Genomic DNA, 144,179 nt, shown 5'->3' on the forward strand with positions numbered 1-144,179 from the left:
TAACCAAAAAAGAGGCTGAGAGAGCACATAACATGAAAAAGATGCTCAGAAGGGCCAGTTATTGGGAAAATGGAAATTAAAACCACAGTATGATACCACTGCATGCCTACAAAAATGCCTAAAATAAGGATTGATTTTGCCATGTGTCAGGGAGTACACACGGAAAAACTGGATCTCTCAAAAATTGCTATTGGGGATATAAAATGGATAGTGCGGTAGCTGGTGTGTGTGTTTAAAGCAAAGTATGCACTTATCATAGGACCTGGCAATTCCTCTCCAAGGAATATATGCAAGAGAAATAAAAACATATGTTCACTGAAAAACCTGTATGCCAATTCTCAAAGCAACATTATTCATAATAGTTCAAAACTGTAACAAACAGAATTCATCTCAACTAGAGAATGAACAAAATGAGATGCATATGGGTACTCACAAGTAATTCTGAACACACAAAAACATGGATGAATCTCAAAAAATAATGTTGAGAAAAAGAAAGATACAAAAGACTACATGCTATGTAATTTCATTCCTGTAAAATTTCTAGAAAAGGGAAAATGTAGCATTCACATATACACATACTCAACATTACAACTGTTTGGGGATAAGGCTGGGAGCAGCAGTCATGAAGGAGCCTGGAGGTACTGTACATGTTCTAAACTGATTTTTGGCAAAGGGTGCCTGACTGTACAAATTTATTAGAATAATTTATGTTTATGGTTAATATTGGTGAATTTTATGGCATGTAAACTATACTCAATAAGTGTCCAAAAAGAAATAAACATAAAATCATATAAAAACAGTAATTATTGTGTGCTAAGATATGTGCAGTGGTATAGAAGCAAAAACTAAATTTGTTTAGGATACAGATATCTCAAGTGCTCAGACTTCAAAAAAAAATTTTTAATGATTAAAAATAATATCTTCTGACTTATTTAATGGGTATGAAATCATGAACATTAGTGAAACTCCCCAAAGCCAAAATAATTTTGTATCCTAGAACTGAAAGAGAATAATAAATGCAAATTGCCTACTTTGTCTTTATCTACTCGCATTACTAATATGTATTTATGACAGACATCACTTTTCTTTTTTTTTTTTTTTTTTTTTTTTTTTTTTTTTTTTTTTTTTTTTTTTAATTTTTTTTTTATTTATTTATGATAGTCACAGAGAGAGAGAGAGAGGCAGAGACACAGGCAGAGGGAGAAGCAGGCTCCATGCACTGGGAGCCTGATGTGGGATTCGATCCCGGGTCTCCAGGATCACGCCCTGGGCCAAAGGCAGGCGCCAAACCGCTGCGCCACCCAGGGATCCCCAGACATCACTTTTCTTGAACACTGAGGAAAATGGATAAAGAACAGTTTGCAGGTGATAAAACATACATATCTGTCATTCCTAGCATTGTAAGAAAAAAAGAGATTTTTCATGTGAAAACTTCAAAAGCAAAGGAACTCTACCACCAGGTGCAAATATTTTAAAAGATACATTTTTATAAATTGCTAGACATGTTTCTACATTCATAAACGTACTACATTCAACTTTAATGCAGTTTGATAAACATTGTTATATTTAAGCATTTATGTAATGAAATAATCTGGAGCTCTAAAGATACATAGGACTCTTCAATGTCCCCCATCTCCCATTCAATGATGTTAAGATTTTGTTAGTATCAATAACTATCTTGCAGGTTAGTATTAATAACTATCTTTCAACCATATCAGCTTCCACCCTTCAGAGTTTTTACATATCTCCTTATAGTCGACCTCCCTTTTGAAACCTTGACCTCGTGACCCCCTTTATAATTTCTGCTTCTCCTAAACTGTTAAAGACCCTAACACTTGCCATTTAAATTTGTTAATTTCCTATCACTAGCATATAAACTGTAATTGAGAATTTGAGGCACTCTTCTATGAAAATATACAAAATATTAGTGTATGGAACTTGTGACATTCAATTTGGTAATCAAGGGGTTTATTTTCTTCATTCTGGTTTATTCATAAAGAAATATTTTTGCTAACTGCTTACTATGCTTCAGACTCTAGCATCTTCTCTGGTACAGCACTGGGACTTACAAAAGTATCCATGTAATATATGCATAATGAAACCTAAAATTTCCTCATCTGCATGTTTTGTGTCAAAATAATTTTAATAACTAATAAAACATACTTAATAGCTTTATAACTTTACTTGAAAACATATGAAACTATATCTAATCAAATTAAACCACATTTTGTGTTTGTATTTATACTGAATAGCAGTATACATTTAATTGACTATTTAGGAAATAGAAATAAAAATGGACATAAATACACATATATTTAAAGCAAAACAAAAAACACCACACATGTTCAGATGCAGCTTTAATTACCCATAAAGTGAATAATGCAGATTCCCCTTAAATCTAATCTAAATTTTGTAATATTTAGTGGAAATTGTGTGGGTAGCTTTCATTGCATGCAGACGCAGTTAGGGCCATGAGAGCATTGCTGAAGTCATTTTTGAAACCATATACACGTAGAAATCAGAGCAAGAGGGGAAGCTTCTTTCACAGGTAAGAACAGCTAAAATGCCTCTTGTGGTATTGACTCGAAAGGAAAATTATTTTGAGGTACCTAGAAGTAATACCTCACAGGATAACCTCAAATAAGATATCTTTGATAAATGCTTTCTAAATTGGAAGGAAGTACTACACAAAGAATTTAACTATATTCTGCTAATAATTAGTTCACTGATATGTATAATTTTTATTTACTTTAAATCTGTCATTAAAATAAACATTATACTCTTACCTTAGAAAACTGGTGACAATATTATAATTTAAAGAGGAAGATAATAGGTTTGATTAGAAATTCAGGTAGCAATTTAAAATTCATATACTAGAAAGAGATGATTGAAAGACAAGCAAAAGCACAGTTAATACTTTTATAAATATTCTGACAGCCACACATTTTGTTCTCCTGAAATGATTTGCCTCTGCCTAATAAATAAATTTTCAATTTTAAGACATTATTTTCCTCTACATATATTTTTATGCATGCCTTTTACTTCTAAATAGCCAACTTAAATATAGTTTACTTTGATCTAGAGCAAAAGGAAAGTTGTTAAAGCTGTTTATGATTATTGGACTGGAAAGCATAATTACTTTAGAATCCAATTTGCATTCATCAACTGTATCATTAGAATCAAACTCTAGCATTTTGGAAATGTGGGTTTTTAAATAAAGAAAAATAAATTTTTAAACGCCTCTCTTTTCAAATAGTAAGCCCATATAAATTATAAAATCAAGTTTTGCTTAATCTTTTCTTTTGCCTTTTACATATAATCTCATAGTAGGAAAAAACCATCTAATCAAATATCCATCAAAATAAGGAATCAGTTTCAAAAGGCCTTTTGGCAATAGGTCATTTGAGCTGCATATGAACCCCTATGGTGGGGAATTAACTTCCCCAGAAATTTAAACCAGTGTACATTACATCTTTTTGTAACATGGTTTTCTTATACTTTGGGATGAAATCTGTACTTTGCTGCATCCAGAAAGAAATCTTATTTTTCCTAACCACAGCATTGCTAATATTTAGACAGTTACATCTCTTCAACATCTCCTTTCTTCTCTCAACTAAACAACTGTCAGATTTATAACAGCTCTTCATATGCCATAAATAATAGCTACTTCAAAATGCAGTGACCTTGTTTGGGATGGATTCTACTTGTCAGTCCTCCTTGCGCTATCTCCTAAGAAGTCTTCTAATTTAAGATATTGCCCATCCAGTAAACCTAATATAGAATCTTATCACATTTAATCAAATATGTATAAAGACAGAGAAAAATACAGATAGGGATCGTTGCAAAATGAAACAAAAGAATGAGAACAGGGCCCAGAACACCACAAGAAATGCCATAGGTTTTTAAAACAATTGAATGTAAACCTCAAAAATATAAATATGTAGCACCCAAATCATGCTTCAGTGGCACCTGAGAGTCTCAGTGGTTGAGCATTTGCCTTGGACTCAGGTCACAATTCCAGGATCCTGGGATCAAGTCCCGCATCAGGCTCGATGCAGGAAGCCTGCTTCTCCCTCTGCCTATGTCCTTGCTCTCTCTCTGGGCCTCTCATGATAAATAAATAAAATCTTTAAAAACAAAATAAAAACAAATCATGCTTTAGTGAAAGTTGAGAAAAGCAAATGAGATTATTGTGCAGAATAAAAAAAAAACAAAACAAGAAGAGATAACAATGATGGGCAGACTTTTTAAATAGTGCATGTGTTGTATGAATTATGAGATTTACTTTAAGCAATTGGTTTATGCTACTGTGGAGGCTGATAAGTCTGAAATCTGTAGGTATGCCAGTGGGCTAAAAACTCAGAAAAGATTTTTATGTTACTCTTGAAGCAAAATTCCTTCTCCAAGGCATCTGGTTTTGCTCATAAGAACTTCACCTGATTGGATGAGGCCCACCCACATAGACAAGATTCATCTTCTTTGTTTAAAGTTAACTGACTATAGATATCAATCACATCTACAAAATGCTTTCACAGCATCTATATTAGTATTTGACCAAATAATTGAGCACAGTAGTATAGCCAAGTTTAAACATAAATTTTAACCATCACATTTACAAAGTTAAACAGTCTTACCACATGATTCAGCAATCATGCTTCTAGAATTTATCCAACTGATATGAAAATGAATTCCAAATAATTTATGTAAATACTCTGTCCTTAAGGACATAGAATATAATTCTCTCTTTTGTTTTTAAAGATTTATTTATTTATTTATTTATTTATTTTTGGAAGGTGGCAGAGAGAGAGGTAAAGAATCTCAAGTAGACTCTCCACTCAGCATGGAGCCTGACCTGGGGATCAATCTCATGACTGAGATCATGACCTGAGCTGAAATCAAAAGTCAGATGCTCAACTAGCTACCCAAGTGCCTCATAACTCTCCTTTTAACTGTGTGCTATGGATAGGGACTTCCTTCCAAAGAGTATAGCATGGAAACGGAGAGAAAAAAAGTAATTTGGAGGGGAGGAAGTTAATAGGCTCCTCAGGCTGCAATCATAGTTAATATGATAGGATGTTATAGAATTACACTTTACTTTGTGGTCTTTTGCCCTCCCAAAAAGCCACATCTCCCTTATCTAATCATTTTGGGGGAAATTCAGACAAATACTAAGTAAAGGAGAGCCTATAAAGTACTTGACTAGAATTCCTCACACCTGCCTAAGTCATTAGAAACAAGTAAAATGGAGTGATATATATAAAGTATTGAGAATAAATCCACTAACCTAGAATTCTGTATCCTGAGAAAATATTCTTCAAAAGTGGAGAAAACACTGGGGTGCTTTGTGGCTCAGTTGGTTAAGTGTCCAATGATTGCTTTTGGCTCAGGTCATGATCTCAGGGTCATGAGATCTTGCTCACTGCTCAGCATGGAGTATGATTGAGATTCTCTCCCTTTCCCTCCTTCACCCCGCTTCCCCACTCACATGCTCTCTCTATCTTAAATAAATAAATAAAATCTTAACAAAAAGTGGATAAGACAAAAAGACAAATATTGAGAGAATCTGTTGCCACTGATCTGTCTAACAAAAAAAAATGCTAAAAGAAGTTCTTTAGAGAGAAGAAAAGTAATAAAAGTTAGGAACTTGGGTCTATATAAAGGCAGGAAGAACAAACGCTATTTTCAATATTTTATCTCTTTGATAAAATCTTCAATGACTGTACTGACCTCAGGATAAAATAAAAACGTATTACCCTTCAAAGCAAAGTTCTCCAAAATCCATCTTCCCCCAATTTATTAAATCAAATTTATCACTAGTAATAGATTAAGTCTGGCTTTGTTCTCCTATTTTTTTTTAATAAAACAAAACAACACAAAAAGGAAGAATATCTGAGAGGATGTAAGAGAAAGTAAAGTAATTTTTTTTTAATTTTCTTACTCTTAATTGATCTAGCAGATAATAGTAGATTCTTAATTTTTTAAGAGTTTATTTATTTATTCATGAGAGACACAGGGAGAGGCAGAGACATAGGCAGAGGGAGAAGCAGGCTCCATGCAGAGGGCCTAAAGTGGGACTTGATCCCTGGACTCTTGGATCACGCCCTGAGCCAAAGGCAGATGCTCAACCACTGAGCCACTCAGGCATCCCAGTATATTTAAAAAAAAATAATAAGAACAATGTATTCAATTATGTATGCTTATGTGGGTGTGTGGGTGTGCGTGTGTGTGTGTATCTATGCATGTTTATGTATAAGAATAAATGACAGCAATGATACAAGAGACAAAGGGACAAGAGGAAAAAATTAGGGTTATATAGTTATTATAAGGTACTGACACTACCTGGGTAGTAATATAGTATTATTTGACAGAAGATCTAGATTAATTGTAAAAGCATATAGATTGTAAATTTTAGGGCAACCACTAAAAAAAGTTAAAAAGGAAAAAATACAATGTAAATGTTTAAAAAAGTAGGAAAAATTGGATTCCTAAAAAGTATTCAATTAAAACCACCAAAAGCAGAAAGGGAATGGAAAATAAAAATAAGAACAAAAACAGCAAATTGAAGACAGTAATGAATATGGAAGATATTATTCCAATTTATCAATAATCATCTTGAACGTCAATAGTTTAAATGCATGGATTGGAAGACAGAAATTGTCATAATGGATTAGGAATTAAGATCCACCTATATGCTGTCTACCAGAAACCCACTTTAAATATAAAGACACAGATTAAAAGGAAATGAATTAAGGACACAAATACAAACACAAATACAAAGAAACAGGAAAAGCTGTAATCGTTTCAGACAAAGACAATTTCAAAGCAAGAAATGCATTACATAATGATAAAGGGTATAATTCTCCAGGAACACATGACAATCTTTAATGTGTATGTGCCAAACAATACAGTGTCATCTACTTGAAGCAAAAACTAATAGGAATGTAAGGAGGAAAAGAGGAATTCACTACCATATTTGGAGACTTCAAAACTTCTCTCTCAGATATGGACAGATCCAGCAGGCAGAAAATCAATCAGTAAGGAAATGGTTGAACTCAACACTACCATCTATCAACTGGGTATAATTGACTTAGATTGTAATATATAGACTACTTCATCTAACAATAGCAAAATATACATTCGTCTCAAGCTCACTTGGAGCATCTACTAAGGTAGACCACATTCTAGGCCATAAAACACTTTTAAAAAATTTAAAATAAATAGCAATCATTTAGGTTATCAGTTGAGTGGCTACAGCTTCCACTTTAAGATCTGACTAATTGGACAGATGATCATGAAGCTCTTCAAGGATCCTGGGACTTCCTCACATATTTATCTCTCAAGTATTAGTGAAGGGTATAGCTTCTGAATCCTTCCAGTATGAGTGAATAGATCTTAAATGACAAATCCACTTTAATATTTCAATCTCTCTAACCCTCTGAATCCTTTCCTCTATGTTAAACCAAGGGAGATCTGGCATTTCCAAGATTCTCATGTTTTGGTCCACATTCAACCAACCAAAATGGTAGAGTCCTTTCTATTTCTGCAAGATGCAACTTTAAAGAATAATTTCTATTTACTGGGCCCATGTCAATATATTCAGTCTGATCCAACTTTATAGTCCTTCCATCAATATCCCATGCCCTTAGTATCTACCTCCAACACTTTCCTCAGATGTCTTTTTGTATAAATTAGAAAATTTGAGTATTTCTTTTGGAGTGTGGTGAATGTCATCATGTGTCATACTTTGCTTTAGGGGTCTGCTGGGATTTACATTTAGTTAAAAGTATAGAAGTGCAGGGAGGTGGGAGTAAGTCCTGAAAAATATCAGCATTGTTTTCATGGCAACTGCCTCAAGAGAGGCCATTATTATTACTACCTCGGGCAATTCAGGGTAAATTCATTCAGCTTATGTGAAAAGGCTCATACCACTGGGGTTGAAAGGGCCACTTCTACTGGGAAAGGAAGACCTCTACCACTGTGAAAAAGAAAAAGAGAGAGACAGAGACAGAGAGAGAGAGAGAGAAGGAGGAGGAGGAGGAGGAGGAGGAGAGGGGAAGGAGAAGGAGAATAACTAAAGATCTCAAAGTCTTCCCAAAGTCCCCATCCCAATTTGTAGGATTTCATTCCTTCCCAATCAATATCCTCACTTTAACAGAGGAAACCTTCTGAGGCTGGGAGTTCAATTTTTGTTATAATTCAGCCAATTGGAGAATGAAATTTTGAGTTTGATTTTCAGACATTTCAGCCCTGTATCTAGTGGAGACAAGACCTTATTGGGCACATCTAGAAGCTTTTCATTCATCTATGCAGTACTTATACTGGGAAGTAGAATTCCTGAGCTCATCTTATTTCTTTCAACACTATGTCCAGTGACATTAGAAGCCACAGGCCAGGGCAGTCCGTGTGGCTCAGTGGTTTCGTGCCACCTTCAGATCCAGGTTGTGATTCTGGAGACCCTGGATCGAGTCCCATGTCAGGCTCCCTGCATGGAGCCTGCTTCTCCCTCTGCCTGTGTCACTGCCTCTCTCTCTCTCTCACTCTGTGTCTCTCATGAATAAATAAATAAATAAAATATTAAAAAAAGAAGCCACAGGTCAACATAATTATGTTTTCTTAGTTTTCCAAAAATGTTTGAAACTTTCATATACCTAGTCACTTAGTTCTTCGTTCTTTATAAATGGCTGATTAGAAGGATCAAATGCAGATTTTTGCATATCTTTAACAGTTGGCATCATGGACTATCAGTGTTCTTTTTATTACTTGAACTTGAATCATTTGCATCTTTATATCTAGGCAGATCAGAAAGCCAATTCCAGAAATTGAAACCTCAGAACCAATTCAGAAACTCATCCTTAAAATTCTGTTTCTCTAAAAACACTCTTGGTACCAAAACTGATTAGTGTTTGCCAAAGAAACAGAACCAAAAAGATATAAAAAGATGACAGATATATAGAAAGAAGGAAGGAAGAAAAAAGAAAGAAAAAGAAGAAAGAAGAAAAAAGAAAGAAAGAAAGAAAGAAAGAAAGAAAGAAAGAAAGAAAGAAAGAAAGGGAGGAGAAGGAAGAAGAAGAAGAAGAAGAAGAAGAAGAAGAAGAAAAAGAAAAAGAAGAAAGGAAAGAAAGAAAGAAAGAAAGAAAGAAAGAAAGAAAGAAAGAAAGAAAGAGAAAGAAAGAAAAGAAAGAAAGAAAGAAAGAAAGAAAGAAAGAAAGAAAGAAAGAAAGAAAGAAAGAGAAAGAAAGAAAGGGGAAATTTATATAAATTATCTTACATGGCTATTGAAGTTGAGAAGTCTCATGATCTGTCTTTGCAAGCAGGAGAATTAGGAAGACAGTTGGTATAATCTAGCCCAGGTCTGAAGGCCTGAGAATAGAGACATTGGTATAATTCCCAATCAGTCTGGAAGCACAACAGGAGCACTGATGTCTCAGTGTAGGAAAAATGGACATCTCAGCTTAAGCAAAGAGGGTAATTTCATTCTTCCTCCACCTTTTGGTTCTACTCAGATCCTCAAGAGAATGGATGATGCTCACCCACACTGGTGAGAGCTTTCTTCTTTACTCAATCTAATGATTCATATACTAAGTCCTTTCAGATATACCTTCACAGGCCCACCCAGAAAGACTATTTTACCAGATACCCAGGTGTTCCTTAGCTTAGTCAAATTGACACATACAAATTAATCACCATATCATACAATACAACAATGAGATTCCTCAGTATTTACCCAAATAATTTGAAAATTTATATCCACATAAAATCTTCACACAGATGCCTATTGCAACTTTATTCATAACTCCCAAAAGTCAGAAGCAAACAAGATGTCTTTCAGTAGGTGAACAGACAAATAAACTGTGGTATACCCAGATAACGGAACATTAATTATTCAGCATTGAAAAAAAAATTTAGCTGTCAAGCCATGAAAAGACAAGGAGGAACTTTAAATGAATATTATTAAATAAAAGCAGATTGTCTGAAAATGCTACATATTGTATAATTTTAATTATGACATTTGGATAAAGCAAAACTATGGAGACAATAAAAAGATCAGTGGTTGCCAGGGGTTGGGGAAAGGAAGTGATGAATTGATGTGACACAGATGATTTTTAGGGAAGTAAAACTACTTTATGATACTATAATGGTGAATATATGTCATTTATTTGTTCAAATCCATAGAATGTACAATACTCTATATTACATTAGAGTGACTCCTCATGTGAACTATGGACTTTGGGTGATAGTAATGTATCAACCTAGATTCATCAATTGTAACAAATACATCACTCTATTATATCCAGGGGATGTTTGTCTAGGAGGCTACATACCTGAGTGAGGGTCAGGAGGTATGTGAAGAATCTCTGTGTTTTTCCACTCAGTTTTTCTATGAACCTGAAACTGCTTTAAAAATAAAGTCCTTTTAAATAAAAGGTGAACTGGGCCAAAGATTTCCAGCATAAAGTAGAGACAACAGACTTATTTATACCTTTAATATGAAGAATCAGATTTAATTTATTTTTAAAATAGTTATAAATCATTTTCTATTGAATACCAAAATTTTCATTTGCATATTTAAGGAGTCTCTTTAATTCAAAAAATTTCTGGTTATTTGATTTTTTTTACTATCTTCAAACTCTTAATATTATTATATGGCAAGGCAGTTATGTGAATTTTACTAAAGTTCCATATTCATATAAAGATACAAGCACACCCTAGTTTATACAATATGATAGTTTCATATACAATAAAAAAAGCAACACTAGCTCAGTTGGTTAAGTGTCTGCCTTTGGCTCAGGGTCCTGGGATTGAGCCTCCATATCAGGCTCACTCCTCAGTGAAGAGCCTATTTCTTCTCTGACCCTCCTCCTGCTGGTGTGCATGCACTTGCTCACTCTCTCTCTCAAAAAAAAAAAAAAAAAAAAAAAAAAAAATTTAGTATAGCTGCTTGAATCCAATAATTCTGAGACATTTTTGGTAATGCTAGTCATACCAGCTTTCTTTCATTGTTGGGTCAATCTCTCTAGTTTAAACAATATTAGGCATGTATGTTTGCATTGGTTATCTACTGCTGCCTAACAAATTACCCTATAAGCTGATGGCTTAAAATAACACTTATTCCTCGTAATTTTTGTGGATCAGAAATTCGGGTTCAAATTTTATTGTTCTTTCTAAAAAATCTCCTCCAACACTGCAATCAAGTTTTGGGGAAGGTAGACATCTAATGACTCAACCAGAGAAGGATCTGATTTCAAAGCTCACTCATGTGGTTTTTGGCAAGAATCAATTCCTTATGGACTATAAGAGTAACTCAGTTCCTCACTGGTCATTGTTGGATGAAAACCTCAGTCCCTTGCCTCGTGGGCAACTTCACAGGATCACAGGGCAATTCATAATATACCAGTTTGCTTCACTATAGTGAGCAAGTTGACAAGATCTAGAGAGCATCCGCAGGATGGGAATCGCAGTCTCTAATAGCCTTATCTTAGAATTGACATTCTCTCACTTTTGCCTTATTCTGTTTATAAAAACAGATTAGTAGCTTCAGGCAATGTTCATGGAGAGTAGATTACAAAGGGTTTGAATGCCCGGAAGTGGGCATTATTAGGAGCCATTTATAAACTGCCTGATACAATGCTTGTTTTCTGCCATAAAACTATAAAATACTACTATATAACACACATTACTATTTGAAACATAACTTTGTTGAGAATCTTGTTGTCCTTATAATGAAAAATCAGTTTGCAGAGTTGGCTGTCAAAAATTTTTGAGTAAAGAATGAATCTCTAGACAATCACTTATTTTCACATTGGCTATTACAGACAGCTGCCATCTGTCATAACCTAAAATGAAAAGGTCATATTTCATACAAAAAGATAAGTATTTGGAAACTTTTCCTTATGAGTTGTAGAGCAACACTTAACATGATTAAGGAAATTGTAGTCTTAAGAGGGACTGATTCACTAGGGCAGACAATATATCTCTTTCATGAAGCTTTCATTAATTTCCGATATTGGAGAACAGTATAGTCAAATTGGAGGACCCTAAGTAGAAGCAGCAGTCCCCAGAGTGTCTGCTAATTGTGATCCTAAGGCAAATCGTTAAGGCAAACTTCCCTTAATTAGATCTATTTCCCAAGTTGGAGGCAGAATAGTCAACAACTCCCACGACCGCGTAAGGATCTTAGCATTGATTGCTTTCTTTTCCTCATTCAGTCAATGAAGTAGGACTCCTGTTCAATCAGATGCATTTATTTCTCAATATTTTTAAGTGTTCTGACTAGCCGACATGAATTATCTTGAACTTTCCATCAAGAATTATAATGTTCAAAATCCACTAATTTTTCCACTGACTGGTTTTATAACCCTAATTGTTTTCCTCTACTCAAGCAAGACTCTCTATCATTCAGTTTAAATATAGGACTAAGCCCTGTAAGTTTATTTTACAGCACGACAGTAAGGCAAAGGGGGAGAAAAGTATGTGCGCATATTTTAAAATGATACTTGTATTAAAATGTACTACTTTATGCAATTACTAAATTGAAGAGTGAAATAATTCAAAATTGGAGAACAGTTTAACAGAATTGCTTCATGATTCTATCTTCTATCTTAGGTGCTGAACTAGAGCCAAATTCACACTATTCTGCAGCCAGAACATGTAAGCAGAAAGATGGTCACTCTTCTGAGATTACAGACTAAATGCCAAACCAGATATGCAGCAGATTTAACCGAATGCAATATTCTATTCTATCTGTGGAGATGCAATAGCTGTATAATACGGGCTTTTCCTAGAGAAACACTAGATTAATTCTTAACAGTTAATCCAATTATTTATTTTTTTTCCTCTAAATCTCCTGGATGTCTTCACATCTAGCCTATATAAATTCATTGCTTGTAATCCTATGCTTGTTTACTGTTGGTTAGAATGTTTCTCCACCACATTCTCATGTTTCCTCCGAGTGGAAGAAGTCCATCATTATTGCCCTTCTTTCCCTTTTTTATCTGTTAAGCTTACTTGAAGAGGAGTAACTTAATCTGCCTGAGGATTTGGCAAAGTGAAACCTGACTCAATTATCCCAGACTTCTCTCTCCACTGCTTCTTGAAAATGAACTTCCTATAGAGAAAGTATGTTCTGCGGTGATCCTTGACACTATCATTTACAGGGGCAGGCCATCACATTGGAAAGCCTGCAGAGATCCAGCACTATTATATGTTTTAAGTCTCCTTAATTCTTAAATTCATTATTATTAAGAAGGCCAATTCTTGCAGATTCAGCATATTATTTAGCATCAGCTTGTCAGTAATAAAGATGATGTTACATCTTCTATTGACCTTGGTTTTCTATTTTACCTTTTCTATTTTACCTTATACCTTGGTTTTTTATTTTACTGAATATATATCAACTACCAATGCTAAAAGATAAAAATATCATTTTTTAAAAAAATGTTTATTTGAGAGAGAGGGAGTGTGTGTGTGAGCATACTGTCGGGGTTGAGGGGATACAGGAAGAGGGACAAGCAGAGTTCTTGCTAAGCAGGGCACTCAACTCAGGGAATGACCCCAAAGCCCAGATCACGACCTGAACCAAAATCAAGAGTCAGATGCCCAATCAACTGCATCACCCAGGTATCTACAAAATGCCATTCTTCTATTGAACTTAATGGAGATGATTCTAAAGTTTACTACTCATTATGATCCATACCTTATTTTTGGTTTGAGGCAATTTTTAAATATTAAGAACAAATTCTCCCATTCATTGTTTACCAAGAAGTTGCTAAATTAATTCTGTTTCTAGTATTGTTGCTGTTAACTTAATATTAAATAATTTAATTCCTTAATTAGTTTAAAAGAATTATAAGTGGTCTTAAAATGTATAATAAGTTGTACTTTTCTCATTTTTTAAAAAAGATTTTATTCTTTTATTTATTCATGAGAGACACAGAGAAATAGAGAGGCAGAGACTTAAGCAGATAGAAAAGCAGGCTCCATGAAAGGAGCCTGATGTGGGACTCAATCCTGGGACTCCAGGATCATACCTTGAGCTGAAGGCAGCCACTCAACCACTGAGCCACCCAGGTATCCCTACGTTTTTATTTTAACTATTTTTAAAATTATTCTTATAGCATGGCACGTGGATAGCATATTTTGTGAAACTAGCATACATAAAAAATATTTCTATATTTTTCATGCTGAAAAATCTACTTCACTAGATATAAAATTTAAAATCACTTGAAGCTTCAGCTACCATGTATTTGTGGAGGTAATATTTCAAAATGTTTATTATAACCCTGTTAGCATACATTGCAAAGAAGCTAATTGCTCATCAAAAGAGGAATGAGTAAGTAAAATACAATTATATCAAATTATTCAAAAATTATATAGACATAAAAAAGAAATAAGTAGATCCACATGCACTAATCAGTTGTAACATATTTATTACAACATGAGAGACTCCTAATTCTGGGAAACAAACAAGGGGTGGTGGAAGGGGAGGTGGGCGGGGGATGGGTTGATTGGGTGACAGGCACTGAGGGGGCACTTAATGAACAGGATGAGTACTGGGTGTTATTCTATATGTTGGCAAATCTACCTTCAATAAAAATTATATATATATAAATATATATCATATACATACATATATAAAACTGTTTAATTTCTTTTAAATATGTAATCATACATATGTGTGATTAATCAGTTAAATTATTCACATTTTAATTTTTCATTTTTAGTGAGTTTCATGGAAATTTTAGTATAACTCTTGAAAACTCTATACTCATTTGTACTTCAAATATATTTAGAATTAACCTGTCAACTTCTAACAAAAAAAAAAAAATCCACTGTGATTTTGCAACTAGATAACACTAAATCTACAAATAGGAGAACTGATATTATAATAATATTGAAACTTCCAATCCATGTACATGGTATAATTCTGCATTTATTTAGTTTTATCTCAACACCATTTTGTAATTTTCCATGTACAGGTCTTTCACATATTTTGCCAAATTCATTTCTAGTTATTTCATTATTTTGATGCTACTCTAAATGAAATTGTTTTAATTTTATTTTCTAATTATTCATGTTTCAAATTTAGATATATAATTGGTTTTTATATTTTGACTTTACATCTTGCAATCTTGCTAAAGACTTATTCTTTAATTCTGATATTTTCATAAATTCAAAATTTTCTATCTCAAGATCACATTGCCTGTAAATCTTCCTCTTTAATCTTCAGGGCTTTATTAGTTTTTTTCTGTTTGTTTTTTTCCTTAGCTGGAAACTAGTAAAAATTTTTGCCTTTTTCCTGATAAATTTGGGAAACATTCAGTTTTTAACAATTGCAAATAAGTTTGCTATATTTTCTAGATGCCATTTTATAAGTTAAGGACATTCTCTCTTATTAATGGTTTTCTGAGAGGCTTTATGATGAATAGATGTTGAATTTTTAAGATGGAATTGAACAGGTAGTTCTAATTCTAGTTTCTCAGCACAGTATTATTTTCCTTCTATCAGTTCAATATCTGTATTTCCTTTCTCCCAGAGCAAAATCACAGTTTCTAAGAGCCCAATATACTTACTCATTCCCTTAATTTTACAAAAAAAAAAAAAAAAATCTTACAGTAAATACAAAAAAAATGCAACTATTATACACATAGTAGCAATAGCAAAACTCACTAAACAATGGCCAAAGATTATTTGCAGTTCTGTACCTAGTTTAGGGTATATAGTTCAAGTCAAGTTCAAAATTTCTTTAGCTTAATTCTATTTTTCTTCTCTACAGATATGCTGTCAATTTGCTGTAGTTAGTTTACTATAATTTATTTTTATGTACACTTTGGTATATAACCAAGTCAATATAAAGTCATTCTAATATTTCAAGATTTAGTGTTAAAAGTATATGTTTGTCTGTAGTTCTATGCCCAAGTATTTTCGAATTAACAGTAATGGAGAATCTATGAAGCCTTAAAAATATCCTATCTCCTCTGGTGGATAAATACAAGTATCTCTTGTTACAAATTCAAGATGGCTGATTATTCTGGGTGTGTACACCAATAACAACAGCTTCTATTTTACACTTGAAAAAAATGGTGTTTTTTTTTTTTTTCCTATTGAAGAAGGTATGCAAGCTAGTCCCCATTTAAACCATGTATATTTGAATTTGCATCTCTAGGCATAGATTTCCATAACTGGGGCCAGAGTAGATTTATTGATGTGGACATAATACAAAAGATCCATTTTTTGTTGCACAACTATGTTATTCATATGTGTCTTTTGGATGCTGTGTAGTTCTACAAATAGCTCTGTGTTCTGTGGAGTTTTACAAATGCCAGAAAGTATCATTGTGGTATTCCTGATTTCCAAATGCATAAACAAACTTGTACCCAGATGCAGCAGCATTAAATGCTATTAACAAAGTTCTCTCTAATCTAAAAGGATAGTGGCAAATGTGTTTCTGAAGGGAATGGCTGATTTTTAATCTGTAGTGGAAATAAATCTCTCACTAAAATTCGAGGGTACATTATCATGATACTGTGTAGGGAGCAATGAAAGTAGATGAGTTGGCAATCAAATTTCATGCTTCAGGGCTTGAACTGTTTTTATAGGGGTTATAATGGGATCTTTTGAAATAAGTGAAGGAATTTTTCTTGCTGGAAAAAGTCTAGAGTTATCTATGTAGATCATGGTCCAATCTGGAGTTTCAAACTTACAGTTAACAGCTATTCAAAAAGAGAATTTGACAAAGTTAATCTGACTCTTAGTTTCCCTCAAGTGACACAGAAGGCATGATATGAAACCTTTTTGGACACAAAAGGAGTCCATGAAATTATTCAACTGGCATTATTCCTCATCTCAGAGGGAACTGACATCTTACTCTTTCATGAACTTGTAACCAAAAGAAACATCTTTATTCACACAATAAGGCTCACCTTCTGCTCGCCAGTTCCATAGATCACAGCTGTATGTAGAATTCATAAAGAGCAAGATGGGAAAAAGGAGACAGTAAAGAACTTGTTATCTATATACCAAGAATCACTGTTGGTTCTGTCCCAGGAACAGCTAACTTTCTTTCCTTTAAGAAAAATACATACATTTTCTTATAGTTTTGTGGTCCCCTTAAATCACTTCCAATTGGAAATAAAAAAAGATTACTCAAAAATATATTTTGGTTTTATTTGCTTCTATAGGTCTGTTATACTTTATTGTATTTGTATTATATATTTAACTTTATTCTCATGAAATCACCTTACAAGATTGCTTTGGATTTTACTCCATTCTGATATCTAAACACCCAAAGTGCCCCTTTCTCCAAATAATATAAATAATAAATTTTTATTCTTAAGAGAGTAGGATCATTGGAGGGAAAAAGACTTTTCAGGAAGTACCTAACAGAAGATATGTGTAAGAGGAATTTTATGGAATGGTATGTATGAAATGAATGATAGTTTCCATTTTATAGCTCCTAGTATAGTAGGTATTCAGTGTATATTTCCTAGCTAATAATATAAATTTTTTAATCAATTTAACTTGTACCTAACAGTATGTTAAGTTGCACATTAGAGAAATTGAGAATTACCAATCAGTAAGCTATTTACCCAGTCACATTAAGGTAGTAATCCAAGCTACTTCCTAGTATACTGAAATTGATATTGTTCACTGAAGCATAGCATACAATACATCAACGTTAGGACGTTATCTGACCATAGTAAGAAAGAGCTCATATCCGAGGTAAGTCATCCATATATCATTTTGTTTTTTTCTGATTAATACATTAAAGCACCTAGAAAGCTGTTTGAAAAGAATAAGACCTATTTCAAGAATTTTCTAGTATTAATCACATAGATCCTGAGTTCATTAGTCTTACACTTTGAAAGTCATTTCATAATTCTGATAAATACATTTAAAAGAAAATAAAACAAAAATATACTTATTGTTAAAATCATAACATAAAAAATAATTTGTCTTGCTAAATTACAGAGAAGTTACTTGTGTTAAACTCCTCTACTAATTAGGAAATGATGTTTTCTATCACAAATTAATGGTAATGGAGGTAAACATCAAATATACTTACTTTTTCTTTTTCTTTTTTCTTTTTTTTACTAGTGAAGCTTTTTATCTTCACCATACCACTGCATGCATTTAAAACTACGCTTAAATCGGTACTTTTTAAAAGTCTGCCCAAAAGTTATAAATAACTACCTTGAAAAAACTGCCATTCTGTATAATCCTCACTATGAGATGCCACATTTTATCAGGTGTGTTTTTTTTAAAGATACTAGCCCACGCATAACCTGACATGATTTTAGCATCTACTCTTGACATGTGCAAATGATAAGATTAAAATGTCCTATCACATTGTCTGGAAAAGGTTGCTAGCATTTTATTTTTGCTGTTCTCTTCCTTTTCTTTTCTTCTTCCTCCTTCACCTTCTTTAAATATGCCAACTCCAGGATATTAATAAGGTAAATATTTCTGAGCAAATGATGGTTAAATGCATTTGAAAGAATAACTACTGCTTACCTATTTTTCCATTAAATATGATATTCCCTGCACTGACATTAAAAATCATTCACAAAGTAAACAAAAATTAAGAATGTACACAATTCTATGTAGAAATGATGATTCAGTTTTGGTAGGATGTATGTTACTCTGTAAGAAGCAAAAGAAAATAGTCACTAGGAATGCTTGTGAGAGGCAATAGAATTTCCTCTTTGTTTCATGTGGTCTCAGGGAACTTCTGAACACAGAGGCCCATGAGTTCCAGAGTTTGGTAATTTGGAAGCCAGTCCCTGGAGTAGCATCTGTAAGAGTTGGGGTGCTAGATACCTTTAGGGAAAGCTAGGGGCTTGGTTTTAACGTTGGATTGAGTCAGGGGAGATGATTGTTTATCAGCTCTCTTAAACCCCTAAGCAGGCTTATTAGAAGCAGGAACTTCAAGCAGAAGTGGGCAAGTATAAGGAGAATTACTCCCAGACAGCGGATGGGAAGTGGGAATTTTTGCCTATTCTTCTTATCCAGGGTCAGAGTGGGTAGGGGGTAGGATGACCACATGTATTCCAGATACTGGCTACTGTAGTGCAGTGGTATGTGTAGTAGTGCAGTGGTATCACATTGTTTTAACTTTCACTTATTTGATGAGATATGATGTGGCAAATCTCATATGCTCACTTAAACTCTTAATCTTTTCTTTGGCAAGGTATCTATTAAGTTCTTTGGCTCATTTTTAATTGGGTCATTTGTTTTCTTATCACTGAGTTTAAGCATTCTTTATATATTTTGAATAATAGTTCTTTTTCACATGTATTCTCAAATATTTTTTCTAAGTCAGTGGCTTGTCTTCTTATTCTCCTGATAATACCTTTTGAAGGGTAAACATTTTTAATTCTAATAAAGTCTACTTTATTATTTCTTTCATGGATCATGTCTCTGGTATTGCAATTAAAAAGGCATCATCATACCCAAGGTCATATAGATTTTCTCCTGTGTTCTCTAAGAGTTTTTAAAATTTTATGTTTTACATTTAGGTCTGTGGTCCATTTGGAGTTAATTTTTGTGAACAATGGAAGGTTTCTGTGTAAATTATTTTTTTTCTTTTACTTTTTCTTTTTCTTTCTTTTTTTTCTGTTGCATTGATACACTTTTTCCAATTATTTCGCAAATACCATACACTCTTGATTACTGTAGCTCTATAGTAAGTTTTGAAGTTGGGTAGCATCAGTCCTCCAAGTCTGTTCTCCTTCAATAATATGTTGCCTATTCTGGGTCTTTTGCCTCATATAAACTTTAGAATCAGTTTTTTCATATCCAAAAAATAACTTTCTGGGGTTTGATTGGTATCGCGTTAAATCCATAGAACAAAAAAGAATCGACACTGACAATGGTGTCTTCCTTATCCATGAACATTGCATATCTTTCAATTTGCTTATTTTTTCTTTGATTTGGTTCATTTATAATTTTCCTTATATAAATATGTACATATTTTGAAAGATTTATATGTAACTATTTCATGTTTTTGAGCACCAGTGTACATAGTAACAGCATGTACTGTTACTTTCAAAATCCTCTTGTTTGATGTTATTCATATAGGAAAATAACTGGTATACTTTTTTTTTCCTTCTCTTGCCTTACTGCATGAACAAAGACTTCCAGAACAATATTAAAAGGAGAGGTAAAGGGGTACATTCTTGTCCTCTATCTTACCTTAGTGGAAAAGCTTTGAGTTTCTCACCATTAAGCATGATGTTAACTGCAGGATTTTTATATATAATCTCTATCAGGTTTATAGAGTTCCTCTCCATTCCTGAGAGCTTTTATTACAAATGGCTATTGAGGTTTTTGTCAAATGCTTTTTCTGCATCTACTGATATAATCATAAGATTTTTATTTTTAATTCTATTGGTATGATAAATTACTTTAATTGGTTTTCCAGTATTGAACTAGTTTTGTATACCTGGGATAAATTTCACTTGGTGATATATAATTCTTTTATGTTCTGTTAGATTCAATCTGCTTATATTTTTTTGAGGACTTTTCACACGTGTATTAAAAAAAATATAGCAAGATCAATAGCTGCAGGGGAGGCTGGCAGGCTGAAAACTCATATAGAAATAAAAACTGTGACATTGGGGTAGAATTTCTTCCCTGGGATATTTTACTTTTTACTTTTAAGGCCTACAGCTGATTAGATGAGACCCCTCCACATTAAAACAGTAATCTCTTTTACTTAAAGTTAACTGGTCTTACATGTTTATGGCATCTACAAAATACCTTCATATCAATTTAAATTTGGAGATAAAAATGAAAAATTAATAGAAATTGTGGAAGATAAAGTTAGAAAATTCTCCCAGAAAGCTAAGCAAAAAAAAGAGATATAATATAAAGCAGGAAATGACAGTTAAGAAAATTACATATTGATAAAAAAGAAAAAATGTATAAAATTGATCAGAAAAATGGAGAGGGGAATATAATAATAATAAATAATAATTCAACTTCTGTTTTTTTGCCTAGAGACACAGAACGCTGGAAAGACACTTGCTGATAAACTAACAGCAAGAAGAAAACTGGACAGAGTGCAAAGAGACAGCTTCTATTTAATTCATCAGAAAACTGAGTTCACAGGGCAACCAACCTGAAATGGGGAGGTGAACCATGAGAAGCACCTAAGGGGAAAAACAGGCATTTGCTTACTTGGAACACAACACTGTGGATTAAATACCCAAGGATCTCATGATTCAAAGTACAAACTTAACCGCTTTGTTATCAATGCAGTAGCCTGGAGACTATAATCTGTCTGTTGACTGGTTGTTTTACCCTCTCCTGCTAAAAAACCTATAATCTGCTGCCTACATGTTGTACAGAGTGGTGTATGTATTAATAATTAAGCTGCTTTTTAACAGAATTCCAATTATTCTGTTTCCAGGCTCACTTTTACATTTAATTCCGCTGATACCTAATACTGACAATTTTGAGATTCTTGTGGATAGAGAGTAAGTGGATTCTAAAAATTTTGATATGTTCTAGACCTAGAGAGTGATCTATGTACTACATAATTTGGTTCTTATCTATATGTCTATGTCCTTATTTTATTTATTTACTTAGTATTTATTTTTAAATATTTTATTTATTTATTCATGATAGACACACACATAGAGGCAGAGACATAGGCAGAGGGAGAAGCAGGCTCCATGTAGGGAATAGGATGTGGGACTTGATCCCGGGGCTCCAGGATCATGCCCTGGGCAGAAGGCAGACAGACACTCAACCACTGAGCCACCCAGGTGTCCCTGTCCTTATTTTTTTTAACATTACTTTTTTTTTTTTAATCAAGAGCACAAAATGAGCTAACTGTGACTTTAGCCACGTATTCATTACATGTCGCCTTCTAAAGCAATGCATAGCAGCATATTTTTAAATTAATATCAAAAGCGAAAAAACCTGATACATTAAACAGAAACACTAATGCAAACTCATGTGCATGAAAGAATACATCAAAAATTGTCTCTTGGATTTTCATTTCTCTAATCCTCAGTATTTTAATCTCAAATAAATATGTTTATCTGGGTTAATGGTTCTCAAATTTTTAACCTGAATTTCTGCAATCTATGAAGCAAAGTAAACATAGCATCAGGAATGGTAAAACTTTACTCCAAAGTGAGTAGTATAACAAATTTTAGAATTATTCTATACTCTATCAATATTTGTTGCAACCTGAAATTACATTATTTCCACATTTTTCTAATATAATTGGTTTTCCATGATACTATTTTTATGTCATTGTATTGTTTCTAGCTGCTAATATTCCAAAACATAAAATCAGTGCAAGTACTTGATTCAGAGTTTATAACAATACATATGAGACAGTGAAACATTGAATGATTTTATTGAACTGCCCTCTTGAGCTTGTGTTTTTAGTCTATCTAGAAGAACTTTGAGAATTTTGATATGGTGATTATTTCTCCTATAATGATAAACATTCTGTAGCAGTTTATCATTAGAGGAAGAAAGAGAGCAAAAGAGAAATTAAGTGAGAGAGAAAAATTGTGTTAGATAAAAATATGATGAAAAATTGGTCAAAAACATGAAAATCCAACTGCCATTGATTAATAGTTTAACATTAGACCAACACAGAGATGCAATAAATTTGTATTTTAAAGAAAATGCTTTGTTGTAAAACAATGGCCTAATTGTTTAATAATTATCATGGGCATGTAGGAATGAAGGTCAGACAGATTCGAACTGCCAGGTTATCAGATTTCATTTGATGTTTGTTTGCCAAAGCTTTTTCTTATCTCTAGGGAATGCTGAAACCTACATAGGAGACATTTGTTAGAATGAACACACTTCATTGAAATAGAAGAGCCAAATTCCTGAAATTTCAATGGTCAATAGTGCGTTCCTTCAACCAGTAATTTCAAACTGCAATATTTTATTTGTATAATGATAAAGAATACTAAAAAGAAAGGCAATAAATAATAAAAACATGAAATGCACTTTTGCATTGAGTAAAATAGTTGAGAATTTCCAAACCCTTGACATTTTTATTTTAGAATAGACTGTTTTTTTTGAAGTCCGTTGCCTCCTGCTAATTCACCTTCCTTTTACACACACACACACATACACACATATGCATATAAACATACATATACTGTGCTTAATCATTTGTATTGGAAGAATTTGTAGGACAAGAAGTCATTTTCTCTCCATTAAAAAAAGTTTATGTACTCTTAATTACACATAATTTCCATTATAGTGCTAATTTAGTGAGCAATGAGAGGTTCAGTGTCCTGATATTGAATAGACATGTTATCAGAGAAAACACAGGAACAGCAATAGGAGACAATCCAAACTTTTATTTATTTTGAAGATATGAGATGAATCAGTCATTTTTCTTCAAAATTATTTTGTATTCTAAATCCATGTTTGGAAGCTATGCATACTAACAGTGATTTTAAACCATGGGTTTAAACAGAACTGTAAGGATCAGCCAGGATGATCACTTGCCATTCTGAATCTTTGACATTTGTTCCTTGATTGAATCCACAAGGGCTAATATAAATACTTCCTTTTATTTACAACTTTCCTAAAATCCTTGCCAAAAGGAATACCTCTCCTCACAGCTTTGCAAGACAGTTTCTAAGTATTCACTGTTCTTATGAATCTTTCTGAAATTCCAACATTCAAAACATGTGAAATAACTAAATATAAAAAGTATGACGTATCCAAATATTTTACATGATTTAGGCAAATGAAATGATGCAGTTTTTATCATAGCAATAGAAATTGACATTAAATAAATGGAAGTCATTTTTTAAGGTATGCTGCAGATCTTTTGTAAATTAATATTATTTCCTCAGCACAGAGTACTCCTCACATGGATATAGCACTTTGCAGAGTAACTCAAATGTAATACATTCTGACTAAATATTAATTAACTTATGGAACATGGGACATTTGAAATTTAATTACTTAAATATTGGACTTTGACTACATTTCCATAATATATAATGAATCAATTAGAAGGAAGAGGTTTGAATTATTTCATAAAAACTTGCCAAAACCTCTCTCAAACATATATATTGAAATCTTTGCTCTAAATTCATATTCAAAATTCCAATTAATTAAATATTTGTGCTTATATGATAAAATATCTTGTAATTTAGATAATCCATGACTACTGTAACCTCTTTTGCCAATAAATGATTGAAAAAAATATTTTTAATGCCAAATAGCTTTTATAAATGTCACACTTTCAGCTCTATAATAATCTATAGAAAAAAACAAATAAAATTTATTGATCACACTAGAAAATAAAGGGAATAGTTTCAATTATAGAATGCACATTATCTCCTAAAGATTTTATTACAGAAATCTTAATATATATTTTATATAAGGAAAATATTGTTTTAATTAATTTAGTTTAAATGAGACACACTGTATTTAGACACATTCTGCAGACTATGTAATTTTCAGGTTGAATTCTAGTTTTCCTAGAATCTCTTGAGAAGAAAAGTTTTGTGTCATGATTGGGAAATGCTTTAGCATGCCACATATTGACTTCACTCTTGGGGCCTAATTTAACAGAAGTGGTAGAGGCATAATCAACATTTTTTTGTACTCCATGTTACAACTTGTTCTTTTCTTAATTGTGATTATTTTAATACCAAAGAGATTGTTCTTTTGGTCTTTAATTTGATATTCATATATTGAAGACCAGAAGGTCAAACACTGCTCTTGTTTCAATTCAGCTCTTCCTGATTTCTGAAATAAAGAATACCCATAATTATACTCTTTCTTTTGTAGTCAAGATGATATTCTAAAGAAGACTAATTTTAAAAATTACTTGGTTAATTACTTAAAATAAAACAATATATATTGAGACAATTAACTGCATCTACTATCAACATGCTTGTAAATATCTCCTGGTTTGATCACTATTTCTATGGAGAGAAACACAAAGCCAGATAGGTGAAAATAGAAAATACAGACAATACCAAGTGTTGATAAAGACACAGACCACTTTTAATATTGATGAAATTGTGAATGTATGCATCTGTTTTAGAGTCTTTTTAAAGTAAAAGATGGAAATGTACATATTTTATTCAACATTTCCATATAAGGAGCTTTCCAAAATAAGCATCGATAAGCTTCACAAAGGACAAATATAAGAATTCAGAGTAGCACTATTTTTAATATTCCCAAAATGGAAAATTAATATTGATATAAAATTAATACACAATTTGTATATATTCATTCAATGGAACCCTACACAGCAGTGAAAATAAATTGCAACTACTATAATGACAACTACACACAACAACCTAAATAAATCACAAAAATATTGAGTGAAAGAAACAAGACCCTCAGAAGTACATACCATATTATTCCAATTGTATAAAATTAAAAACCAGACAAGGCTGCTCTATGAAGTTAGAAGTAAGGAAAATTGTTGCAGTTAGGTTAATTAGTAACTGGAAAGGAGGATGAAGCTTAAAAGGAATTTTATTTCTTGCCTGGATTCTGGTTTCCCAGGTGCCCTCAGTGTATGATAATATATCTAACTGTATAATTGTTATCCATACATTTTACATATATTATACACTAGTGAAATTTTTATATAAAAAAGGACATTTATTTTTATTTTTTTAAAGATGTTATTATTTATTCATAAGAGACACACAGAGAGAGAGGCAGAGACAGGCAAAGGGAGAAACAGGGTGTCTGCAAGGAGCCTGATGCAGAACTTGATCCCAGGATCCTGGGATCAGGACCTGAGCCAAAGGCAGATGCTCTGAGCCACTGAGCCACCCAGGCATCCCTAAAAAGGGACATTTAAATGAGCCTATTATAATGAAGCATATATGTATTACTCTAACACAATATAAATAGTTACTAGAATTTTGCTAAAATATATGTGTGGTTATGGATATATTAAAATATATACATCAAACCGTACTGTTACAATGAAGATTATATTGGGATTAAAAGTTATTTTCTTCAAAACTGTTGCCTGAATAATTGGAAATATAGCATATAGTTCTCCAGAATTAATACCAATTAAAGCTTACCTTGATGTAATTAGGATCAGAATTGACTCTCTTTTTACAAGTTTTGGGGGATTAACATTAGTTAATGAAAAAAAGCTTGGGTTTGAGAATATTTTACACTATGTACAAAATTTACTAATTTACAAATATTTACTGTATGAGAAAATTAACTGCCTCCTTTTTAAGGATGCACTTAGTAACCCAGCAGTGCCCATCCTTGAATAGCTAGATTATACTTTCCCAGTGAGTGATGAAGAAAGAAAGAAAGAAAGAAAGAAAGAAAGAAAGAAAGAAAGAAGAACAAAAGAAAAAATTAGGGAACATTTTATTACAAATGCAAAAACAAAAATGCAACATTAAAAATAATCATTGGAATAAAGAAACTGGAAACTTGGGATTTAGTTGGAGCTCTACTTATAGAACTTAGTACTTACATGTCTTTTTTTTTATTTTTTTATTTTTATTTATGATAGTCACAGAGAGAGAGAGAGAGAGAGAGAGGCAGAGACACAGGCAGAGGGAGAAGCAGGCTCCATGCACCGGGAGCCCGACGTGGGGTTCGATCCTGGGTCTCCAGGATCGCGCCCTGGGCCAAAGGCAGGCACCAAACCGCTGCGCCACCCAGGGATCCCAGTACTTACATGTCTTAACTATCTTTTTATTCATTAGTTCAACATATATTTATCAAATGCATACTACGTGCTAAGCATGTATAGGTTTGAGAATTTAAAGTAGGATTATTATTTATTTGCTTTTTAATAGATGCACAGACATGGAAATGAATAATTAAATGCAGTGGGATAACATTGAAAGATATGCAGAAAGATCCACGAGGATATACATGAGAGTATAATAATGAGGTGAAGGCCGAAGTCCAGTTGTTATTCTTTACTTCTTCTAGAGCACTTGTCTCATTGTATTTTAACTCATGCTAAGCATCTAAAGGACGGGCTACTTGAAATATCCTTAGAGAAGTATTTGATCCTATTTCTGCCACATTCAGTGATTGTTCATGCTGCTTTCCAAATATTATTGATTTATAGCCTTGGTGAGATTATAGATTTTGCTTTGAAAAGATTGAATAGCTTGATTATTCTCATAAAGTTCACAAATGAACAAAATATCCCCAAATTCATTTTAGAATTATGTGCTAAAATAAATAAATAAATATTGGTTTTGCAAATATTAAGTGAAGAAGTGATAACTTCTTTTTTAAAGGTTTATTCATTTTGAGAGAGAGAGAGAGAGAGAGAAAATGAGTGGGGGGAGGGGCAGAGAGAAAGGAGAACAAAATGTCAAGCCGACTCTTTGCTGAGCACAGAGCCCCACGAAAAGCTAAATCTCACAACCCCTCAGATCACAACCTGGGCTGAAGCCAAGAGTCAGACTCTCAACCTACTGAGCCACCCAGGAGCCCGAAATGACAATTTCTAATAAAAAGTTTCAGCTAAAATCCAACCTATGTGTTGTATGCATGTATATGTACATGCAAGTGTTTATTTTTTTATTTATGCTGCCTCCTTTAAATAAATTTTTATTAACTAACAGAATTATTTTCAAACACTTGTCTCTAAATTCCAAACTAGGATAAAATATCTACCTGATTTCTCAGATACACTCAGGGATCAGTCCACTGTCTTTAAAATTGCTATTCATTGGCTGTCTTTTCTGTTTCCAATCCCATCAAATACAGTATTTGTATCTGACCAGTGTCTGTCAGCAAATAAAACTCAGTACAACCAGAATGAGAAGCTACAGTAGTGAATGTGCCCTTCAAACAAGATTTCAAGAGTCTCTTTTTTTTTTTAGTGCTCTTTATTCTTTGCCTTCTTCCTCTCTGTGATCTCCCATTCCTATTCCTTTCTTACAATATTGAGACATACACAGAACATCATTTCAAGAATGGAGAATTTAGTCATGTACCATGTTTGCACATAGCTTTAATGTGATTGTCTATGATTCCGTAGGCAAACATAAGAACACTGAATTGCACACAAAGTCTGTAGTCATATCATCTGTGGCTACAGATGGAAAACAGCCTGCACAAACAGGAGGTATTGCTAACCAGTGGATTTCCAGTTTCAATATGTTTGAGCAAATCTTTGGGTAACAAACACAAAGACATTAGCAACTGGGCAATGTTGAAGAAGTGTCAGGAAAAAGCACTGTCAAGCCCAATCTTAAATATTTTTCATAAAATCCAAGAATTATTTGAAGAATCTTAGTATATCTCAGCCACCTGTCTATGTACTTAGCTTCTTTCCTTAATTACCACTGTAGCAGTATATATGTGACCAATCATCCTTCCTTTTTTTTTTTTTTTTTGAGATGGGCATTACCTGTGCGATGACCAGTAATTCAAAGAAACAATATATAATCTAAACCAGCCGAATGTTCTTAACCACTAGAAAATTTAGAATCAGTAAAAATTACAGTTTATGTCTTTTTTAAAAAGATTTTATTTATTTATTCATGAGAGATACAGAGAGAGAGGCAGAGACACAGGCAGAGGGAGAAGCAGGCTCCATGCTGGGAGCCCGATGTGGGACTCGATCCTGTGACCGCAGGATCACACCCTGAGCTGAAGGCAGGCACTAAACCACTGAGCCACCAGGCATCCCCCATGTTTATGTCTGTTCTTATATCTTATTTGCCTTTCTTTTCTTTAAAAAAAAAAAAAATAGCTCTTGCACAATCAAGGCCATGATCCGCAATACAGGAAAGGAAAAATTCACCTTTCTTCACCATTTCTCACCTAAGTGACCACAGTGACCCCTGATGCTCTTTGATAATGAATCTACTCAACTGTGGCCTGCTACCTACCTTAGCTGCTTCACACACACAGCCTTTCCATTTCTGAGGTGTTCCTGTCCTCCCCAGAGCCGGTGACACACTCAAAAGCACACCCAGTTTCAACTCTCATCTTCAGGACCACTTCCTCCCTCAGCCACGCAGTCAACAGGCAGGGGACATCTGTATTGGGGTATGAAGTTTGCCCCCTCAGATTAAAATGCTCTGGCTGCTGGCAAAATTAGAAAACCAGCTTCAAGGATAAAATCGTTTTATTTTATTTAATGCTACCAGTAGGGGAATTAAAAAAAAAAAATAATATCAACACCCAACAAGCAGGCATGCTCCATTAGATTTCAGAAGTCACCCCCTTCCTTACAGGACACAGATAGCACTTTACCTCTGAAAAAGATTTCTGACGATGACCCGAATATCAAAATTAGGCAACAGCCAGAAAGCATTTCCTTTCTTTTAACGTTTTTTTTTTTTTTTTTTGTCAGTTACCCTCCCTGAGTCTTTTCATTTATCCTGGCAGAGGTTTGTCTCTTTGCCTTTAAAAGTTAAATCCACCTTCATCGCACAATGTAGAAAGAAGTGAAATTAAACTGCAGTGTGTTCCAGAGGAGAAAATCTACTTTATTCATCTCCCAGCCCTACTTTAACTTACACTGACCTAATTACAGCCCACACCAGGAGAGGAGAAAGAGTTGAAGGAGCGCTTCTGCCACCTAGTGGCCAGTGCCCCGCACTGTGCACCGAGACCCCCGCGTTTTCACTGTATTTTTGAAATGTCTGGCACATAAGTGTAGATGACCTTCCCTAGTCTTTGCATGAATACTGAGGATATGCATCGCACTCTGCTCTGCTCCTTTGGAGATTCACAATGTAATGGTCTTCTAAAGAACTCTATTTAAAGAAGGTTGAATTAATGGCTCTTAAGAGGAACTATAGCTTGGAAACTATATTATTAAAACATAGGCCATTTCATGAAAGTTAAATTGAAAATTATAATGCAAATATTAATAGCCATTAAAGCAATCTTTTAAATATTATGTATTGAATGTAATATTCAATAATGGGGATGTTAGCTCCCTCCCCACTAAATCAATTATCCTTCCTCATAGCAGCTGCATGATTTAGCCAGCCGAATGATTTCTTCAGTGCAGCAACTGGCTTGTTATTTGTTTGCTTTTGAAAGTGGTAGTGGACATTTAAGAATGCTTCGTTCTCTTTTTCTGGCTTCATTAACGAGTTATTGATCAGTGACTTGAAAGAAAAACTTGGGAGAAAAATGTAGTTGGCCTTAAATCTCCAACGCTAATTAAAACCAGGAACAGAAACATGAAAGGTACTTACAATGGCCAAATCTCAGGCTAGCCGATCTCTTCCACCAAAGCGTTAAGGCAGCAGCCATGAGCTCAGCCTGGCATTCCTGTCTGTATCACAGAACAGGGAAATGCCCCTATGCAAGTCCCTGTGGAGAAAAAAATGAAGGAACAGTCTGTGTACAAAGTAGGTAATCAGTTCTGGAATCGTTAGGGTATGTAATGGTCAGGGTCACACTTATATTCCTTCCCACAGAGCATTCAAAGTGGTGTGATTAGTTTTAGTGTTTGAATATATTAGGATGTTTTTCAAGATCGTGGCTCCAGACTGCTTATCATATTAAACCTAAGAAGAAAATCAGTAAAGAATTTTCATTATTCATCATAAGCACTGTTACCTAGGTACTGCTTTTGAGATCTTGTTAAGAGCCATGGTGTTACAAGAGAGTATCTACATGATTTAGGGCTTAACCAGCCCTGTTTTATTTTATGAAAACTCAGAGTGTGCTAAAACTGATATGGTCATTAATTCATCAAATGTTTATTGGAGAGTAAACTATCAGCCAGTCCCTGCAAGAAACACAACATGTACACGTATTACAAGCAAAAACTAACATGGCCAAGGCTTTCCTGGGATTAATTCCATTTTTTCCTCTGCTACATACCCTGCAGAATAAAGTAAGAAATGTGCAATGTTTTGCACAATATCTAAAAATCAGCCCAATCTTTCCAATTCTTCTGCCCTTTCTTAAGTCAACGTTCTTTATATTTAGCCTAGATTATTTCGATGGCTTCCTGACAGGTCTTCCTAGGTTCAGTTTCTGCTTGTATCCACCCCCATTCATGTATTGAAATCTTAACCCCTCATGTGATGGTTTTGGTGGGGGGACTTTGGGGATGTTGTTAGGCCATGAGCATAAAGCCCTCCTGAATGGAATTAGTGCCCTATAAAGGAGACCCCAAAAAACTCTCTCCCCTCTTTCTGCCATGCAAGGACTCAGCAACCTATACAATCTCTAACTGAGATAAGATCTCTCACCAACACCTGACCATGCCAAGATCCTGATTTTGGACTTCTAGCATCTAACACTATACATAACAAATTTCTGCAATTTATAAGCCACCCAGTCTATGATACTTTGTAGTAGCAACCTGAACAGACTAAGACAGAGAGCTTCTTCACAGTCTGAATTAATTAAGCGAATGAGAGTTGTAGATATCTGAGGAAGAGCACTCTGGACATAGGGAACTATTGGAGCTGGACCTTGGAATGGAGGTTGGAATGCCAGTGAAGCCGGAAAAGATTGAAAAAGAGTGTACTAGAAGTTGAAGCAAGAGAAATAACATGCTTCAGATCATGTAAGGTCTTACTGGCTTTTATAAAAACACTGACTTATACTCTTAAGGAATTACAGTGCCTTTAGAAAATTCCGAGCATGGAAATCACATTATCTTGATAAAGCAAGATCATGGAGACTATTGTGTTGACAACTGACTTGTGAACAAAAACTGGAAACTACTAAGGAAATTCAGATATGGTATAATAATGGCTTGCACTGATGTGACATGAAAAGTAGTTGGATTCTAAATATACCTAAATGATCCATCAGTATTTCCTAAAGAGACATACTTGGAATGTAGGAAGAAGACAAAAGTAAAGGACAAACATGACCTCAATTGTTGTGATATTTAAAATTGGAAGAAAGAAATTAACCATTAATAGTAAAAGGGAAAAAATTAGGGAGAAGCAAGTTTTTGGGAAAAGACTAATACATATTAAGTTTGAAATATCTGTTTAAAATGCAAATAAAGATGAATTAGCAGTTGTATATCTGTCTCTATTATTTAGGGCAAGAGGTCTAGAGATATATTTGGACTTTTCTGAGCACAAATAGTATTTTAACCCATGGACTATATGAGGTCACCAAGAGAGAACACAAAGAGATAAATAGCAAAGAACAGAATATTACAGACATCTTTAATTCTAGAGTATTCTATCATCAATAAATTAAGAAAAGTGAAAATGTACAAGGAGGTTTTGTGCTGGAAGTCCAGTGAAAAGTTCCTTATAAGAAGAAGGAGAGAGCAAGCAATATGTCAATGGAGCTTTTAAATCAAGTAAGGTTAACACTGAGAATTGACCATTGGATTTACCGTGGAGAGCATTACCTCGACAAGATCTGTGCTGGTAGAGGGTGAGAAAAATAGCATGATTGGAGAGGATCTAAGAGAGTACAGGAGGAAGAGAGGAAGTGAAGAAAGTAAATACATAGTACAAACAAATGTATCACTATAGAGTATTCAATATTATTTGTGTTCATATTATTGAAAGCATTCAACAAATCAGTCATGATTACTATGAACCTCAAGACAGAGCATAATTAATTACTATGCCTCTTCAGAATTAAGCAGATCATAAATTAACAGAATCTGAAGAGATACAAAAATATCCACCTGAGAAAACAGTTGCGTTGTTGCTATTATTAGTAGTATTCAATATTCTTTATGTTCTTTGTAGTCTTTATACTCTTCCAACTGCAAAATTTGATGTCATTTAGTTATAGATATTCACAGATGACCTTCTGTACAAGAATCACCACTGAATGGACATATATAAAAAACTGTCTTGTAATTTGCAAGGTAATTACTATGAACATAGAAGAATACATAATGCACATATTCATTCAAAAAAAAAAAGACCGAGTCCCAAAAATAAGTTAATACAAATAACTTAATTTTCTTTCATTTAATAAACTGATAGACCTACGAACAAAATTTACTGTGTTAAAAGGTAACATAAAACAAAAAACAAATTTAGACCATGTTTTATCACTTATCTGGGATTACTATCCTTAAAAAGTCTCGTCTTCAGAATCTAAACTTAGCAGAGTAGAACACAATTTTTAAGGACAACATTGTGCAGGAAATTTTAATATGCAAGTTTAGAAGCGATCACAAAATATAAACATGAATAATAAAAACACAAATCATGTATTAAATTTGCAAGATCTAAAGTAATGAGGCCAAAAGATGAAAGACAGAAACAGTCAATTAAATCACAGAAAGCCAACTTAATAAAAAGCAGGCCCATGATATCTGGATCTGTCCCCCAAAGCACTGTGTCATGGAAGAGCCCTCTAGGTAGTTCAAACAAGTTGCCTAGAAATTGATTATTTCATGTTCAGATTACTGTGAAATATCATTTATATTTTAGCCAGATACTTTATAGACTTTTACTTTAAGTTAATTCTGTTTTAGAGCATGAATTTGAGTCTAGCAAAGGGAAAGGAAGATTTCACTTGAGTACCTTAAACCCTAAAAGCAAGAAAGCTTTCTACTGAAGGAGGCAGAGCATTTAAGGACATGACTTTCCCAGACTTTGGCCTATAAATATATTAGATCCGCTTTTAAATCCTCCTTTCACTTAGTCTTAAAGTCTGTGAAGCTGGGATTTACTATTTCACCTATCTGAAAAAAAAACATGTGTCCACCTTAAGTTTTTTTATGAGTTATAAATAGACTCAATTGAAATCAATTTTAAACATTAGCACATAGTCTTGGCAGGATGGACTTACACACACAACACACATTGAAAAAAGAAATAAAATAGAACATTTGTTTAGTATTAAAAATTCATTAGTGTATTTGAGGGAATAAAATATATTCATAAGCTGTTTTAAATATTTAATGCTAAAGGTTTTACTATCAAATAAATTCATTAAAGAGTAATCTTAAATTGATGATTTTTTTCTTTAATAAATATGCCAGGTTTAATTATCCTAATCTAAATAGTATAGAAGGTAGCAAACATTAAATCCACAGCAATGTTATTTTTATGTTGTACTACCTTCACTGATATCAATTTAATTAAAGTGTGCATTGGCAAGGATCAACATGACTTAATTGTTTAAAACAAAGCTTTTCTTAGTCATTGCCAAACCTAAAAATTAAGCACTCAAATGACCCTTTCTTTAATGTTCCCTATAAAACTAGTCCATGGAAATAAATTTGGAAAAGCCATAATTAGTGCATTTTTATTGTTTGTATCCAATAAATAAAAATTTTAAATTGTCATTTCAGAAGAATATTAGTTTTAGATTAACAAAGAATAAAGTCCAAAATAATTGTCTAAAGAAGTCCTATTTTCCCCCAATTCTAGTTAGGTTTATCAATATATTTTCTTGAATTACTACATTTACATTCATCTGTCTTCTGTTAGATTTGCTTTTAAATAAAAATAAAAGGGCAGTCCAGGTGGCTCAGTGGTTTAGTGCTGCCTTTGGCCCAGGTTGTGATCCTGGAGACCTTGGATTGAGTCCCATGTCAGGCTGCATGGAGCCTGATTCTCTCTCTCTCTCTCTCTCTCTCTCTCTTCCCTCTCTGTGTATTCTCATGAATAAATAAATAAAATATTTTAAAAATAAATTAATTAATTAATTAATTAATTAATTAATAAGGGATGCCTGGGTGGCTCAGCAGTTGAGCATCTGCCTTCCACCCAGAGCATGATCCTGGAGTCTGGGGATGGAGTCCCACATCCCCTGGATGGAGCCTACTTCTCTCTCTACCTATGTCTTTGCCTCTCTCTATGTCTCTCATGAATAAATAAATAAAATCTTTAAAAAAAATAAAAAATAAATATAAATAAAAATACGAAATACTTGTACTCTTTCCAGATAAGGCCATAAATATATTTTTTTTTCCATTTTTGTATTCCTTGCTTATTCTTCAGTCCCTGGAACATACTGAACAATAAATATTGATAGAATATATGTATGTATGAATAGCCAAATAGCTTGAAAAATGAATGGATGAATTAAAAAACACTTCCTTTCTCATTTTAAAGATGAAAATATTCAGCCTTAGAAATGTTAAGCAACTTGCTTAAAAATTTTCAACGGAAACACTGAAGATACTACTGCCAGGCTGAGGACTTGTCACTATAACTTTCTTCTCTTAGTATTAGTAGGAAAACCATCAAAGTAAGAGTAGGGGTAGCACTCTGGGGAGTGACAATGCCATAGAAGACAAGGCAATTTTAAGTAGTTTCCTAATTCCTGCTTAGACATTGACTAAACCAAATGAGGAGCAGGCAGATCATGAATGAAATGATAAGGAGCTGAATACATTTGATTGGTGAAGATACCAGGAGAAAGAAAAGTGTGTTTAAGTCACCTCCTAAAAGAAATCTATAAAACCCGAACTATAAATAGACAAATGAGATAAGAGTGCTGAGAAATAAATATATACTCCAACTATTTGTCTGGGGGATCTGAAGAATAATGTCTTCATTTTGATTAAGGAGGAAAGAAAGATGGAACATTAAGGAAAACATGTTGATTCCGAGTTTGATCCACAAATTCTATGTTGTGAAGAGAGTGAAGATAACAAATACGTCTTATAGGAGTTCATTAAAAAGCACATTTTTTTAAAGTTAAAATGAACTGTGATCTTTATACACACAGAAGAAATCCTCGAAGTACTCAAGTGAAAGAATTAATAATATGCCCATTTGCTTCCTGTTTCTCAAGAACATCAAGATTGTTTTCATCTTTGGGCCTTCATATTGCTAGATCGTCTGCCTAGAATGCTCTTGCACACATCTCCTTAGCTGATTTTATCATCCAGCTCTCAACTGAAATATCATCTTCTCAACATGACCTTTGCTAAACTTAATACTACTGTGTACAAAGCACCATTTTATTCATTTTACATATATTAACTTCCTTTAACTGCGATAAAAATCCTATGAATTAGGGGCACTTGGGAGGCTCAGTTGGTTTAGCAGCTGACTCTTGATTTCAGCTCAGGTCATGATCTTAGGGTCCTGAGATTGAGCCCCATGTGGGGCTATGCTCTCAGTGGGGTGTCTGCTTCAGGATTCTCTCTCTCCCTCTATCCCTACCCATTATGTGTGTGCTCTCTCCCCCTCAAATAGATAAACCTTTTAAAAAAAATCCTATGAACCAGGTATGATCACAATTACATTTTACCTAGAGAAAATACAGACAAAGAAAGTGAAAAAATTTTAGTAAGAGCTAAAAAGTGGTCAACTTTTTAAGGGGAGAAAAAAATGAGATTTGAACCAAGGCATTTATGTCTTAGTACATGCACTCAACAACCAATCAATGCTGCCTAAGTAGTTGGTAATCCTTATTGACCATCTCTTAGCACGTACAACACTCTAAAATTATTGTATTTATGTATTTATTAGTACATTTCCTGTTCTTTCCAGAAAATCTGTGTTCTTAAAGACAAAGTGCCAAAGGCCTATACCTTCAATGTAAGTATGGAATGAAATAAAACTGTATCAGCAGGGCAGAAAAGTTGCAAATTATCTTATACTGCATTAATTTATGCATTCACATCCTCTATATCACGTGATTTTGCAGCCCATCCCATTAAAGAGGTGGAATATTTCCCTGTCTCTTAGCCCTGCAATGTGCTTTGGTCACTGGGGTATTACTGGTAGAAATTTGATCGAAAGCTGAAAAACATGTATGCAACATCTCTGCTTTCACCATAAGAAATACATAGTTTGGCTAGTTTGCTGGCTCATCTCAACCAACTCCTCAGCTTATTTGCAAACTCATGAGCTACATAATGAACTTAGTTTTTGTGGTTTATAGATTTATAGATGTGGTATATATGTATACCAATTCAGAAATTGGTATCCAAAAAGGGGTACAGTCATTACAAAAATCTAAATTATCTGGCATTGCCTCTACAACAAGTAGCAGGCCTTGAGGAGACATTTAAAAGAAATTGGGAAAATGTGAGAGGAATTGTTTTAGCAGGACAGAAAATTAGGAGGCATGTTTTGTAGTAATGAAATATTTGGTAAAACTGTCACGTGAGGTTATTTAAAAGATTCAAAATGCACCTAATGAATTTGTAGAATTGTACAAGAAAAACTCCAGGGAAAATAAAACGTTGACAGCTTGGGTTTTGCTTTTTTAGCTGCAAAAAATAATAACTAAAAGTAAGAAATGATCTCAAAAATAATTTGGTAAGCAGAATTTTGAGGGCATACACCATCCAGAACTTGCTGGATTGGAAAATACATCTTTTTTTTTTTCATCTCTAATACCCTTAACAAACAAAGTACTCTCAAAATAAGATAGAGACTGGATGTAAACAGCCTCTCTTCAGTATTATGTTCATGAAAGCCAATAAAACAGCAAAACATAATATATAAAACCCTATCAGGCACTAAAGTATTTTCTAAAAATTTTATTGAGATATAATTGATATGCAAAAAAATATGACACATATTCAATGTATACTCTTTGCTGAATTTGGACATATACATACACCTGCAAAACCATCACCACAATCAAGATAATCAACATATCCATCACTTCCAAACTTTTCTAGTGCATTTTTTGTTTTGTTTTGGCAAAAACACTTAACATGAGTTCCAGCCTCTTAACAAAATTTTAAGTGTACAATATCATATTGTTAATCACGCTATATAGATCTCTAGAACCTATTCATCTTTTTTTCTAAAGATTTTATTTATTTATTCATGAGAGAGGCAGAGACACAGGCAGAGGGAGAAGCAGGCTCCATGCAGGAAGCTTGATGTGGGACTTGATCCTGAGACCCCAGGATCATGCCTTGAGCCAAAGGCAGATGCTTAACTGCTGAGCCACCCAGGGGTCCCTAGAACTTATTCATCTTGCATAGCTATAACTTTACACTCACTGAACAACTCACCTTTTCCCCTTCTTCCTCATCCTCTGGTCACCACCAATCTATTATCTGTTTCTATATGTTTGACTCTTTTAGATATCTCATATGGGGGAATCATACAGTATTTGTCTTTCTGTGACTTACTTCTTTCACTTAGCATAATGTCTTTCAGGTCCATTACCCTTGGGCCAGAATCAAATTAGTATGAATGGCTTATAAATAAACACTTTTGAGATAAGTGGTTAACTGGAAATTAACACTGTATACAGTCATGTTTCAAAAGAAATGGAATATGAAAGAAAAAGTCAAATACAAAATATTCTCTATTAAATGGAAAAAGAGCAGGTAAAAGAAATACATGAGTTGCTAAAATATTTATAGGATATGTGTCAAAAATATTACATTACTTAATATGTGAGGAGTTCCTTAAAAATCAATAAAATAGAAGTAAATATCTTAATTTTAAAGTGCACAACATAAGCCAATGAATAAATAAATTTGTGAAACATAAATTGCAATGAAAAATATAAAAGCATAGTCTACCTCATAAGTATTAGTAGAATTCAAATAAAAATATTTATATACTTTAAGCTTGTTGTCCTGAATGAATGTTTAAAAAATAAAATTGGGGCCATCCATCAATGTCAAAAATTAGTACCTAGTACCCTACTATCAGCCATGTATATAGTCAACAGTATCATTTGAGCACACTATGCATTATCACAAAATTGAATAGTGCTCAAATACTTTAACATCTTAAGTATATGTATTAATGGAAAGTATCAACAATATATGAAAGTGTATTAAAAAATCAATTGCTATTATTTATAACATAATTTGGAAACAATATGAATAACATTAGAAGGGATAGAGAGAATAAGTACAATCTTTAAATATCAATTTCAGGATAACATGTAGCAGTCAAGGCAAGCATTTCTGAAATATTTTTTTGAGGTACGTTTTTGAAATATTTTCAGTGTTTTTTGATATATTGCCTCAAGAAAAATTCAAATAAGAGAAATGGTATAAATGCAATTTTGCAACTACATATGGAATAAGAAGTAGATATAAAAATTGAAATAAAGATAGAGATGGAGACAGAGAGAAAGATTATAGAGTTAGAGATAGGAATGCAAATCCTGACATAGTAAAAATAATAAGAGAACCTAGGGAATCTAATGGGTAGTAAGCTTAAGTGGAATGTTTCTCGTCAACTTTACTGAGTCATAATTTTTATAATATAAAAATGCACTCATTATAAGTGTAGTTTTATGAATTCTGACAGAGACATACACCCATATAGCCACCTCTACCTTCAAGATAATGGAAATATTGCCATTACCCCCCCAAAAAATCTCCTCCTGATAATTATTTTACTGAATAATTTCAAATTTTTATTTTTTAGTCAATTTCATTGATGTGTAACTTAATGCAGTAATATAGAACTATTCATAGCATAAGATAACTTGACTGTAGTCATAATTACTATGCTTATCCACTATAATTAAATACATTATTTTTCCATTTGTCATAAATAAGTATTTTATGGGAGGAAACTGTGAAATTCTGTAAAAGACTGTGCCTCATCAAACTTGCACAAACTACTTGTAGCACCATTACCTTTTATTTATTTGTTTTTCCTAAAATTAATTCACATAGTTGTTGCAAAATGTTGATTTTCTCACTCCATTTTTTATAGGACATTTGATAAATTCTATTCTAAGGAAGAGATTGTTCTTCTACCTGTATTTATATATCTATCTATCTACCTACTATCTGCATTGTATGGAAATACACACATACAAAAGAAAGAGAGCTTATCTTGTTACTTTCCACTCTTTCCATTCGGTTTTAATTTGGACATTTGGTTCATAGAAACATTTATATCACTTAACTTACAGAATTTATAGGCCAGGCAAGAAAAACAATTCTAGGATGGCCATAAAATTCAAAGTGTAACAACATGAAATCCTTTTTCTCGATTACCTTCGAAATGTGTACACAATGCTTCCAAAATAACTTTTCCATAAAACTATTTTTTACATTTTCTTTTCATCTTATAAAAGAGAACTTAGGGATCCCTGGGTAGCTCAGCAGTTAAGCGTCTGCCTTTGGCTTGGGGCGTGATCCTGGAGTCCAGGGATCAGGTCCCACACATCGGATTCCTTGCATGGGGCCTGCTTCTCTCTTTGCTTACGTCTCTGCCTTTCTTGGTCTGTGTCTCTCATGAATAAATAAATAAAATCTTAAAAAAAAAAAAAAAGAAAGAAAGAAAAAGAGCTTAATGCCTTCAAATTAAAAAAAAAATCATTTGACTCTGAAAGTTCTATAACTCTTTAAAATTCCAATAAAAATATGAAATCCACAGTTACAGTTGGTTAAATCAGCTAAGTTTTATCTCTTTAATAATAAATGATGACAGGTTAACAAAGAAATAGTGCATGCCACACTGCAAAACTGAGATAAATTAATAAATTAATTCATGTAAGAATTTAATCCCACTGTGTAAGAGATAAGGTATTAAGTTTCCTCATTTATAAAATGGAAATGATAATAATACTGCCTATTTTACAGAATTATTATGAAGACTGAATGAGGAAATTAAAGAAGAAAAAACAATAAAGTACATACAATAGCTCCTGACATGTAGAGTCATTTAAAAACTCTCCTTATTAGTAGATAGTATTGCTGTTAAGTTAATATTAAACATTCCTTAGAAAGTACAGAAAAGTAAAAGATTGGTGACAGGTTAAATGGATATAAGGTATAATGAAAATATCTCAAAACTTAAGATCTAACATTTTGTATTTGAATACACTATATGTGTTACTTAACAGTGATGTTGTTTGTCATGTAAATTTACAAGAAATTAACTATGTCCCTTTAGCCATAAAATGAAGAGAATGTTATTACAATATGTTTTTGCCTTACTTGAGGACACTTATGAAATCACTTAATTAATGTAATTTATATTATAAAATATTCCAAAACAGACAAATGTAAGACATATTCATATATTATTATGTAGACTTAGCAAATATGAATATCTTAACAGATCTGTTTAAGGTAAGTTTTTTCCTTTAGTTTTTTAAATTCTTTTTTTTTAGTTTTTTTCCTTTAAATGTAATGTTATAGACACTCAAAAACCACCATGTTGTATCCTACACAGAAGTAAGCATTACTTCTACATTAAAGTTAAACATTAAAGTTGGCATATATCATTCCTGTCCAATTATTACATAAATGATGTATGTCATTCTGCATAGTTTTAAGGTTGTATAAATGACATAATTTCATACATCATTTACCAATTTGTTATCCAGACTTACTGACAAATCTATTGGTCTAAATAAGTGTCTAAATACTAGTTTAAAGAAGTTTATTTTAGGGCAGCCCCAGTGCGCACAGCGTAATCTCCAGGAATTGTAAGTGTAATAATAATAATAAAGTATTATTATTAATATACATTTCCAAGCAAGTATTATCCGGGTTTTTGTATATAAGATCATTTTGGGGGGATTTTTCACATGTCCATTTTGATTTCATAAATCATCAATTTTGGAGAATAATCATTGAAAAAGATTTCCAAGGATATGCTGGAAAAGAACATGCCCTTTAAATATACGCCAGCATTCTAGCTATTTTCTTGTTATTCAAATATTTTTACACCCAAGCCGATGTTTGCAACCTATTCTATCAACCTCTGCATTATTGTGTTATAATCTCCCAAAGGTTTTCTGATTTTTTGTTTATTATTCCCTGTATTTGTTAAACTTCTATTTGAAATATTTTTAGTCTCCCTTATTAGGTACACAAAGATCAAGGATTATATTTCTCATACATTATTTATTTCAGCATCAAGTAATGATCCTAATATACAATTAACATGGGCTTGTCTGCTATTACCATTACTGTGATAGCTTATGTGATCATTGTTGCTGTTATAGTTGTTATTACTATTGTCTCTGAATATCTATCTTCTGCTTTCAGCTTGTCTGTGACATTTTAAGGTCTCTCTCAAATCTAAACAAAATAGTTTTAACATGCAAGTTTACAGTTTGTAAATGCACTGGTTGCTAATGTTTGAATTAATGTCCACTCTCTTGTTTTTTGTTTTCTGTATTCTATTTAACTTACTAACCTCTAGTTTTTCCTCTTTTCAGGTTTTCCATTGGATTTTTAAAGGTTTTATTTCTTCTCTACATATATTTTCTTTTTTTATATAAATTTATTTTTTATTGGTGTTCAATTTGCCAGCATATAAAATAACACCCATTGCTCATCCCGTCAAGTGCCCCCCTCAGTGCCTGTCACCCAGGAACCCCCACCCCCTGCCCACCTCCCCTTCCCCCACCCCTAGTTCATTATTTTCTTAACTCTAATTCTTCCCCAATAGATTGGAAATACAAATCATTTTCCTTTCTTTTAAGCAAAATTCAGCCAAGAATTAAGTGTGCCTACTCAGGAATATTAATATGGCTTTTTGTTGTTATCTGAAAATCAGATCAGGTTTCTTAAAAAGTTAAGTTTTGCCTGTTTACGACTATTACTCTTGTTTCCTCCAAAAAATTACCAGAAGCTTAAGTTTTTAATTTGGATTATATCCATTTTACATATTGTTGCATTATAATATTTTAATTCTAACGTTTTGAAATCCTACATTTATTACTTAGATTTATCAAGATATCTGTTACAAGTACATCATCCATTCTTTTATTTTTTTTTTCCCCTCTGTGGCCAGTTTTCTTTTTAATAAATATATCCAAAGCAATCCTTCAATAGAGAACCCTAAGTGATAATTTTTCTATGCATTAAGCTATTTTTACCTTCATTTTGACCAATAATTAGCAATATATTCTAGGTTGATAATTATTTTTCCCTCAGCATTTGACATATATTATTTCTTTTTAAAAACATTTTATTTATTAATTCATGAGAGACACAGAGAGAGAGGGGCAGAGACACAGGCAGAGGGAGAAGCAGGCTTCCTTCAGGGATCCTGATGCGAGACTCAATCCCAGAATCCTGGGATCAGGACCTGAGCCAAAGGCAGATGCTCAACCACTGAGCCACCCAGGTGCCCCAACATATATTATTTCTGTCTCCTATCCTATATATTTTTTTGATGAGAAGTCTGCTCCTAAGTCTGTCATTCCTATGTAGATTTCTGGCTGATTATGAAATTTCTATCTTTTTGGTATTCACTTTGATACTTGCAGGAAAGAAATCTATTTCCTAATCTTAATAAACATTTACTAGGCTTCTTAAAACTAAATATTTCTGTTTACTTTTCAATTCTCAAAAATTTACATCTCTTATCTCTATGAATATTACCTCTTCCCCTTTCTCTGTAATTTTATCTTCTGCATTCCAATTAGAGGTAATTTGGTCATTAGCAGTTCTTTCACATTTTCCTCTCTTTATCCAGTTTACGTAGATCCATATTAAACTTTAAATATTAGCTCTTTAACATTACACTGAAACTGTTGTGTTTTTTTTTTTCTTTTTAATGATCTACTTATATGAGAGAGACAGATTAGGCACAAGCAGGGGTGACAAAGGTGGAGGAAGAGAGGATCTCAAGTGGAACTCCAACTGAACACAGAGCCCAAAGCCAGGCTGGATCCCACAATCCTAAAATCATGACCTGAACCTAAATCAAGAATCAGACATTCAACCAACCGAGCCACCCAGGTGCCTGGAAGCTCTTTTTATTTTAACATTAGTTTATAGTCATAAATTCCTGCACATCTCAGGTGAAATAAATTTGGACGCTGAGATCACACATCTTTACATGACTTTAAATTAGAGGTTAATTATCTTATTGAACCTCTGCCCTCCATGCCTACTCTCCAAGCCTCTCCTCTCTGTAACTGTCCATTCATTACTTAATATCAATGATATACAGGTATAGACATGAAAATACAGATACAGGAAGCCAGGTTTAGTGCTGCCTTCAGCCCAGGGCCTGATCCTGGGCCAGGATCAAGTCCCGCATCTGGCTCCCTGCAATAGAGCCTGCTTCTCCCTCTGCTTGTGTCTCTGCCTCTCTCTCTCTCTCTCTCTCTCTCTCTATCTCTGTCTCTCATGAATAAATAAATTAAAAATATTTTTTTAAAAAAAGAAAATACAGATATACAGATATAAATACAGATGCTGACATATTTTTTAGAGGACTTATGTCATTCTTATCAAATGCTTTTGTCCTTTTTGTTTCTATAATTTCTATTAATCTCACTATAATATCTTTGTTTCTGCTATAACTTCCACAGTAATTCTATCCCTTTATTCATACACATTTATTTTATAATTTCTTATAAGTTATTTCATTATATCAATTTTGGGAGTATTAATTCTATTTAGGATTTCTATTAACTCCTCTTTGGTGTGACTTTTTAACTCTTCTGTTTTTAAAGTTTTTTGTTTTATTTTGTTGCTTTGTTTTGTGGCTGGTTGTGGGGGGAGGGGCAGAGGGGGAGAGAGAGTCTTAATTAAGCAGGCATCAAGCCCAGTGCAGAGCCTCAAGCAGGGCTTGATCTACAGCCCTGAGGTCATGGCCTGAGTAGAAATCAAAGGTCAGACACTTAACTGACTGAGCCACCCAGATACGCCAACTGATTGCAAAGCTTTAAATATGAGCTCTTCTCCTGCCAAGGTATAGTTTGGGTTTGTTTTCCTCTCTGAGTCCTATGTGAAATGATTTGTGGACATACTTCTAAGGAGTGGTTTAAGTTTCCTTCTACTGGGGTCCAGAGCTCATACTGAAACTTTAAAAAAAAAAAAAAAAAGTTTTTATTTTATTTAAAAAGTTTTTAAAAAACTTTAGTTTTTCACTTTAACATTAATTTATACTCATGGATTACTGAACATCTTGGATGAAATCATTTTGGGCATTTGGATCCCACATCTTCATGTGGCTTTAAGTTTGAGTTTAATTATCCCTGTCCCCCTGGCCAGGCCCCAACCCTCTCTTCTCAGAGGCTGTGGAAGACTATCCAATTCTTATCTCCTTCAGTGTACAAAGTTGAGTTTCCTTAGTCATTTTCTTATAATGAGGGACATTCCTCATTGCATGTAGGGGTTTCTGTTTCAGCTTTGAAGAGATAAGACTGTATGTATATTTCTTTATTTAAAGCATAGTCTCTTGCTGGTAGAGTAATTCCAATTTTATTCTAGTATCCAGATCATTTCCTAGTCATATCATGAGTTTACCATTCTCAATGAGTTCACCTTTCAATCCAGCATCTAGAGTTTCCTTTTTCTCTCTTGAGTTCAACTTTATATGGTGATTCTATTTTACCCAGCATTTCTATAAGGAAATTTTAATCAGGTCAGACATCAATGTTGCTGGAAGCCATTTCCATTTATTTTTTACTTTGTCACTTACTATTGTGACAAACAGCTACATAAGCAAGGTCAGAAGCAGTGGAATTGCCACAGTGAGAGATCTCATATCTTTGCAAACTGTAATATGAAAATGTATGCTCAAATTTGATTCAAGAAATAGACTTGAGAACCACCAAGACTTTCCAGCTTTGCAATATCATAAAAGTAACAGTTTACTTGACTTTGTTGAATCTGTACTGAAGAAACAAATTAAGACAAAGTAGCACAAAATGTATCTTGCCTTCAAGTTTTTATAAAATTCCACAATGAAATGATTACAGGAAGGAGCCTTAGAAATTTTCTACTCTAGGGGATCCCTGCGTGGGTCAGCAGTTCAGCACCTGCCTTTGGCCCAGAGCGTGATCCTGGAGTCCTGGGATTGAGTCCCACATCGGGCTCCCTGCGTGGAGCCTGCTTCTCCATCTGACTGTGTCTCTGCCCCCCTCTCTCTCTATGTCTATCATGAATAAGTAAAAAAATCCTTTAAAAAAAAAGAAATTTTCTACTCCAATGTCCTAATTTAACAAGTAAAAAACTACGAGCAAGCCATAGTGTCAAGTTTTGGACAAAGAACTGATCTACCTCTTTTATACTGGTGTCCCTTCTAGTTTGATTGTTCCTTAAATCTATTTTAAAAACTTCAAAATCCTGGGGTGCCTGGGTAGCTCAGTCAGTTAGGTGGCCAACTCTTGATTTCAGCTCAGGGCATGATCTCAGGGTGCGGGGATCAAGCCTCATGTGGTGCTCCATGCCCAGCAGGGATAAAAATTAAAAAATGAAAAGTACAAGTATTGTACATAGAGCCAAAAATTTCACCACATTGATTTACTATACCTAGATAAGAAACTATGTTTGTATATGTCAACTACAAATTCCTTTACTTTCTTCAGGTCTCAGATTAGATGTTACTTTCTTCAAAATTCACCTATGACCCCCCAAGACTCTACTACACATTCCTACATGCATTCCCACAAGTCCCTGTACTCATTCATTGCCCAAAGTTTTAATTGCCAGTTATACTTTATGTCCTTCAGCAGATACTATATCTTTCCTAACTTTATACATTACAGCTGGCAGAGAGCCTAAAACATAGAGTATTCTGAATATATAATTGTCAAGTGACTATTGTGTGGACTACTTAGTAAAAACAGTCTATAATTGAATATTTATTAATGTAAATACAATGTTATAATAGGACCACATGAAGCTGCTAGATGAACAGGGAAAAGAAGCAAGCACATAGTAACTTCTAATAAAAAGAAAAAATAGGCAGGTAAGTCTATTTAAATCTCAGACAAAACTTTGGTTGATTTCCTTATCATTGAAAGAGGGTCTTACTAGGTAAGAGAAGATAGGATGAAAAATATATATATATATATATCCACAGAAATAGAATCTATATCACGAGAAAGTGCCTCAGTGGTTGCCTGGACTGGGGAGGCTGGAACCTCCTAGAATTGGCACAGGGGTAGCAGAAATGTTATCTTGATTGTGTGGTTCTGACGTTGGCATATGAATTTGTCAAAACTCATCAAAATACATACTTAAAAGTGGTGCATTATACCTCAATTAAGTTGATTTTTTTAAATGCCTCATAATTTAAATAGGTTCTCAATAACATTACTGGCAGAGAAAGTGTTCAGCAGTTTTGTTATTGGAGGAAAATGATATGAGATGATATTATCTAAAATTTCTAAATTGTAGTAATAATGCTGAAATCAGTTTAAAGGGCCTTTTTATGGTAGCTTGTATATAAAAGGAAATTAATGAGTCCCACACTAATTTTATTCAGTGATTAAATCACCAAACTACTGATCTTTCCCTTGTTTATTCATAGACCATCAGGTAATTAGGACTGTCTCTACTATATCATCTGCCAGCTGTGAGGAGAATGAGAACAATAGTTATTCAGTTCAGCAGGATCATTATCATTCATATAGGAAAACAGGACCTTTGCAACTGTTAAAAACAGAGCTAGACATATTCCTTCTCCTTTTTCTCTATAGTTCTTTAATAAAAAGCCATGAACCAACTGGAGACAGCTACCTAGGTACATATGTAATTAAAACTCAGGCAGGCATGAGTTCTAATATCTAGATATCTTACAGACATTCCTTTCTTAATAAACACCAGTATTTACCTAGAAAATTTACATCAAGGTTCTAATAAATACCATGTCAAACAAATTGAGTAAAGCAAAGAGAGTTGTCTTGATCCACTCAGGCTTCTATAACAAAATACCTCAGATTGGGTGGCTCTATAAACAGACACATATTTCTCAGTCTGGAGGCTAGAAGTCTGAAATTAGGGTAGAGACCTTGTGAAAACCCAAGATCAGGTTTCAGACTGCAGTCTTCTAACTGTGTCCTCATCAAAGCAGAAGGGATGAATCTCTCTAGACCCATCCCTCTAAATGGGATAAGGCACTAATCCCATCCATGAAGTTCCACCCCCACAATTTAAGTTCCGAAAGGCCCTAATTTCTTAATACCATTACTTCTGGGGCTCAGATTTTCAAATTCTGAATTTGGGAGAATACATTCAGACAATAGCAAGAATCAATCACAGCTTTAGGTCTCTTAAACTAGAGATACTCTTACCTCCATTGCTTCAACATCAATTCTATTGAACACACATACATACCCACACCACACATTCAGAAATATTAATAAAAAATAAAGCATAAGAATATTAATAACTATGACACTAAAAAGCATGGGAGAGTCTGGTAGAAGGTGAAGTGGATTCACTAAAACCTTCATTCCTTTTATTTAAGATCTAATTTACATAAAATAAAACCTTAGGGCTCCAGCCAATGAATTTTAACACTTGAACAAACATATGTATTTTACACCCAAAAGATAATAAAGTACATTCCTATCATCACAAAAAATTCTATTGTGCCAATTTCTAGTAAATGATTCACTCAGAAGTGAAACTACTTTCTGATTATTATCACCACAGATTTAGCTTTTTTTATTCTTAGAATTTTTATAGATCCAATCACATAGCAAGTGTGTGTGTGTATGTCTCCTCTCACTCCCAAAAAGTGTGCTTGAGATTTGTTATATGTTGCAGTGGCTCTACATTTTGCATCCCTACCAGCAAAGAATGAGAGTTCCTATTATTCCATAATCTCACCAGTATTTGATATTGTCAATGTTATGGATTTTAGTCATTCTAATAGTTACATGTGTATTGGCATCTCTTCATTGTTTTAATTTGCAATTCCTTGAGGAACTATGGTGTTGAACATGTTATCATATGCGTGCTTGCCATGTACATATCTTTTTTGGGGAGATAGTGGTGCAGATCATTAGTCCATTTATTGTATTGTATGCCTTCTTATTTTTGACTTTTAAGAATTTTTTACATACTTTGGATATCAATCTTTGACTGAAGGGGTTTTCCTTTATATTTAAAGGGTATTTTCCATGAATATCAATCTAAACTCTCTTTTCCCCAGCATTTAAAAGTGTCTTTGATGAGAAGACAGCCATAATTTCCCCCTCTATGTAATACATGTTTTAGCTTCTCTGTCAACATTTAATCCTTTACATCTTTCCTTTCAGCATTTTGACTATGACATTCCTAGAGTTTTGTTTGCTTAATTTTTGTTTTTAAATGACCTTCACTGTGCTCCTTAGATTTTTTTAGTTTGATGTTCTTAGCCATTTTTGGAAACTCTCCTACATTTTTCCTTCAATTATTTAATTTGTTCTATTCTTTTAATCTTCATTGTCTAGGGCTCCAATGACACTTAGGTTATTTGACATAATGCCACACTGAACATTTTATTTCTTTTTTTTTCTTGGCGCTTTATTGTATGATTTTTAGTGATCTTTGTTCAAGTTCACTCATTGTTGTTTTCATTGAATCTATTCTCCTTTAAGTTTATTGAATAATTTCTCTTTTTAATTTCTGATATGTTGTTTTCTTCTATAATTCTAGTCAACCTTTTTACATAGTTTCCATCTATATCCATCTATAGATATTCCCTATCTCCTCATGTATGCTGTCAACTTAGATCCTTTTGTATCATATTATAGTTACTGCAATGTTCCTTCTCTGAGTATTCCATCATCTGGGTCATTTCTGTGTTTGCTTATAATGATTGTTTTATCCCTTGATCATGGACTGCTTATTGTAGCTTTTTAATTTTTCTCTTAATAATTTTATTGCAAACACAGAATTTTATGTAAAAAAAAACTTCTTAAACCTATAATTTAGTATTTACAATAAAAAATAGAACTCTCCTTATCATCAAGTCACTGGACCAAAATTTAAGTTTGCAGTCTTCTGCAAACTTTAGACTTCTTCACTGGTTTCCAACATTTTGACTATGAGCTGAGGAGATGGTCTTTAAATTTATTTTTAAATCTCTGAGGAGTACTCTTTGCTTTTCGGTCCCAGTCTCAGATTTTATTCTTCAGGAGATCTCCCTTTACTCTGCTATGCTGTTCAAGGATTTAGAAGACAATTACAGTTTACTCAATAGAGGCCTGAAGCATCTCTGAGGGGTTTCCAAGGCTTGCTTCTGCCTTCTGTGTATGCTACATTGTACTCAGTGAAGGTATAGAGAGTGTCACTGAGCTATTTCTCTAAGCTTTCTCACCCACTTCCAGCTGTCACAGGACATCTGCTAAGCTCTCAGTAAAGGTCCAGAGTACATTTAAGGGATTTATCTCGGTTATTCCTTCTTCTTCTCTTCACTGGGGAGCTGAAACACTTTCACAGACAGTGACATTTCTTTCCTAGCATACTATACTCAGCTTCAGCAGGTAACTGCCTTTAATTGGTAAATGTTTCATGTGCCTCAGAGCAAGATCTCTTTTGGATCTCTTCCCCCACTCCCCTTCTTAAGAAGGTTATAAATATGAACTCAGTGAAGACCTGTGAGAAAAAAAAATTGTTCGGTACATGCAGAATTTTTTCGTTGGCTGGAACTTTTTGAGATTCTATTGTGCCAAGTTAATATCAACTAAAGATTAGTTTTAACCATATCAGCCGATTTCTCCACACAACCACTCATTGTGGATTCTTCTCCTTCTGGCTGCTGTGCCAAGGATGAACATTACTCTCTTGTGAAGAATTCCTCAATTTCTGGAATCTAATTCTGTTCAATCTCTTCTTGTCCTCAGCTCTCTGATGAGAGTTAAAAAGCAATGATTGCACAGCTTATCTCAAGTACTGTCACTGCTACAGAGCAATGATCATTTGTAACTCCTACAATCTCAAACAGAAGTCAACCCAGATGTGTCTTCTTCAACTGGGTTTTTGCTTGTTTTAGCAGTTTTGCATTACAGTTACAGGTGAGTAGATAATGGTATGTTACATAACTAGGCTTCTTTGCGTCAGGTGTGTATCATGATAATAGATAATCAGTATTCTATCACTTTGTGAGAAGATAAAATATAGTTTTCCATATTCTAAAAATACCTTCCGCTTTCCAGATGTGTGTTGACTACATGCTCTGATGATTCTTCCTGAATGAAGGGATAGTTCAGAATCTATTGCTGTTGTCCAAATAAGGAAAACACCAGCCCCCTCCTAACCAAAAGATAAACAAAAATTCGTAAGCAAAAAAAAATTAGTGTAAAAAACACATTTGCTCCATTAAAGCATTGTTCTTTTTTAAAAAAGATTTTATTTATTTATTTATATATCCATGATAGACATAGAGAGAGGCAGAGACACAAGCAGAGTGAGAAGCAGGCTCCACGCAGGGAACCCGACATGGGACTCGATCCTGGGACTCCAGGATGGTGCCCCGGGCCAAAGGCAGGCGCCAAACCACTGAGCCACCCAGGGATCCCCAGCACTGTTCTTTTTAAAATAAATTTTTATGTTGGCTCCTCCTTCTGAGGTGGACATCTGCAATATTTGCATTCAGAAGTATAAAGAGAAACATTCTAATAGAGTGGTTGGGTGAAGCCTTCCTGGGGAGATGATTTTTCACAGAGGCTTTTTCTCTTTTTTGTTTATTAATGCATTATTTGTTTAAGTCAACTTCATCCTTATTAAACTCAACACCCAAGAAGCAAACAATCCAATCATGAAATGGGCAAAAGACATGAGCAGAAATTTCACCAAAGAAGACATAGACATGGCCAACAAGCACATGAGAAAATGCTCTGCATCACCTGCTATCAGGAAAATACAAATTAAAACCACAGTGAGATACTACCTTACACCAGTGAGAATGGTAAAAATTAACAAGACAGGAAATAACAAATGTTGGAGAGGATGTGGACAAAGGGGAACTCTCTTGCACTGTTGGTGGGAATGTGAACTGATACAGCCACTCTGGAAAACTGTGTGGAGGCTCCTCAAAGAGTTAAAACTAGAGCTACCCTATGACCTAGCAATTCCACTACTGGGGATTTACCCCAAGGATACAGATGCAGCGAAAACCTGAGACACCTGAACCCCTGCTATAAACCCTTCACATGTTTATAACAGCAATGCCACAATAGACAAACTGTGGAAGGAGCCTCGATGTCCATCGAAAGATGAATGGATAAAGAAGATGTGGTCTATATATACAATGGAATATTACTTAGCCATTAGAAACGATGAATACCCACCATTTGCTTTGACATGGATGGAACTGGAGGGTATTATGTTGAATGAAGTAAGTCAATCAGAGAAGGACAATCATTATATGGTTTCCCTCATATAGGGAATATAAGAAATAGTGAAAGGGATTATAGGGGAAAGGAGAGAAAATGAGTGGGAAAAATTAGAGAGGGTGACAAAACATGAGAGACTCCTAATTCTGAGAAATGAACAAGGGGTTGTGGAAGGGGAGGTTGGCAGGGGGATGGGGTGACTGGGCGACAGGCACTTTGGGGGTACTTGACTGGATGAACACAGTGTTATAATATGTTGACAAATCGAACTTCAATCTATCATCTATCTATCTATCTATCTATCTATCTATCATCTATCTATCTAAATTTCTTCAATTTCAAATGTAAAGTTTGAGAAATTTTGTAACTATACATAATCATGAAATCACCACAAGGACCAAAATATAAAACATTTCCATCACCCTGAAAAATTTTCCGGTGTCCCTTCACATTCAGTCCTCTCCCTATTAGCACAGCCACAGAAAACAACCTGTCCATTTTCTTTCACAAAGTTGTGACTTTTCTAGAATTTCATATGAGTGGAACCATAATATTTTCTGTTTGACTTCTTTAACTTAGCATAATAATATATTATAATAATATAACATATTATATTAATAATATATAATATATTATTAATAATAATATAATATATACTATATATACTATATATATACTATATATATACTATATATATTAACTTAGCATAATAATATATTATAATAATATAATATATTATATTAATAATATATAATATATTATTAATAATAATATAATATATGCTATATATATTATTTTATCATATATATTATATATAATAATATTATACCTGAATAGTATTTCATGGTATGGTTTAATATGTTTATTTTTTATATTGATAGCTGGATGGACATTTGGTCTGCCTCCAGATTTTGATAATTTTGAATAATTATTTTATGAATATTTACGTAAATATATTTCCATGGATATTTATTTTCTTTTCTGTTTGATAAATTTCTGTTCTAGAGAAGTTGTTTTGTCATATAGTAAATGTATACTTAATTTTATAAAATAATGCTACACTTTTCTAAGAAAAATAATTTAGTCCAATTGCTGCAATGTATTTAATACAATTTCTGCAAAACCTTTGCAACATTAAATACTGTTGTCTTTTTTCACTTTAATTATTTTAGTGGGTATGTAGTGGTGTCCATTTTTATATCAATATGCGTCTTTTTGATGTATGAAATAATTGGTACATTATTTAGAAATGTGTTATTGAGTTTCCAAATACTAAAGATTTTCTAGATTTTTATTTTATTTACTTCTAATATTATTACTTTTTATCAGAAACTATAATCTGAATCCTTGTAAATTTATCAGACTGATTGTGTTACTCAGAATATTACATATTTTGGGGCAGCATATTTTGTGGCTCAGCGGTTTAGTGCCGCCTTCAGCCCAGGGCTGATCCTGGAGACCCGGGATTGAGTCCCACATCAAGCTCCCTGCATGGGGCCTGCTTCTCCCTCTGCCTGCGTCTCTGCCTCTCTCTCTCTCTCTCTCTCTAAGTCTCTCATGAATAAATAAATAAAATCTTTTTTAAAATTACATATTTTGATAAATGTTCTGCATGTACTTGAAAGGAAAGTGAATCCTGTTGCTCCTAGCCAGTCTTCTATAAATAATCAGTACTAGATGAGTGTTCAACTCTTCTATACATTTTCTGCTTTCCTCTTCCTGTTCTATTAATTATTGAGATCCATCCATTATAACTGAATTTGTCTATTTCTCCTTTCATTTCCATCAGGTTTGCTTCATATATTATGAAATTCTTTTACCAGGCACTCAAAACTTTAAAGTTATAATGTCTTCAAGAAAAATAAACTTATTATGAAATGACACTCTTGAACCCCAATCAGTCTTTGTTCTAAAGTCTACTTTATCTGATATTTACATAGCCAATCCAACTTGTGTTTTTGTTTACTGTAAGCATGATGTGTCTTTTGCAACATTAAATTTTTACCCATTTGTGTATTTATATATTTTTGTGTATTTATATTTTTAGTGAGTATCTTCTGGACAATGGATAGTTGAATTATTATTTTTAAATCCAACTTCAATATCCCCCTCCTAGTTGGGGTTTTTAGGCCACTTATACTTAGCATAATCATGTGATGGTGGGGTTTTTGTTTCATGTTTTTATTTAAATTCTAGTTAGTTAACATATAGTAATCTTGGTTTCAGAAGTAAAATTTAGTGATTCATCACTTACATATAACACCCTCATCACCAAAAGTGTCCTCCTTAATACCCATCATGCATTTAGCCCATCCTCTGGTCACCTTCCCTCCAGCAATCCTTTGTTCTCCATAGTTAAAAGTCTCAAAAAAAAAAAAAATGTCTCTTATGGTTTGCCTCCTTCTCTTTTTTTTTCTCTTCTTCCTTCCCCTATGTTCATTTGTTTTGATTGTTTAATTCTGACATCTTTATGTTGCCTGATAAACATGTTTTTGGCTTGCCTCATGTCATAATCAAAAAGTCTAAAATAAATGAACAAAATTATCTAAGCAAATCTTAAGATATTGTTGATATTCAATCCATTCTAATAACTATGAATATTTGCTTTACTTATTTTGATATCAACATTGTTTATGTTGAAAATTATCTTGTTTGTACATATATACTGGTTTTGTCCATTGCTTTTGTACACTTTGACAAAATTGGCCATATCTGTATTCCTCCTAACATTCAACTCCAGTCATTACCACAAACAGTGAAAGTACGACAAAAAGTGAAAGAGTACTTTAACTTTAATGTCAGGGACCAGGATTTGTTGTAGATCATTTGACAGGTGTGAAGGCTGTCTCCAAACTTGGTGATTCCTATAGTAAAAGAGTTATAAATTAAATAAATCTTTGTCTATGTATCTAGGCATATAACTTTTCTAGGAATAAAGAGTTAAATATTAACTTGTTTAAAATCCATTTAATATTGGTAATTTCTTACTATAAATTTCAGTAAAATTATACTCAGTTTAGGTTGTTCAAATAAAAAATCCAGAAATAATTTTTGATTATCCTTTCTTCTCTCATTGACAAAATAAACACATCTGAAATCTGCCCCCTATTCTATATATAACAATTCCACCCTGCTCTAAACTCCCATCATCTCTTACATGGACTCCTGAAATAGCCTCCTAGTGTCTCACTTTGTTCTCTTAGTCTCCATTAAATTTGGATAAGACTTTTAAAGGCCTTACTACAAAGTTTAGAATATAATTCAAAATCCATACATTAGCCTGTAAGTATGATATTCAGTGATTCTACATTATCATATAGACCCTTGCCTACCTTCCATTTCTTCATTTCACAATCCTACTTCTCAGTGATTCCAACTCACTGTTCTTTCTATTCCTAGACAACAGTTAGCTTATTTCCATTGTAAAGCAATTTCACTAGCAACTCTTTGTTGTCATCTTGTTCTTATATTACAACCTTTGCAAGAGCTTTCCAGCTACTCAATCTAATGTAGCTTCTATCTGATGTCCAACTATTTATTCACTTAAAATTAATCCTTTTTTATTTTCTTCAAATAATTTAATTTATAAGTCTTATTTTATTAGATTATTGCCTCTGATAGAATGAAACTATATGAGAATATGAATATCTCCTGTTGTCTTCACCCTTTTCCAAGCAGGTCATAAGTAAAGCTTCACTTTGTATTGCAAAATGTAGAGCATATTTACTGTCTAGCCATCTATCTATCTTCTAACTATATAATTTAAATAATGAAAATAAGTAAAGTTAATATGCAGTTAAAATTTTTTCACATGTATCACCTATTATAAAATTCTGTGAAGTAGGAGGGCAATACTATTACTAGTTATTTTGCAGATGAGAAAGCTGAGGCTCTTGAAAAGACATATGTTTATATTAAGTTCACATGGATAAAGTATAGCTTACTCTTAAGCCCAAGGTTTCTGATGCTAAATCTTGAATTCATTTTATTATCATGTATACACAGAAGCTAGCTTTTATATTTAGTTTTTCAATACATTTTAAAATATCAATTTGATAAGGGGTAGGATATCATAGTAAATATCATACTAAATTAAATTTGTGTGTACCTATAAAAGTCTAAGCTTTATTTAGCTTAACCACACACACATACTGGAGAAAACAACATCAGAAGCAAAACCCTGACTACTGCTCATAAATTCAATAAACTCACTAAATTCATTTGTCCTAAATGAATTATATTTTATCAGTATATTATATACATAATATTCTTCTTAATGAAATTTTGTTTTTAAGATTTGGCTAGAAAATATTCAAAAGAGAGAAATGGAAGGAAAAAAAAAAGAAAAGAAAAGCAGGTTAGGAGTTGATCTCCACTGTGTCACTCCAGTGCTCAAAGTGCCATTTTTGAAGCTGAAAAGCCACAACATGGCTTCTTAAACTGAGACTTGACTCTTTGGAAGTCAACAAATCCCAGGAGCATCTTGTTCTATATTTTGAAAACAAAACAAAAAACACAGCAGTACACAAGAAGGTGAAAAGAGGGTATATCACATTGTAATTTGTTGGCAATTTCATATTGCTGAAAATTACACAGGACAATAATTGAAAAGTGACCATTATCCCTATATTTGATTTCTTTGTAAAATGCTAGTGTGCAGGCAGTGGTTGGTTAATTTTACAATTGCGTTCAGTACACAGGAAAGGGAAATTTGGATGCTGAGCAAGACAATCAGAGGGCTGTTGTCCCAGTTTAAAGTCAGATGAATGTTGGCTCAAAGTGTAAAAATAGAAAATGCCTTAGGACAGTAATGAAAGCATCCAAACATTATCTCTCAAGGTGACCAGGAACTCTGTTTCTAAATACAGGATCCTATGAGAGTATGATGCTAAATGAACTATGTGGATGAGGAATTTATCTCTCATGCTCATGACTCATTCAGTTCCTTTTTCAATTTCAGAGGAACAACAGGCATCAGTTAACCTTTACTGGTGATACAAGGTTATCATTAATAAATAGCCACAGTGCAATAAATAATTATAATTCAGAATAACAGGGCTTGGAGCAAAGTATTATGTACTCAATGGTGAAAGTCTATTCATTCACATTTATAAAAATATTGGAAGTTCTATTTTAATCTTCACTTATCTTCCCAGGATCTATAAAAAACCCCAATTCTTCTTTTTCACTTCTTTGTTCTTGTTTATTTTTACCCTAAGTAATTTTTATGCTATTAATGCATCAGCTTACCCTAGCATTATAATTTTTAAGACAATTCATGAACATACACATATAAAAATCAGGATTCTCAAACATGGAAAGAGTTGTAAAGAGTGCTGCCTTCACCTCTTAGCAAGAAAAACCTTGAGAAACTGCAAATTATATTTTCAAACCCACCAAAGAACTTAAGTTTCAGGGCAACCATGTAATCATGAGCTTAAAGAAAGACAGATGTCTGAAGGAAGAACCAGGATCTGAACAGTTGTTTAAATGAGACAGACATCACTGGACTTTATATAATAGCCAATAAGAAGATATAGATGAATCTTCTGAATTAAGCACTGTATGTAAAGCCCCTGGAAGGCCACAGACAGAAGGGAGGTCTTCTGGGTCTTTTCCTCATCTGCCCCAACTACTACTCACAGGGAACATGAGTGAGGATCTTTAGAGAGCTTTTCTTATGTTAGTTGAGAGAAAAAAAAAAAAAAAAAAACAGCAATCAGTAACAGTACCCCCAAACAGACATATCTTCCCCAATTTTGCCTGTGGACCACATGATTTTTTGCTTCATCTGCAGAAGCAAAAAAAGAAAAAATAAAAAAAGCCACTTTTGGACATTAGCAGAAATCAATTGCAGTAAGATAAGCAAAGTGCCCAAAGAAATCACGAATGAGGGAAAGGGACAGGAATATTTACTCTGCCCATCATTGCAGCTGGAGGAGGTCATGTGTGAATGTGTGCTGAGATCTGAAGATCTGGGACTCAGACTTATTAGAACAAAGGAGTACACTCTGCGCCAACCCCCCCATAGGCAGATAAGTAATGGGTAAAAAATAATAACAGGATACAGCCAAGAGAGTTTAAGGAGATAGATTGTCTGGAGACCAGCACAAACAGAAGACCAAAACCCAGAAGGAGAGCAGACATTGAGAAAATGACCTCTGGAAAATGAGGTCCTATCCTAAATATAAGTTACCAGTAGAGGGACTTGAATCCTGTGGTACACTGAAGCTATTCATACACAGCTCAAATCAGCCTTGCCACTAAAGGCCTGGCAGAAAGAATGAAACATCATCTCAAGGCGTAAGCTTACATATTCTTTATAGCTTTCAATTAAAAGTTATAAGGCATAAAATTGATATGAAAAAGCACATGCTAAAGAGATAAAGCATTCGTCAAAACTAGACTCAGATATATAAGATATATAGTAAAAAAAATCAAAAGCAATTTAAAATAATTATGTCTGTGAATATGTATTAGCTGTAAATGTACATTGAAAACTCTAGGACAACCACTTATTTTTTAAAAATGATTACTATTATACCATGAAAGGAGAGAAATTGCAACCATATAAAATACTCAAAACCACAAAAGGCAGAAAAAGAGTGTAGTACAAAATTTTAAAAAATAAATAAGAACAATAAATAGAAAGCACTGATATAGTTTTATCTCACTATATCATTAAGCACATTGGACATTAATGGCCCAAATACACCAATTAAAAGAGTGTATCAAAAAACAACACCTGACTATATGTTGTCTACAAAAACCCACTTTAAATATAAAGATACCATATAGGTTAAAGGTAAATGAATAGAGAAAAACATACCATGCTTACACTAATCAAAAGAGAGCAGGATATCTATATTAATTTCAGATAGAAGCAAGGAAAGTCATCAGGGATAAAGAAGAGCATTAAATAACAATAAAGGAGTCAATTTTCCAAGAAGATAAAACAATCCCAAAGAAGTATATGCCTAACAACACAATATCAAAATAACAGAAGCAAAAAAAAAAAAAAACAAAAACAAAAACAAAACAAAACAAAACAAAATAACAGAAGCAGAAACTGATAGAAACCCCCAAGGAAAAAGTAGATGAATTCACTATCAGAGTTGGAGAATTCAATATTCTTCTCTCAAAAATGGACAGATTTAGCAGGCAGAAAATTAGTAAGGATATAGTTGAACTTACCATCACCATGAAATAAATGGATATAATTGACATCTACAGACTACTTCTTCCAACAGTGGAGTACACATTTTATTCAAGCTCACATGGAACATCTAATAAGACACAGACTGCATTCTGAGCCACAAAAAAAAAAAAAAAAAAAAAAAAAAAAAAAAAAAAACCACCTTAACCATTTTAACGTTGAGAAATAGTATGGGTTTTCCAATTGAGTGGCTCTGGTGGCCACTGTAAGGTTTGGCATAAGTGATCATGAAGCTCTTCAAGTATGATCAGTCTTCCTCACAAACTTATTTCTCAAGTATGGTAAAAGGTATGTTTAATGGATCCTCTCATGTGGGTGAGTAGGTATTAAATGATAAACTCACTCTTGTATTTCAATCTCCCTAAGTCTCTGAATCTCCACTGTTATATTAAACTGAGGGAAGGCGGGCATTTCTGGTTCACTCACTGTGGGCCATGTATTGGTCGGTGATTCAATGAACCAAATAAACAGTCAGAACTCTTTCTAACTACTCAAGCAGCAACTTTATTTTTTTTAAATAAAATAATTTTTTATTGGTGTTCAATTTACCAACATACAGAATAACACCCAGTGCTCATCCCGTCAAGTGTCCCCCTCAGTGCCCGTCACCCATTCACCCCCACCCCCTGCCCTCCTCCCCTTCCATCACCCCTAGTTCATTTCCCAGAGTTAGGAGTCTTTATGTTCTGTCTCCCTTTCTGATATTTCCCACACATTTCTTCTCCCTTTCCTTATATTCCCTTTCACTATTATTTATATTCCCCAAATGAATGAGAACATACACTGTTTGTCCTTCTCTGATTGACTTACTTCACTCAGCATAATACCCTCCAGTTCCATCCACGTTGAAGCAAATGGTGGGTATTTGTTGTTTCTAATGGCTGAGTAATATTCCATTGTATACATAGACCACATCTTCTTTATCCACTCATCTTTCGATGGACACCGAGGCTCCTTCCACAGTTTGGCTATTGTGGCCATTGCTGCTATAAACATCGGAGTGCAAGTGTCCCGGCGTTTCATTGCATCTGAATCTTTGGGGTAAATCCCCAACAGTGCAATTGCTGGGTCGTAGGGCAGGTCTATTTTTAACTCTTTGAGGAACCTCCACACAGTTTTCCAGAGTGGCTGCATCAGTTCACATTCCCACCAACAGTGTAAGAGGGTTCCCTTTTCTCCGCATCCTCTCCAACATTTGTGGTTTCCTGCCTTGTTAATTTTCCCCATTCTCACTGGTGTGAGGTGGTACCTCATCGTGGTTTTGATTTGTATTTCCCTGATGGCAAGTGATGCAGAGCATTTTCTCATGTGCATGTTGGCCATGTCTATGTCTTCCTCTGTGAGATTTCTCTTCATGTCTTTTGCCCATTTCATGATTGGATTGATTGATTCTTTGCTGTTGAGTTTAAGAAGTTCTTTATAGATCTTGGAAACTAGCCCTTTATCTGATATGTCATTTGCAAATATCTTCTCCCATTCTGTAGGTTGTCTTTTAGTTTTGTTGACTGTATCCTTTGCTGTGCAAAAGCTTCTTATCTTGATGAAGTCTCAATAGTTCATTTTTGCTTTTGTTTCTTTTGCCTTCGTGGATGTATCTTGCAAGAAGTTACTGTGGCCAAGTTCAAAAAGGGTGTTGCTTGTGTTCTACTCTAGGATTTTGATGGAATATTGTCTCACATTTAGAACTTTCATCCATTTTGAGTTTATCTTTGTGTATGGTGAAAGAGAATGGTCTAGTTTCATTCTTCTGCATGTGGATGTCCAATTTTCCCTGCACCACTTATTGAAGAGACTGTCTTTCTTTCAATGGATAGTCTTTCCTCCTTTATCAAATATTAGTTGACCATAAAGTTCAGGGTTCACTTCTGGGTTCTCTATTCTGTTCCATTGATCTATGTGTCTGTTTTTGTGCCAGTACCACACTGTCTTGATGACCACAGCTTTGTAGTACAACCTGAAATCTGGCATTGTGATGCCCCCAGATATGGTTTTCTTTTTTAAAATTCCCCTGGCTATTCGGGGTCTTTTCTGATTCCACACAAATCTTAAAATAATTTGTTTCAACTCTCTGAAGAAAGTCCATGGTATTTTGATAGGGATTGCATTAAACGTGTAAATTGCCCTGGGTAACATTGACATTTTCACAATATTAATTCTCAAGCAGCAACTTTAAATGAAGAATGTCCTGGGCAGCCCAGGGGGCTCAGTGGTTTAGCGCCACCTTCAGCCCAGGTTGTGATCCTGGAGACCGGGAATTGAGTCCCACGGTGGGCTCCCTGCATGAAGCCTGCTTCTCCCTCTGCCTGTATCTCTGCCTCTCTCTCTCTCTCTCTCTCTCACTCTGTGTCTCTCCTTAATAAATAAATATTTAAAAAAAATTTAAATGAAGAATGTCCATTTATTGGGCCCATATCAATAAATCTGCCCTGATCAACTTTATGTTTTTTTCTCCCATAATCCCAAACTCGTAGGATCCATTCTCACACATGTACCCTGATTTCTGTTTGTATAAATTGGAAAATTCAAGTACTTCTTTTGGAGCATGGTACACCTACTCATGGATCACTCTTTGTACCTCACTTTTAACTTCAAAAGATTTTCTGCAGCTTCTTTATCTCTCAGCCTTCACTGAATTGAGGTCAGGGCCTCTCTCTGGATTAGGCTTTGGCTTAAGGTAATATTGTGGCCAGTTTGAGCTTCTATTTAGACCACTAAAACTTTCTCTGCACCAACAATAAGGCTGTTGCACTTTGTTATTATTTGTGTGTTCACCAGAGTAGCACTTTTAATTTCCTCAAGAATATTTCCTTTGCATTCACAATTTGTCTGTTTGGTACAAGAAGTCCAGCTTTTGGCCTATCTCATCTTTTGACGTGCTTTCCTCACTAAGCTTTATCACTTCTAACTTCTGATTTACAGTGAGAGATGTGATTTTCTTTCTTTCATTTGAACACAAAGAGGCTATTGTAAAGTTATTGCCTGGCCTAATTTCAATATTATTGTGTCTTCAGGAATGTGGAGAACCTAATAGAGGGAGAGAGACAAGGGAACAATTGGTTGGTGGAATAGTCAAAATACATATAACATGAGTGGATGAACTTTGCCATCTCATTCGAGTGTGATTGGTGGTGCCCAAAACTATTACAATAGTAACACCAAAGATCACTGATCACAGATCATCATAACAAACACAATGATAAGGAAAACTTTGAAATACTGTGAGAGTTACACAAAGACGTGAAGTGAACAAATGCAATCAGAATAATGGCACCAAAGGACTTGCTTGACAGAACTGCCATCAAACCTTTGGTTTTTTAAAAAAACACAATTATCTGTGAAGTGTAATAAAGTAGAATATAATATAAAAATTATGCCTCTATATATACAGAGAGAGATCTATATTTTCTTTTTTGTAATTGTCTTGCTATCTTTGTCAAAAATCTGTTGACCCAGGGAGCCTGGGTGGCTCAGCCAGTTGAGCATCTGATTCTTGATTTCCACTCCAGTCATGATCTCAGGGTCATGAGATCGAGCCCCACATGAGGCTCTGTGCTCAGTGGGGAGTCTGCTTGACATTCTCTTTCTCTCCTTCTCTTGCTGCCCCTCCACAGCATGCTCTCTCTCAAATAAATTTAAAAATCAACTGAGACAAATGTGCCTCAAGCATTGTAACAATAAAGTAAATTCTGAATTCAGCCAACTTATGTCTTACAACTCTGGTCTTTTATTATTATTAATCATTATTTTAATATTGTTTTTATTGAAACAAAAGCTGCTGATTTGGATTGTATTGCATCTATAGACAAATCTGGATAAAATTACCATCTTAACATGTTGAGACATCAAACACAGAAATATGGTAAAAATATCCAGGAAACCCTCTTTAATTGCTCACAGTACTGGTTTACTTACTACTGAAAGATTATTAAACATATTTCATTAAACATTCAAAAATTCTTCAATTTTTGAGGCTTCTGGGTCGCCTGGGTGGCTCAGCTGTTGAGTGCCTGCCTTTGGCCCCAGGCATGATCCTGGAGTCCCAAGATCAAGTCCCACATCGGGCTTCCTGCATGGAGTCTGCTTCTCCCTCTGCCTAGGTCTCTGCTTCTCTCTGTGTCTCCCAGAAATAAATAAATAAATCTTTTTAAAAAGTTTGAGGCTTCTTATAATACTATTGTTCATTTTCAAAAATTACATCTATTGCTGCTATATATGCATATATTTTTTTAAATCAGTTCTGTTTTATGGTCTTGCAAAAGTCAGTTATTCTAGTAGTTTTTATGAGATGCCTTAGAATTTCTAAACATACAAATTGCTTTTGGCCAATAAAAGTTAAAAGCTTTATTTTCAAGCTGTATAGATTTCTTTTACTTTATTTCTTTGCAAAATATTGAATACCAATAATGAATGCAAATAATGAGAGTGAAAATCTTTGCCTCTTCCTGATAATACAGGGGAAGAATTCAGTTAGTCCTTTCTTGTACATTCCATTTTTCTTTCTTATGTTCATGTTTTCACTTAAATATTTATACAAAACTATAATAGTCTTTTAACATTCTTGCTACTTCCATCATCTTTGACATTTTTGGGTCAATTTCTATTGACTTAAAAAAATTGCCTGGCTTTAAGTCACATTTTCTTGCTTCTTAGTATGTTTTAAGATTTTGAATTGGATGCTGAACTTCATAAAAATTGCATTGCTGGTCATATATAGACATATATAGATAGATGATAGATAGATACATATATATGTATATGTACATATCTATTTGTCTTTCTACAAAAAAAATAGCCATTGTTTCGGCAGGCAGTTATTGGTAGATTATGTTTTATTATTTCTTGGTTTTTAAAAGCATTTCTAGGGAGGATGCTACATTACATAGATATTTTAGCTCTATTGGTAAGGTATAACCCACTTGGAGTCCCTTTTAAATTCCATATGATTAAGAGAGATTCTTTCCTCTGCCTGACTGGAGCTATAAATGGTCCTCAGCATTGTGTGTTTTCAGAATAATGAACTTCTAATTCCTGGGTAGCGCCAGACCCAAAGTAGAAAAATCACAGGCCTTCCTTATCAGTTTTTCTTCTCTCAAGGATCACAGTCCTGTACGGCTTGTTTTTAAATATCTGAAAATGAGGTTTCTTTCATGTATATTTTCTAAATTTTTAGCTGTTTATGGTGGAGGTTATGCCTAGTATTTATTAATTTATATGCTGGAAGCAAATTTCAACAATTTAGTTTTTCTCAATTTTTTAAAAATATATTTTAGAGTAATTTTAGATTTACAGAAAAGTTTCATGAATATTACAAATAATTTGCACATATCCTACCCACACTTAGTTTCTGCTAATGTTAATATTACAGCACATTTATCATAACTAAGGAACTAATATTACTAAATTCCTATAAAAGTCCATACTTTATTCAGATTTCCTTGTTTTCTTAATATCCTTTTTCTATTGTAGGACCGTGTTACATTTACTTGTCATGTCTCTTTACATCCCTTTAGACTGACAGTTTCTCAGCCTTTTTCTGCTTTTGATGACCTCAACAATTTTTCATCTCTAGCTGCCCATAAACTTTGTTAAAAACTTTTGTATATTAATGAAATAAAGAGTGTAATGATACCATTTTATCTGCCAAATTAATGAATTTTGAAATTATAAAATTCAATGTTGATGATTCCATTATAATACCACCTATTTTTGCCCAACTTTTTGGGGTAGCTTATATCTGTCCTTTATATGCTCCATGCACAGCTTAATTTCTTTATTGCATTATTTATATTTTTATATCTTATTTCATAAATATTTCTGAGGAAAAAAATAAAGCTTATTATTCAAATCTCAAAAAGAATCGCAGTCATCATGGCAAAGTGGTAAAATATGCTATAGTCACTTAGGCACAAGAGTGAAGATTATCAAGCTTGAAAGGAAATTGATCAGATAAAGGTCTCACTGCAACCTCAATTCACAAGGTCCAGTTCAAAGAGCCCAGCAGTAAACTCCATGCCTGATAGCCATGGTACTTTAATAACAAAAATGTTGGTAGTTAAATTTTATGTATCTATATGGCTAGGCTTTGGTACCCAGTTGTTTTTTCAAACACTAGTCTATGTGTTGCCATGAAGGCTCTTTCTTAGGCATGATTAACGTTTACAATCAGTAAACTTTGTGTAAAGCAGCATCCTCTGTAGAGTATGAGTAAGACTCAGCCAATCAGTGGAAGGCCTTAAGAGCAAAGTGTGAGAAGTTCCCTGAGGAGGAAGGAATTCTGTTCTCAGACTGCCTCTGGACTCAAAATTACAAATCAGTTCTTGCTGAAATTTTCAAACTGTTGGCCTGCCCTGCAGATTTGGGACTTGTAAGGTCTTACCATCATGTGGGCTAATTACTCAAAATCAATCTCTCTCTCTCTTTCTCTCCTTCTCTTTCTGTCCCCCCCCCCACCTCTTTTCCTCTCTCTCTCTTTATAAATGTGTAAAAAAAAAAAAATCTCCCATTGATTCTATTCTCTGGTGAACCCTAATACACTATTTAATGAAATTAGTGTTAGGGCAACAAATGATTAAGGTTTAGGGAGAAGATGTGCTAAGATAGAGAAGAAATGCCTCAAAGATGAAGCATTTCCTTCAGATAGAAAAGTACAAACCCATGCATACATTTTCTGCTTTCCTGTGACTTTTTTTTTCCCTGTGACTTCTGAACTTATTTCACTCAAGCTATTCATAAATAATAGCTTATATAACCACATATCCTTATTTCTTTAGTTCTACTCATTATGAAATCCTGCTAGAATTCTAGCAACAGTAGACCCTGATTTGGACAGTGTTCAGGGCCCTGTTGCCTGGGGCCAACCTGAAACAGGAATAAGTAATTAAATACTCTCAACGAAAAAAAGAGAAAAAGATGAAAGGGGCACCTGGATGGCTCAGTCCTTAAAGCAACCAACTTTTGGTTTTGGCTCAGGTCATGATCTCAGACCTGTAGGCCTCAAGCTTAGCATAGAGTCTACTTGAGATTCTCTCCCTCTACCTTTGCCCCTCCCCCTGCTTGTGTCTTTTCTCTCTTTCTCTTTAAAATAAATAAATCTTAAAACAAAACAAACAAAAAAAAAGAGCAGTCTGGGTGGCTCAGTGGTTTAGCGCCACCTTCAGCCCAGGTCCTGATCATGGAGACCAGGGATTGAGTCCCACATCGGGCTCCCTGCATGGAGCTTGCTTCTCCCTCTGCCTGTGTCTCTGTCTCTGTCTCTGTCTGTCTTTCTCTGTGTCCCTCATGAATGAATAAATAAAATTAAATAAATAAATAAATAAATAAATAAATAAATAATACAGAAAGATCTATAAATATCAAGAAAAATGCAATCTAAGGTTAAAAGATAAATCAGTGACAAGGACAAAGATGATCACTATTACTGAGGAAGACTACAATCTGCATTAAAGGTAAATTGGTCTTAATTTTTCTCTTAATATGCTTTGAAATTACATTCTTGCACTATTATTTTAAGCTCTTTACATGTATTAATTTACTCCCAATTAAACTTTAAAGTTGTGTGCTATTATAAAATCTATCTTTGTATTGAAAAAGGAAAACAGAAGGAGATTAAGTAAATTCTTCAAAGTCCCAGAATTGGTAAGTATAAGGGCAGGGTTTGACCCAGACAGCTTATAATCACAGGCCATACTTTTAAATATGATGTAGTACTACTTATATACTATGTTCCTTTATCATACCCTGCAATGTGTGAAGAAAAAGTACAAAAGGTACAAAAACAGTTTCAGAAAAATGTTACAGTTATTTGATATTGTTATAAACTTCATTTCTAGAAGAAACAAGAACCCAAAACAGCCAAATATACTAGCTGAAGTATATAAAAAAATGAAACTGTATTTCTTTAGCTAATCTAACCAACTATAGTTAAAGTACAAACAGCTAAATTTGGGAATAAGAACAAGCACAGGGTGTACAGAGGAAAAAATTATTGGATACATTATATAATCTTATACCAATAATTAAAATGTAGATGCAACAGCTGATTTTAAGAGAGTATATAACAATATAACTTCATAAAATTGAGTTAATAAAAATAGGACAATAATTATGGAAAAAGATTGTTTAGATTTTCAAGAAATACTACTTCTAAAATGTGTCAGGTGCACACTGTGTCACAGCCTGTTTCAACTTTGAGGTTATTAATAATCATTTTGTCACTTAAACTTTTGCAGATGATAGAGAAAGAATAATCCTCATTTCATAAAACTAACAGGATAATTTTGATATACACTATAAACTAGTGTACATTAACAGAAAAAAACTGCAGACAAATCTTTCGTTGTAATATAAACCATAAATCCTAATATAAAATACTAGGAAAACTAATATTGAGGTGCATTTATAGAATACACCATGGTTAATCCATAGCTATCCCAGAAATATTAGATGTTGCCATGAAATAAATCTATTCATCTTTTCAAACTGAGAGAACAAAAACAAAAAAATATGTAGAGTGGAAAACTTACAAAATTATATGGTAGGTATAAAAGGTAATCAAATTCAAATTCATACCTAATCTTTACAAGTAAAAACCCTCTTATTAAGAAAAGTGCAAAAATTTTATTTTAAATGGATTTATTTATATTGACCTTCAACATCTCTCATTTAGAAAAAGTAAAAAGCAGAATCACCATAATATCCCTGCTATTTTGTAACACTCTCCTAAGCATTTTAGCCCAGTTGTCTAGTAAGAGAAACTAAATAAAAACTCTAAGTACTTGAAAGTAGGAGGCAAATTCATAACTAATAATAGTGGCAGACCTCCTATTTATGGCCCCTATGGGGACACCTATTTCTTTTTGTTTGCACAAAGAACCAGTCTTTGGAAAAGACAGGTTCCGTCACAGATAAAAGAAATGAACTTTGATTCACTTAAGCCTGTCTCAGGGATGCCATTCCCCTGTCTAACGATGGACTTAGCCTGGGCATGGCCTGGATGGTAGTCACAGTATCCTGGGTATCTGGAGGGCTGCTAGTCCCTGGAGTTCACAGATGGGCAGCTCATTTTAGCTAAGATGCAGACTGCTTTCTTTAGCGGATTCACAAGAACAGAATCCTTGACAGTGTTGAGAACTGAACATTACCAATCATCGGAATCTCACAGATTCACCTCTACAAAGGTCTCAAAGCAAATCTTGAAGGATACATGTCTTCCTCCACATAAAGTGGTTGTCATTCTTTAGATTTGATTCTCTCTCTGTTTCATTGCTCTTTCCAATCCAAAGAGTTTCTGTTCTCAGTGCCACTAAGTAATCTACGGGGCCACTTAGCTGGCTAGTTGTAATGTCTTTCCTCTTCTACTCCTGCCTTCCTTAGAAGGGAAAGGAATTGTCATACAATTTCTCACACACTCCTTATTTTTCCCAAGCACAAGTTTAAAACCATCAGAAAATATTTATAGCAATTAACACTCATTTCTAAAACTCTGATTGGCTAATTAATTTATGCTTAGCCTCCTCCATTACATATTTTTTGTAAACCACTTAATTATATTATAAGCACTTCTTTCTACATTCCTACATAAAACAGATAACACAGAAAAAGTATAGTTACTGACCTATCCTCCTGAGGAAACTGTTCTCAACTACTCTAGTTAGATTTTTTTGTGGTGGTGGTGGAGATTGGGGGAAAATCTGGTATTTGCATCCATATTCTGAATAATATAAAATTACTTCTTGATTTTTAAAATTTAAATATTGATTATTAACATCCTACAGTGGAAAATTAGAATTTAACGTTCTGAAAACTCAATTCTCTCCAAACATTCTCTCATTTCCAACCTAAACACATATATACATGTTCCTTTCTCTCACTATGATCCATTATATGCTCCTATTTTGGCTCTGTTTCTGTTTCCTCCATACCCTTGTTCTCTCTAGATTTGGTCTTCATATCTCATCTTAGATTATCTCTTCAATTTTTGATGATCCTTCCCTGTCTGTTCATAGATACTAAATTGTCCTTTGGAGCCTAGAGAAGCTTTATTTGTTTGTGATCTCCATAAAAGATGCTTCCATGAGGAGGTGGCTATTTCACTCACAGATTTCCAAATGGGAGAATTTGTAAAAATTTTATCTTTAGCTAATTTGCCTACAAAGTCCTTAATACCTTCCAATTTCTTGCCTAGGAGGCAAAGTATGGACCTAACCAAGAAAGAGAGGCAATGTACTCACCATTCAGCATCCAGAATTTCACTTATTCCACCTACTTTCCACAGGAAGGCCTACTGCATGATGGGGGTGAGATGCATATGGCACAAGCTGGATTTTATATAAAGGATGATCAGAGATGGCCTATTATTAATCATTTCATTATTTTCAACAGAAATAATATTTCACATAGGAAGCAAAGGTGATAAAGGACACATAATTACAACAAATGAGAAATATTTTTTAATATTTAACTCACATTATCAGTCTTTAAGAAGAGTAGTTAAATAGGCTCCTTATTAAATACCAAAGTTCATAATTAAAATTCCTAAAACAAACTTCTATTAAAACAGCTCCCCCGCCTCCGCAAAAAAAGATAAATAAATAAAACAGCTCCCAAAATGAATAACCCACAGCTTAAATCAGTTTAAATATTAGGGAATACCTATAATTGTTAATTTCACCAAACTACCAAATTCAGGCAAATACATAGCCTTGCTAAATGGAGACAGTTTCTTATATTAACTGTTAACTCAAAACTTCCATTTTTTTTTGTAGAGATTAAACTTAAATCCTATAGTTACTAAACAATGATTCATTATGGTGAAATGCATTGTTTGTTTTAAAGATTTTTAAATTATCTGAGCAACAGTAACTAAATAAAAATTTGATTTTTTTTCAATTCTTGCTTTTTTTTGATAGAAATAGCAAGTTCATTATTTTCCAGTAAATGGAATAATTGGCTAATTAGAAGCACTTGTTATGTGATGAATATTCAATTACTACAATAGAAAAGAGAGAAGATGTATCATACCTTAGTAAATTAATTCTTTTTGTAGAGTGAATTTGCATCCACCTGGCAGAAAACATAAACAGTCTCTTAGTAAAAGCTTTGGAAAGTTTGCCAAAACTGAGAAATTAAAGGGTGTTTAACTATTTCACTCTTTGTTAGAATATGATTGTCCCTCACAGATGTTTTTTGTTATGCCTTTGAAATTAATCACATCTGTCTAAAATGCCCTTAGCATTATAAAACAGACTAGCTTTACAATGCTAAGAATATTAATTAAATATATTTCCTGCCATATTTGAAGATTCCTATATTTCATGTAAAAGAAAACCATAAGAAAGAGTAAAAACTATATAATTGAATACATGAAGAGTAGATGATATTTAACAAGAAATCATAATTATTTTTAAAATATTATGAAGGCTATTACTACCCCAGGGCATTTTCAATCAGTTGTCAATTTTCCTTTCAACTGTGACTTGTGCTTTCCCTTTTATTGGTGTTTTTTTTTTTTTTTTCTACATATTAAATGACTCCTTGAAATTTTGGGGTCTGAAGACTGGGATGTATGTCTCCTGATGATTTATCAAGACATCTGTGGACAGTATGTTGATTCAGGGAGTTCCAAATCTTCTTACAGTTGTTAGTAAGAGAAAAGATTAGTGGCCCAAGATAGAATTAAAACCTTATTTAGGTTTTGGAGACATTACCATCTCTCACAGTATTCAGTAGAAAGTAAAACAATTATGTCACTACATCTGCCAATGTTAAAGCCCAATGTCAAAGGAGGGCCTTGCTTGGCTGTGTTGAAAACAGGATGGGAACTTCTAGCTAGTTAAGTGCATTAACGTAAAGGAGGTTGAATGATGCACTGTAAGAAGCACAAGTTGGGAGTCAGAAAATGTGATTTTTGACAGAGATCAACTGCTTAATCTTAAATCTTAGGCAAACTATAGTATTTAGGTGCATTAAACTCACTTGCAAAATGCGGACATTCCATTGAGAGATTCTAAGGACATCTGTATATCTAATGTACTAGAATTACGTCTTTCCTGAATAGACAAATAGAAATGTCAATTTACGGGCAGCCCTGGTGGCTCAGCGGTTTAGTGCTGCCTTCAGCCCAGGGTGTGATCCTGGAGACCCAGGATCGAGTCCCACGTCAGGCTCCCTGCATGGAGCCTGCTTCTCCCTCTGCCTGTGTCTCTGCCTCTCTCTCTACCTGTGTCTTTCATGAATAAATAAATAAAATATTAAAAAAAAAGAAATGTCAATTTACATTCGTCACAGATCTTAAAAAGAAGGTACCATTAAGATTGTTATTCTGAATATCCTGGGTTGTCTGAGCCATACTGATATGACAGTATTGCATCTACTGAATTGTAGTGGCAACAGCTTATAAAACTGTTTCACAATGAGCTCTCTCTTTGCAGTGAAATTTGAAAACAGGAATATTTAAATGTATCTAATCCTTATACTGAATTTCATCAGAAATTTGGTTTCATGATACAAGTAAAAATCAGAAGTATTTAATTAGTGCCTATTTTCATTAACTAATGATCCAATTCAGGATTGATTAAGGTAGAGTGGCACTACTAGATAAATTGAATACAACATTATTTAGAAGTGATTGCTCATTCTTGTTTTACTAAAATATAATTGATTATGGATGGCTTTCCAGTATGTTTAAAATTACGTGTATGTTTTTATTGGCTATCATTTGTTTTCCTAATTACTGGTGCTTTGATAGTTATTGGAGAGGAATCATGAGAATGCATGTAAGGAAAGACATAAATACAATGGACTTTAAATTTATGAGATGCCCCCACTTTATCTCCCCACATGTAAACCCAAAGGAAAGGCCATGTGAAAATAAACAAGAAGGGAGGACAAAGGCTCTCATCAGACTTTAAATATATCCTCATGTTTATTGGACTTTTTATCCTCCAGAACTGTGAGATATAAAAGTCTCTTTTTAAGGCACCAAGTCTATGGTATTTTGCTACAGGCTAAAATAGGGGACCTACAGATAAGGTTTCTCTACCTCTATTAGTAGATGCCACATGACCAGGGCCCGGGGGCTCAGAACAGTATTTGGAATTGATGATGAGAAATATGGCAGCTGGAATGCTGTATCAAAAACAGAGAGTCTGTTTCATAAAAAGGTAATGAAAAAAATGGTGAAGTGGAAATGCTCCTAGGACAAGCTCTGTTTTCTGAACCATTTTTTCCAAAGGCCAATGTCCCTTGCATCTTTCTATCACTGAATTTCCTACATTGCTATGAATTGCCCAATTCGGCATCTGTCTTCCCAACTAGACCACATACTTGTAATCATGGACACTTTCTATTCATTTTTTTTTAATCTCTAGCAAAATTCACAGCACATAACAAGTACTCCAGAAAATTTGAATGATTAATGCATAGTTGAATTAAGGAAAAATAAAGGCCTTGGATCACTTACCTATATATCTTGTGAGAATTTACAGGTTAAAATAGTATTTTAATTTCATTATTTTTTATAAATAATCATGTATTTTAGAATAATTACTGGTTTTGGAAATTAAAGTTTCATAGTTCAGACTGACCACAGAGAAACATATCTTGAAAATCCAGGTTCTCTTTTTATTTGAATAGAATGCACCAAATTTTCAATTGCATATGGAGCACAAGTGGAATTTACAAGAGAATTATTTAAGTCAGATAAACAATGCACCTGTATGTCAATCACTTTATCATATTTTATAAAATAGTCTATTAATTTTGTCTTACTTATTTGAGGGTCTAGAATCTTCCTTGTCATAGAAGTAGAATAAGAAAAAAAAAGAAGTAGAATAAGGATGTAAATAGTATTACTTGTAAAAAACTATGAGCTCTTCAGACTAAAACTAAGTCAAAATTCTATTATTCTCACTTAAGCACATATAATATTTGAAATATATCATTTTTCAAGTTGAGGAACAGAGACCATTTTTGACCCTATAATTGTTTTATCCTGTTAATTCCTAATGCAACAATATCCCAAATAATCAACAACTGTCATTCAATTATCAAAAATCTTTCTCACATTTTTAATTCTCACATTGTACAACACAGAATATAGTCAGACCATTCCCCTCCCAGCTTCATTAGCATTGTAATTTCTTGCCAAATGAAAGAATCAACCTGATGTACTTGAATTCAACTTCAAGTTGAAGTGTACACTAATCTAGTTAAAGCCTCTTTACAAATTTGACAAAAATTAATGAAGCTTCCAAATGTTTTGTCAAATATACATAAAGTGATATAAGAGTTCTAGACACATCCATTTCCTCACAACACCACTGAGTATATCATTACTAGTCTGAAAGAAGATCTTATGAAGTTATATAGAAATTCTCTAAATTGTTAAAAATTTATAACCTGTTTTATAAAATTACTTTATGATTACTAGCTAGTTAATATTCACTTTTTTTTTCAATTACCAAGGAAAATGACCCTTTTTGTTGAGTCAAACAAACACACACACGGTCAGTGAAGTATTTGTTTAAATAATATTCAGGGGGAAAAAATAATATTCAGGGGAAATCCCTGGGTGATTCAGCAGTTTGTCACCCGTCTTTGGCCCAGGGTGTGATCCTGGAGACCCAGGATCGAGTTCCGTGTCGGGCTCCCTTCATGGAGCCTGCTTTTCCCTCTGCCTGTGTCTCTGCCTCTCTCTCTCCCTCTGTGTCTCTCATGAGTAAATAAATAAAATCTTTTAAAAATAAATAATATTCATGGATGACAAATACTTATTAGACTAGGAAAATAATTTTCTAAAAAGCTTATTATACAAATAAAAGGAGTATAAGGAACTGAAAGCACAAATCACAGTAATTATACATCATGGTAAGTGTGACATTAATCTTGACAAAAATATTAAATGAACAAAGATGCTCTTACACTATGAACCTGGCAGGCAATTATGAATTTGAGCTTAAAAATGTGTAGGAAATGTGAAAATAGAATAGCATATATCCATTCCTCATTGAGTCTTTCACAATGCTCTGCATCAGAAATGATGTAGATTAAATCAGGACTTGCTTACAGGCAGTCCTCTGCAATGAGATGATGCTGATTCATGAAAGATATGTTAAAAATGCAAACCCATTACTGAAGGGAAGAAGATGTATTCTCTCTGCCTTGCATAGTTTTACATTTTCTATCGTGGAAACTTAGATTTCTTTTTGAAAAAATACTCAAAATATTATTTTAACTGCATTAACACCTGAATATTCCTTTTTAAAAAATATTTTATTTATTTAGTTGAGAGAGGGAGAGAGAACACAAGTGGAGAGGTAGAGGGAAAGGGAGAAGCAGACCCCCACTAAGCAGGGAACCTGATGCGGGACTCTAGGTTCATGACCTGAGCTGAAGGTAGCTGCTTAATCAGTTGGGCCACCCAGGTGACCCAACACCTGAATATTCCTCAAAATATTTTATCACCTCCCTGAAGAATATAAGCCAGTGAAACAAAATTTGATTTCAGGGTAAATAATATTTGTAAAATTAGAATGACAAACATTACAGTTTTTAACAACCACACTATCTATTTCAAGGCACTGGGACATCAAATGGGGAACCATAAAATCCACTGGTATTAAGAAATAACAAACCTCCCAAAGTTTGAATTTCTTGTAGTGGATTGCACACCATATGCATACACTCAATCATTTAGACTTATTTCACTATATTCCACACTAGCTCCCCCAGGCTTGGTCAGTCAGGTCCCCTGATTCCTCCTACTTACTATATCTTACTTTAACATTTGAGTATGGGCTCATATGGCTTCTCTCTCATTTTCTTTCATTTTTTTTTTCTGCATGATAACATCACTCATTGTTTATGACCCAACCTAAGATCATCGTCTTCTTGGAATCTTCCCTATTTTATGACTCTTTTCTATGAAACCTATATTCTCATGATAGTAGAAGAGGTGTTCAGGTTTAAAAGGGACTATATTTGTTTCCTAGTGCTGCCATAAAAAGTACAACAAGCTAGGTGGTTTAAAGCAAGAGAGACATTCTTTGGAAGTTCTGGAGCAATAACTTCAAAATTAAAGTGTCAACAGAGTTTTTCTCCCTCCAACAGCTCTAGAGAAGAATCCATCCTTGACTCTTCTGACTTTGTGGTAACTTCTGGCAATCTTTGATATTCCTTGGTCTGCAGATGCATCAATCTAATTTATTCTTCCATTTCCCCATGACTATATATCTATGTGTTTCTGAATCCCTCTCTCTTCATCATAGCACTAGTCACTGGATTAAGGCCCTCGGTAATCAGCTATGACTTTATTTTTTATTAAAATCACAATTTAGGGAGTTACCAGTTTTACCAGTGGATAGCTCAGAATTAGAGTCAACAAACAAAAATCTTTTCTTTCTAACACAAGTCCATTGGCTTGTTTCCCTTGTTCTATTCTTAAGAATTTTTTTTTTAATTTATGATAGTCACACACACACAGAGAGAGAGAGAGAGAGAGAGAGAGAGAGAGGCAGAGACGACATAGGCAGAGGGAGAAGCAGGCTCCATGCACCTGGGAGCCCCATGTGGGATTCCATCCCGGGTCTCCAGGATCGCGCCCTGGGCCAAAGGCAGGCGCTAAACCGCTGCGCCACCCAGGGATCCCCCCTTGTTCTATTCTTGAACTCATATAAACAGCATTGACTTGTCAATATTATAGACCATTAAGTTAATAAAGCAGTTTATTCTCCCCTAAGACTTTCTCCAGGATACATATTCCTATTTTACTGGTTACCTTTTCTTAATATGTCATGAACAGAGTTAAAACCATGACATGTGTCTCTCAGGAAAACTGAGCTCAAATTGTCTAATTTTAGAGAATGTCTCTTAATTGCTGACTTTCATATAGAAATAGAGTTTCATATCATAATGGCTTTGATATCAGACAGATGTGGCTATGAATCCCAAATCTGCCACTAGGCAATTGTATTACCATTAAAATTAAATAATCTCTCTAAGCTTCAATGTTCTACTTGGCAAAATCAGAATATAACATTTGCCATAAAGAGTTAAATTAATAATTAGATAATAGGTAATTAGCACAGTATTTGGTAGACTTAATAACTGGTAGCTTGTAATAACATAATTTTTATTGGTCTGGCTAAACAGAAATCTCCTTTAACACAACAGAACCTGTATTATATTGAGCATGGCCTAGAGCCCTTAGTGCTAATTCATGCCCTGACAGCAACATCACAACTAATATGGATTTGTGCGTTGTTTTCGCAGACCTAGCTATTCTTATCTTGCTGACTATCAGAGTGTAGGAACAGAACAGTTCTAATCATAGCCAGAGTTTCTGTGGAGAGGTGTACTTAAACATTTATTCTTTCACAATGGTGAATGGAGGTAATGTAACTCACTCTCCCACTGATTACCAAATTAACCTCTCATAGAAAATCTCTAAAAACCAACAAAAAATTTCTGATTTCTCTAAAGAAATAGCATCTCTTACTTGATCTTTAGTCTGTTTACAGTGTCTTGGTTTTCCATTCTGCATATATCTGCCATCAATTTTTGACAAATGAGAGAGACTTCCAATTGCCACTTGATAACCATTTTCCCATTCTTTTTCTTAAAAACAACTTTACTTGAAGAAGTGACAGAGCCATCTGAAATATTACATTTTGCAGCTAGAATATTCCATTTGATTAAATTCTGGTCAATGAGATATAAGTAAAAGTGTTTTTAGGACTTCCAAGAAGGGTGTTGAAAAGACCAGATTTATCTGGGAAACAGCTTGAGAATGCAGCCTTAATGTTTTACAGATGAACCTTTCCTTAGAATATAAAGTGGCCTTAATGATGGATTTAATAGGTTTCATAGATTAGTAGTATGAATCTGTGTCCCTAATATCAACAAGGACTCCAGTCTAGCCTTGGACTTCCTTTCCATGGGAGAAAACTGTACTTCTATCCTTTGAAACCACTGCTATTTTGTATTTTCTGCTATATGTAGATCAACCTATTTCAGTTCCTGTCCTAAATCTAACTGGAGATGAACTTGAAATAGGCATCTGGGTCACTGGAAAAGAGGAATTCACTCCTGGGTGTTTGGATCAATTGTCCCTTCGCTATGAGTTGAATTCTGTCCACCCAACAAAGTCATGTATTTAAATACTTCAGAATGTTACCTTATTTGAGAACATGGTCTGTACAGAGGTAATCAAATTAAAATGAGGTCATTAGGGTAGAGGCCAATCCAATGACTAGTGTCCTTATAAAAAATGATAAATTTGTAGATAGATAGCTATAGAATGAATAGGAAAAGACACAGGGAAAAGATAGTCATCTACAAGCCATGGAGAAAGGCCTGGAACAAATCGTTTCCTCACAACTCTGAGAAGGTCTAACCCTGCTGACACCTTGATGCCAGACTTAGGAACCTCCAGAACTATGTGACAATACATCTCTGTTGTTTACATCACCCAGCTTGTGGTACTTTGTGAGAAGGTCACCCTAGCAAATTAATACACCCTGGTATTCTAGAAAGACTTGTGGTTTGCGCTTCATCTTATAATTGCCTGCTTCTTCTCTTTGGCATGTCAGTTTACTTATTTCTTTTATTATACCATTTTACTTTACCACATTATGACCTTTGCCCAAACTCTTTTTTCCTAGGTTTAGCCCTCTTCTCTGGGCCAAGAATGATGTGCATTATGAAAGCCCACTGGACCACTAGACCCAATAAACTATGACTTTGGTGAATAATTGTTTTTATTTAATGTTATCATATGCTCTCATAAATTTTATACTATTATACGGTGGTATAACTTACAGCATATTGTTACACCTAGTTACAGATTACTGTTTTTAAGTTTCTGATCTCAAAATGTTGACCACCATATACAGAATGCTATAAAAAGATCCCCAGGAAAAAAAAAAAAAAAGATCCCCAGGAACAAATAAATAAGAACAATAATTTCTATAATCTGTCACACACTTTCAGTAAGTTTATAGACACCCTGAAGACCATTAATGAATTCATTTGCTCAAATAGCAACATATATTGTTTGATATTTAAAATTAGAGTATTTGCTTTATGAATCTCTTACCCAATCACTTCATTCAGGGCTCACATTCAGGTAGTGAGCACAGATATGGCTGATTCTGACTGATTGGCATCAATTATGTGTTACTGGTAGTAAAATACTTTTAGTACCACCTCTTTGTTTTCATGCAGATCACTGTAGCATTTACTATCTACCAATTATCAGCATTAATTAAAGTAGTCCCTATGTATTACTTTACTAGGGCTGCCATGACAAAGTTCAGAGACTTAAACAATAGAAACAATTATTAAATAGAAAATCTTTCTCACAATTCTAGAGCCTAAAGTCTGAGATCAAAGTATTAGTATTAGATCAAAGTATTAGCAGGGTTTATTCCTTCTGAGGCCTCCCTCTCCCTGCTTTATAGAAGGCTTTTTTTCCCCTATCTTCATATGGTCTTCCTTCTGTGTGTGTGTCTTTGTCCTTATTTCCTCTTCTTATAAGGATATCTGTCATATTGGATTAGAGCCTCCCCTAATTAGTTCATTTTAACCTAATAACCTCTTAAAATACCATGTCTACAAATACAGTTCCATTCTAAGTACTGGGGCTTAGGAACTCAACATATGAGCTATTGGGTAACACGATTCAGCCCATAGCACCCTGCTTTCCTACTGAATATTCCTACTGAATCATTTGTGTCACTTTTCTAATAGGATTAATGGATTACCACTACACTGGCCATAGTGTTATTGATAACAGACTATGTGTTTTATTTAAACAATTACTATCCAAAATATATGAAATAACTATTTCAGTAAATGAAAGAAGGAAAACAAATGGTAAGTCCTATGGCCACTCTGGTTTTCTGCCTGTAGACACTTCCCAGACTGCAGCTCAAGAAGCAATAACTGAAGCAGATTATAGCTGTATCACTGAGGTAAGGAGATGGAGATCAGGTTTCAGTAGGGCTGCAATGGCTTTAAGTTTGGGATAGAGTGCAAGATAAGACAGACTTACAGAGATGAAGAGTTCTATAAATTTGCATAGTATTTTTTGAATCTGTGTTGAATACTAAACTGCACGTGAATAGAGTGATACTCTATGAATAAGGAGCAAAGAATAACTACTAGATAGAAGTGCAAAGGCACTAACCATAAACTGAACAGGGCTAGTTGTTAGATATGCAAATTCTAATGAGGCATAGTAGAAACTAGTTAACTACTCAGAGTGTTCAGCAGAGATCCAGAAATGCCACACTTTAACATTAAACTTCTTAGAGTTAATCTGGATGTGCCTGAACTATTTTTATAATAAATTAAACTGCTTTCATTAAAATTAAACTGCTTTTACTATTAATCTAGGTGTGTTCTAACAAAGTTTAAAGTAACTGCCCGCTAGAACAAATCTGTATATACTTCAAAGGAAGACAATAAAACTCAGTCTTTCATCAGTATAACTCTCACAATGCCCAGCATTAAATTAAAAACCACATTTTTACACAGAGGCAAGAAAATGTGACTCATGATCAGGAGAAAATTGAATAAAAAGAAATAGAACCAGAAATGACAGAGATAATGGTAGTCAAGAATTTTTGTAAAAGCTGTTTATCTTCAAGTATTTTTTAAAAGAATAAACTCAATGAGAAATTAAACTATAAAAAAGAATTCAATAATTCGAGAGATGAAAAAAATACAATGTCTGAAATATGTATACCAAACTAAGAGTTGTCAAACTTTTTTTGTAAAGGATCAAATTGCAAATATTTTAAAGTTTATGGCCCATATTGTCTTTGTCACAACTCAACTCTGCCATTATAGCACTAAGACAACATCCATAGATGTTGTAGTGTAGCTCTGTTCCCAAAAAAGTCTGTTAAACAAAACAACAAAACAAAACAAACCAAAATGACAGGTGGCTAACTGGATTTGGCCTGAGGGTCTTTTTGCCAACTCCTGCTCTGAACTGTCCAAGCATAACTCCCAGGATACTTTTTGGCTAAGGAATTGGAAATGTGAAGCAAAGGAGGCATTCTGTGCCTGTGAAAGAATTTTCCTTTGTGTGACAGTATAGTTCATATAGTTAAATGCCTGGTCCAGGCACAACACTTGAATGGTCTCAGACTTGTATTATTCTGTTAAAACATTTGACCCAAAGCTCTTCTCACAAGTATTCAGAAGTTCATATCATACCAGTGATTCTGCTGCTAAGATCAGAAAGAAAGTAGATAAATTAAAAAATAAAACCTCAAAAATTAATATCATGAATAGTTTAAATGAACTAAAATTCCAGGAAAGAAGAAGCCATCCAAGATGCATTTTGTATAAATAAACAAAGGCAAATAAATGGGAACAGCAGTTATTTCTCAGACCTTACTAGAGGAAGGGAATCAGGGACCATTACATTGTTTGGCAGAGACTCAAAGGCAGACAGGAGAGTAGGAAAGCTTTATGGTGAAAAAAAAAGGCGGGGAGGAGGTTTGGATTATATTTTCATCAGAGGTTGTTAGCTTGGGGAAGCTAGAGGCAAGCTAACTAGAAGTGGGTCATCCTATGCAACTGTTCTGGGAAGCATATCTGGCTTTGTCCAGTAGGTTCTGATTTGGGAATGAGGGCAAAACTTAAGGAAGCCAATAATCCTTGTCCAGGTTCTGACTGTTCTGGGCTGACTGCTGCAAAAATTTGATTTGATTTTCTGGACTGTTTGCTGCACAATTTGCAGGTCAGGTGTCTGCTCTCACATATGATCTTGCCATTGTCCATTTGTATATTCATCACTCAAGTCAAACTATCTCCAAACATTTCATTTGCAGATTCTGAGCACTAGCTGAAGATTGGGGTAAATTTAGACTAAGAGTCCGTAGGAAAGAGAAACCAACAATTTTTAGCAGCTCTGCATAATGAAATAACACATTTTAACCTTAAGGGTTTCAACTACATGACTTCATTCCCCATGATATAACTGCTAACTTGCTATTCTGCAAACAGCGAGTGCAAGGGGCTGAAGAGTTGACTTGCAAATTTCTAAAGAAAGAATAAAATCTCCTGCAGTACTGCTAGCTTGTTTTAGGAAACAAATACCTGTTGGAGAAAGAGAAAGCCTTAATCATACTATTCTCTGGTTATGAAATTGTGTGGGGCAGGTAGCAGATCTGGGCAAGTGTCTCTTACTCCTTCAAATTTTCGGACTTCAAGAGACAGAAAACTCTAAGGGTTTTACTCCTTTACTTTAGAAAACTTAGGAGGCCACATCTGTAAAGGTGAAATTAAAGAAGACTAAGTATTCTCAAAGCTGCAAGCAAGCCCTGACCAAGATAAATCTCTGAATGAACTGAGAAGGTAAATAATTCCCTTAGTTGTCTTACACTGGCAGAAGAAAGAAGTTGAAGAAGAAGAAGAAGAAGAAGAAGAAGAAGAAGAAGAAGAAGAAAGAGAAAATACATCTATATGAAACCCTATTTTTTTTACAAAATGCCTGAAATATATCGCAAATATTCACAAACTTGCAAACTGATAAATATACAAAGATTGAGTATAACTAATAATCAAGAGAATGAAGAGACAATGGAAACAAACCCAGAAATGATCTAGATATTTAATTATTTAATATAAGTCATATGTAAACTACATATATTAAGAGTTACGAATCAGGTATCTTAAAACATATTTTAAGACATTTATAATTTTTAAAGAAACTTGATACATTAAAAATTTATGTAAGAATATATAAATAACCAAGTATACCTAAAGCTGGAAAATAAATATTGATTAACTAATCAGAGTAAGGCAAAGTGCACACTCAAACAAGTAAATATACGCAGAAAAATAGGCTATTGGAACAAAATGGGCTACAGATGGACTCATGCAAATGTAGAAATTTAAAATAGGATAAATTTGGCAGCGTCAATCAATGGTAAAATGAAATATCATCCATAGATATTGAGTAGAGTAACTCACCATATGGGGAAAGTAAAAAAGTCATCCTTCAACCCCACAGAAAGAAGAGTCTCAATGAGATGAAAGAAAACATGCTAAGATAAAATTTCAAAGGTTACAGAGGTCAATTAAGGAGCCTATATTGTGACAAAGGAGTAAGAGTGATCGCTGAGAAATATCACAGAAAATTTCAAAAAGGTAAATTATCAAAACAAAAATGATTATGATGATACATCTAAATAGGTTTCTCTTCAATGCAGGATACCAAAATTAACATAGGTGGAAGATTGGGAAAACATTCTTGTTTGGTCAAAATCAGAAAAGAAATATTTACAATATAAAAGGAATTTATGCAAATCATCAATAAAATTCTGCAACCCAGATAGAAAAATGGGAAAGGATATGAATCTGCAAAGAAAATAAAAGAAATGAACAAAAAGGAAATGAGAGATAAAATTGACAGGGTCAAAAAACTCAGAAGTTATTCTTTGAAAGAAACTGATAATATTGACAAAACTCTGGAAAATTAAGAAAATGAAAAAGAAGGCCCAATAACATTAGATATTTGAAAGATAATAATTACTAATGGTATAGATATTAAAAATTACCAAAAAATACTGTGAACAATGCTGCCAAATTGCTTAACACTGAGATTAAATAAATTCTCTGAAATACAAAATTTCTACAAGTAGAATCTAGGAAAAAAAGTCCTAAATAATCCCACAAGCATATACAAAAACAAATAAATAAATGTTTGGAAATGTTCTGATACCAATCAACAATAATCTCAAATCGTTCTACTTGTTAAATTTTATTAAATTCTAATGGAATAAATAATTTGATTCTTAACTTTTTCCAGGCAATGAAAAAAGGAAACAGTCGTCAGCAAATTTAGTTAAGTCAATATAACATTAATATTAAACTCTGCCAAGTCAGTACAAAAAAAAAAAAAAAAGAAATAACTATACTATCTTTCCCACACACAAGGATACAAAATCCTAAACAAATATTAACCAAACTCAGGAATATATTTTAAAAAAATACAACTTGTCATCATCAAGGAAAATTTATCCCATGAATGCTGGATTGGCTAAAAATTAAAAGAAGTTTATATAATTTACCTTATTGGAGGCAAAAAAAAAATCATACACTCTTTAAACAGAGGCATAAAATCAGTATTCCAAAAAATACAACATATGCTCATGGTAAAAATTTCTTAGCTAACTATGAGTAAATGGATATTTCCTTAAAACATTAAAAGATTTTAACCAATGATTACATCACATTCTACAAAGATAAAATGTTATAATGATTTTAGTCAGCATCTAGAACAAAACAAAGTAGCTTACAATCACCATGAAGTTATTTACAGATAATGTAAATACCTAGAAAAGTCAAAAGCAACTATAACAAAATTCAGTAAGTTTATTAAGACTGTAGATATAATACTGTTTTAAACATCAATTATATTTTTACAAACCAATAACATAAAATATAATTTCATGATATGTACCATGAATTTAAACTACAAAATAATCACAAATAAATCCAACAAAAGTTGTTACTGTTCTAATTTCAAAAGATAATTTATGGAAATCAACAAGCTGATTCTAAATTATAGGGGGGGGAGTTCAACCTTAAGAATGGCATATAGCCTTATTTATAACCAGAACATAATAGAAGCCCCCAAAACAGACAGACACACATTTGAAAATGTAAGAAAAACTAATTTAATTTGCTTCCTTACCATACATTTAGAAATGAGAGATGCAATTTTAATGTAAAAATGTGAACTGTATATGCTAAATCTATAGAATCTTTACTGGTCAATAGAATAGTGAGAATTTCTGAACCAATATAGGAAAACTGCTAACATAAAGGAAAATATGAATAAGTACATTGATACATTAAAGAACATTAAAATGTTTTATTCATCACATTTCACTAGAGACAGGGTTTGAAAAGGTAGGTTCCAATTTGACATTTGTATAAATTTGGATTTTACAGTCATTTGGAAATAACATTTTAAATTTCCAAAGATTATTTTAAAAGAATGTGTGTTTTTGAAGCAAACTCAAGTCTCTTCCCCAAACTGGATTTATTAACACTATTCTTTTTTCCATAGAGAGACTTTTTGTCATCATTAAGAGTGAATTTTAAACAGATTCTTAGATCCATCAGCTTGTTCAACTTTAACACCTGTCTCATCACTAGTAGCTTTTCAGAACCACTATCTTCACCAGGAAGCTCCATTAAATTTCCCAATTCAAACATGCAATCTTTTCCTATATCTTCTCTAGTGCTTTATGCGCTCAATTTACTGACTCCTTCTTTCAAGTCATTAGTCTTCAACTTTTGCGTTATGAATTTCATCACTTTCTTCTGGATTTTGCAGACCTGTGGTAATGAACTTAGGTCTTCTGAATCTGCTGCTTTTTTTAGTAAAACGAACATAGACTAGATGAACCAAATAACCATCAGAAGTCTAACTCAACATGAGTTTCCATCACAGCCTGCCCTTTTTTGATCCCAGAGCACAAAAGTATAACATACCATGGGAGTTTCTCAGGCAGTTTTTGCCCAGAACATCCTTAGTAATTAGCTTGAATTTTCTAAGCATAACACCATCATTCTGCTAATCAGCAAGGCTCGCTTCAAAAACAGTACCCTAGAGGTCATCAGATGCAAGTTTGGTTCCTTGAGTCCTTCAGATTAACAGTTTTTTATTTTTATTTTTTAATACATTTATTTTTTATTGGTGTTCAATTTGTCAACATACAGAATAACACCCAGTGCTCATCCCATCAAGTGCCCACTTCAGTGGCTGCCACCCAGTCACCCCCACCCTCCACCCACCTCCCCTTCCACCACCCCTAGTTCATTTCCCAAAGTTAGGAGTCTTTCATGTTCTGTCTCCCTTTCTGATATTTCCCATTTATTTTTTCTCCTTTCCCCTTTATTCCCTTTCACAATTTTTTATATTCCCCAAATGAATGAGACCATATAATGTTTGTCCTTCTCCGATTGACTTATTTCACTCAGCATAATACCCTCCAGTTCCATCCACGTCAAAGCAAATGGTGGGTATTCGTCATTTCTAAAGGCTGAGTAATATTCCATTGTATACACAGACCACATCTTCTTTATCCATTCATCTTTCGATTGACACCGAGGCTCCTTCCACAGTTTGGCTATTGTGGCCATTGCTGCTATAAACATCGGGGTGCAGGTGTCCCGGCGTTTCACTGCATCTGTAACTTTGGGGTAAATCCCCAGCAGTGCAATTGCTGGGTCGTAGGGCAGATCTATTTTTAACTCTTTGAGGAACCTCCACACAGTTTTCCAGAGTGGCTGCCCCAGTTCACATTCCCACCAGCAGGGTAAGAAGGTTTCCTTTTCTCCACATCCTCTCCAACATTTGTGGTTTCCTGCCTTGTTAATTCATATATTTTTTGTAATATATTATATATGTAATATTACACGTAATATGTTATATATATATATATATATATATATATATATATATATATATATTTTATTGAAGTTCAATTTGCCAACATATAGTATAACACCCAGTGCTCATCCCGTCAAGTGCTCTCCTCGGTGCCTGTTACCCAGTCACTGATCACCCCACCTGCCTCCCCTTCCACTACCCTTCATTTGTTCCCCAGAATTAGGAGTCTCTCATGTTTTGTCGCTCTATTTTTTCCACTCATTTTCCCTCCTTTCCCCTATAATCTCTTTCACTATATCTTATATTCCCCGTATGAGTGAAACCATCTAATGATTGTTCTTCTCCAACTGACTTACTTCACTCAGCATAATACCTTCCAGTTCCAGCCACGTCAAAGCAAATTGTGGGTATTTGTCCTTTCTAATGGCAGATTAACAGTTTTTCAATGCTACTTATATTGAACATAGCTGGTACTTTCACCTCATATCAATGTTACTTTAAAAAAATGGATCAACTGGAATGCCAACTCAGTGGTAGAATGTCTTCCTTCAGCTCAGGACATGATCCTGGGGTCCCGGATCCAGTCCCACACTGGGCTCCTTGTGGGAAGCCTTCTTCTCCCTCTGCCTGTGTCTCTGTCTCTCTCTGTGTCTTGAATGAATGATTGAATTAATTAATTAATCAATCAATCTTTTAGAAAATGGATCAACTACTGTCTATTTGGCTCCATTTTGCTGCCTTTTGTAAAATGCTTGTTCTTGCCAATACCACGGTGCAGCTCTGAGACCCAAAACCTTACACCATTTTTTCTTTGCAACTTTTATAAGCAATGCAAAGTTCTCCAATACTAGTCCATAATCTCAGAAACAGGAAGCTACTTAAGTTTTCTAGAGCCCTTATGTACATGGGATTAAAGAACTATCATTCCACATCATTTCCCTGTAAATGCCAAAAAGAAAAATAATAATGAAAAGTAATTTACAGTATGTGTCTTGAGGAAATGATAAAGATAATGGTTACAGGGTGCTATGGTGTAACTTTGCACCTGTTTCCTCCCCCAACATTCATGTTGAAATCTTAATACTCAAAGTGATGGTATTAAGGGTTGAGACCTTTAGGAGTTACTTAGGCCATGAAGGTTTGGTCCTCATAATAGGATTAGTGTTCTTATTAAAAAAAAAAAAAAAAAAAAAAAAAGACCTTGCAAAGATAGCTCACTCCTGACCAGAAGAGGGTCTGATCTCAGACTTCCAGCCTAAAACACTGTGAGAAGTAATTTATGCAGTATTTTGTTACAACAGACTGAATGAGGACACATAGCTTATTTAGCATTTATGTTATTTGAAACATACCAAGATGATTTATTGATATAGATTTGTGAATAAATATTTAATTCCACCGTCCTTATATCAAATAAAAACCAACTGGATTCTTTAAACTTAAATCATAATTGTTATATTTTTTCTATTTTCATTAACTTAATAAGTACTTTAGACTCATTTTTTGATTTGCCGTCCTCCATTATTAACATAAGGAATTTTTATGTAAATACTCTTTAAGTATAAGAATATTTTTATTTTATTATATTTTATTTTTTATTGGAGTTCAATTTGCCAACATATAGCATAACACCCAGTGCCCATCCATTCAAGTGCCCCCCTCAGTGCCCATCACCCAGTCACCGCCCCCTCCCCCGGAATTTTTCTTGTGTTTCTCTTGCCTTCATGAATGTATCTTGCAAGAAGTTACTGTGGCCAAGTTAAAAAAGGGTGTTGCCTGTGTTGTCTAGGGTTTTGATGAATTCTTGTCTCACATTTAGATCTTTCATCCACTTTGAGTTTATCTTTGTGTAAGGTGTAAGATAATGGTCCAGTTTCATTCTTCTGCATGTGGATGTCCAATTTTCCCAGCAACATTTATTAAAGAGACTGTCCTTTTTCCAGTGGATTGTCTTTCCTCCTTTGTCGAATATTAGTTGACCATAAATTTGAGGGTCCACTTCTGGATTCCTTATTCTGTTCCATTGATCTATGTGTCTGTTTTTGTGCCAGTACCACACTGTCTTGATGACCACAGCTTTGTAGTACAACCTGAAATCTGGCATTGTGATGCTCCCAGCTATGGTTTTCTTTTTTAATATTCCCCTGGCTATTCGGCACCTTTTCTGATTCCACACAAATCTTAAGACAATTTGTTCCAACTCTCTGAAGAAAGTCCATGGAATTTTGATAGGGATTGCATTAAATGTGTAAATTGCCCTGGGTAGCATTGACATTTTCACAATATTAATTCCTCCAGTCCATGATCATGGAATATTTTTCCATCTCTTTGTGTCTTCCTCAATTTCTTTCAGAAGTTTTCGTAGTTTTTAGGGTATAGATCCTTTACCGCTTTGGTTAGGTTATTTCCAAGGTATCTTATGCTTTGGGGTGCAATTGTAAATGGGATTGACTCCTTAATTTCTCTTTCTTCAGTTTCATTGTTAGTGTATAGAAATGCCACTGACTTCTGGGCATTGATTTTGTATCCGCCACATTGCCAAATTGCTGTATGAGTTCTAGCAATCTTGGGGTGGAGTCTTTTGGGTTTTCTATGTACAGTATCATATCATCTGTGAAGAGGGAGAGTTTGACTTCTTCTTTGCCAATTTGAATGCCTTTTATTTCTTTTTGTTGCCTGATTGCTAAGGCTAGGACTTCTAGTACTATGTGGAATAGAAGTGGTGAGAGTGGAAATCCATGTCATTTTCCTGATCTTAGGGGAAAGGCTCCCAGTGTTTCCCCATTGATAATGATATTTGCTGTGGGCTTTTCGTACATGGCTTTTAAGATGCTGAGGAATGTTCCCTCTATCCCTACACTCGGAAGAGTTTTGATCAGGAATGGATGCTGTATTTTGTCAAATGCTTTCTCTGCATCTATTGAGAGGATCATCTGGTTCTTGTTTTTGCTCTTGCTGATATGATAAATCATATTGATTGCTTTACGAGTGTTGAACCAGCCTTGCATCCCGGGAAAAAAATCCCACTTGGTCATGGTGAGTAATCTTCTTAATGTATTGTTGGATCCTATTGGCTAGTATCTAGTTGAGAATTTTTGCATCAGTGTTCATCAGGGATATTGGACTATAATTCCCCTTTTTGGTGGGGTCTCTGTCTGGTTTTGGAAGTAAGGTGATGCTGGCCTCATAGAGTGAGTTTGGAAGTACTCCATCTCTTTCTATCTTTCTGAACAGCTCTAGCAGAATAGGTATGGTTTCTTCTTTAAAGGTTTGATAGAATTCCCCTGGGAAGCCATCTGGTCCTGAATTTTTGTGTCTTGGGAGGTTTTTGATGACTGCTTCGATTTCCTGTTTGGTTATCAGCCTGTTTAGGTTTTCTGATTCTTTCTGTTCCCGTTTTGGTAGTTTGTGGTTTTCCAGAAATGCGTCCATTACTTCTAGATTGCCTAATTTATTGGTGCATAGCTGCTTATAATATGTTATAAAATCGTTTGTATTTCCTTGGTATTGGTTGTGATCTCTCATTTTTCATTCATGATGTTATTAATTAGAATCTTTTTTGTTTTAAATAAGGCTGGTAATGGTTTATCTATCTTATTAATTCTTTCAAAGAACCAACTCCTGTTTTTGTTGATCTGTTCCACAGTTTTTCTGGTCTCTATTTCACTGAGTTCTGCTTGAATATTTATTAACTCTCTTCTGTTTGGTATAGGTTTTATTTGTTGTTATTTCTCTAGTTCCTTTAGGTGCAAGATTAGCTTGTGTATTTGAGTTTTTTCCAATTATTGAAGGATGCTTGTATTGCGATGTGATTCCCTCTCAGGACTGCTCTTGCTGATTCCCAAAGATCTTTTTTTTTTTTTAATTTAAGACTTTATTTATTTATCATGAGAGACAGAGAGAGAGAGAGAAAGAGAAAGAGGGAGGGGGGAGAGAGAGAGAGGCAGCGGGAGAAGCATTCCCCACATAGGGAGTCCGACATGGGACTCAAGCCTGACATGGGAATCAAACCCAGGTGTCCAGGATCATGCCCTGGGCTGAAGATGGGGCTAAACTGGTGAGCCGCCCAGGCTGCCCAAGTATCCCAAAGATTTTGAACAGTTGTATCTTCATTCTCATTAGTTCCCATGAATCTTTTAAATTATTTTCTAATTTCCTGGTTGACCCCTTCATCTTTTAGCAGGATGGTCTTTAACTTCCACGTGTTTGAATTTCTTCCAAATTTCGTCATGTGATTGAGTTCTAGTTTCAAAGCATTATGGTCTGAAAATATGCAGGGGACAATACCAGTCTTTTTTTTTTTAATTTATTTTTTATTGGTGTTCAATTTACCAACATACAGAATAACCCCCAGTGACCGTCACCCATTCACTCCCACCCCCCGCCCTCCTCCCCTTCTACCACCTCTAGTTCGTTTCCCAGAGTTAGCAGTCTTTACGTTCTGTCTCCCTTTCTGATATTTCCCACACATTTCTTCTCCCTTCCCTTATATTCCCTTTCACTATTATTTATATTCCCCAAATGAATGAGAACATACACTGTTTGTCCTTCTCTGATTGACTTACTTCACTCAGCATAATACCCTCCAGTTCCATCCACGTTGAAGCAAATGGTGGGTATTTGTCATTTCTAATAGCTGAGTAATATTCCATTGTATACATAAACCACATCTTTTTTATCCACTCATCTTTCGATGGACACCGAGGCTCCTTCCACAGTTTGGCTATTGTGGCCATTGCTGCTATAAACATCGGGGTGCAGGTGTGCCTGCGTTTCATTGCATCTGTATCTTTGGGGTAAATCCCCAACAGTGCAACTGCTGGGTCGTAGGGCAGGTCTATTTTTAACTCTTTGAGGAACCTCCACACAGTTTTCCAGAGTGGCTGCACCAGTTCACATTCCCACCAACAGTGTAAGAGGGTTCCCTTTTCTCCGCATCCTCTCCAACATCTGTGGTTTCCTGCCTTGTTAATTTTCCCCATTCTCACTGGTGTGAGGTGGTAACTCATTGTGGTTTTGATTTGTATTTCCCTGATGGCAAGTGATGCAGAACATTTTCTCATGTGCATGTTGGCCATGTCTATGTCTTCCTCTGTGAGATTTCTCTTCATGTCTTTTGCCCATTTCATGATTGGATTGTTTGTTTCTTTGGTGTTGAGTTTAATAAGTTCTTTATAGATCTTGGAAACTAGCCCTATATCTGATAGGTCATTTGCAAATATCTTCTCCCATTCTGGAGGTTGTCTTTTAGTTTTGTTGACTGTATCCTTTGCTGTGCAAAAGCTTCTTATCTTGATGAAGTCCCAATAGTTCATTTTTGCTTTTGTTTCTTTTGCCTTCGTGGATGTATCTTGCAAGAAGTTACTGTGGCCAAGTTCAAAAAAGGTGTTGCCTGTATTCTTCTCTAGGATTTTGATGGAATCTTGTCTCACATTTAGATCTTTCATCCATTTTGAGTTTATCTTTATACACATTTAATGCAATCCCTATCAAAATACCATGGACTTTCTTCAGAGAGTTAGAACAAATTATTTTAAGATTTGTGTGGAATCAGAAAAAACCCCGAATAGCCAGGGGAATTTTAAAAAAGAAAACCATATCTGGGGGCATCACAATGCCAGATTTTAGGTTGTACTACAAAGCTGTGGTCATCAAGACAGTGTGGTACTGGAACAAAAACAGACACATAGATCAATGGAACAGAATAGAGAACCCAGAAGTGGACCCTGAACTTTATGGTCAACTAATATTCTATAAAGGAGGAAAGACTATCCATTGGAAGAAAGACAGTCTCTTCAATAAATGTTGCTGGGAAAATTGGACATCCACATGCAGAAGAATGAAACTAGACCACTCTCTTTCACCATAGACAATACCAGTCTTTTGGTATCAGTTGAGACCTGATTTGTGACCCAGTATGTGATCTATTCTGGAGAAAGTTCCACGTACACTTGAGAAGAATGTGAATTCAGTTGTGTTTGGAAGTAAAGTTACGTACATATCAGTGACATCCATCTGGTCCAGTGTTTCATTTAAAGCTCTTGTTTCTTTGGAGATGTTGTGCTTAGAGTGTCTGTCATTTGTAGAAAGCACTGTGTTGAAGTCTCCCAATATTAGTGTATTATTATCTAAGTATATCTTAACTTTGGTTATTAATTGATTGATATACTTGGCAGCTCTCATATTAGGGGCATAAATATTCATGATTGTTAGGTCCTCTTGTTGGATGGATCCTTTAAGTATGATATATTGTCTCTCTGCATCTCTTACTACAGTCTTTGGGATAAACTTTAATTTATCTGATATGAGGATGGCTACCCCTACTTTCTTTTGAGGACCATTTGAATGGTAATGGTTCTCCAACCTTTCGTTTTCAGGCTGTAGGTGTCCTTAGGTCTAAAATGAGTCCCTTGCAGACAGAAAATAGATGAGTCTTGCTTTCTTATCTGGCCCTGAACTTTTGTGTCTTGGGAGGTTTTTGATGACTGCTTCAATTTCCTCCCTGGTTATTGGCCTATTCATGTTTCCTATTTCTTCCTGTTCCAGTTTTGCTAGTTGTGGTTTTCCAGAAATGTGCCCATTTCTTCTAGATTGCCTAATTTATTGGCATATAGCTGCTCATAATAAGTTTTTAAAATCATTTGTATTTCCTTGGTGTTGGTTATCTCTCCTTTCTCATTCATGATTTTATTAATTTGAGTCTTTTCTCTCTTCTTTTTAATAAGGCTGGCTAATGGTTTATCTATCTTATTAATTCTTTCAAAGAACCAACTACTGGTTTTGTTTATTTTTTTTATTTTATTTATTTATTTATTTATGATAGTCACAGAGAGAGAGAGGCAGAGGCAGAGGGAGAAGCAGGCTCCATGCACTGGGAGCCCGATGTGGGACTCAATCCCGGGTCTCCAGGATCGCGCCCTGGACCAAAGGCAGGCGCTAAACCGCTGCGCCACCCAGGGATGCCCTACTGGTTTTGTTTATCTGTTCCACAGTACTTCTGGTCTCTATTTCATTGAGTTCTGCTCGAAACTTTATTAACTCTCTTCTTTTGCTGGGTGTAGGATCTATTTGCTGTTTTTTCTCCAGCTTCTTTAGGTGTAAGGTTAGCTTTTGTATTTGAGTTCTTTCCAGTTTTTGGATGGATGCTTGTATTGTGATGTATTTCCCCCTCAGGACTGCTTTTGCTGTATCTCAAAGATTTGAACAGTTGTATCTTCATTCTCATTAGTTTCCAAAAATCATTTTAATTCTTTTTTAATTTCCTGGTTGTCCCTTTCATCTTTTAGCAAGATGGTCTTTTTTTTTTTTTTTTTTTTTTTTTTTTTTTTTTTTTTTTTTTATTGGTGTTCAATTTACTAACATACAGAATAACACCCAGTGCCCGTCACCCATTCACTCCCACCCCCCGCCCTCCTCCCCTTCTACCACCCCTAGTTCGTTTCCCAGAGTTAGCAGTCTTTATGTTCTGTCTCCCTTTCTGATATTTCCCACACATTTCTTCTCCCTTCCCTTATTTTCCCTTTCACTATTATTTATATTCCCCAAATGAATGAGAACATATAATGTTTGTCCTTCTCCGACTGACTTACTTCACTCAGCATAATACCCTCCAGTTCCATCCACGTTGAAGCAAATGGTGGGTATTTGTCATTTCTAATAGCTGAGTAATATTCCATTGTATACATAAACCACATCTTCTTTATCCATTCATCTTTCGTTGGACACCGAGGCTCCTTCCACAGTTTGGCTATCGTGGCCATTGCTGCTAGAAACATCGGGGTGCAGGTGTCCCAGCGTTTCATTGCATTTGTATCTTTGGGGTAAATCCCCAACAGTGCAATTGCTGGGTCGTAGGGCAGGTATATTTTTAACTGTTTGAGGAACCTCCACACAGTTTTCCACAGTGGCTGCACCAGTTCACATTCCCACCAACAGTGTAAGAGGGTTCCCTTTTCTCCACATCCTCTCCAACATTTGTTGTTTCCTGCCTTGTTAATTTTTCCCATTCTCACTGGTGTGAGGTGGTATCTCATTGTGGTTTTGATTTGTATTTCCCTGATGGCAAGTGATGCAGAGCATTTTCTCATGTGTATGTTGGCCATGTCTATGTCTTCTTCTGTGAGATTTCTGTTCATGTCTTTTGCCCATTTCATGATTGGATTGTTTGTTTCTTTGGTGGTCTTTAACCTCCAAGTGTTTGATATCCTTCCAAACTTCTTCTTGTGATTTAGTTCTAATTTTAAAGCATTATGGTCTGAAAATATGCAGGGGACAATCCCAATCTTTTGGTATCGGTTAAGACCTGATTTGTGACCCCAGTATGTGGTCTATTCTGGAGAAAGTTCCATATGCACTTGAGACAAATGTGTATTAAGTTGCGTTTGGATGTAAAGTTCTGTAAATATCTATGAAATCCATCTGGTCCAGTGTATCATTTAAAGCTCTTGTTTCTTTGGAGATGTTGTGCTTAGAAGATCTGCCGATTGTAGGAAGTGCTACATTCAACTCACCGAGTATAAGTGTATTATTATCTAAGTATGTCTTAACTTTGGTTATTAATTGATTGATATACTTGGCAGCTCCCACATTCGGGGCATAAATATTGATGATTGTTAGGTCCTCTTGTGGGATAGATCCTTAAAGTATGATATAGTGTCCCTCTTCATCTCTTACTACAGTATTTGGGATAAACTTTATCTGATATAAGGATGGCTACCCCTGCTTTCTTTTGAGGACCATTTGAATGGTAAATGGTTCTCCAACCTTTTATTTTCAGGCTGTAGGTGTCCTTATGTCTAAAACGAGTCTCTTGTTGACAGCAAATAGATGGGTCTTGCTTTTTTATCCAGTCTGAAACCCTGCGTCTTTTGATGGGGTCATTAAGCCCATTCATGTTCAGAGTTACTATTGAGAGAGATGAATTTAGTGTCATCATGATACCTATTCAGTCTCTGTTTTTGTGGATTGTTCCCTTGGACTTCCTCTTTATATTACAGAATCCCCCTTAGTATTTCTTGCAGAGCTGGCTTGGTGGTCACATATTCTTTCAGTTCCTGCCTGTCTTGGAAGCTCTTTATCTCTCCTTCTATTCTGAATGAGAGCCTTGCTGGATAAAGTATTCTTGGCTGCATGTTCTTCTCATTATGGACCCTGAATATATCCTGCCAGCCCTTTCTGGCCTGCCGGGTCTCTGTGGAGAGGTCTGCTGTTAATCTAATATTTCTCCCCATAAAAGTTAGAGATTTCTTGTCTCTTGCTGCTTTAAGGATCTTCTCTTTATCTTTGGAATTTAAGTTTCACTATTAAATGTCAAGGTGTTGAGCAGTTTTTATTGATTTTAGGGGGGGATCTCTCTATTTCCTAGATCTGAATGCCTGTTTCCCTTCCCAGGTTAGGAAAGTTCTCGGCTATGATTCGTTCAAATATACTTTCTGGACCTCTGTCCCTTTCAGCACCCTCTGGAACCCTAATTAAACATAGATTTTTCCCTCTGAGGCTGTCATTTATTTCCCTTAACCGATCCTCATGATCTTTTATTTTTCTTTTTTCCTCAGTTTCCCTCCTTACCATGAACTTGTCTTCTATGTCACTCACTCATTCTTCTACCTCGTTAACCCTCATCACTAGGACCTCTAGTTTGGATTACATCTCATTTAATTGATTTTTAATTTCTGCCTGATTAGATCTAAATTCTGCAGGTGTGCAGTCTCTTAAATCCTTTATGCTTTTTTCTAGAGCCACAAGTAGCTTTATAATTGTGCTTCTGAATTGGCTTTCTGACATTGAATTGTAATCCAAATTTTGTAACTCTGTGGGAGAGAGGACTGTTTCTGATTCTTTCTTTTGAGGTTTTTCCTTCTAGTCATTTTGCTCAGTGCAGTGGCCAAAAACAAGTTGTACTTGATAGAAGCGCGAACTCTTCTCACTGTAGCATTCCAGCTGTTCTCACTTTAAATCTCAGGCCGAATTCGTAGGTTTTCAGGATGATTTGAAAGTTATCTAGGTAATTTGGTTGGGACAGGTAACTTGGGGTCCCCACTCATCCACCATCTTGCCCACTCCCCAGTATAAGAATATTTTAAATGGTGAACTGTTATCACTTATTTTGACATTACTATTACCAATCATTTTAACACAATAACTAGGACTAGTAAATTGGTCACGACCTTGAAAATCATCCTATACAAATCAATGTAACCTATCAGCTTCTTGGTTGTCATAGAAACTGATCATAGCAAGCATGTTTAATGCAGGACACATTTATGCATAAATTAATAACCCACTAAAGTTTAAAAATGAGCCTAATCAAAACCATTTTCACCACGACTTTCATCATTGCTCTATATTTTACCTGATGCATCATTCCTTTTTAAATTTGAATCAAAAATACATATAATATGGACTAAATAGATAAAGGATGTACCCTTAGAGCTAACACTAAGTAGTTCTCTTATAAGGGAAGATTTTTGTCATTTCAGATGAAAAAATATGTCGATGTGACTTGCTCTATCAGTTGAAGTGCTCTTGCCTCCAGTGTATGTATCTCTTTCCATCATTGCCTAACTGTAATAATTTGGGGAATAAAAAGTCTTGCAAAATCTAACATTGGGATGCAGTGAACTGCATCATCTTACGGATTTAAAATGTAATTTCTGAGGAATAAAAAGGACATAATTGAAGACTGAAACAACTAAGTAGAGTTTTCTGTGCAAATATTCAAGATCCAGTGAAGGAAATATTTTGTCGTTCAAAGGTTTTATTCATAAACCATTAGGTTAAAATTTTATGTGTCATTATTTTATATAAAATGCATTTCTATCAATTCCTTCTTTTCATTTATTTGAATAAGTAGAACAAAAACATAAAAATATAATGCAAAGAGAGCACCCCATCTCAATACAGTATTTTACTAAGTCTAATATAAAATCTAAGCTACGTTTACATTAAAGAAAATTATTCAGGAAAGAAGTTAAAAGAAATATGAGTATACTAAGAGTATCCATGGAAAACATACGGCTATATACATATATATATATGTGTATGTGTGTATATATATATGTATATATATATATGAGTATACATAATATGTATACATATAATTTTATATACACATAAAAAGAGAGAGAGATGAGTAATGTAACCATGCACTCATCATCTGGCTTCAATGAATAAAAATTCGTGACCAATTTTGTTTTATCTTTATCCCCACTAATTAATCCTATCTCACATTATTTAAAGAGCTAACTGAAATATTATTTCATTCTTTTGTATATGTTTCATATACGCCTCCTAAAATCAGCAGACTTTCAAAAACATGATCATAATATTGCCAACTGCCATAAAGTTAGTTCCTAATTATCATCAAATATCCAGTGAGTTTTCAGATTTCTCCAGTGATCTCTTAAAAGTTTTGCAGTGGATTTGTTCAGTCAGGATACAAATAAGTTCTATGCTATGGCATTAACCAGTGTGTGTCTTAAGTTTTTTTTTTTTTTTTTAACTTTTTTTTTTTTTTAATTTTTTTATTTATTTATGATAGTTACAGAGAGAGAGAGGCAGAGACACAGGCAGAGGGAGAAGCAGGCTCCATGCACCGGGAGCCCGATGTGGGATTCGATCCTGGGTCTCCAGGATCGCGCCCTGGGCCAAAGGCAGGCGCCAAACCGCTGCGCCACCCAGGGATCCCCTTAAGTTTCTTTTTATGTATTTATCTTTTCTTTTTTTTTTTTTTAATTTTGTTCCCTCCCCCTGGGAATTTATTAAAAAGAGAGGAGTCATTTGCCCTACATAGTTTCACACAGTCTAAATCTCCTTGCGTACCTCTTTGTGGTGTCTTTTAACATGTTTTTCTATCTTCTTATTCCTTATGAGTCAAGAGTTAGATCTATAGATAGTTTTGAATTTTAGAAGGAATTCTACATAATAAATGCATAATGCTTGCATCAGAAAGCCATAATTGCTGATTGTTGATTTGCTCCATCAGAAGTTATTGATGACAATTACCTACATACATTAATGACTTCTGGTTTTTAAGATTTTATTTATTTATTCATGAGAAACACAGAGAGAGGCAGAGACATAGGCAGAGGAAGAAGCAGGCTCCCGATGTGAGACTCCATTCCGGGACTCTAGGATTATGCCCTGAGCTGAGCGAAGGCAGACGCTCAACCGTTGAGCCACCCAGTCATCCCAACTTCTGGGTTTTAAAATGGTGATGTACTAATTCTAAGATCCTTATTAATGTATTAGTTTAGGTATTTTTATAAAAGAAATTTTCCCTCATAAAATCTTTGATTACCACACAATATAATTTATACAGGAAGATGGAATTAACACTTGATTCTTTTAATAGCTGTCAGAGTAAATTATTTTTCTAGCATCTTCTAAGAAATTCAATAAGATTATATACTGGTACATATAAACCAATATTTTAAAAACAGCCATTCTCTTTTAAGTTCAATTCATATATTAATAATAGCTTATCAAAAAATAATAGCTTATCTGTGGAGTCATTTGAGAACTTAAAATAATATTTATTTATAAATGCAGTCTAAGAGTTCTTTTGGTACCTCACTTAAAAGAAAGACAATGTGGGGATCCCTGGGTGGCGCAGCGGTTTGGCGCCTGCCTTTGGCCCAGGGCGTGATCCTGGACACCCGGGATCGAATCCCACATCGGGCTCCTGGTGCATGGAGCCTGCTTCTCCCTCTGCCTATGTCTCTGCCTCTCTCTCTCTCTCTCCGTGACTATCATAAATAAATAAAAAATTAAAAAAAAAAGAAAGACAATGTGTTTTTTCCTCTACAACATACTATTATGTAGAGTTGAGTTTTTAGAGTTTATGAATGATTTGTATATGACTTTAACTTTAGTGTATCAACTATGGTTTTTTAATATATATTATAGTAAATATATAAATTTCTATGTTGCAGAATATGAGACCTGAAAGGAGCAGATGATGTGGTGTGAGAAGTCTGCTTGAATGAATATTACAAAGAAAAATATATATGGTATCTGATATATATATATATATATATATGGATCAGAATAAATATTTTTATGTTATAGACACATAAAGAAGCACATTTTATCTTTATTATTTAATATCATTAAGTTCATATCTTAAGGAACTGGGGAGGGTTTTTTTTTTAAGATTTTATTTAGTTATTTATGAGGACACACAGAGAGGAGAGAGAGAATGGCAGAGATACAGGCAGAGGGAGAAGCAGGCTACCTGCAGGGAGCCCGATGTGGGACTCTATCCTCGGACTCCAGAATCATGCCTTGGAAGGAAGGCAGCGCTAACCCGCTGAGCCACCCGGGCTGCCCAGAACTGGGGAGTTTTATTTTACATTTTCCCCTTGTATAATACTTAATTTAAAAACTTCAAAATTCAAAATTTTAAAGACTCCCATGACTATTCTGACATTTATGTCTTTTTTTTTTTAAGATTTTATTTTTTATTCATGAGAGACAAACAGAGAGAGGCAAAGACACAAGCAGAGGAAGAAACAGGCTCCCTGCCTGTTCCTTCGTCTGAGGGCATGATCCTGGAGTCCCGGGATCGAGTCCCACATCCGGCTTCCTGCAGGGAGCCTGCTTCTCCCTCTGCCTGTGTCTCTACCTCTCTCTCTCTTTCTCTCTCTCTCTCTCTCTCTGTGTCTCATGAATAAATAAATCTTTAAAAAATAATAATAAAAATTAAAACAAATTGGTTCCTACCTCCTTGGAATTTATTAACTTTATTAAAATATCATAACTATTTTATATATAAGCAAATATAAAATTTCACATTATTAAGTGCTGAATAGGCATAGTCATAATGGAAGTGGGTATGGTAAGAACAAGCTTTTAACACCAAGCTTGCTACCCATGTCAGTAGTACTAGGTGGCAACCGTACTTACAATTAAAAGCTTTGTCTTATTACATATATTTTAACCTTCCTCTGCTATTGCATTTTTTTTCCAGCAGATGGTAGCCAATAAAAGCAGGAAAAAGAGATTAACAAAGTTAAAAGAAACAAGATTACTTTGAAACAAAACTCAGCGAATTTGACTATAGCTAGATATGTAACTACACATGTAAAAATTGTACATGACAAATAAACTAAAATTAACATTTTTAAACTTCTTTTTCAAAACAAATATTACTCCAATATTGTGTCTATACAAATTCTTTAGGGTTAACTTGGATTTCTAGGCCTCTGAGACTGTTAAATAATATACACAGTAAAATGCTAAATTTGATCACTGGAGTCAATGTTCATTTTTTCATAGGACATTCACAAACATGCAAATACAGGCTTTAAATTTTTTTCCTGAAAGAAATATTTATTTTTATATTAACTCCAGTGTAGGTAACATACAGTGTTATATTAGTTTCAAGTATACAATATAGTGATTCAACAATTCTATACATTACTCGGAGATCATCACGGCAAGTGTACTCTTAATCTCCTTTACCTATTTCACTCATCCTCCCGCTCACCTCTCCTCTGGTACCATTGCTCTTTATAGAGTACAGACATTTTAAATATTCCTCAGTTCTTTGTTTATGTAAAATAAACATTGTGAAGTTCTAAAATACAGTTTTTAGAAAATGCATTTTCTGACAGTTCTTTTTAAAAAACCACTTATCCCTCTTATCTGGCAAAAATCAGCTATGAGATATTATTTCTTCTATGTGGAGTCTTCCCCTCTAGCCTTATTAGTCTTGGTTTGTACATGAAGTATTCATTATTTGCAAAAACCAATTATCATCCCTGTCTGGATACATTAAGGTTTTTTCTACAAGTCTTTCCTCTCTATCACATTTTAAGCAACAGTTGACATGAATTATTCATAGTTTCCATATTGCAGGCAAGTTTTTTTTATTATTATTAAATTTGATCATAATAATAGTTATTACCCCAGTCATGGCAGTTTTATGAGTCTTCTTCAATGCCATTACCTGGAAAGATTTCAATCAAGAAATATAAAAGATGCAAATCAATTTCCATAATAAAATTACACTGTACCATCTCCTCCTTCATTCCAGCAATAGAGCTGATTGACAGCCTCTTCCTGATAGCTGGAGCAGATAACATTCAGATACAGAAATGGAGACGGGCAGATTATTTGCTCTTGAGAATTTTAGTGGCTTTTTCTCCATTGTTGCTATTTGTGTTTGCTAAATCTCAAGGGAACATAATATTTAACTCAGAGTCTATACACAAATTTACTTTCAAGCAATGTTTTCCCCCTCTAATACTAGTTGATTCTTTCAGGTAGTTGTTCTTCAATAAACAATTTTGAGTTCTATCATACCATTTTCTTCTTAATGACAGTGTAACCTCATTCTGTATAATTTATTAGGAAGAAAGGCTGATTTTTGGCTCTGGGTATCAATTTTTAATTAAGAAATCATATTTTTATGGTAGGAATTTTCTCCTAAGAAATATATATCAGATTCTGTTCTCATACGATGAGAAGATGTATTAAGTCAGACTATAAGATCACAAAGTTAGACTGAGAAATTTTTACAGTAAGAAAACATGATGTCTGAGAGCAGAAAAATTGTGGTGAATATGTGTATTCAATACCCAGGTCTGGAGGAGAGAATCTGTAGCCCCATGATCACCCACACTTCTTCCTCAAACCACTGAGTAACTTGAAATGAGAATAGAATTCACAACTATCTAACCCCATTTTTCCCAAAATATATCACAGAATTTGAGTGAAAGATGAGACTGCAGCAATCATCTTTTATAAGAATTACTCTTCCAGGTGCCGGATGGCTCAGTGGGTTGGGCATCTGACTCTTGATTTCTGTTCAGGTCATGATCTCAGGGTGGTGAGACTGCGCCCTACCACGATAGGCTCTGCACTCAGTGGGGAGTCTACTTGAGATCCTCCCTCCTCTCCCTTTGTAAGCCCCTCTCTCAAATAAATAAATAAATAAATAAATAAATAAATAAATAAATCTGTAAAAAAAATGACTCTTCAACATTCTTAAGGTAACAGAACCAGAGATCTTACCACTCCTTTTTGTTCTTTCAACAAATATACACCATTAATAACTAATATTAGCTTCAACCAATAAACATTGGGTTAACATCTAAAATGTCTTCAGTAAATATCTTTACTTTTTTCATGACTTCTACTTTCAAAAGTACTTCTGTATTGTGATATTTTATTAAAATATAATCTCAATAATAGAAACAAATTACTTTTAGTGAAGCAAGATAGAAAATTTAAAATTCAGTTGGCAGCAGTAGTAATTATCAGAAAATCTAATCATAATAGCCCTACTTATCTTTCATATGTTAACTTAAACTTTACTTCTTCAGCCTTTAATGAGTCTCTCATCTAATAAAGGAGGCTCTTCTCTCTGCCTGTCTGTATTTTAGTACTTATCACCATAAACAGTTGCTCCTTAATTGTTTCTGTCTATACCATACTATAACTACTTTCTAGCCAGAAATACTGGATATATGTCCCATGTCTAGAACAATGACCAGTCAATGCTTACTGAATTGAATAATGGAATGATGGGCACTCTAGTTGCAGAGCTACTAGTATAAGCAACGTTCATAATTGATATATGTATTTCAGAAAGATCTCTTCTAATAAGGAATTATTCCTCTCCTCCTGTATAACAGACCATAATGTTCATTTTGGTAACCTATGGTCTATTCACATGGATGTTGTTCATTCTCTATTTTAATAAATATCAATAGGAGCCTTATTCATAAAGCCATAAAATTTTAATTTAATTATTATATCTTATGTTTATAGGATAAAAATAGTATATTTTCAAAAAGAGGGCTAACACAATATATACATAACATTTCCATATAAATAATTTGAATGTAATTTTTTTAAATATTTAAAACTAGATAAAAATAATCTTAATAGCAAATTTTAATTAAATTTTCTGCAAAGTTGTGGAATGTGAATCACAAAATTAGACATCATATTCCTAGTATATAAAGAAAATAAAGAAACAAAATAAATTATGATATTTGTATTACTCATGAAATAGAGTCATAATACAGGTGATTGAGGTAAGAGATGATTGTCTGAGCTGTAAGTAGATTTTTCCCGTGAGTACTATCCTTATTGGAATCCTAATAATAGTGATAAATATAATAATAAATGTTACTACAAAGCTACAGTAATTAACAAGTATGGTACTGGCATAAGATTAGACATATAGATCAATGAAAAATATTTGAAAGTCCAGAAAAAAAAAACCTTTTATTCTTGGCCAATTAAATTTGAACAAAGGTGCTGGGAAAATTGAATGGGGAAAAAACTATTTTCAATGAGAGATGTTCAGACAACATGATATCCATATGCAAAAGACCTCACATCCTGTAAGTTATGTCATATACAAAAATTAACTTAATAACAATCACAAACCTAAATGTAAGAGGCAAAACTATAAAAGTGTTATAAGAAAATAGTGGTAAAGTTCAATGACTTTGGATTAGGCAGTAAATTCTTGAGAGAAAATATTTCCCAATTATATCTACAATAAAGGACATGCTTTAAGCATAAAGCACTCTTAAAACTCAACAATGACCAGACAAATAAACTAATTAAAAAGGGGCAATGGATTTGAATAGGCATTTCTCAAAAGTTACACAACAGGCCAATAAACACAGGAAAAGATGATCGGCATCACTAGAAATTAGAGAAATGTAAGTCAAAACCACAATGGATACCATTTCACACTCACTAGGATGATTACAATATTTAAAAAAAAAAGATAAGCAATAACAAGTGTTAGTAAAGACCTCAGGAAATTGGAATCCTCATATACTCCCGGTGAGAATGTAAAATGGTATAGCTATTTTGGAAAACAGCTTGGCAGCTCCTCAAAAGTTAAACACAGCATAAGACCAGCAATGCCATTGTTATATATCCAAGAGATTAGAAAACAGCCCCATAAAAATATGAAAATAAAAAAATATGAAAATATGCACAGTAGCTTTCTTCATAATATCAGAAATGTGAAAACTACTCAAATATCCATCAATCAATGAATGGATAAAGAAAATATATGGAATACTATTTAGCAATAATAAGCAATGAAGTGCTTATACATGGCAAACATGAATGAATCTGATATCATCATGTTAACTAAAAGCAGCCAGTTTATTTTTTTTATTTTTTATTTTTTAAGATTTTATTTATTTATTTATGAGAGACACAAAGCAGCCAGTTTAAAAAAAAAAAGCATATATTGTATGATTCTATTTATAGGGATAGTCCAGGAAAAAAAAAAAAAAGGAGCAAATGGTACAAAAGAAAACATCAAGCAATGTGATAGATTTTAATCCAACCATAATATTAATCACTTTAAATGTGAATGATGTAACGATATCACTTAAAATACTCTTAAAATACTAGGATTGTCAGACTAAATAATATGTTATCTAAAAACCTCAATTGAAATATAAAAATATAAGTTGGTTAATAGTATTTTGAATTATAAGATATTTGAATTTTAAACTAAAATTTTGGAAACATACACTAAATTATGTTTGTACAAAATGGTACAATTGTAATGTCTTAACAGGGTCAAAAATAAAATACGTACCCTGAGTCACTTTTGCTCCATTTTTTAAACTTTTTATATTTTAGTTCAAAACCACAGGTGATAATATTAACCAGCATGATGGGAAGCCTAATTTGAGATTCCACATTTTAGGAACAATTTGTGTCTATTGTTATGTCAGGTTTGTTCGTTTTAATTCGCTTTCCTCTTTTGTCAGAAATCTGAGTGATCCAACTGCTTCATTTTCTGTAAAGTTCATTCCAAAGCCTCCTCTGCATTGTAGCATCAAGGACAGAGTACTCAAAACATGAGAATTTTTGGATTAATATTCTGAATGTAAGCCATTATGACCAAATTATTCTAAGACATATCACTGAGTAACTTTTATAGAAAAAATAAACATTAACAGCTAACAGACAATAGGCAAAATTTACTTACCTTGCCGATGCTTGCTTTAATTTGTTTTAAACTTTAAGAAAGATATTCAGAAAAAATAAATAAAAGTTTTTAATGGAAATTGAATCATCTTCTTCTTATTGTTAGAATTAATTTTTGTTTTGTTTTTAAAGATCTGGTACTGAAGAAATCTGACAGCATAGTAAAATAAGTTCCCAAATCTTCCCTTTCCCTGACATTTCCATGAGATGGTGTCTCTAGAGGAGAAATAAAATGAACTATAAATAAACAGTAGTTTTTTTCTAGACCAATCCAGTTTTGAAAATCTCTGATATTTGCTGTACCCCTTGTGTTTGTCTTGAAAATTCATTGTAGTTTACTCTATGTATTTTACTTCCCCAGATATAAAAAAGAACCTCTGATGATCTGTTCAATACCTGCTTCTCCATTGAGTGATCAACTGGCTTTGGAGGACTATCTTGTGTCTGGTTGTTTTATTTAAAATGTTTTTCCTCTCCATATAGGAAAAAATAAGTTAAAACAAGTCAACCTTTTTCAAATATATGTTTATTCAAGACTTTCTGCAGCTGACTTTATTTTTAATATGCATAAGATTAACAGCTGACAATATAACTAACAAATTTCAGTTCTGTTTTTGCAAAGACCTACGCAACTGAAACATTTGTTTTACAAGAAAATAACTAAGAGTTAGAATGAGTCGCTAAATCTCTGTGAACCCCATTAACATTAAATGTTATCATTTATTCATTGAAGTCAAAGTACTGACAGAGAAGAATCTGCTGACAAAACAAAAAGCAAATATGTAAAGATTTACTTAGGAAGCTTCTGAAAATGTACATTTCCAGTAGAATGTCTAAACTACCTAACAGTTTAGCCATAATCACAACCAAATAAAATCCTTGATATGTGTTACTTCTGACCTACATCTATTAACAAAGAAACTAAATGTTCTCCAGGTTTGTCAGAATAGCTTGGCTGAACACTTGTTGATCCGCTTGTTTTTTTTGTTGTTTTTTGTTTTTTGTTTTTTTCTATTTTGTTTGCTTAACTAACAAAGCAGTAAAAGTGAAATACATTTACACAAGGTAGATATTTTTTCTTTAAAAAAAACAAGGAATAACTATGTGCTAATTAATATTAAGCAACAGTGTTACTGAATCTTATGCTTTTTTTTGAAGGCAAGTATTATAAAGGTGTGATGTGTGTGTGTGTGTGTGTGTGTGTGTGTGTGTGTGAATGTGTACATATTGACAACATCAATCACTTCTGGGAAGCAGCCAAAGCTTGAAGAACTGGAAAATCTGTATGATCACTAGGAGTATTCATATTATAGGATTTTAGAATCCACTATTGATTTTCTCCAGTCAGTCATGAACATTGTCTGTTGTTATATGAAAATATTGATAAAATCAACCTTGTTTATTATTTCATATACTTAAGGGTTATAGATAGGCAAGTAATAGGAAATATGAAATTTAAATTTTAGTCAAATCAAATTTTAATTAAAAATGTTAAATTTTTTCTGATAAATGCTGATATGGCTTACCTAAAATTTACTGATTTGGAAAGGAAGGTGGAAAGTCACTGGAACTGACAAATGATTTGGGGCTGACCATGTATATTAAAAAATAAAATATAAACATAATTCTGCATTAGAATGGAATACCTGTATAAAGAAGGCTAATAATGACCCTCTAGACTTTCTTTTCTTTAAAGACAAAAGTGCTCCACTAGTAAGTAATTTCTGACCTTTACTAATAGGTAATGCCCTGATATGAATAACATTTAGTTAATTATCAATACTTAGTTTATAATATTATTGCACTCCAGTGAATATCCCCAACAAAGATAAGGAAAGCATTCTAATATTTTTTAAAGATTTTATTTATTTATTTATTCATGAGAGACACAGATTGAGAGAGAGAGAGAGGCAGAGACACAAGCAGAGGGAGAAGCAGGCTCCATGCAGGGAGCCCTACGTGGGACTCGATTCCGGGTCTCCAGAATCATGCCCTGGGCTGAAGGCGGCGCTAAACCACTAAGCCACCGGGCTGCCCGGAAAGCATTCTAATATTGTACCAACACAATATTTTTATAAAATTTAAATACCCATTTCAGTTAGGACATATATTTATTATGTGTTATGGGTCTTAGGGCCTTGATCACTTGTTCTTAAATATGATTTCAAAATAAGCCACAATAATGCAAAATAAGAATATATAAATGTCCTCCATACTTTTGCACCATTTGAGGCTACATGTCTAACATGCTGATTTGTTCAGTTCCATTATACTATAATTAAAAAGAGTGGCATTTACTAATTGTTTGGAGTCAGAACTTATATACTGTATATTTGGGAGATAACATTTTTAGAAATGCAATATATGTGGGGATCAAAATGGATGGATATGGGTGCTCTGTATATGTGGATATAGTATCAGTGGTAAAATGAGGTATGGCAGGAAGAACTATGATATTCTTTGTGGACTGGAATAATAGCTTTTCATGTCCTCTCCTGATTGTAAAACAGAACTAATTTAGTGTCTATCAGTTATCTCTACATACATAGGATATCAATAATGCTAATAGAACAGGCTAATATGGAATAATAATATGATAATGTGCTATGTTTAACTCTGGTCAAATAAAACATAAAGACCTAGACTGTAAGAAATTAGAACAAGGTGGAGGATTTCACACTAAAATAATACATGAAAAAAGATGTCAATCTAATAATTGTTGTCTTCAATTTGAATCACATAGAGGGAATAATCAAGTCTTATATCCTGAGACAAGATGCAAACTCTACCATTCTCAAAGATTTTGTCTTTCCTTTAGAGTTTCATAACATTACTTTAATACTAGGAAGAGTATTAGAAACAGTATAGCTAACAAAAAGAAAAAGACAAAGAATTAAGACCATGATGTTTTGTACTTAAAAAATGATATGTGCAAATAAAATGTTTTGCTATCAGTGCAAATAATTTGCATATCATTTTATATTTTTGAAATATTTAAAGTATTTAAAGTATTTTAATATTAAAATATGGTTTGGTATTACAATGTACCCAATTTTTAGAAAAATGTATTAAATGAATTTGTGATCAATGTTTCAATACTCTATTCATTTATAAAAAGTAAAGCTTTTTACTTTTTTAGCATGAAAAGCATGAAAGCATGAAATTTTAAAACCAAAATAAAGGCAAGAATACAATAATAAAGTCATTCAAACAGTTATAAAAAGAGAACTGAATGAAAACTAGGTGATTAGTAACACATTTTAGAATAAAATTTAATAGAATGTCATCTAATAAATGGAATGTTAAGTAAATTACCAATAAAATATATTAAATATTCATTTTCATATGAATAAAAGTTCCTTGGGATACTCTAAAATATTAAAACCAGTATGTAACATTGAAGAGATTAAAAGTAAACCATTATACACACAGACATACATCAGGACTGAGAAAACATCTTATTCAAGGATGCATAAATATTTTTAAAAATAATTGGAACATTATCTTGGTGATGCTAGGAACAATGTTGTTTCAGAAAAATTACTACATATATATTTAGGAAGTATATGCTCTAAATCCACAATTGAAGAAAGCATGAAATTTATAAAACCAAAGATAAATGACAAGAGTACAATAATAAAGCCATTCAAACATATATAAAAAGAGAACTGGATGAGAAGCAGCAGGTAAAAATAAGAATATTTAATGATTCAAGCAATGAAAATAAAGAAAGAAAATCAATGAGATACTTCAAGTCATATTAGTTTCAAAAGTATAATCAATAGTTTTTAAAATGCCATTATTATATAAAAAGTCTATTCAGAAAGGCCTTCAGATTACAAAGATCAAAAATAAGACAAAATGAAAAGAAATTATTCAAATGTAAGAGAAGTAATATAAATTCAAATTATGGATTATTGGTATTTCTGAAGAATAAAATTAATTCATAGAGCTAATAATAACATTTAATAGAAATAATCATCTTCTGCATTAAATTCCTAAATTTGCACATCTATGAATGTCAATTCAGGGAAGATTAATGGTTACTCACAAATCTGTTGGTTGTATATTTATTTATAATAACAAATGCCAGGGAAAATGTACATATCTCTGAGAGATGCAGTAATTAAAAAATGTATGCTTTTTCTATTTATGACTAAACAACAAAATATGGTATGCAAAAGCCAAAATCCTTTTAAAAAGATCATAAAAATAAATGACATAAACAAAAAATTAACTCTGATTTTAAAAATCTGGTTTGATGAAATATTAAATTGCAGGTGATCTAGAGTTTTAACATTTTCCAGCAAAAAGAAAAAGACCCCAAAAGTCTGACTACCTTCAAGTATCTATCAAGCTAAAAAAAAAAAAAAAAAGTATGAAAGCTATGTATGAAATGAACAGAACACCTATACTATGTAGTAAACTAGGGCATATCAGCCAATTAAACAAATATTTCAAAAAACAACCTTTGACTACGAAGACTATGTAAAATAGCAGAGGTGTTGAGTTCCTCCAATGATCCAGGTAAAAATGAATTTTGTCTCAGAAGGTCAAGACAAAAGAAGGCTGAGAGGTTGTTGAAATAGGCACTGAACAGATTAGGGAAATGTACAATAGAAAATATTGACTAGGTGCTAACTGGATGGAGTCAGTAACTTCATAATTTGGGGTATAGGGGTGATAAAGGGTAAGACCACAGCAGAATAGTTGTAATCCATTATGAGCCACTGTTCATTTCTTCTAGGCTCTTGATGCTTAAGGTAAAGCATATATATTTGTCTTCTAATAAGATTATAGTGGGCACCTTATATAAATTTAATGAAATCCTCAGGTATAACTGTAATTTGAGTTCCAGTAGTGATTAAGACCATTAAAATTTGACAGTTGGTGCATTTCAATAGATGTTAAAGTTAATTCAGACCCTATTAGTGATCCAAAAGCCAATCAACACTTTTTTTAATCTTTTTGTTATACAAATTATTTTACCAAATTTTAGCTTTCCATTGAGTAAAACTGTGAAGGCTTTTACAATTTATTTATTTTCTCCTCTTTTATCCAGTTTTCTTTTTCATTTTTACTCATTTTTTCTTCTTTTTGCTCATTTTTTCTTCTTATTGTTCATTGGATATATTTGGGTGAGGAGAGATTGTATCCTACTAATATTAGTAATTTACTGTTCCAAACAGCCTCAAATAAGTATTTTTAGGGTCAGGAACCTCCTCCCATGTTAATGGTTGCTTTATGGTGTTTGAAGACCCCAAATTAACTGAGGTTTGAGTTGATGCATTGGCTGTGCTAGAGTGGTGCCTTGGTTTTCTGTTTGTTTCTTATAACCCTGAGGATTAGTTTCCTCATTTCAACAGAGACAAAGACAGGAGAGTGGTCCACTAGAAAAGCCCTGAACCCATACCTCTGATGTTGGCAAACTGCTGATGGAGTTTTGAAGTCTCCATCTAAACTCATGATGTATCTATTTCTCCTTTAAGTTACACCAGGTTTTGATCCACGTATTTTGTTAGGTATGTAGACAATTACAATTGTTATATCTTTTAAAAAAATCAATTCCATCAACATTAAGTAATGTCCCCCTTTTTCCTGTTTCCAGTCCTTGTTCTGAACTCTACTTGGTATGATATGAGTACCACACTAGATTTCTCTTGGTGATGGTTTGTATATATTTTTTTACATCCCATAGTTTTTGACTTCTCTATGTCTTTATATTTTGAGAGTGCTTTCTATTAATAACATATACATAAGTATGAATTCCATATTAAATTTGGCATTCTTTGTCTTTTAACTGATGCCTTAGACCATTTACATTTAATTGCATATGGCTAATTTATTTTTTTTAAGATTGTGTTTAATTATTCATGAGAGACACGGAGAGAGAGAGAGGCAGAGACACAGGCAGAGGGAGAAGCAAGGTCCATGCAGGGAGCCTGAGGTGGGACTCCATCCCTGAACTCCAGGATCATGCCCTGGGCTGAAGGCAGACACTAAACTGTTGAGCCACTCAGGGATCCCCCGTATATGGCTAATTTAAAATATACTATATTGCTAATTGTTCTGTTTTAATTTTTTCATAGTTTTCTTTTTTTTTTCTTCCTACATTTGTACTCATTATGTATTTTTCATGATTTCATCTTAACTCTATAATTGGCCAGTATATTACTCATAAATATTTAAAAAATTTTAGTGGCTATCCTAAAATTTATAATTTACAGTTTTACTTAGTCTACCAATAATAGTACAATAGTATTCCATTTTGCATGTAGCACAAAAAAATAAAAGCAAATAACTAGAATTTTCAAAGTATCATTAAAAAGAGGAATATAGCCAAAAGACACTCTATATGATTTCAAGACATTTAAACAAAGCTTCAGTAATCAAAGGAGTATACAATTGACAAGAAGATATACACAGAAACAATGTTGATGTCTCCAAACAGAATTGTGGATCTGTCTATATGTCTATTAATCAATATTAAATTAAAAACTGAAATAATCATGAAGCTATTAAACAAACTGAAATTAAAAACGTATTTATAGGGGTGCCTGGCTGGTTCAAGAGTCGTTTGAGCCTTGACTCTTTTGGCTCAGGTCATGATCTCAGGGTTGAAAGACTAGCCCCAAGTCAGGCTCTGTGCTGGGCTTAATATTTTCTCTCTCTACTTTTCCCCTCCACCCCCTCTCTCTAATTAATTAATTTATTTATTTATAAAAATTCCAGCCCTGTAGGCTTCATAGGCAATTGTTGACAAGTACTCAAAGAAGAAAAAATGACAGTAAATATCTTCAAAATGTGGAAATGCAGAAACGTTTCATAGACATGTCTGAATGCAGGATAAGTAAAATCTCATCCCAGTATAAGAAGTATAAGAATCCTACCAAAAAAAAAAAAAAAAAAAAAAAAAAAAAAAAAGAAAGAAAAAAAAAAGAAAGAAAAATAATCCAGCATCATGAAATCAGCAACATGATATAATCATTCAGTATAGATCCCAGAGCAATCTAACCTCAGTAGAAAGTGAAAAGTAGATAAACTAAACCCTTATGCAGCCTAAAACATGCCTGAGATTTATCATATTGACGGACATATGCTTGTCAAAACAAAATTGAACACTTGTCAAAGGACATAAAAATCCAGACATTTTATTTCAATATCTACCACCTCCAACATGAAATACAAATCACTAGTCATACAAACAAGTGAGAAATTTAACCCCCCAAAAAAGTCAAAAGAAAAAGTCACTGAATAATAGAAATAATGGAACTACCTGACAAAAATGTTAAAATAAATGCAAACACTTATTTGAAAGGAAACATAAACATAATGCAGAGAAAAGTAGAAAAAAATACCAAGTGGAACTTCCATTTCAAAATATAAAATCTTAAGTTATTAAATCATATCTATAAAACAGGAATAAAGCCTTAAAACTGTGTTCTAACATATGGAAAATTATTGTCCCAAAAAACGAAGAGAGAAAGTCCCAAAGAAGATAAACATCCACACAGGAATGAATTAGCCTCCTTCCCCTTCCCCCAGAAGCACATCATAATTAAACTGCTAAAAACATGTGATAAGAAAAATCTTAAAGATAGCTCTAGAATAAAAAAATATCACATACACAGTTCGGAATTATTGCGAACTTTCCATCAGAAACTGTGCAAATCAAAACTACAATGAAGGGATCCCTGGGTGGCGCAGCGGTTTGGCGCCTGCCTTTGGCCTAGGGCGCGATCCTGGAGACCCGGGATCGAATCCCACGTCGGGCTCCCGGTGCATGGAGCCTGCTTCTCCCTCTGCCTATGTCTCTGCCTCTCTCTCTCTCTGTGTGACTATCATAAATAAATAAAAATTAAAAAAAAAAAAAAAAAAAAAAAAAAAACAAAACTACAATGAAATGGCATCTTTAGAGAAAATATCATTCAAAGATGATGATAAGGTAAAAACTGATTTTCAGACAAAAAAAGCTATGCTAATTCATTGATGATGTCTGTGCAACAAAAGCACTATTAAAAGTTCTTCAGCAGAAGAAGTAACAGGTGGAAACTTGTATCTACACTAAAGAGTAAAGTTCAGAAATGATAAGTGAGTAGATACATAAAATTTGTTTTCCCATTTATAATTTCTATAGAAGATAACTAATTTTCAAGCAAAAATAAGAGCATCATATTTAGATGTTTATAAACATGTAGAAGAAAAATGTAAGACAGCAATGGCATGAAGGAGAGTAGAATTGAAATAATACAATACTATTACAGGGATCCCATGTTATAGATGAAGTTCTATATAACATTTTGAAGATAAAATTTGATAGCTTGAATAATGCACACTTGAAATTAACCAATAATAAACAAAAAGTATATGTAGCAAGATAATCAAAGAAAAAATGGAACCCAAACACATGTTCAATTGATATAAAATGTAGCACCAAAAAGAAGAAAACATAAAGAATATATCAAACATTTAGAACATATAAAACAGTATGACGTATTTAAGTTCAACCAATCTAAAAGAGACTGTTGTAATAGATTGTCAGACTGGTCTAAAACATCCAATTTTATACTGGTTATAAGAAATGCGCCTTAAATATACCTGTTTTCCACACAGATAAAGCTGCACGAAGGTATGCTTGTGAAGACCAAGAGGAACTCTGGTGAGGACATGTATTTTTGGGTTTTCACAGTTATAATCAATCAATCAATCAGTAAATAAATAAAGAAAGAAAGAAACAGTTATACTCTTGTATAACATAATACTCTGCAATAAAACATTTCTTCTGACTAAAACAATCAGATTGACTTTACTCAAAATGTTTCTTTTTATAGTACCCAGTTTGGTTCGGTTTCTATACATGTTAATGGAAAGATCTAATGCTCCAAACTCCATTTTTCATAATTTCTCAAAAGGATCGTCCTTATGTGATTTGATCTCTCTTGTCTTTCAATTGTCCCTTCCCTCCTCAGTCAAACATGCCAATACATTAACATGTTTTTTTTTCTGAAAAAAAAATTTTAATATTTTCTCCCTCTTCATTCCCACATTTCTCACCAGCTTCACTATTAAAACCCTCAAAAATATGATTAACATATGCATTTTTCACTTCCATCTTGCTTTTCCATTTTAGGAAAAATAATAACAACTTCCCCTTTCTTCCTACATCTCCACACATTTTCACTTTTAAATTTCTTTCAGATACAGCTTTATATTTATTTTGTGAGATTAATATTTTCATTTTGTGACCATAATCAATTCCCCTATGCTCTATCAATAGGTCCAACCTAAAGGTTGAAAAATAAATAAATCATATTTACATTATTACTAAAAAATATTATTCAGTAGAGCTAACTCATTTCCTTTGCTAATTTTCCAACGATGCAACATCTAGTCTATTAAATAAAATGTTCTAACTTCTTAGAGTCTGCCCTTGTTCAAAATCTCCATTATTTCCTTTGTATTTGCACCTTGATTTTTTTTCAAGACTTTGTGCCAAGTTGCAAAGATTCCCCACTACCTTCTCCATTAATCCTGAAAAAAAATATTATATACTTCCTTTCTTATATCACCAATAATTTCTAGTCCTTGCTTATTCTCTTTGTGGACTGAAATCCCTAATGATCTTAAAAACATCATTTTTGAAAATTCATTGATTTTGTATCCAAATTGTACCTCTTGTTTTCTAGGTCAATTACATAATATCATTTTGAAATTTTTCCCACTATACTTTTGTTGATTTCAACTTTGTTCTGTTGCCATGCTTGCTAAAGAAACTTCCTAAGAAAACTGAATATCCAAAACTTTGAGTCTCTAGAAATCTGAGAAAAACTGATTGGAAGACTGATTGATTACATAATTTTACCTAAAGAAATCATCCTCAGCATACCTAAGATATATTGCAGCATCTGTTAATATTGCTGATAAATAATCAGATTCCAGTTGAATTCTTGTGTCTTTCTTTGGATACCCCCTTTTTTCCTGCAAACATTTGTTTTTTGTCTTGACTCTTTCTCTGAAAATCCTATCCTTCCTTTAGCTAAATCTAAAATACATAATTTATTCTGTTTTAATCTCTCAGAAGCATCTGCCAGAATTTAGATGCCATTCTTCTTCAGAAATTCTGATCTATTGGCTTTTAAAGGGACACATTCCATTCAGATAATAGGACTATCAAGCCCACAAAATCTTGAGCATCTGTGCTGCTGCTTTTTTATGGAGCCTCATGAAACAATCTTAAAAATGGCACTTAGTATTGAAATAATATTGCCTATTGCCAAGTCTTAAGAAAAGTGCCAGAACTCATTCACAAGAACATATTTGGAAACCTTTCCCAAAGGCCACCAACATCAAATCACATGTACCCAGATTGTACTCTTCAATTTTTACCACTTTGGCCTAGCCAATTACCTTGGTTGTTCAACATAAATGGATTGCTTAATTCTTGAGGGAGTATCCTCAAGTCTTAGTGTTTATTTTGTATCTTTTACTTTTTATTATTTTTATTTTAATTCCAGTATAATAAACTTAAGGTGTTTTATTAGTTTCAGGTATAAAATACAATGATTTAACAATTCTATACATTACTCCATGCTCATCATGACAAATGTACTCTTAATCCCCATCACCTATTTCACCCATCTCCCCAGCCACCTTCCCTCTCATAACTATTAGCTTGTTCTCTATATTTAAGAGTCTGTTTCCTGGTTTTTCTCTTTTTTTCCTGTTGTCTATTTGTTTCTTAATGTCGCAAATGAGTAAAATATACCTGGATTCCTTTGTCTTTTTTTCATATTTACTAGTAATTTTTAATTTGTGGTTACCATTCAATTTGTATATAACTTCTATATGTAGCATTCTATACTAAGTTGATGGACACTTAACTTTGAGCCCATTCTTTACTGCTCTACTTTTAGGTATATGGCATCATACTCTACATCTTCGTGTGAGTCCCTTGACTCATTTTACAGATATTCTTACCACTTTGCACTTCTTACTTTCCTCATTCTTTCTTATGGTCTTTCCTTTCCACTCCTTTTAACATTTCTTAAAGGGCTGGTTTAGTGATCATGAATTCCTTTAACTTTTGTTTGAGCAACTCTTCATCTCTCCTTCTATTCTGAATGATAGCCTTACTGGATAGAGTGTTCCTGGCTACAGGGTTGTTGTTTGTTTTTGTTTTGTTTTTTTGTTTTGTTTTGTTTTTTTGTTTTGTTTTGTTTTGTTTTGTTTTTCCATTTAGCACTTTGAATATATCATGCCACTCTCTTCTGGCTTGCAAAGTTTCTGCTGGAAACTGCTGATAGCCTTATGAAGTTTTCCTTGTATGTAACTGCTGTTTTTTCTCTTGCTGTTTTTAAAATGTTTTTATCACTATTTTTTGCTGTCTTAATTACTATGTGCCTTGATGTGGGCCGCCTTGAATGGATTTTATTGAAGGCTATCTGTTCCTCCTGGATCTAAATTTCTTTTCCCTCCCCAGATTCAGGAAGTTTTTAGCTATTATGTCTTCAAATAAATTTTCTTCTTCCTTTTCTTTCTCTTCCCTCCCTTTTGGAATCTCTATAATGCTTGATGGTGTTGCTGATTTCTCTAGGTCCATTCTCATTTTGCATACCTTTTTTCTCTCACCTGCTCAGCTTGATTACTTTCCATTACTCTGTCCCCCAGGTCATTGATTTGTTCTGTTTTATCTACTCTACTATTTATTCCATCCAACATATTTTTAATTTCACTTATTGTGTTCTTCATCTCTGATTAGTTCTTTTTTATCTCTGAATTAAGGGTCTCACTGATGCCCACCACTCTTTTCTCAAGTCCAATGAGTATCTTGATGATCAGTACTTTAAATTCTCTATCAGACATGTTACTTACCTCCAGTTTTCTTAAGTCTCTTGCTATGGATTTTGTCCTTCTTTATCATTTGGGACATATTCCTCTGTCTCCTCATTTTGTCTAAATTTATGTGTCTGTTTCTATGTATTAGGAAAGATAGCTATGTCTCCTGCATTGAAGGTAATGGCTAGGGACACCTGGGTGGATTAGTGGTTAATCATCTGTCTTTGGCTCAGGGTGTGATCCTGGAGTCCCAGGATAGAGTTTCATATTGGGCTCCCTACATGAAGCCTGCTTCTCCCTTTGCCTATGTCTCTGTCTCTGTCTCTCTATCTCATGGATAAATAAATTAAATCTTAAAATAAAAAGTAATGGCCTTATAAAAAAAAAAAAAAGGTCCTATAGTGCCCTGCTGTACAATGTCCCCTGTTCACCAGAACCTGACACTTCAGGGGTATCTCCTTTGTGCAATATATGCACACTGCTGTGTGGCTGACCACTTTTTCCTTCAGACCAATGACTCATTTTGCCTGTTGTGGGCAGTGTTTGGTCTCCATGGTGTTAGTGAGCCAGATTGGGGACACAATGGGCTTGAGTTAAGTCACATCAGGTAGTTGTTCGACATAGATGTAGTAGCACCAAACTGCAGGGTGCTTTCCCCGAGTTGTCCTCTAAGAAACTTTCATTGGTGGGTGAGGCCTACAGTCCAACCAGCTGTCTGCCTCTAGGCCACTTCTAGGGCCTCTGTCTGGTGTGTGTGGTTATCTTTCCCACTTTCTGAGTCAAGAGTCATTTTGGAATGGTACTAGCCACTGTGGAGGCTGCTTGTACACTGACAGGCCTGTAGGTCTACCCTGTATGGGCTCTGGTCAAGTACATATTGGAGAGGGCAGTTCCACCAAAGCATGGTGTAGGGGAATTGTACACTGGGGCAGTGGTGCTAGCAAGCTTTGTGCCTCCATGGAGTGGTCCTGTAGGACCAGGACTGAGATGGCTGTCTGAACAAATAGATTGATAAAAGCATAGCATGGGTGATGGGGAAGAGGCAGCAGTACTAGCAAGTTAGGCAGCAAGCCGCACAGTTGGCTTGCTTGTCTTGGAGGAACAGGAGGGAAGTGGTACCTGCCAGTTCCTTAGTTCCTAGAGGAGTTACCCAGAGATTTCTGTCCCTTCAGGACATGCTCTGAGATTAGTAAATAACTTCCTTCTGTATGCTCCAGGCACCTTTTGAATTGCTACTTCTGGCTGTATATCCACTTGCTGTTTGTTGTGCTATGTTTTTAAGGATGGGAACTCATCCTCTCGGCTCTCTCAGAGATTGATTTTTTTAAGATTCCAGGTTTTAAGTCCCACTGGTTTTAAGAACTTACAAAATTTGGCTCTTCTGGTTTTCAAAGTCAAATGTTATGAGGATTCATTGTAAGAGTCTGTTTCTCCCTCATCTCTATGCCTGCAGTGTCCCTTCCTCTCTCTTATGGACAGTCTTGTGAGTCCATTTAGTTCCTGATCAACAGTTTTTACCCTTCTTACTTTACCCTCTTTGATGTGGAGGGTTAGGTAGCTGTGGAGATTATTCTGCTAGTCTTTAATTCGTTTTCTGGGTTATTTACCCTGAAAAGAATCGTTTCCAAGAGACCAGGTGAGCCTAGGGTCCTCCTGCTCCACCATCTTCCCAGTCTTGAGTTACCTTCTGAGAGTTATCTAAGTGCAGGGCATGGTGGAGTTTCCAGAGAGGTACAAAGTGCAACCCTTGTCCTCCTAGAGCTCTGTCTAGCCAAATAGGCAGCAGATATGTCTGTTTCATTTATGTAAATACTTTGATTTTTAGAGCAATTTTAGGTTCAAAGTACTTACTTCCTAAACTATTCCCCAGTCTGATCTAGATTTCTAAATAGCTTAGCTACCACTACCTTTATTACAACATTTCTAACCTCTGCCTTTATTTCTAGTTTCTTAATTGATATTTTGTCTCCTTTTTCTTCAGGGCTATCATAATTAACTCAAATTTGATCTTCTTACTTCCTTGAATATTTTCCTATGATTTCTAATTATATTTAAATACCATGTTAAATCCCTACATTTGGCTTACAAAGCCCTTAATGGTATGTATTCAGACTTCCTATCTAGCCCAATCTCATATTAACCCCTCCCTTACAAATTGTGCTGCTACAAGCAAAATAGGCATCTTTTGATTTGCTGAGAGCACACAGTATTCTGATTCCAAGCCTTCACAAATGCAATGTCACATTCTCAGAATCTATCTCTGATGAATTATACTGTTTTCTTTTTTTTTAATCTTTTTTTAAATTTTTATTTATTTATGGTAGTCACACAGAGACAGAGAGAGAGAGAGAGGCAGAGACACAGGCAGAGGGAGAAGCAGGCTCCATGCACCGGGAGCCCGATGTGGGATTCCATCCCAGGTCTCTAAGATCGCGCCCCGGGCCAAAGGCAGGCGCTAAACCGCTGCGCCACCCAGGGATCCCCTATACTAAGTTTTCTACTACAAATTTCTTAACTGTTTCTCTCATTTTCCATCCTTGCCTGATTTGAAATTACTGATATAATGTCTTTATTCCCCCTTTAGAATCTAAAGTCCGTAGGCACATGAAATGTATGTAGTTTTTTTTTCACTGATTGATCAACATATCTAAATAAATATAGAATAGATGAATAAATAAACATTATTATAGTGGGTGCTACCAAAAATGTCAAACTGTCCTTCCTGACATTTTTCTGTATTAAAATAACTCTATTTTTCTTTTCAGAACCATTTTAGTAAGCTGGTGAGCAGACTTCCTGCAAACTCTACCTTTCTGTCTGTCCAAAAGATTTTAGTGTTGTTCAGAAGAAGAAATAAAAATATAAGTGGCCCAATTAAGACTACTTTTAATATAGTTAGTTAAAGAGGAAAATTATTTTCAAACTAAGCCAAGAAGAAATTACTATATTATTAATCTGAATTTAATAAAGGCCCAAACATGAACCAGGAGTTAGAGTGCAGGATATCAAGTAGAATATCATAACCGGATATGGAAAGAAGGAATTGGGACACCAAAATTGTGATTGCACAAAACTGTGCAAGTGCACAAAACTGTTATTTTTGCTTATACTGATAACCATATACAATGACTTCATTGACTTTTTTCAATTGTTCTAAAGGTCAAGATAGTGAGATAGCACTAAAACTCCAAGCCATTATAGAAAGACATACCCTAGCCTTCCAATACAACATACTTCCTTCTTATTTTTGCAATTAATTTGAACAACAACAATAAAAAAATTTCAACAAATTTTCTAGTCTGGAATTCTAATACCTTAATTTAATTTTGCTTTGTTACTTAATATTATTAAATTAGGTCTTTAATTTCCAAATAGACTCTAAGTTCCTTTAAAACAAAGATTTTCACCCACACAATAAAATCATTATTGTACAAGTGCCAGGAGATTCACAACATGTTGAAATGTTTGCAGTTTAACCATTATGCATAATTTAATAACTGAAGGGTGCTCAGTAAAAGAAACAAAAATCAGTTATTCCAAACAAATAATTTATTAATTAATACAAGGTATGAGATATTTATAAATAATTAACCAGGTAGTAGATAAATATGAAAGGATTAGAGAAGTCTTATGGAAATTGACACCCATAATAGATACTTATGAAATGATCAGAAGGTCTTCAGGGCTACCACTGGACCAGCGAGTTGAAGTCACACCATTTACATGGCAAGATCTGCTGTTAGAGTATTGTTGCTGCCATCTCTGTTGCCCTACAACCTGACTCTTGCTCATCAAGAAAGGGAATGGACACTTGCATGCTGAGCTGTCATTGTATGTAAATACTGTCATTGTATGTAAATACTGGCAAATAAATTCTCACTGCTAACTTCACTAGCAACAAAAGCTGCCTCTGACTTACTTCTGCCCTCAAATCTCATATGAAAATGTTTCCTTGATGGAGCAGTTTTGCACAAAAAAATCCTATTTGGAATGGAATGTGAAAAATTCTGTTTTTAACTTTCCAACATCTTGAGTTGGAATAGAATAAAACTGAAACTGAGCAAGCCAGTCCATAATCCAGTCTCTCTTTGTGTTCTACCTGCCAAATACTGATCATGTTTTGTTAGTCAACAGGATACCAGTTTCCTTAGTTAAAAAAACAAAACAAAACCAAACAACCAAAAAACCAAGAAACTAGTCAGCAGAACTAGAATACAAGCAAAAGGCTAGGAGAAAATATTTGCAAACCACTTATCTGAAAAAGAACTGTTACTCCCAAATGCACAAAGAGCTCTTAACATTCAACAATAATAAAATAAACTAGACTTAAAAATGGTAAAAGATCTGGAAACTTCACCAAAGACAATATACAGATGTCAGATAAATTAAGCATGTACAAATTATATATGCTCAAAATCATATGTCATTAGGAAACTGTAAAATAAAACAAAGAAATACCATTACTCAAAAGAGTGGCCGAAATCCAGAACATTGACAACACCAAATGCTGGTGAGGATATAGAGCAAAAGGAACTTTTATTCACTGCTAGTGGGAGTACAAAATGGCACAGCCACTTTAGAATACAATTTGGTACTTCCTTATAAAACTAAACACTCTTACTATATGATTATATTCCTTGACATATGCCAAACAGAATTGAAAACATGTCCACACAAAACATGTACACAGATATTTATAGCAGCTTTATTCATAATTGCAATTGCTAAAACATGGAAGCAACAAGGTATCATTCAGTATGTGGATGGATGAATAAACTGTGACATATGTAGACAATGGAATATTATTTAGTAATAAGAAATGATCAAGCCATGAAAAGACAGGGAGGAAACATATACATTGCTATGTCAAAGAACATATTGATAAGAAATAACAAAGAACAATTTGATAAGGCTATTTTATGATTCCAACTATATGATCTTCTGGAAAAGGCAAGATGGAGACAGTAAAAAGATCAGTTTGCCAGGAATTGTAAAGGAGGCATTCATTGGGGGAACACAGGATGTTTTGGGGAATGAATATATTCTGTACAATACTGTAATGACAGAAACATGTCAATATATTTTTGGTCAGGCCTATGGAATGCACAACACCAACAATGAAACCTAGGGTAAACTATGGACTTTGGGTGATATTGACAACTTAGCTTCAGCAACTGTACAAATGTCAACTTAGGTTCAGCAACTGTAGAAATGTAATATTCTGGTCCGGGATGTTATTGATGAGGGAGGCTATGTGTGTTGGGGACAGGAAATATATGGGAACTCTGTATTTTCCACTCCGTTTTGCCATGAATCTCAAAACTACAAGCATATATAATCTAAAAACTAAACTATGTTAATAAAAAAATGGGAGGGCATTGAATAGAATACCAAACATGAGTTTGATGATTAAATAAGGAGAGGAATTCACCTTCAGTATGGCAATTAAAGATGGTAGAATTTAGCAAATATTCATTAAATGTAATCACATTGAACAAGGAAGATATTTAATCGACATGTAAACATAGATTGGGAAGAGTATTAAAGTCAAACATCATTTACCCTATATTTTTCTTAAGGATTTTATTGATGTTCTATTCAAAATCACATCAGTATCTTCTTATCAGAGTATCCATTTTACCATGCATTGTTTGGCTAAATTAATGATTATGGAAGTAGGAATCAGTGTTATTTTCTAAGATATATAACAATGAGTTAATACAATTGGAGATTACTCAATATTACTTTCTAGAAAGTGGAATAATGCATAATTAATATAGATATATGCCATTATGTTTTCATGACTTGTAATTTCATGCTTCATATTAATATGTATATCATTGTGTTAAAAAATTACTAAAAAAAAAAAAAAGCCAGCTTGGTAGGACACAGTGATACATGATTTTTTTTTTTCTTTTTGGCACACAGTTGAAGTTTTATCTGTGCTGTTTATTTGCCTGCTCTTAAAAAGAGCAGGTTTTTTTTTTTTTTTTTAAAGAGCAGGTTTTAAGTGGGACTTTCTTTGCACTTAAAGCAGCTTAGTTACTTGAAAATATTTTTTATGTGAGCCAGTTGTCATTGTGAAAAGTCAAAGAAAATTTAGAAGTGGTTTTTATATGGATTGAAATGATTAAGGTAAAGAAAGAGTAAAAGAAATGGTTATAAAGGATTTAAACTGTAATGCTCATAGATAGACTAAAGAATCTGTATTCTAAAGACTAGATATCTATTGTTTTAAGAATCAGTAGCAGATATTCACAATCAAACACCATTTGTGATGAATAATATTAATTCCCTAAATCCTCCATTTAGGGGCACTTTCCATTTGAGATCACCTCTTATATAAATGTTTGCTTCTATTTTGCTTAAATATCAATGTTTCATCATTATCTGAATTAGTTGCACCAGATTGATTCCTTTTATCCTATTTTATATACCTTGAGGGCTACCTATTCATTCAAAGACTTGAGACTAGAAATCATCTTCAATATTGTCTTCCCTGCTTCCAACTCTGTTTTCAGCATACAGTTTCCTTGTTACAAAAATATATCATGAATGGAAAACAATAAAAGGGAATTGATAAGGCATCTAAATACATCACAAAGTTGATATTTTCTCATGGATTTTAAGGACTGCCTCTTGCCGTTATTGTTAGCTGTTGTTCTAACAGACCATGTCATGGGGAGAAGCCTAACATACCCAACAGGTATGCTATATTTTTGCGCAATATTTGATGAGAAATTAGACAACCAGGATTCAATAATTTTAAAAAGTAGTTCAGTTGAATTCAGAGAAATCTGCAAATTGCTAGTGAGTATTAAGCATGGGATACCATAGAAGCATACTTTAGAAAATATTAGAACATTATAGTTCCAAGAGTTATAAAGTGCTGCTCTAGAATTCTCAATAAGACAGGCTTCAGCATCATTCAAGTGGTGAATTTCTAGCTATAAATAAAGTGTCCTTTCCTATAAGTTCCTAACTCCTGTGTGCACAGTGCCACCAACAGGAAAGACATGAACTACTAAATGATAATGTATTTAAAATTCAAAAGGAAACCACAGACTCTCAATAATCTTGAAAAGCAAAATAATTATCCTCTGCTGTCCCATGTCTTGGAGCCATTCTGATTCTGACTCCTAACATTAGAGTTTAAATAATTTTATTCTGTTTCTTCTCTAATCTGGAGCGCATTCAGGGTATCTTATGCTGATATTCAAATGTTTTCAATATGACCCACAGTAAGATTTTTTTAATACATGTACCTACACATGAACAAAAATATAACTCCAGAACATAATATTTAAGCTTACTATATGCAATGTTTTGATATTTCATATTTCTCTGCCTTCTCATGGAGTAAATTCCTTCATTATTGAATTCTCATTCATACAGTAAGCTCCATGAGAGCCTTCTTACCCATAAAGGTACCCACATAAATGTCTGGTGCCTTTAGTCAGTGCCAAGGCCATACTTAATTACAATGTACTGAATAAATGTGAAACTCTTCCCAACAGCTCAAGATGAGTAAAAATCCTGCCCATAGAAATAATATCTTTGAATTTTGAAATACTTTGAAAAATTAATTTAAAATCTGAAACAGTAAGTGACAAAAGTAAAGGTATTGTAAGCATTTTTAAGCAAGACTCTTTGGGAACACAACCCAGCTGGAGAACTAGAAAGAGAAATGGGGGAAAAAGAAACTCTGAAAGACATTAAATATACTAGCAAACAACATACGTACCAATTTGATCTTTTTTTCCTTCTGTGTGATGATTCTCTTAATTCTTATGTTTGCTAAGACATAGATTTCCCCAGGCCATTCTATGAATATAGGTATCTCTGATGCTTCTGAGGTCTGTTAACCTAAAAAAAAAAAAAATTGATAACAGTTCAAAAATGGTTTTCCTTTCGTGCCTGAATCAAGTCTAGCCAAGACATATCTTAATTTAAACATATTTTAGCTAATTATTTTATGATATTAACATTTTAATAGCATCTTTAATTTATAGATGTTTAATACTAACCTCTAATGGTTGTATGTATAAATTTACAAAGATGGGTATATGCTTATTTCAACAACAGATACATGATATATATTGCAATGCTATCTATACATACATATATATTTCTGTATTTAATAAGTACAAATACTTCAAAAATTGTAGCAGTATTTTTTTCCTTTTATATTGAACTACATTTTCAAACAAATTATAAAATTTTAAAATGCAACCTAATTGGCCCAGGAAATAATTAAATGCAAGGCCTTTAAAAAGCTGTCCCAAAGGACTAGTTTCAGATACATACCACAAGGGGGCTCAGTAGGGGAGGAAAAGAGAAGAAAATAGAGCATAACATTGTAAAAAGAAATATGAAAATGTCATGTCATAGTTTAAAGATCTTTTCCTCTTTCTAGAAAATAAGAATCAAAAAGTGAAAGTTTCTGAGAGGAATTGTTAAGAGCTGTGGTTTATGATGCAACACATCTATGCTGTGCTATGGGAAAATTCAATTAACATTACTCAGGAATTCAACAGGGTAAATTTTAATGACAATACAAATGTCTAGTATACTTATAAATGATTTTATAGATTCAGATACATCTTTATAAACTCAAAATTAAAGATCTTTCTGAAATGGGATGAGTATAATCAGTGTGGATAATGAAGTTCCCTTTACTTCCTCTTCCTCTTTTTTTCTCTTCTGTCCTTTTCCTGATTCTTCTACCCATTTCTCTCCTCTTTCTCCTCATTCTTCTCTCCCCTTCCACTTGCTTATTTTCACCTCTCTTTTTAGATAATAATCATGTTTTTCATGGTACAATGTAAGATTCAGAGGTCCTGAAATCAGGCATATCTGTTGAATTTTAGTGTTTTGCAGGACTTTGGACACATTACTTAATATTTATAAGCACTGGATTCCTTATCAGTAAGTTTTGCAAACACATCCTACAAGGTTGTGAGAGCTGTAAATAATATATGTCAAACATCCACCACAGTGATTGGAAATTACTGATTCCTAAATAAATAGATATTTTTATTGTGATGGGAGGTTTTAATGATTTTATGAATATGAGCTTACATAAGTGAAATTATTTAGTCTTATTTTTGTTATCCTAATTTCCTTAACATTCAGAAGCACAGCTCATTTCAGTCTTTCAGTGTAAGTATTACAAGTATATACTGCTGATACGTAGCCACAGTCAAATATGTAGGAGCTTCAGTACACAGAATTCATACACATTTGAGGATTTCAGAGATGGAAAAAAAAAGATTTCTTGATAGAAAGCAAGGAAAGTAATTAAGGAAGATTCAACTGAGTTTATTTAAAAAGGCACTAAGTATTGACTAAAAATCAAAATATATAAGACTAGGAAACAATGTGTAAACTACTGCAATGATTATATGTAAATCTCTCAAAAACCAAAAAACTATTACTACACAAAGTACAAAGCATAATGTAAAGTATAAGCTTTAGTTAATAATAACCACTGATATTAGTCCATCAATTGTAACAAATGTACCTTAAAAGAGATATATTAATACATTGTGAGGCAGGGATGAGAAAGGAGTATATGGAAAATCTCTGTATTTTTGGTTGAATATTTCTATAAACCTAAAAATGCCCTAAAAACAAAACTTATTATTTTTAAAAACCAATACATATACCTGCTCCAACAAAGTATGTCTAGCAAACTTATTCGTTGAAGACTGGCCATTTGTTTCTTTATACAAAGCATTAAGGTAAAATTTAGACTCTGAAATTTAAATTACTATTTTATTTGGTATTTAATATCTATCTATGTTTTTCTACTATGGTTATATAAGTGTGCCTAAATGAGAATTGAGAAAATTTAAGATTTTGCTGCAGACAGCCTAGTGTTTAAATTATTAATTATAATAAAATAGTAATCCTAGTATTGACCTATTTATTCAGCACTTCCTCTGTCCCAGACACTATGCTAAGTACTGTACCAGCATTGTAAAAAAGCTTTTCATAATTTCTAAGGAAGAAATCATGATCAAGAAAGTCTTCTCCTCTGAGAAATATTTATGTACTAGTATAACTTGAAGAATTATGAAAAAAGGATGTGGTGAATTATTTTAACTTCATTTAAAAATCAATGATTTAATAATAGTACTCATCCTGGGCTCTGTGTCTTAAGTGTTCATAAAATTATGGTTAAGATACAGCTGTGTGAAATATCCACTCCATTAGAAATATTTATATGAACTATATGTATTTTATTACATAGTAGTAAATCGGAGTTTCAACCAAAAAATTCACAAGAGACCATATGCACTGTCATTATTTCTGAAACTATAATAAACATATAGAGTGAAAACTATTCAATATGTTCCTATTTCATTTTATATCTCTTTGTTACAGAGCATACTTATTATTGTGGGAATATTAAATTGCAAACACCAAGGGACTTGGTGAAACTGTATCTCAGAATATCAGTCTAGAAAACACTATGCTTTTTAAAAATCAGCAATATCTATGTGAAAAATATTTTATTTGAAAAGACACAAAATGCCACTTTAAGTTTAGATCTTTAAAAATTCAGAAAATTACTGTTACATATATCAAGATCAATGGCATAATGCAAACCTATCATTAGGCATATAAAGAAAATAAGAATTAGAGAAGTCAAGTGCTATGCCCAACTTCATCTGGCCATAAATGGTTCATTATAACATGATCAAATGGCCCTGCCCCTATGGGGCAAAATGAACTGTAAAGGATAACTGGTGAAGGATTTTTTTTAAACATAGCAATAACAAACCCAACAAACAAACAAAAATGTCTTGCCTATTGTTATTTCCTTTTTTCAATTCAAATTTCCATCTTAGAAATGTAGTAATACTTCAATAAATAATAGTACTATAGTTGATAGATGCTAGATTCATAATAAATTGCTGCTGTCAGTATTAAGCTCTGTTCTTGGGCCTTTCATCATTATTGCCTACTCCACGTCACTTTATAAGGTATTTAAAATTTATACATAGAGATTCTAAAAGGCCAATTCACCAAAACAAGTACTTTTTTAGTGGAAAGTTATTTTGCATCAAATAGCTCTTAAAATAATTTGAAATATCATATTAGAAAGCTTGATGATATGAAGTAATGTTGTTTTTACTCAGTAAGAAATAATTTATAATTAATTTTTCCATCTTGAGAAGGTCAATGGAGATGAAAATATTGTGTCATCTTTAGTACTTGTAAAAGTCTATTGTGAAACATAGTCCAATGATCCATACAACATTGGTTCACCAATTTAATCATAATCAGAGAATCTGGGAGAAAAAGGCTTGCTGAAGCATGCCTACTTACTGTATAGTAGAGGAAATCAAGGGTCATATGATCACTTCATATAATTCATGAAACAAAGCAGAAGAGTAAAAAAGAAGGAAGGGGAATGAGAGTAAAAGAAAAAGAGACCCTGTAGACTATGTTGTCTCCATTTCCTATTGTTTAATATAGTTATGTATTCCCTACTTTGTGCGGCTCAGGGAATGTTGGTCTCTGCTCAGTTCAGCAATCAGATAAATTACCCTCTCTACAAGAGAGACACCAAAGGGGCATGAAGGGAACTGCAAACTCTTCTTCGAAGGCCATGAACAGTCTATGACATGTAGAGGATAAAGTCTCCCATTAAACAAACTTCTAGTTTGATTTGAATATATTTTCAGCAATGGAGCATCTGGTGGCTCAGTCAGTTAAGCAACCAACTCTTGATTTTGGCTCAGGTAATGATCTCAGGGTCCTGGGAGCAAGCCCTGCATTGGGCTACATGCTCATGCAGGCAGTCTTCCTGAGATTTTCCCCCTCTCCCTTTGCTCCTCCTTTGCCCACTCACATTCTCCCTCGCTTTCTAAAAAAACATATTTTTTTCATCAGTAAAACAAGCAAAAAAATAAATTTTAGTTAAGTCATTCCAGATGAAAAAAAGTTTCTAAATAGGAACCTTCTCTGAGGTCTTCTTTTCTGATTCATTAGTCTCAAGAAAACTTTGCATTAATAGATTAATCAAGAATATTGTCACAAATATGAATTTGTGGATACAGTCTAAAAATATCTGATTGACTTCTGATCAACTGACACCACAAAACACATAGCAATATTATTGGGTTGCTATTGGGTGCACCATATCTCAAAATAGGGTCTGCAACATTATTTGCAATGCCTCTTTGTCTATAATCAGATCTTCAGATCTTCACACAATTTTAAACCACGTAAGGTACTTTATTTTATGAAATCACAGAATTGGCCTCATTGGGTTTCCTGACATTTTTTCTGAAGTTTTCGAAGCTGTGGCAGGTGAAAATGCTATTCCAATGGACTTTATAGCTTTACATATAGCAAACTGGAAAAAAAAAAATCCTGTAGACTGGGGATAATGCAGGGCTTTGAGTTAAAAAGCAAACCAAAGAAGCAACCTGGAGTAAAAAAAAGAAAAAAAAAACTGCATAAGATAGATTTTTTTCTGATTTCAATAACATTTTAGAAATAGACCCTAAGCCAAAAAATAAAGGCAGATATAAAAAGCTGAACAAATTAACAAAGTTTATCTTGATGAAGTAAAAAATACTATATGATTGATTTCATTAGAAAATATTCATGGCCTAAGGGGAGAGAAGAGAGTTTATATTGATAAATCTCTCTACTAGCTTATGAATAATATATATGCATTTCTCTATGCTTAGTTATTTCTGGATTGAAAAGGTAAGCATTGTCTAATTCTCCAGTGTTCCATGGAACCGAGATATTGAACAACATAAAAATAACTGTTGCATGTTAGATTATGAAACTTTGCTTTATTCAAACTTATTTGAATTCATAACTATTTTAGAAGGAAACAGAACTACATTGAGAGATGAAACTGTATATATTCATATTTTGAAAAGGCTTAATATATTTCCAGTTCATATACCCTATGTATTTAAGAGTTTCCCTCCAATAATTATTTTTAATGTAGTTCACATTTTCAATTTGAGATTGATACCTTCCTGCTATCTCTATGATTAATTATAAGGAATTTCAATTTCATTACCTTCACTTAATTATTAAGAATTAAAATATATAATTTACTATAAGGGTAGTGACATATTGTATTCCTAACCTAAAATTAAAATACCTTTTAGTATTAGTACATATAGCCACAAAATGGAAATGTTGATGAGTAACTCTAATTATAAGGTACGAAATTGAGTGACCTTCTTGTGTTCCCAGATTTATACAGTTTGAATTTTTAACAAGTAAAGCTATATAGACTATTAAGAGGAGACAAAGTATGAAACAGGAAGTAAAAAGCCAGCTGGAAGTTGATGGTAGTGTATTACACACATTTACTTAAATGCCCTTGAGTGCAGCTAGATTGAAACAGGGAAACATTTTAATCCCAGTGTTTAATAGTGGGCCTGCCACATTTTTTTTTTCAAAAAAAAAAAAATACTGTTCAATGCGAGTTGTTGAATTTTTATTTTTATTTTGCCAGAAAGATAGCAGAATTTGTATATAAGAATAATAATTTGTCTTATTGATACTAATAGATATGCTGTGCATAAGAATTAAGATTACTTGTTAAACTTTCATAAGTTATTTAAGTTCAAGGACTTAAAATTTTCTGAATATTATATGCAAGTAAGTGAAAATAGTTATAGCCAATAGTTATAGCCAAACCTAGAATCTAGAGAAAACTAAAAATTCTCTTTTGGGGAGAATGAAATTTTCTCAAAAATTAAAAAATTGTTATGAGCTTACCAAGATTATCCACTTCTATAATTCTGTTATTATTTTAAATAAATTACAAGACATATATATTTTTTTAAGATTTTATTTATTTATTTATGAGAGACACAGAGACAGAGAGGCAGATACATAGGCAAAGGGAGTAGCAGGCAGCCTGTACAGAGCCCAATGTGGGATTTGATCTAATGACCCTGAGGTCACAATCTGAGCCAAAGGCATACACTCAACCACTGAGCCACCCAGATGCCCCACAAGATATATTTTAATAATATCACTTGCTATATATTCTATAAGATTTTATCACATATATCAGATTCCAATGTGGTCAATAATTATTTTACAGGTGTGCCATATACATGTACACATAATCTCTGGGATTAGATTTCTTCAAAAGAAAATCTGGAAAAAAATTAAATTCTGAAAGGTAGGGATAGCAGTGGTTTCCTCAGTTGGACTACCAAAATACAGAGCAATATAATTTTGTTTCTTGAGAAATAATCAGTTATATTAATCAAAAAGTGTAACTCATATCATTGTCATCTGGTCATACCAGTGTTTGAGGAAACTGTTTTATAGATTTTTACATGGAACAGGTTTGTAAATGAGAGACTTTAACTAAAGAGCCAACATACCAAAAATCTAAAGCATCAGTTTCTCAAATAAATAGGAGAGAAACTGATACAATATTTTGTACTTTAAAAAAAAATTAAAAAGATCTCTACTGAAGTGTAACTTCTACACCACCAAATGCATTCATTGTAAGGAAACTACTTGATTTTTAGTACATTAATAGAGTTGAACAACAATCACCAACATCAAATTTTAGAACATTTACATCACTCAAAAAAAATGTCTTCATGCCCGGTAAATCTGTCTTTCCACCCCTAGTCCCAGGCAACTTCTAACCTGCTGTTTGTCTCTATAGCTTTGCCTTTTCACAATTCAATCATACATTATGAATCTTTTTTATCTGGCTTCTATAACTTAGCAAAATACTTTTAGGTTTCATCTATTTTGTAGCATGCTTCAGTACTTTGTTTCTGCTCATTATTAAGTAAGCATTCTACTATGTGGATAAATCATATTTTATTGACGAATATTTGGTTTACAGGTTTCTGCTGTTAAGAATAATGCTTTTTAAAAAAGAATAATGCTTCTATGAACATACAAATCCAAATCCTCGTAGACACATCTTTCATTTTTCTTGATTAGATGCCCAGGAGTGGATTGCTAGGTCATATAAGTATACATTTACATTTTTAAGAAACTGCCAGAGTGTTTTACAAAGTAACTATCATTTTACATGACTGGTAACAAATTGTGAGGGTTCTAATTTCATCCCATCATCACCAACACTTCTTACTTTCTTTTTTATTACAGCCACCATAATAGGTGTGAAGTAGAACATTTTTATTGTATTTTGATCCCTCTGATAACTACTGATGTTTAACATCTTTTCATGTACTTCTTGGGGCTATTTGTATATCTTCTTAAAGAAATGTCTCTCTTTTTAAAAATCTAAATTGAATTTAGTTAACATATGATGTATTATTAGTTTCAGGTAGTGATTCATCAGTTACATATAACACCCAGTGTTCATTACATCAAGTACCCTCCTTAACGCCCTTCACCCAGTTACCCAATCCCCCACTCACTTCCCCTCCAGCAACGCTGTTTGTTGATTTGATGACTGTTTCCTTTGCTGTGGAAAAGCTTTATATCTTGATGAAGTCCCAATAGTTCATTTTTGCTTTTTTCCTCTTGACTCTGAGGATGTGTCTAGCATGAAATTGCTCCAGCTGAGGTCAAAAATTTTGCTGTCTGTGTTCTCCTCTAGGATTTTGATGGATTCCCACCTCATTTTTAGTTCTTTCATCCATTTCAAATTTATTTTTATGTATGGTGTAAGAAAATGGTCTAGTCCCATTCTTTTGCATGTGGCTGTCCAGTTTTCCTAACACCATTGGTTGAAAAGACTTTTTTTTTTTTTTCCATTGAATATTCTCTCCTGCTCTGTTGAAGATTAGTTGAGAGTCCACAGAGGTGAGGGTCCAGTTTTGGGTTCTATATTCTGTTCCATAGATTTGTGTGTGTTTTGTGCCAATACTAATACTATCCTGTTTTGATGATTACAGCTTTATAGTACATCTTGAAGTCTGGAATTAAGATGCCACCAACTTTGATTTTCTTTTTTAACGTTACTTTGGCTATTCACAGTCTTTTCCAAATATCTCTTTAAATATATACTTATTTTAATTTGAATTTATTTGAATAAGTAAATATACTTATTTAATTTGAATATTTGGTTAATATTGAGTTAAATGAGTTCTTTATATACTCTAAATAAATATAAGCCCTTTATTATTTTTAAAAATTTTTATTTACTTATTTGACAGAGAGAGAGAGGGAGAGAGCACAAGCAGGGGTGTGCCAGGCAGATGGAGAGGGAGAAGCAAGCTCCCCACAGAGCAGGGGCAGGCTCCTCTTGGAGCAGGGAGCTGGATGCTAGACTAGATCCCAGAACCCTGGGATCATGACCTGAGCCAAAGGCAGACATTTAACCCAACAGAGCCACTCAGGTGCCCCAATACAAGCCCTTTATTAGAGATATGATTTGCAAATACTTTCCCCTAGTGTATGGTTTGTGTTTTCACATTCTTATTGATAATCTATTTTTGGCCATACAATTATAAGTGAATTTTTTTAATCTAGCAAGGCAGAAGTACCATGGAAGTCACCTTTTGCAGCATTAAAATTAATTTATTGTTTCAACTGAAGTACTTGAAGAACTAAAATATTTTAAAAGTGCCATTATAAACACATTACATTTCTTAAATCATGCAATTTTAATGATTTTCATAGGCTATGCATGTGTCTTAAAATAATAAAATATTAAAACATGAGAATAAATTGGGGTACTCATCTATGAATGCTTTATCACCTTAGTTAAAATATCTATTAACATTTATTGAGCTTTATTACAAACATAAAAATTCTAAGTAATTTAAAACTGAAATACATGAACTAAAAATAGGAAGTGATTAAATCTTTTGCATATAAAAATATATTAACAAAAGCCCTATATCTAAGGAAACTTTTATAACTTTACTTCTCAGATATTCAATTTTGAGTTTGAAAACTCTTAAGTTCTCACACTTGCTAATCACTAAGAATGCTTTGTGTTTACAACTAAAAGTAACGATCTCACATGAGATGAATGTCAAATTAATACATTCTGGTGCCAGATGTCTCATCCTGCTATTCCTCATTATCACTTCTATCCAAGAAGAAATCTACCTGTAGTTATTGTTTTACTTTACAGGGTTACTACTAATTTCTCAGCACTGGTCAGTGCATGAAACTTAACCTTGCCTCCTACTCTTCACCAAAATAGAACTTCCTATATCTCATGCTAGGTAGAAATGAGGCTATTGGATCATACTTCAAATAGATGTATCTAGCATAACTGGTTAGATAGCTAATGTTTGATATTTCTCTGGTATTAGTGTAACATTTAAAATAACATAAGTTGTCTTAATCTATATACTTTAGGATATGCAGTGTGGTTTACATTTGATAAGCAAATAAATAAATAAATGTCCCAGTAGCTAACTAGACAAAATTCATGGATTATTTCATGTCAGATGGAAGGGAAGGGAAGAAGGAAAGAAGGCTGTCTTTTTATTTTATTTTATTTTATTTTATTTTATTTTATTTTATTTTGAAAGAGAAAGGGGGAAAGGACAGAAAAAGAGAGAGAGAAGTAGGTTCCATGCCCTCCAAAAAGCCCAATGCAGAGCTCAATCCCACAACACTCATATCATGACCTGAGCCAAAATCAAGAATTGGTTGCTAAACCAACTGAGCTATCAAGGTGCTCCAGGAGGAAGGTTAAATTTAATAAGTTGACTTTTCTGCATCATATATTAAATCACATTATATAAACAGTCCCCTGTCTAATTCATGTATAAATATATTTTTTTTCTCAGAATAATGTTTTCATGTCAATGAAGGGTCTTAAAGAATTTGATAGACAGAATATCCTCTTGTCACACACACGATCATGTTACATTATGTGGCAAAAGAGAGATTAATCAGATGGGTCTAATCTAGTAACATGAGCCCTTAAAAGAAGGGAAAGAAAGATAAAAGAAAAAGAAAAGAAAGAAAAAAAGAAAAGAAAAGAAAGAAAAGAAAAGAAAAGGAAAGAAAAGAAAAGAAAGAAGAAAGAAAGAAAGAAAGAAAGAAAGAAAGAAAGAAAGAAAGAAAGAAAGAAAGAAGAAAGAAAGAAAAAGAAAGAAGAAAGAAAGAAAGAAAAAAGAAAGAAAGAAAGAAAGAAAGAAAAAGAAAGAAAGAAAGAAAGAAAGAAAGAAAGAAAGAAAGAAAGAAAGAAAATAGAACAAGACAAAAAAAAATTAAAAACCCACTGTTTTCTAGCTAGTGGTCAAAAAAAGTGAAAATTACAAGAAAGACTCAATTGTTTCATTAATGGCTTGAAGAGGAAAGGAACCATGTGGAAAACATGAAATAAAAATGAACTTGGACAAGAATCACAGGCCCCAGATTTACCCTGGTGAGCAAAGAATCCACTCATGCCTTGCCAGGCTTCAGACCTACCAAAACTAGAGGGCAACAGATTTATGTTGATTAAAGTTGCTGTATTTGTGGTAAATTTTATGCAGCCATGGGAAATGAGTACAAAGGAGTTGACTCTTCTTCAAGGTAAAATCAGAAATGCATCAAGTATGTAACTGCAACTTTAGCAGTGTTGTAAGGAGAAGTATCTTTATGTTTAGAGGTTTTAACAAACATGGCCTGAAAAGTGCTCCTCAATATTTTTAATAAAAATTGTCAAGAATGAGACATGAGGGGATCCCAGGGTGGCTCAGTGGTTTAGTGCCTGGCTTCGGCCCAGGGCGTGATCCTGGAGTCCCGGGATTGAGTTCTGCATCAGGCTCCCTGCCTGCTTCTCCTTCTCCTTCTCCTTGTCTCTCTCTCTGTCTCTCTCTCTCTCTCTCTCATGAATAAATAAATTAAAAATCTTAAAAAAAAAAAAAGAATGAGACATGAGATATTTGGTACTTGAGCTTCATGAAGGCTTTATACAATTTGTCGTAGTCTACAATTGCATTATTCAAAATCATCAAATCAATGTAACATTTATTTTGCTGGGAATTACCCGAGATAGTATCTAAAATTAAATTAATGAATAACAAACACACCATACTCATTTGTCAGAGAGCCACATATCAACCAATGTCCAAATCAATGCATTTTAACTTATACATAATCATGATGCAAATTTAATATATAACACTTCTCATCCACTAGATTGGCCATAATTCAAATTTGAAAATACATTGTTACATTGTTGGCGATACAGAGAAATAATCATATTCATATTCTCTTGAGGCAATGAGACTTTGGAAAGAATTTGAGATTACCTAATAATACTGAGCATGGGCATATTCTAAGACATATACATTCTACTTCTGGGCTTAAATTATACTACCACCAAGTTAGTTTTATTCCAAAAATAAATGGTTGTTCAACATTTGAAGATCAATCAGTGTGATTCACCACGTTATCAGAATAAAAAGAGAAAAATAATCTTAAGAAATTCAGAAAAAGTATCTGACAGTATTTATTTATTTATTAAATATTTATTTATTTTATACAGAAAGCAAGTGTGCATATGAGCAGGGGGAGTAGTAGAGGGAGAGAAAGACAGAGAAGTAGACTCCCTGCTGAACACAGAACCCCATGCAAGGCTCATCTCAGTATCCTGAGATCATGACCTGAACCAAAAATCTGGAGTCAGACACTTAACTGACTGAGCCTTCTAGGTGCCCCTGACAGTATTTAACAGCTATATAAAAACTTAGCAAACTAGGAATTAAATGAAATTTCCATATTTATTTTTAAACTAATTGAGATTCAACAAATTCCTAGGCCAAACACTGTATTTAGCTGTTGCTATTGAAAGCTTTCATTCTAAGATCAGAAATAAGCCAAGGATGTCAGTGGTATCTCTATGAAACACTGATACATTATAGAAAATTAAATTCTGTAAATGGTATGGTTTCACATCAAAAATAACAAGCACCTAGAAATACACCTGAAATGTGTGCAACAGTACTTAAAGATATGAGAAATCTTGTTCATAAAAGGAAAATAAATATTGTATAGATGACAGTTTTCCACAAACTGATTCAAATTTTCTATGAAAACTGAGAAGCTATGTCTAAAATTCATACTGAACTGCATTTTGTCAAATGACTTAAGGCAAACTTGAAAAAATGAAGGTAGTTACCACATCAGTTATCATTACATATTTAAAGTTACTGTAATTAAGTGTGGTGTTGATGTAAACAGGGGTTAGTACGTCAGTGAATAATTATAGAGAGTATGAAAACAGATCCATGCAGAGACAGACAGTTGTGTAACCTATGAGGGTATTGCTGCACAGCAGGGAAAAAATAATCTTTTAAATTGGTGTCAGGTCAATTGACTATTAGTATAAAAAAGTAACCTTGGAACTTTTCTCCTATTAAAAAGTTAACTAAATACCTAAATCTGATTTCCAAGGTAGATCATATATCTAAGTATAATGTAGAAAAAAATAACAATGTTTTTAGAATATAATACAAGAGAAATATTTACGATCCTTCAGTATATATATATATAGTTGTTTAAAAAAACATGAACTAGCTAAGCAATATTGCATTAAGACTGAAGTCTATCAAAAGACAATATGATAGTTAATGTCACTAGTAATATAATGTGGACATTCTGTACCTCCTAAATATGATGTGTTAACAAAGGGTACTTCCACTGTGTTTTTTTTTCTATTTAGCATTATTTTTTTTATTTTAAATTCAATTAACACATAGCGTATTATTAGCTTCAAATGTACAGTTCAGTGATTCATTAGTCTTTTATAATACCCAGTGCTCATCACATCACATGCCCTCCTCAGTGTCCATCACCCAGTTACCTGATTCCCCCTACTCCTTCTCCTCCAGCAATCTCACTTTTTTTTCCTATGATTAAGAGTCTCTCATGCTTTGTCTCCCTCTCTGATTTCATCTTGTTTTATTTTACCCTCCCTTTCCCTATGATCCTCTGTTTTTCTTAAGTTCCACATATGAATGAGATCATACGAAATTTTCTTACTGATTGATTTATTTCACTTATCATAATACCCTCTAGTTCCATCCACATCCTTGAAAATAGTAAGATTTATTTTTTGTTGGCTGAGTAATATTCCACTGTGCATATATACCACATCTTCTTTATCCATTCATCTGTCGATGGACATCTGAGCTCTTTCCATAATTTGGCTATTGTGGACATTGCTGCTATAAATGCTATGGTGCAGGTGCCTCTTTGTATCACTACATTGGTACTTTCAGGATAAATATTTAGTAGTGCAATTGCTGGGTCATCGGATATTGCTATTTTCAACATTTTTTCTGTTTTCTAGAGTAGCTGCGCCAGTTTCCATTCCCACCAACAGTATAAGAGGGTTCCCCTTCCTCTGCATCCTTTCCAACATCTGTTTTTTCCTGACTTATTAATTGTAGCCATTCTCACTGGTGTGAGGTGGTAGCTCATTGTGGTTTTGATTTGTATTTCCCTGATGTTTTGTGATCTTGAGTATTTTTTCATGTGTTTGATGGTTATTAGTATGTCTTTGGAGAAATGTTGGTTCATGTCTTCTGCCCACTTCTTGATTGAATTATTTGTTGAGTTTGATAAGTTATTTATAGATTTTAGATACTAGCCCTTCATTTAATATGTCATTCACAAATATCTTCTCCCATTCTTTCAGTTGCCTTTTGGTTTTTCTTTTTCTTTTGCTGTGCAAAAGCTTTTTATCTTGATGAAGTCCCAATAGTTCATTATTGCTTTTGCTTCCCTTGCCTTTGGAGACATGTCTAAGAAGAAATTGCAGTGGCCAAGGTCACAGAGGTTGCTGCTTGTGTTCTTCTCTAGGATATTGATGGATTCCTGCTCACATTTAAGTCTTTAATCTGTTTTGAGTCTATTCATTTGTATGGTGTAAAAAAATGGTCCAGTTACCTTCTTCTACACATGGCTGTCCAGTTTTCCTAACACCATTTGTTGAAGAGACTGTCTTTTTTTCCATTGGATATTCTTTCCTGCTTTGTTGAAGATTAGTTGACCATACAGTTGAAGGCCCATTTCTGGGTTCTCTATTCTGTTCCATTGATCTATGTGCCCATATTTGTGAAGGTAGTCTACTGTCTTCATATTATAGCTTTGTAATATAGCTTGATCTGTGGTCTTTTTTTTTAATCATAATAATAATAATGAAAAAATCAGACAAACTCAGTTTGACCAACATTCTAGAAAATACTTGACCAGTATTCAAAACTGCCAAGATATGAAAAACAAGAAAAGACTGTAAAAGTATCACAGAACTGAGGAACTAAAACAACAAATAAATATAATATGGGACCCTGGATTGGATTCTAGAAAAGACATAGGATATTCATGAAAAAGAACCTGGAGAAATCCACATAATGTCTGAAGCTTAATCAATGATAACATGCCAATATTGGTTTCTTATTTTGACAAATGTACTACAGTATGTCGGATAATAACTAGGAGGACTGAAACTTGATAAGTAATATATAAGACCTCAGTGCTATCTTTACAACTTTCCTGTAAACTACATTCCTCTGCAAATAAAAGAAATATTACAAAATAGAAGAAAATTCCATTAGAGTTAAAATGAAGCCAGAGGGGAATATAATTTTGATAGACATAATAAAGGATCTATACACTGAATATACAATATTTTTTTCTCAAATCAAAAAGAAATTGGCAGGAAAAAAAGAGAAGAAACCTAGTAGAAATCAGGTAAAAGTATGAATGTGCACTCCCCCAAAAAGGGCACTCAGATCTAAATAAATATATGGAATTATATAAGATTAATGGGGAAATACATCTGGTAACTGCAAGTTAAAATCATCAGTGAATGTTTGCATATATTCCAGTATGGCTAAATAGAAATGTGTTAGAAATGGCAAAGCATTTGACACTCTCCTACATGGTCATAGGAATTTAAATTGGTAAAACTATTTTAGAAATTTAGTATCTATAATGTAATTGTAGATGGGAATGTAAATTGGCATAGTCACTACAGAAAACAATACAAAAGTTCCTCAAAAACTTAGAAATAGAAATACCGTGTGATCTGGCAATTCTACTGCTGGTTGTTTACCCAAAGAAAATGGAAAACTAAAATTCAAAAACATATATGCACCTATGATCACTGGAGCATTTTTTATAGCTGAAATAGCCAAGATATGGAAGCAACCTAGGTGCCTAATGATAAATGAAAGAATAAATATAGTGTGGTTTATACATACACAAGGATATTAGTCATAAAAAAGAATGAGATCTTGCCATTTGCAACAACATAGACAAACCTAAAGGGTATTATGCTAAGTGAAATAAGAGAAAAACAAATATCATATGATTTCACTTATACATAGAATCTAAAAACAAACAAAAACAAGAACATATAAACTAATAAAACAGACAGACCCCCCAAAATACGGAGAACAAACTGGTGGCTGACAGAGAGGAGGAGTCTGAGGGGTTGGGCAGAACAGGAAGAGATCATTAAGAGGTACAAACTTGCAATTATAACATAAGAAATCACAGGGATGTAAAGTATAGCAATAGTCAATAATATTGCAACAAATTTGTATGGTGACAAATGGTAAGAATTTTATAATGTATATAAATGCCAAACTGCTACGTTATATTCAATATCTACAAAAGCTGAATAAATGCGGGGGGCTTGGGTAGCTCAATTGGCTAAGCCTCTGACTCTTGATTTTGGCTTAGGTCAAGGTCTCAGTGTCCTGGATTCTAGAATAGAAACTCAGTGGGAAAAAAAAAAAGAAAGAAACTCTGGGGAATCTGTTTGTCTTACTCTCCCTCTGCCCTTCCCCCAGCTTTATCTGAAATAAATAAATAAATAAATCTTTTTTTAGAAGCTGAATAAATGCATAATCCACAACTCAGGAATTCCCCTCATATACTTAAAACTAACAGAAATTAGTACATTTTACATCAAAACATATGTACTAGAAGCAGTATTTGTAGAAAGCAAAACCTGGAATAAGCCAGTATTTCATAGGACACTTGAAAAAATACATTGTGTTATATCCACACAATGTATTATAATGATGTATTGAAAATGAATGAGCTATTACTGCATGCAACAATTTAGATGGATCTCACATATATATAATTAAATAAATGAAAATAGACACAAAAGAATGTCTATTTCACTTATATAATGCTCATAATTAGGTCAGAGTGATTTATGATGTTAGAATACAGGATGGTGTTTCCCTTTGAGGAAAAGAATACATACAGTAATGTCAACATTTTGTATGCCGGTTTTATGGGTAGTTCACTGAGCGAAAATTTACCAAGGTATACATTTTCAATTTGTAACATTTTCTTTATATATTCTATATCTAATAAAATATTTAAGAAAAATTGCATTTCTTCTATTAAGTGAGTTTTTCTGTCCTTTCCTAAGAAACAAATCAATTACTTATTACTGGACATATTTAAAGTCCACATAGAAATACTGCCTACAAAGTATTCAATACTTTCCACAGCTGAGTGTATTCAAAGAGAACATTCAGCAACTGTTCACTTTCAGGTTAAACAGCTTATCTTCCATTTTTTGAGAATGATATTTTCACCAACTATCATTAATTTAGGCACATAGCTCTCAGTGAAAATTTCTTCATGGACTCCATAACTCAACAAAATTTTCCAAAAAATTCTAACATAATCCCTGCCATTCTTAACATTGTCCAATGTGGACTGGGTTCTTCAGATTTCGTAGAAATCAGAATATCTAAAGAAACTGAATGCATGAGAAATTTGACCTTCCAAGAAAGCTGTCATCAAGCATCATGTAGCTGTTTCATGAATATTTACAAATAATATTATAGATTCTACTAGGAAAACTAATTATAACATACCAACCATATGTTTTAAATTTAAGAAATTCTGATTTTAAATTAAAATGATATAAATATATAACAAATTGTCCAGGTATGCTAGAATTGGTCTGAGGTGAACTGTGGTTTGAAATCTGCTGTAAGGGGATCCCTGGGTGGCTCACTGGTTTAGCACCTGCCTTTGGCCCAGGGTATGATCCTGGAGTCCTAGGATCAAGTCCCATATCAGGTTCCCTGCATGGAGCCTGCTTCTCCCTCTGTCTCTGCCTCTGCCTCTCTCTCTCTCTCATGAATAAATAAATTTAAAAAAATGAAATCTGCTGTAACATAAAATGCCAGACTGTGGTTTGAAATCTGCTACAATATAAAACAACAGATTTTGAAGTCAGACAAAGTAGGGATAGAAATCAGACTCCTTTATTTATGAGCTGTGAGACTTTGAAGATTTCCCTAATCTCTCATGATCCTCACTTTTCTTCATCCATAAAATTAGTATAATAATGACTATCTATTAGTTTCTCTAACCAGTGAATACATTATAAATGAACTAATAATAAGCACAAAAAGAAATCATAGGGTTTGGCATACCCCAAACACTCAAGGAACATTAGTTTATTTCCTTCCAAACTCTCATCATAATTTACTACTAGACCTTTTGGAAAATAACCCACAACCATGGGTTCAATTATTACCATAATGTAGCTAACACCCCTTGGATTTTAACCCTCAACCTTCTAGCACTCTTGTTTGTAAGAAACCTACCAATTCTGACAATTTTATCACATTTCCTCCCTCTTCAAATTTTTCCTGCTTTCAACTTACTAATAATGATAGAGAAAAAAATTAATAATTAGAGAAATGATTAATGATAGAGAAAAAACTAGAAGCCCTAAGTTATTTTTAACATAGTTTTGTTTCATTTACTTTTCACTTTGTTTTATGAAATCTTCCACCTTTTCTTCCCAAAGCTTCTAAATCTACTCATTTCCTTCACCATAACTATCTTGTCTAGATTCCAACCATATTTTTTAAATTTCCATAGCAATATCTCTTCACTTTACCCCTTAATTTTCATAACAAAATACCATATCAACATCAGCCACTTATATGAAATCAGCAAATTATGTTTCTGACAATTATGACTTGGATTTGTGAAGGCATCATAAACTCTCATAAAGCTCAGAAGCAGTGCTTAAAAATATTGTATTCATCATAACTACAGTCTTAAACATATAGACCCAAATAAATATATAGTTTTTCTTATGATTATATCAGAAGCTGCAGAAATAGTTTGAAAGATTGGCATAATTGAACTGCTCTGAAGTTTGATCACCATAAATAGTAACTGAAGTCAATCAATATTTATTTTAAGATATCTATTAAGCTTCCATATGTGCCTGATAACATCTCTTACATGCAGTTCCAATATGTGGGCCATAACACTTTTTTCTGGTCTAAGATTGTCAAGGAATGGTGATAGGTTGGAGACAGTTATACTTTTATATTCATTTAAATTATAAAGTATCACAGAGCTCCACAAAACATTATCTGTAATCCTCCTCAAAACAAGAATTGATAATGCTGAACAAGTGCTGTTGGCAGAAGTCCCCGACAGGGTAGCTTTGATTAATGCTGCAACTTTCGTAAGGTGTTGCTGAAGAAGATACAGTTCAATAAATTAGAAGCACAAAGAAGTAGGGCAAATGCCTGCCAGCAATGGAATGTTTACATGATTTACTTGCCACAGAAAAGCTTACTAGAGGGATTACAGAAAAGGCTAACCACAGAATAAAATTCTCTGATATTCTGTCCCCTTAGATTTCAGGAAAAAAAATCAGATGAACTGAAATTAACCAAATATTGGCCAATTCTTTTGAAGACAGAACATGGCTACTACAAAGGCAAATCAGAGGAAATGGACTACAACAGCTATTGTTCTGAATATTCTTTCAGTGGTCTGGACCCTTATTCAGAAAAAAAATAAATAGACTGAAGATAGAAAGGTTTTAGAAAGCAGGTACAAAGAGAGAGAGGGAAGGAAGAAAGTTATAGACACTTACGTACAAAGGTAGACAGACATGACTATAATCTCTCCAGTTTCTTAAGATAGAAGCTTTGATCATTATTTTTTCCCAAATAAACATTTAATGTTATAAATATCTAATACCAGTTTTTACTTCATCCCACAAATCTTGATATGCTTTGTGCTCACTTTCATTTATTTAAGAATGTTTTCTAATGCCTTTTGTAATTGTTTTTGACTGAAGGTTAATTTTGAAGTCTGCTGAATAATTTAGAAATATCTAGATGTTTTCCAGATATGCTTCTGTCAAGTATTTATTACTCATGTTTGGTTCAAAAATTTTAAGGGGCGCCTGGGTGACTCAGTTGGTTGAACGTCTGCCTTCAGTTCAGGGCAGGATCTCAGGCTCCTGGGATGGAACCCAGCATTGTCCAGCTCCCTACTCAGCGGGGAGCCCGCTTCTCTCTCTCTCTCTCTCCCTCCACCACTATTCAAAGTTTATATTAAGCCAAAGACCCAATCCAAGAGACACTTCTACTAATCTATGTGGTGTCTAGAGGATCAGGCTGCCTACCTGCTGCCACCTGCCAACAAGGAGATGCACCAACTTACCTTGCAAAAAAGAAATAACAGTGTCTGCTTTACCTCTGCCTTCCAGGTCTTACATAAAATGTCTCTTGCAGGTCATGCTAATTTAGAACTGTTCAAAAAACAGAACTGTGGAAATGAGTTCTAGCTTAGCTGAATTGACAAAATACACAGGTACATTTACTTTTTGCTAGAAGCTTTAGAGTCTTATCGTTTTACATACAAGTCATTGATATACATATACTCAAATTAATTTCTAGGTATAGTGTGAGTCATGAGGCACGGTGTTAGGCTGAAATTCATTTTATTTGGTCATCTGGTCATTCACTTCCAGGACCACTGATAGAAGGGCTCTTCATTTCATTATTGGATTATATTGGTGTTTTGTCAAGGACCACTTGATTATATACATGTGTCTTTATTTCTAAATCCTTTATTCTTTTTGATTAATCAATGTGTCTATCTTTAGGCCAATAA

The 144,179-nt window shown here is 33.7% G+C and overlaps 1 long non-coding RNA gene across 1 annotated transcript; it reads left to right on the forward strand.

The window, feature by feature from the left end:
* The first annotated feature begins 1,086 nt into the window (after nucleotides 1–1,086).
* Nucleotides 1,087–92,834, forward strand: LOC144283016 (uncharacterized). Its single transcript, XR_013351394.1, has 2 exons — nucleotides 1,087–1,160; nucleotides 92,787–92,834. It is a non-coding gene; the product is annotated as an uncharacterized LOC144283016 (long non-coding RNA).
* Nucleotides 92,835–144,179: the final 51,345 nt, after the last annotated feature.

Source organism: Canis aureus, chromosome 1, assembly GCF_053574225.1.
Source record: "Canis aureus isolate CA01 chromosome 1, VMU_Caureus_v.1.0, whole genome shotgun sequence".
NCBI lineage: Eukaryota > Metazoa > Chordata > Mammalia > Carnivora > Canidae > Canis > Canis aureus.